We start from the raw sequence: 144,179 nt of genomic DNA, 5'->3' as shown, positions 1-144,179 counted from the left end.
CAACTCTAACTGCTTAAATGTAGGGAATGAAGGTGAGTTCGAATCCAGCCCAGCATTAGGCGGGGGAGTCGTGGGTTGGAGCTTGGAGTGGGCCGCAGTCTGTACCCAGGGAGATGAGACCTAGAGGCGAATGCTGAAGCAAATCCCAGGCTGGAAGCCAGCACATGGAGGCAGCGAGGCCTTGTGTCCTGAAGCTCAGCTGGCACCGACTCAGTGAAAAAGACTATGACTTGAGTACTTTTTGAAGATAGACTTTGAGAAATTAGAGTACTTTTTAAAACTTTGTATTCCTATGCTAGACTTGTTTCATTTTTTCAATTCTGTAACAAACCTGTACCTAAGGTAGCGCCAAAGCAGCGACATGACAGACTTCTTGCTACACTCATTCGAGGGCACGTGACAATAAAGACTTTCTATTCTACTCTAGATTTTCTGATTTTTCATGCAAATGACCTGAAGCCCCCCACTGTTCTGTCTAAAGCCTGGCTACAGCCTTAGTTGTGCAATTAGCCGGGATTCTGGGCCCAGTGCGATTCAGATGGAGTTCATCCCTTTGGAAGAGCTTTCTCCTTCCCTAGTACTGGGGCCAATATCCCATGAATTGGACCCCATGTCTCCTACGCCAATCTTTAATCTTGTTAATCCTGTGTCAAATAGTTAGTGGCTCAGTTAGTAATCCACAGATTATTAGCTTTTTGATTCTGCTTTTTAATTTAGCCCCACGTTGCAATGTCCCATTCAGTAGATCCATTTCGCTCATTCAGCTTACCTTGTCGTTACATACTTGGAGAAAATGAGGACTGCACATGCTGGAGATGAGAGTCAAGAGTGTGGTGCTGGAAAAGCGCAGCAGGTCAGGCAGCATCCGAGGAGCAGGAAATTCAACGTTCCCGGGCATAAGCGTTCATCAGGAAGCTCCGTGTTACCTACATGGGACATGGCAACTGGAGTCCTTCAGGACTGTTGATCCCTGACCACAGAGAACAGTATCTATTCCCCTGACTATATTATCGCAGTGTCCTGCAGTCACCATCGCTGTGACACAGCCTGGAAACAGCGTCCTGCACTCAATATCGCTATGAATCTGTCTGGGAAAAGTGCCCTGAATTCTGCATATTATGGCAGTGCTGCTGTTGGACTGGGTGTATGAAGACAGAAATCAAACAACACAGGTTATAGTCCAACATGTTTATTTGAAATTGCAAGATGTCGCAGCTCAGCTCCTTCATCAGGTGCTGTATGATGGAGAGGTATAAGATAGCACATCCTCAGGTGCTGTATGATGGAGAGGTATAAGATACCACATCCTAAGATGTTGTATTGATGGAGAGGGAAAAGATGCCACATCCCCAGGTGTTGTATGATGGATAGGTATAAGATACCACATTCTCAGGTGCTGTATGATGGAGAATTATAAGATACCACACCCTCAGGTGCTGTATGATGGAGAGGCATAAGATAGCACACACTCAGTTGCTGTATGATGGAGAGATATAACATACCACATCCTCAGGTATTGTATTGATGCAGCAGTATAAGATACCACATCCTCAGTTGCTGTAGGATGGAGAGGCATAAGATAGCACACCCTCGGGTGTTGTATGATTGAGAGGTATAACATACCACGGGCGGCACGGTAGCACAGTGGTTAGCACTGCTGCCTCACAGCGCCTGAGACCCGGGTTCAATTCCCGCCTCAGGCGACTCTCTGTGTGGAGTTTGCACATTCTCCCCGTGTCTGCGTGGGTTTCCTCCGGGTGCTCCGGTTTCCTCCCACAATCCAAAAATGTGCAGGTTAGGTGAATTGGCCATGCTAAATTACCCATAGTGTTAGGTGAAGGGGTAAATATAGGAGTATGTCTGGGTGGTATACGCTTCGGCGGGTCGGTGTGGACTTGTTGGGCCGAAGGGCCTGTTTCCACACTGTATGTAATCTAATCTAATCTAATACCACATACTTAGGTGCTGTATGATGGAGAGGTATAAGATATCACATCCTCAGGTGCTGTATGATGGAGTGGTGTAAGATACCACATCCTCAGTTGCTGTTTGATGGAGAGATATAAGATACCACACCTTCAGATGCTGGATGATGGAGAGATATAAGATACCACATCCTGAGGTGTTGTATGATTGTGAGGTATAAGATACCACATCCTTAGGTGCTATGTGATGGAGAGGCATAAGATAGCACACGCTCAGTTGCTGTATGATGGAAAGGTATAACGTACCACGTCCTCAGATATTGTATGATGGTGAGGTATAAGATACCACATCCTCAGTTGCTGTATGATGGAAAGGTATAAGATGCCACATCCTCAGATGTTGTAATAATGGAGAGGTATAAGTTGCCACATCCTCAGTTGCTGTATGATGGAGACGTATAAGATACCACATCCTCAGGTGTTGTATTGATGGAGAGGTAAAAGATGCCACATCCTCAGTTGCTGTATGATGGAGAGGTATGAGGTACCACATCCTCAGGTGTTGTATGATGGAGAATTATAAGATACCACACCCTCAGGTGCTATATGATCTAGAGGCAGAAGATAGCACAACCTCAGTTGCTGTATGATGGAGAGATATAACATACCACGTCCTCAAGTATTGTATGATGGAGTGGTATAAGATGCCACATCCTCAGGTGCTGTATGATGGAGAGGTATAAGATGCCACATCCTCAGTTGCTGTATGATGGAGAGGTATAAGAGACCACATCCTCAGATATGTGAGAAACCTGAGAATGACGAGAACGAGGGTAGGTCCGATCAAGGACAGTAGTGGGAGACTGTGTATTGAGTCGGAAGAGATAGGAGAGGTCTTGAACAAGTACTTCTCTTCAGTATTTACGAACGAGAGGGACCATATTGTAGAAGAGGAGAGTGTGAAATGGACTGGTAAGCTAGAAGAGATACCTGTTAGGAAGGAAGATGTGTTGGACATTTTGAACAACTTGAGGATAGACAAGTCCCTCGGGCCTGACGGGATATATCCTAGGATTGTGTGGGAAGCAAGAGAGGAAATTGCAGTACCGTTGGCAATGATCTTCTCGTCTTCACTGGCAACGGGGGTGGTACCAGGGGACTGGAGAGTAGCGAATGTTGTGCCCCTGTTCAAAAAAGGGAATAGGGATAACCCCGGGAATTACAGGCCTGTTAGTCTTACTTCTGTGGTAGGCAAAGTAATGGAAAGGGTACTAAGGGATAGGATTTATGAGTATCCGGAAAGACACTGCTTGATTAGGGACAGCCAGCACGGATTTGTGAAGGGTAGGTCTTGCCTTACAAGTCTTATTGAATTCTTCGAGGAGGTGACCAAGCATGTGGATGAGGGTAGAGCAGTGGATGTAGTGTACATGGATTTTAGTCAGGCATTTGATAAGGTTCCCCATGGTAGGCTTATGCGGAAAGTCAGGAGGCATGGGATAGAGGGAAATTTGGCCAATTGGATAGAAAACTGGCTAACCGATCGAAGGCAGAGAGTGGTGGTAGATGGTAAATATTCAGCCTGGAGCCCAGTTACAAGTGGAGTTCCGCAGGGATCAGTTCTGGGTCCTCTGCTGTTTGTAATTTTTATTAATGACTTAGATGAGGGAGTCGAAGGGTGGGTCAGTAAATTTGCAGATGATACGAAGATAGGTGGAGTTGTGGACAGTGAGGAGGGCTGTTGTCGGCTGCAGAGGGACTTAGATATGATGCAGAGCTGGGCTGAGGAGTGGCAGATGGAGTTCAACCCTGCCAAGTGTGAGGTTGTCCATTTTGGAAGAACAAATAAGAATGCGGAATACAGGGTTAATGGTAGGGTTCTTAGTCAGGTGGAGGAACAGAGGGATCTTGGGGTCTATGTACATAGATCTTTGAAGGTTGCCACTCAGCTGGATAGAGTTTGTAAGAAGGCCTATGGAGTATTATCGTTCATTAGCAGAGAGATTGAATTCAAGAGTCGTGAAGTGATGTTGCAGCTGTACAGGACTTTGGTTAGGCCACAGTTGGAGTACTGTGTGCAGTTCTGGTCGCCTCACTTTAGGAAAGATGTGGAAGCTTTGGAGAGGGTGCAGAGAAGATTTACCAGGATGTTGCCTGGAATGGAGAGGAAGTCGTACGAGGATAGGTTGAGAGTTCTCGGCCTTTTCTCGTTGGAACGGCGAAGGATGAGGGGTGACTTGATAGAGGTTTATAAGATGATCAGAGGAATAGATAGAGTAGACAGTCAGAAACTTTTTCCCCGGGTACAACAGAGTATTACAAGGGGGCATAAATTTAAGGTGAAGGGTGGAAGGTATAGGGGAGATGTCAGGGGTGGGTTCTTTACCCAGAGAGTGGTGGGGGCATGGAATGCGCTGCCCGTGGGAGTGGTAGAGTCGGAATCATTGGCGACCTTTAAGCGGCATTTGGATAGGTACATGGATGGGTACTTAACCTAGGTTAGAAGTTCGGCACAACATCGTGGGCCGAAGGGCCTGTTCTGTGCTGTATTGTTCTATGTTCTATGTTGTATTGATGGAGAGGTATAAGATGCCACATCCTCAGGTGCTGTATGATGGAGAGGTCTAAGACACCACATCCTCAGTTGCTGTATGATGGAGAGATATAAGATACCACATCCTCAGATGTTGTATTGATGGAGAGGTATAAGATACGACATCCTCAGGTGTTCTATGATGGTGAGGTATACGATACCACACCCTCAGGTGCTGTATGATGGAGAGGCATAAGATAGCACACACTCAGTTGCTGTATGATGGAGAGATATAACATACCACATCCTCAGGTATTGGATGATGCAGCAGTATAAGATACCACATCCTCAGTTGCTGTATGATGGAGGGGTATAACATACCACATCCTGAGGTGCTGTATGTTGGAGAGGTATAAGATGCCACATCCTCAGTTGCTGTATGATGGAGAGGTATAAGATGCCACATCCTCAGGTGCTGTATGATGGAGAGATGTAAGATACCACATCCTCAGGTGCTGTATGTTGGAGAGGTATAAGATACCACATCCTCAGATGTTGGATTGATGGAGAGGTCTCAGACACCACATCCTCAGCTGTTGTATGATGGAGAGGTATAAGATGCCAAATCCTCAGTTGCTGTATGATGGAGAGATATGATACCACATCCTCAGATGTTATATTGATGGACAGTATAAGAAGCCACATCCTCTGGTGCTGTATGATGGAGAGGTATAAGATAGCAGATACTCAGTTGCTGTGTGATGGAGAGGTATAAGATACTACATCCTCAGGTGTTCTGTGATGGAGAGCTATAAGATACCACACCCTCAGGTGCTGTATATTGGAGAGGTATAAGATATCACATCCTCAGGTGTTCTGTGATGGAGAGCTATAAGATACCACACCCTCAGGTGCTGTATATTGGAGAGGTATAAGATACCACATCCTCTGATGTTGTATTAATGGAGAGGTATAAGATGTCACATCCTCAGGTGCTGTATGATGGAGAGGTATAAGATACCACACCCTCAGGTGCTGTATGATGGAGAGACATATCATACAACATACTTAGGTGCTGTATGATGGAGAGGTATAAGATACCAAATCCTCAGGGGCTTTATGATGGAGAGATATAAGATATCATATCCTCAGGTGCTGTATGATGGAGGGGGAGAAGATACCACATCCTGAGGTGTTGCATGATTGTGAGGTATAAGATACCACATCCTCAGGTGCTATATGATGGAGAGGCATAAGATAGCACACCCTCAGTTGCTGTATGATGGAGAGGTATAACGTACCACGTCCTCAGGTATTGTATGATGGTGAGGTATAAGATACCACATCCTCAGTTGCTGTAGGAGGAGAGGTATAAGATACCACATCCTCAGATGTTGTAATAATGAAGAGGTATAAGTTGCCACATCCACAGGTGCTGTATGATGGAGAGGTATAAGATACCACATCCTCAGTTGCTGTAGGATGGTGAGGTATAAGATACCACATCCTCAGATGTTGTAATAATGAAGAGGTAAAAGTTGCCACATCCACAGGTGCTGTATGATGGAGAGGTATAAGATACCACATCCTCAGTTGCTGTAGGATGGAGAGGTATAAGATACCACATCCTCAGATGTTGTAATAATGAAGAGGTATAAGTTGCCACATCCACAGGTGCTGTATGATGGAGAGGTATAAGATACCACATCCTCAGGTGTTGTATGATGGAGAGGTAAAAGATACCACTTCCTCAGGTGCTGAATGATGGAGAGTTATAAGATACCACATCCTCAGGTGCTATATGATGGAAAGGTATAATGTACTACATCCTGAGGTGCTGTATGATGGAGAGATATAAGATACCACATCCTCAGGTGCTGTATGATGGAGAGATATAAGATACCACATCCTCAGATGTTGTACTGATGGAGAGGTATAGGATGCGACATCCTCAGGTGCTGTATGATGGACAGGTATAAGATACCACTCCTCAGGTGCAGTATAACGGAGAGGCATAAGATGCCACATCCTCAGGAGCTGTATAATGGAGAGGTATAAGATACCACATCCTCAGGTGCTGAATGATGGAGAGGTATAACATACCACATCCTCAGGTGCTATATGATGGTAAGGTATAATGTACTACATCCTGAGGTGCTGTATGATGGAGAGGTATAAGATACCACACCCTATGGTGTTGAATGATGTAGAGGTATAAGATACCACATCCTCAGGTGCTGTATGATGGAGAGGTATAAGATACCACATCCTCAGGTGTTGTATGATGGAGAGGTATAAGATACCACATCCTCAGGTGTTCTGTGATGGAGAGCTATATGTTACCACACCCTCAGGTGCTGTATGTTGGAGAGGTGTAAGGTACCACATCCTCAGGTGCAGTATAACGGAGAGGTATAAGATACCACATCCTCAGGTGTTGTATGATGGAGAGGTATAAGATACCACTCCTCAGGTGCAGTATAACGGAGAGGTATAAGATACCACATCCTCAGTTGCTGTATGATGGAGAGCTATATGTTACCACACCCTCAGGTGCTGTATGTTGGAGAGGGGTAAGATACCACATCCTCAGATGTTGTATTGATGGAGAGGTATAGGATGCAACATCCTCAGGTGCTGTATGATGGAGAGGTATAAGATATCACTCCTCAGGTGCAGTATAACGGAGAGGCATAAGATGCCACATCCTCAGGAGCTGTATAATGGAGTGGTATAAGATGCCACATCCTAAGGTGTTGTATGATGGAGAGGTATAAGATGCCACATTCTCAGGTGCTGTATGATAGAGAGGTATAAGATACCACATCCTCAGTTGCTGTATGATGAAGAGAAATATGATACCACATCCTCAGAGGCTGTATGATGGAGAGGTATAAGATACCACATCCTCAGGTGCTGAATGATGGAAAGGTATAAGATACCACAGCCTCAGTTGCTGTATGATGGAGAGGTATACGATTCCACATCCTCAGGTGCTATATGATGGAAAGGTATAATGTACTACATCCTGAGGTGCTGTATGATGGAGAGATATAAGATACCACATCCTCAGGTGCTGTATGATGCAGATGTATAAGATACCACATCCTCAGGTGCTGTATCATGGAGAGGTATAAGATACCTCATCCTCAGGTGTTCTGTGATGGAGAGCTATATGTTACCACACCCTCAGGTGCTGTATGTTGGAGAGGGGTAAGATACCACATCCTCAGATGTTGCACTGATGGAGAGGTGTAGGATGCGACATCCTCAGGTACTGTATGATGGAGAGGTATAAGATACCACTCCTCAGGTGCAGTATAACGGAGAGGCATAAGATGCCACATCCTCAGGTGTTGTATGATGGAGAGGTATAAGATACCACTCCTCAGGTGCAGTATAACGGAGAGGCATAAGATGCCACATCCTCAGGTGCTGTATGATGGAGAGGTATAAGATGCCACATCCTCAGTTGCTGTATGACGTAGAGAAATATGATACCACATCCTCAGAGGCTGTATGATGGAGAGGTGTAAGATACCACATCCTCTGTTGCTGTATAATGGAGAGGTATATGATACCACATCCTCAGGTGCTGTATGATGGAGAGGTATAACATGCCACATCCTCAGGTGTTGTATTGATGGACAGGTATAAGATATCACATCCTCAGTTACTGTATGATGGAGAGGTGTAAGATACCACATCCTCAGGTGTTCTGTGATGGAGAGCTATAAAATACCACACCCTCAGGTGCTGTTTTTTGGAGAGGTATAAGATACCACATCCTTTGATGTTGTATTAATGGAGAAGTAAAAGATGTCACATCCTTAGGTGCTGTATGATGGAGAGGTATAAGATACCACATCCTCAGGTGCTGTATGATGGAGAGGTATAAGATACCAAATCCTCAGGGGCTTTATGATGGAGAGGTATAAGATACCACACCCTCAGATGCTGGATGATGGAGATATAAGATACCACATCCTCGGGTGCTATATGATGGAGGTGTATAAGATACCACATCCTTAGGTGTTGTATGATTGTGAGGTATAAGATACCACATCCTCGGGTGCTATATGATGGAGAGGTATAAGATGCCACATCCTTAGGTGCTGTATGATGGAAAGGTAAAAGATACCACATTCTCAGGTGATGTATGTTGGAGAGGAATAAGATACCACACCCTCAGGTGTTGTATGATGGAGAGGTATGAGGTACCACATCCTCAGGTACTGTATGATGGAGAGGTATAAGATGCCACATCCTCAGGTGTTGTATGATGGAGAGCTATAAGATGCCACATCCTCAGGTGCTGTATGATGGAGAGGTATAAGATACCACATCCTCAGGTGCTGTATAATGGAGAGGTATAAGATGCCACATCCTCAGGTGTTGTATGATGGAGAGGTATAAGATGCCACATCCTCAGGTGTTGTATGATGGAGAGCTATAAGATGCCACATCATCAGGTGCTGTATGATGGAGAGGTATAAGATACCACATCCTCAGGTGCTGTATGATGGAGAGGTATATGATACCACATCCTCAGGTGTTGCATGATGGAGAGGTATAAGATGCCACATCCTCAGTTGCTGTATGATGGAGATGTATCAGATACCACAAACTCAGATGTTGTATTGATGGACAGATATAAGATGCCACATCCTCTGGTGCAGTATGATGGAGAGGTATAAGATACCACATCCTCAGTTACTGTATGATGGTGATTTGTAAGATAGCAGATACTCAGTTGCTGTATGATGGAGAGGTATACGATACCTCATCCTCAGGTGTTCTGTGATGGAGAGCTATAAGATACCATACCCTCTGGTGCTGTATGTTGGAGAGGTGGAAGATACCACATCCTCTGATGTTGTATTAATGGAAAGGTATAAGATGCCACATCCTCAGCTGCTGTATGATGGAGAGGTATAAGATACCACATCCTCAGGTGCAGTATGATGGTGAGGTATGAAATGCCACATCCTCAGTTGCTATATGATTGAGAGATATAAGATACCACATCCTCAGATGTTGTATTGATGGAGAGGTATAAGATACCACATCCTCAGGTGCAGTATGATGGTGAGGTATAAAATGCCACATCCTCAGTTGCTATATGATTGAGAGATATAAGATACCACATCCTCAGATGTTGTATTGATGGAGAGGTATAAGATACCACATCCTCAGTTGCTGTATGCTGTGAAGGTATAAGATACCACATCCTCAGGTGTTGTTTGATGGAGAGGTATAAGATACCACATCCTCAGGTGCTATATGATGGAGAGGTATATCATACAACATACTTTGGTGCTGTATGATGGAGAGGTATAAGATACCACATCCTCAGTTGCTGTATGCTGTGAAGGTATAAGATACCATATCCTCAGTTGCTGTGTGATGGAAAGGTATAACATACCACATCCTCAGGTGCTGTATGATGGAGAGGTAGAGGATGCCACATCCTCAGGTGTTGTATGATGGAGAGATATAAGATACCACATCCTCAGAGGCTGTCTGATGGAGAGGTATAAGATACCACATCCTCAGGTATTGTATGATGGAGAGGATTAAGATGCCACATTCTCAGGTGCTGTACGATGGAGAGGTATAACATGCCATATCCTCAGGTGCTATTTGATGGAGAGGTATAATGTACTACATCCTGAGGTGTTGTATGATGGAGAGGTATAAGATACCACATCCTCACGTGCAGTATGATGGAGAGGTATGAGGTACCACATCCTCAGGTGCTGTATGATGGAGAGGTGTAAGATAACACATCCTCAGGTGCCGTATGATGGAGAGGTATAAAATACAACATCCTCAGGTGTTCTGTGATGGAGAGCTATATGTTACCACACCCTCAGGTGCTGTCTGTTGGAGAGGGGTAAGATACCACATCCTCAGATGTTGTATTGATGGAGAGGTATAGGATGCGACATCCTCAGGTGCTGTTTGATGGAGAGGTATAAGATACCAGTCCTCAGGTGCAGTATAACGGAGAGGCATAAGATGCCACATCCTCAGGAGCTGTATGTTGGAGAGGTATAAGATGCCACATCCTCAGATGTTGTATGATGGAGAGGTATAACATACCACATCCTCAGGTGTTGTATAATGGAGAGGTATATGATACCACATCCTCAGGTGCTGTATGATGGAGAGGTATAAGATATCACATCCTCAGTTACTGTATGATGGAGAGGTGTAAGATAGCAGATACTCAGTTGCTGTATAATGGAAAGGTATAAGATACCTCATCCTCAGGTGTTCTGTAATGGAGAGCTATAAGATACCACACCCTCAGGTGCTGTTTGTTGGACAGGTATAAGATACCACATCCTTTGATGTTGTATTAATGGAGAAGTAAAAGATGTCACATCCTTAGGTGCTGTATGATGGAGAGGTATAAGATACCACATCCTCAGGTGCTATATGATGGAGAGGTATATCATACAACATACTTTGGTGCTGTATGATGGAGAGGTGTAACAAACCACATCCTCAGGTGCTGTATGATGGAGAGGTATAAGATGCCACATCCTCAGGTGGAGTATAACGGAGAGGCATAAGGTGCCACATCCTCAGGAGCTGTATAATGGAGAGGTATAAGGTGCCACGTCCTCAGGTGCTGTATGATGGAGAGCTATAAGATGCCACATCCTCAGGTGTTGTATGATGGATAGTTATAAGATACCACATCCTCAGATGTTGTATTGATGGAGAGGTATAAGATGTCACATCCTCAGGAGCTGTATGATGGAGAGGTATAAGATACCACGTCCTCAGGTGCTGTATGATGGAGAGGTATAAGATACCACATCCTCAGTTGCTGTATGAAGTAGAGGTATAAGATACCACATCCTCAGTTGCTGTATGATGGAGAGGTGTAACATACCACGTCTTCAGGTATTGTATGATGGTGAGGTATAAGATACCACATCCTCAGGTGCTATATGATGGAGAGGTACAAGATACCACATCCTCAGAGGCTGTCTGATGGAAAGGTAAAAGGTACCACATTCTCAGGTGATGTTTGTTGGAGAGGTATAAGATACCACGTCCTCAGGTGCTGTATGATGGAGAGATATAAGATACCACATCCTCAGGTGCTGTATGATGGAGAGGTATACGATTCCACATCCTCAGGTGCTGTATGATGGAGAGGTATAAGATACCACATCCTCAGTTGCTGTATGATGGAGAGGTATAAGATACCACATCCTCAGGTGCTGTATGATGGAGAGGTATGAGGTACCACATCCTCAGGTGCTGTGTGATGGAGAGGTATAAGACACCACATCCTCAGGTGCTGTATAATGGAGAGGTATAAGATACCACATCCTCAGTTGCTGTATGATGGAGAGGTATAAGATACCACATCCTCAGGTGCTGTATGATGGAGAGGTATGAGGTACCACATCCTCAGGTGCTGTGTGATGGAGAGGTGTAAGATACCACATCCTCAGGTGCTGTGTGATGGAGAGGTGTAAGATACCACATCCTCAGGTGCTGTATGATGGAGAGGTATAAGATACCACATCCTCAGTTGCTGTATGAAGGAGAGGTATAAGATGCCACATCCTCAATTGCTGTATGATGGAGAGATATAAGATACCATATCCTCAGGTGCTGTATGATGGAGAGGTATACGATTCCACATCCTCAGGTGCTGTATGATGGAGAGGTATACGATTCCACATCCTCAGTTGCTGTATGATGGAGAAGTATAATGTACTACATCCTGAGGTGTTGTATGATGGAGAAGTATAACATACCACGTCCTCTGTTGCTGTATGATGCAGAGGTATAAGATACCACATCCTCAGTTGTCCTGTGATGGAGAGCTATAAGTTACCACACCCTCAGGTGCTGTATGTTGGAGAGGTGTAAGATACCACATCCTCAGATGTTGTACTGATGGAGAGGTATAGGATGCGATATCCTCAGGTACTGCATGATGGAGAGGTATAAGATGCCACATCCTCAGGTATTGTATGATGGAGAGGTATAAGATGCCACATCCTCAGGTGCTGTATGATGGAGAGGTATAAGATGCCACATCCTCAGTTGCAGTATGATGGAGAGAAATATGATACCACATCCTCAGGTGTTGCATGATGGAGAGGTATAAGATACCACATCCTCAGGTGCTATATGATGGAGAGGTATATCATACAACATACTTTGGTGCTGTATAATGGAGAGGTATAAGATGCCACATCCTCAGGTGCTGTATGATGGAGAGCTATAAGATGCCATATCCTCAGGTGTTGTATGATGGATAGGTATAAGATACCACATCCTCAGGTGCTGTATGATGGAGAGCTATAAGATGCCACATCCTCAGGTGTTGTATGATGGATAGGTATAAGATACCACATCCTCAGGTGCTGTATGATGGATAGGTATAAGATACCACATCCTCAGGTGCTGTATGATGGAGAGGTATAAGATACTACATCCTCTGATGTTGTATTAATGGAGAGGTATAAGATGTCACATCCTCAGGAGCTGTATGATGGAGAGGTATAAGATACCACATCCTCAGATGTTGTATTGATGGAGAGGTATAGGATGCGACATCCTCAGGTGCTGTATGATGGAGAGGTATAAGATACCACTCCTCAGGTGCAGTATAACGGAGAGGCATAAGATGCCACATCCTCAGGAGCTGTATAATGGAGAGGTATAAGATGCCACATCCTCAGATGTTGTATGATGGAGAGGTATAAGATGCCACATCCTCAGTTGCTGTATGATGAAGAGAAATATGATACCACATCCTCAGAGGCTGTATGATGGAGAGGTGTAACATACCACATCCTCAGGTGCTGTATAATGGAGAGGTATATGATACCACATCCTCAGGTGCTGTATGATGGAGAGGTATAACATACCACATCCTCAGGTGTTGTATTGATGGACAGGTATAAGATATCACATCCTCAGTTACTGTATGATGGAGAGGTGTAAGATAGCAGATACTCAGTTGCTGTATAATGGAAAGGTATAAGATACCTCATCCTCAGGTGTTCTGTAATGGAGAGCTATAAGATACAACACCCTCAGGTGCTGTTTGTTGGACAGGTATAAGATACCACATCCTTTGATGTTGTATTAATGGAGAAGTAAAAGATGTCACATCCTTAGGTGCTGTATGATGGAGAGGTATAAGATACCACATCCTCAGGTGCTATATGATGGAGAGGTATATCATACAACATACTTTGGTGCTGTATGATGGAGAGGTGTAACAAACCACATCCTCAGGTGCTGTATGATGGAGAGTTATAAGATACCACATCCTCAGGTGATGTATGATGGTGAGGTATAAGATACCACATCCTCAGGTGCTGTATGATGGAGAGGTATAAGATGCCAAATCCTCAGTTGCTGTATGATGGAGAGGTATATGATACCACATCCTCAGGTGTTGCATGATGGAGAGGTATAAGATACCACACCTCAGGTGCAGTATAATGGAGAGGTATAAGATGCCACATCCTCAGGTGTTGTATGATGGAGAGCTATAAGATGCCACATCCTCAGGTGCTGTATGACGGAGAGGCATAAGATGCTACATCCTCAGTTTCTGTATAATGGAGAGGTATAAGATGCCACAACCTCAAGTGCTGTATGATGGAGAGGTATATCATACCACATCCTCAGATGCTGTATAATGGAGAGATATATCATACAACATACTTAGGTGCTCTATGATGGAGAGGTATAAGATACCAAATCCTCAGGGGCTTTATGATGGAGAGGTATAAGATACCTCACCCTCAGATGCTGGATGATGGAGAGATATAAGATCCCACATCCTCAGGTGCTATATGATGGAGGTGTATAAGATACCACATCCTCAGTTGCTGTATGATGGTAAGGTATAAGATTCCACATCCTCAGTTGCTGTATGATGGTGAGGTATAAGATTCCACATCCTCAGTTGCTGTATGAAGGAGAGGTATAAGATACCACATCCTCAGGTGCTTTATGATGGAGAGGTATAAGATACCACATCCTCAGGTGCTGCATGATGGAGAGGTATAAGATACCACATCCTCAGAGGCTGTCTGATGGAGAGTTATAAGATACCACATCCTCAGGTATTGTATAATAGAGAGGATTAAGATGCCACATCCTCAGGTGCTGTACGATGGAGAGGTATAAGATACCACATCCTCAGGTGTTGTATGATGGAGAGGCATAACATAGCACATCCTCAGTTGCTGTATAATGGAGAGGTATAAGATACCACAACCTCAGGTGCTGTATGATGGAGAGGTATAACATACCACATCCTCAGGTGTTCTGTGATGGAGAGCTATATGTTACCACATCCTCAGGTGCAGTATAACGGAGAGGTATAAGGTGCCACATCCTCAGGTGCTGTATGATGGAGAGCTATAAGATGCCACATCCTCAGGTGTTGTTTGTTGGAGAGGTACAAGATACCACATCCTCAGGTATTGTATAATAGAGAGGATTAAGATGCCACATCCTCAGGTGCTGTACGATGGAGAGGTATAAGATACCACATCCTCAGGTGTTGTATGATGGAGAGGCATAACATAGCACATCCTCAGTTGCTGTATAATGGAGAGGTATAAGATACCACAACCTCAGGTGCTGTATGATGGAGAGGTATAACATACCACATCCTCAGGTGTTCTGTGATGGAGAGCTATATGTTACCACATCCTCAGGTGCAGTATAACGGAGAGGTATAAGGTGCCACATCCTCAGGTGTTGTTTGTTGGAGAGGTACAAGATACCACATCCTCAGTTGCTGTATGATGGAGAGGTGTAACATACCACGTCTTCAGGTGCTGTATGAGGGAGAGGTATAAGATACCACATCCTCAGGTGCTATATGATGGAGAGGTACAAGATACCACATCCTCAGAGGCTGTCTGATGGAAAGGTAAAAGGTACCACATTCTCAGGTGATGTTTGTTGGAGAGGTATAAGATACCACATCCTCAGGTGCTGTATGATATGAAGGTATAAGATACCACATCCTCAGGTGCTATATGATGGAGAGGTACAAGATACCACATCCTCAGAGGCTGTCTGATGGAAAGGTAAAAGGTACCACATCCTCAGGTGCTATATGATGGAGAGGTACAAGATACCACATCCTCAGAGGCTGTCTGATGGAAAGGTAAAAGGTACCACATCCTCAGATGCTATATGATGGAGAAGTATAATGTACTACATCCTGAGGTGTTGTATGATGGAGAGGTATAACATACCACGTCCTCTGTTGCTGTATGATGCAGAGGTATAAGATACCACATCCTCAGGTGCTGTATGATGGAGAGGTGTAAGATACCACATCCTCAGGTACTGTATCATGGAGAGGTATAAGATACCTCATCCTCAGTTGTCCTGTGATGGAGAGCTATATGTTACCACACCCTCAGGTGCTGTCTGTTGGAGAGGTGTAAGATACCACATCCTCAGATGTTGTACTGATGGAGAGGTATAGGATGCGACATCCTCAGGTACTGCATGATGGAGAGAAATATGATACCACATCCTCAGGTGTTGCATGATGGAGAGGTATAAGATACCACATCCTCAGGTGCTGTATGATGGAGAGGTATATCATACAACATACTTTGGTGCTGTATGATGGAGAGGTGTAACAAACCACATCCTCAGGTGCTGTATGATGGAGAGTTATAAGATACCACATCCTCAGGTGATGTATGATGGAGAGGTATAAGATGCCACATCCTCAGTTGCTGTATGATGGAGAGGTATATGATACCACATCCTCAGGTGTTGCATGATGGAGAGGAATAAGATGCCACATCCTCAGTTGCTGTATGATGGAGAGGTATATGATACCACATCCTCAGGTGTTGCATGATGGAGAGGTATAAGATACCACTCCTCAGGTGCAGTATAATGGAGAGGTATAAGATGCCACATCCTCAGGTGTTGTATGATGGAGAGCTATAAGATGCCACATCCTCAGGTGCTGTATGTTGGAGAGCTATAAGATGCCACATCCTCAGTTGCTGTATGATGGAGAGGTATATGATACCACATCCTCAGGTGTTGCATGATGGAGAGGAATAAGATGCCACATCCTCAGTTGCTGTATGATGGAGAGGTATATGATACCACATCCTCAGGTGTTGCATGATGGAGAGGTATAAGATACCACTCCTCAGGTGCAGTATAATGGAGAGGTATAAGATGCCACATCCTCAGGTGTTGTATGATGGAGAGCTATAAGATGCCACATCCTCAGGTGCTGTATGTTGGAGAGCTATAAGATGCCACATCCTCAGTTGCTGTATGATGGAGAGGTATATGATACCACATCCTCAGATGTTGTATTGATGGACAGATATAAGATACCACATCCTCAGGTGCTGTATGATGGAGAGGTAGAAGATACCACATCCTCAGTTACTGTATGATGGTGAGGTGTAAGATAGCAGATACTCAGTTGCTGTATGATGGAGAGGTATACGATACCTCATCCTCAGGTGTTCTGTGATGGAGAGCTATAAGATACCATACCCTCAGGTGCTGTATGTTGGAGAGGTGTAAGATACCACATCCTCTGATGTTGTATTAATGGAAAGGTATAAGATGCCACATCCTCAGGTGCAGTATGATGGAGAGGAATAAGATACCACATCCTCAGGTGCAGTATGATGGTGAGGTATAAAATGCCACATCCTCAGTTGCTATATGATTGAGAGATATAAGATACCACATCCTCAGATGTTGTATTGATGGAGAGGTATAAGATACCACATCCTCAGTTGCTGTATGCTGTGAAGGTATAAGATACCACATCCTCAGGTGTTGTTTGATGGAGAGGTATAAGATACCACATCCTCAACAGGTGTATGATGCAGAGGCATAAGATACCACATCCTCAGTTGCTGTATAATGGAGAGGTATAAGATACCACATCCTCAGTTGCTGTATGATGGAAAGGTATAACATACCACATCCTCAGGTGCTGTATGATGGAGAGGTATAAGATAACACATCCTCAGAGGCTGTCTGATGGAGAGTTATAAGATACCACATCCTCAGGTATTGTATGATGGAGAGGATTAAGATGCCACATCCTCAGGTGCTGTACAATGGAGAGGTATAACATGCCATATCCTCAGGTGCTATTTGATGGAGAGGTTTAATGTACTACATCCTGAGGTGTTGTATGATGGAGAGGTATAAGATACCACATCCTCACGTGCTGTATGATGGAGAGGTATGAGGTACCACACCCTCAGGTGCTGTATGATGGAGAGGTATGAGGTACCACATCCTCAGGTGTTCTGTGATGGAGAGCTATATGTTACCACACCCCCAGGTGCTGTATGTTGGAGAGGGGTAAGATACCACATCCTCACATGTTGTATTGATGGAGAGGTATAGGATGCGACATCCTCAGGTGCTGTATGATGGAGAGGTATAAGATACCACTCCTCAGGTGCAGTATAACGGAGAGGCATAAGATGCCACATCCTCAGGAGCTGTATAATGGAGAGGTATAAGATGCCACATCCTCAGATGTTGTATGATGAAGAGAAATATGATACCACATCCTCAGAGGCTGTATGATGGAGAGGTGTAACATACCGCATCCTCAGGTGCTGTATGATGGAGAGGTATAAGATACCACATACTCAGGTAATGTATGATGGAGAGGTATAAGATACCACATCCTCAGGTGTTGTATTGATGGACATGTATAAGATATCACATCCTCAGTTACTGTATGATGGAGAGGTGTAAGATAGCAGATACTCAGTTGCTGTATGATGGAGAGCTATAAGATACCTCATCCTCAGGTGCTGTTTGTTGGAGAGGTATAAGATACCACATCCTCTGATGTTGTATTAATGGAGAGGTATAAGATGTCACATCCTTAGGTGCTGTATGTTGGAGAGGTATAAGATACCACATCCTCAGGTGCTGTATGATGGAGAAGTGTAAGATACCACATCCTCAGATGTTGTATTGATGGAGAGGTATAAGATACCACATCCTCAGGTGCTGTATGTTGGAGAGGTATAAGATACCACATCCTCTGATGTTGTATTAATGGAGAGGTATAAGATGTCACATCCTCAGGAGCTGTATGATGGAGAGGTATAAGATACCACATCCTCAGGTGCAGTATGATGGTGAGGTATAAAATGCCACATCCTCAGTTGCTGTATGATGTAGAGGTATAAGATACCACACCCTCAGGTGCAGTATGATGGAGAGGTATAAGATGCCACATCCTCAGGTGCTGTATGATGGAGATGTATCAGATACCACAGACTCAGATGTTGAATTGATGGACAGGTAGGCTACTGCAGAAAATACGGAGATATGGCATTGAGGGTGAGTTGGAGGTTTGGATTAGGAATTGGCTGAATGGAAGAAGACAGAGGGTAGTAGTTGATGGCAAAGTTTCTTCATGGAGTGCCGTCACTAGCGGTGTTCCACAAGGATCTGTTTTGGGACCATTGCTGTTTGTCATTTTTATAAATGACCTGGAAGAGGGGTTAGAAGATTGGGTGAGCAAGTTTGTGGATGATACGAAAGTCGGAGGAGTTGTTGACAGTGAGGAAGGATGTGGCAGGTTACAGCAGGATATAGAGAAGCTGCAGAGCTGGGCAGAAAGGTGGCAAATGGAATTCAATGTAGCTAAATGTGAGGTGATTCACTTTGGGAAGAATAACAAAAAGATGGGGTACTGGGCTAATGGTCGGATACTTGGTAGTGTGGATGAGCAGAGGGATCTTGGTGTCCATGTACACAGATCTCTGAAAGTTGCCACCCAGGTAAATAGTGCGGTGAGGAAGGCATATGGCGTACTGGCTTTTATTGGTAGAGGAATTGAGTTCCGGAGTCCTGAGGTCATGATGCAGTTGTATAAAACTCTGGTGCGGCCGCATCTGGAATATTGTGTGCAGTTTTGGTCGCCATACTATAGGAAGGATGTGGAGGCACTGGAACGGGTGCAGAGGAGGTTTACCAGGATGTTGCCTGGTATGGAAGGAAGATCGTATGAGGATAGACTGAGACACTTGGGGCTGTTTTCATCAGAGAAAAGAAGGTTTAGGGGTGACTTGATTGAGGTGTACAAGATGATTAGGGGGTTAGATAGGGTTGACAGTGTGAACCTTTTCCCGCGTATGGAGTCGGGTATTACAAGGGGGCATAGCTTTAAATTAAGGGGGGGTAGATATAGGACTGAAGTTAGGGGTAGGTTCTTCACTCAGCGAGTCGTAAGTTCATGGAATGCCCTGCCAGCAGCAGTGGTGGACTCTCCCTCTTTATGGGCATTTAAGCGGGCATTGGATAGGTATATGGAGGATAGTGGGTTAGTATAGGTTAGGTGGGCTTGGATCGGTGCAACATCGAGGGCCAAAGGGCCTGTACTGCGCTGTATTCTTCTATGTTCTATGTTCTAAGATGTTGAAACTTTATTGCTGGAACAGCACAGCAGGTCAGGCAGCATCCAGGGAACAGGAGATTCGACGTTTCGGGCACAGGCCCTTCTTCAGGAATGAGCAGAGAGTGTTCAGCAGGAGAAGATAAAAGGTAGGGAGGAGGGACTTGGAGGAGGGGAGTTGGAAATGTGATAGGTGGAAAGAGGTCAAGGTGAGGGTGATAGGTCGGAGTAGGATGGAGGCGGAGAGGTCAAGAAGAAGACTGCAGGTCAGGAAGGCGGTGCCGGGCTGGAGGGATCCGGCTGAGACAAGGTGGGGGGAGGGGGGATGAAGAAACTGGTGAAGTCCAAGTTCATCCCCTGCGGTTGGAGGGTTCCCAGTCGGAAGATAAGACGCTCCTCCTCCGACCGTCGGGTTGTTGTGGTTTGGCGGTGGATGAGTCCAATGACCTGCATATCCTCGGTGGAGTGGGAGGGGGAGTTGAAATGCTGTGCCACAGGTTGGTTGGGTTGGTTCGTCCGGGTGGCCCAGAGGTGCTCTCTGAATCGCTCCGCAAGTAGGCGGCCTGTCTCCCCAATATAGAGGAGGCCACACCGGCTGCAGCGGATGCAGTAGATGATGTGGGTGGAGGTGCAGGTGAATCTGTGGCGGATATGGAAGTTTCCCTTGGGGCCTTGGAGAGAAGTGAGGGGGGAGGTGTGGGCGCAAGTGTTGCACCTCCTGCGGTTGCAAGGGAAGGTGCCGGGAATGGAGGTTGGGTCGGTGGGGGGTGTGGATCTGACAAGGGAGTCGCGGAGGGAGTGGTCTCTACGGAAAGCTGATAGGGGAGGGGAGGGAAATATATCCTTGGTGCTGGGGTCTGTTTGGAGGTGGCGGAAGTGACGGCGGATGATGCGCTGTACATGGAGATTGGTGGGGTGGTAGGTGAGGACCAGTGGGGTTCTGTCCTGGTGGCGGTTGGAGGGGCGGGGCTCAAGGGCGGAGGAGCGGGAAGTGGAGGAGATGCGGTGGAGGGCACCGTCGACCACGTCGGGGGGGAAATTGCGGTCCTTGAAGAAGGAGGCCATCTGTGTTGTACGTATTTTGAACTGGTCCTCCTGGGAGCAGATGCGGCGGAGACGAAGGAATTGGGAGAATGGGATGGCGTTTTTTACAGGGGGCAGGATGGGAGGAGGTGTAGTCCAGGTAGCTGTGGGAGTCGGTTGGTTTGTAGTAGATGTCCGTGTTGATTCGGTCGCCTGAGATAGAAACAGAAAGGTCTAGGAAGGGGAGGGAGGAGTCCGAGACTGTCCAGGTGAATTTGAGGTCGGGGTGGAAGGTGTTAGTGTAGTGGATGAACTGTTCAACCTCCTCGTGGGAGCACGAGGTAGCGCCGATACAGTCATCAATGTAGCGAAGAAAAAGATGGGGGGTGGGGCCAGTGTAGTTGCGGAAGATGGATTGTTCCACATACCCGACGAAGAGGCAGGCATAGCTGGAGCCCATGCGGGTGCCCATGGCTACTCCTTTTGTTTGGAGAAAGTGGGAGGATTGGAAAGAAAAGTTGTTCAGGGTGAGGACGAGTTCGTTCAGTCGAAGGAGGGTGTCGGTGGAAGGGTACTGGGTGGTACGGCGGGAAAGGAAGAAGCGGAGTGCTTTGAGTCCTTCGTGATGGGGGATGGAGGTGTACAGGGACTGGATGTCCATGGTGAAGATGAGGCGTTGGGGACCGGGGAAGCGGAAATCCTGGAGGAGGTGGAGGGCGTGGGTGGTGTCACGAACGTAGGTGGGGAGTTCTTGGACTAATGGGGACAGGACCGTGTCGAGGTATGCAGAGATGAGTTCGGTTGGGCAGGAGCAGGCTGAGACGATGGGTCGTCCGGTATAAGATGCCACATCATCAGTTATTGTATGATGGAGAGGTGTAAGATACCTCATCCTCAGGTGTTCTGTGATGGAGAGCAATAAGATACCACACCCTCAGGTGCTGTATGTTGGAGAGGTATAAGATACCACATCCTCATTTGTTGTATGATGGTGAGGTATAAAATGTCACATCCTTAGTTGCTGTATGAAGTAGAGGTATAAGATACCACACCCTCAGGTGCTGTATGATGGAGAGGTATATCATACCACATCCTTAGGTGCTGTATGATGGAGAGATATAACGTATCACGTCTTCAGGTATTGTATGATGGTGAGGTATAAGATACCACATCCACAATTGCTGTATGATTGAGAGATATAAGATACCACATCCTCAGGTGCTGAATAATGGAGAGGTATACGATTCCACATCCTCAGGTGCTATATGATGGAGAGGTATAAGATGCCACATACTCAGGTGATGTATGATGGTGAGGTATATGATACCACATCCTCAGTTGCTGTATGTTGGAGAGGTATAAGATAACATATCCTCAGTTGCTGTATGATGGAGACGAAAAAGATACCACATCCTCAGACGTTGTATTGATGGACAGGTAAAAGATGCCACATCCTCAGGTGCTGTATGATGGAGAGGTATAACATTATACATCCTCAGTTGCTGTATGATGGTGAGGTATAAAATGCCACATCCTCAGTTGCTGTATGATGGAGAGGTATATCATACCACATCCTTAGGTGCTGTATGATGGAGAGGTATAAGATACCACACCCTCAGATGCTGGATGATGGAGAGATATAAGATACCACATCCTCAGGTGCTATATGATGGAGAGGCATAAGATAGCACACACTCAGTTGCTGTATGATGGAGAGGTATAACGTATCACGTCCTCAGGTATTGTATGATGGTGAGGTATAAGATACCACATCCTCAGTTGCTGTAGGATGGAGAGGTATAAGATACCACATCCTCAGTTGCTGTATGATGGAGAGGTATACGATTCCACATCCTCAGGTGCTATATGATGGAGCGGTGTAATGTACTACATCCTGAGGTGTTGTATGATGGAGAGGTGTAAGATACCACATCCTCAGGTGCTGTATGATGGAGAGGTATAAGATACCACATCCTCACGTGCTGTATGATGGAGAGCTATATGTTACCACACCCTCAGGTGCTGTATGTTGGAGAGGTGTAAGATACCATTCCTCAGGTGTAGTATAACAGAGAGGCATAAGATGCCACATCCTCAGGAGCTGTATGATGGAGAGAAATATGATACCACGTCCTCAGGTGCTGTATGATGGAGAGGTATAAGATACCACATCCTCAGGTGTTGTATTGATGGACAGGTATAAGATATCACATCCTCAGTTACTGTATGATGGAGAGGTGTAAGATAGCAGATACTCAGTTGCTGTGTAAGATACCATATCCTCAGGTGCTGTATGTTGGAGAGGTATAAGATACCACATCCTCAGTTGTTGTATGATGGAAAGGTCTAAGGCACCACGTCCTCTGATGTTGTATTAATGGAGAGGTATAAGATGTCACATCCTCAGGAGCTGTATAATGGAGAGGTATAAGATACCACATCCTCAGTTGCTGCATGATGGAGAGGTATAAGATGCCACATCCTCAGGTGCTGTATGATGGAGAGAAATATGATACCACATCCTCAGGTGCTGCATGATGGACAGGTATAAGATGCCACATCCTCAGGTGCTGTATGTTGGGGAGGTATAAGATACCACATCCTCAGGTGCTGTATGATGGAGAGGTATAAGATGCCACATCCTCAGTTGCTGTATGATGGAGAGGTATAAGATACCACAGCCTCAGGTGATGTATGATGGTGAGGTATAAGATACCACAGCCTCAGGTGCTTTATGATCGAGAGGTATAACATACCACATCCTCAGCTGCCGTATGATGGAGAGGCATAAGATGCCACATCCTCAGGTGCTGTATGACGTGGAGGTATAAGATACCATATCCTTTGATGTTGTATGATGGAGAGGTAGAGAATACCATATCCTCAGGTGCTGTATGATGGAGAGCTATAAGATGCCACATCCTCAAGTGCTGAATGATGGAGAGGAATATGATACCACATCCTCAGTTACTAAATGATGGAGAGGTGTAAGATGGCAGATAATCAGTTGCTGTATGATGGAGAGGTTTACGATACCTCATCCTCAGGTGTTCTGTGATGGAGAGCTTTAACATACCATACCCTCAGGTGCTGTATGTTGGAGAGGTATAAGATACCACATCCTCTGATGCTGTATTAATGGAGAGGTATAAGATGCCACATCCTCAGGTGCAGTATGATGGAGAGGTATAAGATACCACATCCTCAGGTGCAGGATGATGGTGAGGTATAAAATGCCACATCCTCAGTTGCTATATGGTTGAGAGATATAAGATACCACATCCTCAGATGTTGTATGTTAGAGAGGTATAAGATACCACATCCTCTGATGTTGTATTAATGGAGAGGTAGAAGATTCCACATCCTCAGGTGATGTATGTTGGAGAGGTATAAGATACCACATCCTCTGATGTTGTATTAATGGAGAGGTATAAGATATCACATCCTCACTTACTGTATGATGGAGAGGTATAAGATACCTCATCCTCAGGTGTTCTGTGATGGAGAGCTATAAGATATCACATCCTCAGGTGCTGTATGTTGGAGATGTGTAAGATACCACATCCTCAGGTGCTGTATGATGGAGAGATATAAGATACCACATCCTCAGGTACTGTATGATGAAGAGGTATAAGATACCACATTCTCTGTTGCTGTATGATGGAGAGGTATATGATACCACATCCTCAGGTGCTGTATGATGGAGAGGTATAAGATACCACATCCTCAGTTGCTGTATGATGGAGAGGTAAAACATACCACATCCTCAGGTGTTGTTTGTTGGAGAGGTATAAGATACCACGTACTCAGGTGCTGTATGATGGAGAAATGTAAGATACCACATCCTCAGGTGTTGCATTGATGGAGAGGTATAAGATGCCACATCCTGAGGTGTTGTATGATAGACAGGAATAAGATACCACATCCTCAGATGCTGTAAGATAGAGAGGTATAAGACACCAAATCCTCAGGTGTTGTATGATGGTAAGGTATGAGATACCACATCCTCAGGTGCTGTATGATGGTAAGGTATGAGATACCACATCCTCAGGTGCTGTATGATGGAGAGGTATAAGATGCCACATCCTCAGGTGCTGTATGATGGAGAGGTATAAAATGCCATATCCTCAGTTGCTATATGATTGAGAGATATAAGATACCACATCCTCAGATGTTGTATTGATGGAGAGGTATAAGATGCGACATCCTGAGGTGTTGTATGATGGAGAGGTATAACATACCTCATCCTCAGGTGCTGTATGAGGGAGAGGCATAAGATACCACATCCTCAGGTGCAGTATGATGGAGACGTAGAAGATACCACATCCTCTGATTTTGTATTAATGGGGAGATATAAGATACCACATCCTCAGTTACTATATGATGGTGAGGTGTAGGATAGCAGATAATCAGTTGCTGTATGATGGAGAGGTATATGATACCTCATCCTCAGGTGTTCTGTGATGGAGAGCAATAAGATACCATACCCTCAGGTGCTGTATGTTGGAGAGGTATAAGATACCACATCCTCCGATGTTGCATTAATGGAGAGGTATAAGATGCCACATCCTCAGATGCTGTAAGATAGAGAGGTATAAGACACCAAATCCTCAGGTGTTGTATGATGGAGAGGTATAAGATACCACATACTCAGGTGATGTATGATGGTAAGGTATGAGATACCACATCCTCAGGTGCTGTATGATGGAGAGGTATAAGATGCCACATCCTCAGGTGCAGTATGATGGTGAGGTATAAAATGCCACATCCTCAGTTGGTATATGACTGAGAGATATATGATACCACATCCTCAGGTGCAGTATAACGGAGAGGTATAAGATGCCACATCCTCAGGTGCAGTATGATGGAGAGGAATAAGATACCACATCCTCAGGTGCTGTATGATGGTGAGGTATAAGATACCACATCCTCAGGTGCAGTATGATGGAGAGGTATAAGGTACCACATCCTCAGGTGCTGCATGATGGACAGGTATAAGATACCACTCCTCAGGTGCAGTATAACGGAGAGGCATAAGATGCCACAACCTCAGGAGCTGTATAATGGAGAGGAATATGATACCACACCCTCAGATGCTGTATGATGGAGAGGGATAATGTACCACATCCTCACGTGTTGTATGATGGAGAGGTATAAGATACCACACCCTCAGATGTTGTATGATGGAGAGGTATAAGATACCACACCCTCAGGTGATGTATGATGGTGAGGTATAAGATACCACATCCTGAGGTGCTGTATGATGGAGAGGTATAAGATACCACATCCTCAGTTGCTGTATGATGGAGAGCAATAAGATGCCACATCCTCAGGTGCTGTATGATGGAGAGGAATATGATACCACATCCTCAGTTACTATATGATGGAGAGGTGTAAGATAGCAGATAATCAGTTGCTGTATGATGGAGAGGTATATGATACCTCATCCTCAGGTGTTCTGTGATGGAGAGCTTTAAGATACCACACCCTCATGTGCTGTATGTTGGAGTGGTGTAAGATACCACATCCTCTGATGTTGCATTAATGGAGAGGTATAAGATGCCACATCCTCAGGTGCAGTATGATGGAGAGGTATAAGATACCACATCCTCAGGTGCAGGATGATGGTGAGGTATAAAATGCCACATCCTCAGTTGCTATATGGTTGAGAGATATAAGATACCACATCCTCAGATGTTGTATTGATGGAGAGGAAAAAGATACCACATCCTCAGTTACTATATGATGGAGAGGTGTAAGATAGCAGATAATCAGTTACTGTATGCTGGAGAGCTATAAGATACCACACCCTCAGGTGCTGTATGATGGAGAGGTATAACATACCACATCCTCAGGTGTTGTTTGTTGGAGAGGTATAAGATACCATGTCCTCTGGTGCTGTATGATGGAGAGGTATAAGATACCACAACCTCAGATGTTGTATTGATGGAGAGGTATAAGATGCCACATCCTCAGGTGCAGTATGATGGAGAGGTATAAGATACCACATCCTCAGGTGCAGTATGATGGAGAGCTATAAGATGCCACATCCTCAGGTGCTGTATAATGGAGAGGTATAACATACCACATCCTCAGGTGCTGTATGATGCAGAGGTGTAAGATACCAGACCCGCAGATGTTGTATTGATGGAGAGGTATAAGATACCACATCCTCAGGTGTTCTGTGATGGAGAGCTATAAGATACCACACCCTCAGGTGCTGTATGATGGGGAGGTGTAAGATACCACGTCCTCAGTTACTGTATGATGGAGAGGTATAAGATACCTCATCCTCAGGTGTTCTGTGATGGAGAGCTATAAGATACCACACCCTCAGGTGCTGTATGTTGGAGAGGTGTAAGATACCACGTCCTCTGCTGCTGTATGATGGAGAGGTATAAGATACCACATCCTCAGGTGCTGTATGATGGAGAGGTATAAGATACCACATCCTCAGGTGCTGTCTGATGGAGAGGTATAAGATACCACATCCTCAGTTGCTGTGTGATGTGAAGGTATAAGATACCACATCCTCAGGTGCTGTATGATGGAGAGGTATAAGATGCCACATCCTCAGGTGTTGTACTGATGGAGAGGTATAAGATGCCACATCCTCAGATGTTGTATGTTGGAGAGGTGTAAGATATCACTACTCAGGTGCAGTATAACGGAGAGGCATAAGATGCCACATCCTCAGGTGCTGTATGTTGGAGAGGTGTAAGATACCACATCCTCTGATGTTGTATTAATGGAGAGGGAGAAGATGCCACATCCTCAGGTGCTGTATGATGGAAAGGAATAAGATACCACATCCTTAGGTGCAGTATAATGGTAAGGTATAAAATGCCACATCCTCAGTTGCTATATGATTGAGAGATATAAGATACCACATCCTCAGATGTTGTATTGATGGAGAGGTAGAAGATGCGATATCCTCAGGTGCTGTATGATGGAGAGGTATAAGATACCACATCCTCAGTTGCTGTATGATGGAGAGGTATAAGATACCACATTCTCAGGTGCTGATTGATGGAAAGGCATAAGATACCACATCCTCAGGTGCTGTATGATGGAAAGGTAGAAGATACCAGATCCTCAGTTGCTGTATGATGGAGAGGTGTACGATACCACATCCTCTGATGTTGAATTAATGGAGAGGTATAAGATTCCACATCCTCAGGTGCTGTATGATGGAGAGGTACAAGATGCGATATCTTCAGGTGCTGTATAATGGAGAGGTATAAAATTCCACATCCTCAGGTGCTGTATGATGGAGAGATATAAGATGCCACATCCTCTGGTGCTGTATGATGGAGAGGTATAAGATACCACATTCTCAGGTGCTGATTGATGGAAAGGCATAAGATACCACATCCTCAGGTGCTGTATGATGGAGAGGTGTAAGATACCACATCCTCTGATGTTGTATTAATGGAGAGGTAGAAGATACCACATCCTCAGTTACTGTATGATGGTGAGGTATAAGATACCACATCGTCAGGTGCTGTATGATGGAGAGGTATAACATACCACATCCTCTGATGTTGTACTAATGGAGAGGTATAAGATACCACGTCCTCAGGTGCTTTTTGATGGAGAGGTATAAGATACCGCATCCTCAGGTGCTGTATGATGGTGAGGTATAAGATACCACATCCTCAGGTGCTGTATGATGGAGAGATATAAGATACCACATCCTCAGGTGCTGTATGATGGAGAGGTATAAGATACCACATTCTCAGGTGCTGTATAAAGGAGAGGTACAAGATACCACATTCTCAGGTGCTGTATGACGGAGAGGTATAAGATACCACATCCTGAGTTGCTGTGTGATGGAGATGAATAAGATACCACATCCTCAGTTGCTGTATGATGGAGAGGTGTAAGATACCACATCCTGAGTTGCTGTATGATGGAGAGGTGTAAGATACCACATCCTCAGGTGCTGTATGATGGAGAGGTATAAGATACCACATCCTGAGTTGCTGTATGATGGAGAGGTGTAAGATACCACATCCTCAGGTATTGTATGATGGAGAGGTACAATATACCACATCCTCAGGTGCTGTATGATGGAGAGGTATATCATACAACATACTTAGGTGCTGTATGATGGAGACGTATAAGATGCCACATCCTCAGAGTTTGTACAGATGGAGACGTATAACATACCAAATCCTCAGATGCTGTATTGATGAAGAGGGATAAGATGCCACATCTTCAGGTGATCTATGATGGAGAGGTATATGAAACCACATCCTCAGGTGTTGTATGATGGAGTGGTATAAGATACCACATCCTCAGGTGCTGTATGATGGAGGGGTATAAGATACCACATCCTCAGGTGCTGTATAAAGGGAGTGGCATATGATAGCACGCCGTCAGGTGCTGTATGTTGGAGATGTATGACATACCACATCCTCAGGTATTGTATGATGGAGAGGTACAAGTTGCCAAATCCTCAGGTGCTGTATGATAGAGAGGTATATGATGCCACATCATCAGTTGCTGTATGATGGAGGGGTATGAGGTACCACATCCTCAGGTGCTGTATGATGGAGAGGTATAAGATACCACATTCTCAGTTGCTGTATGATGGAGAGGGAGAAGATACCAGACCCTCAGATGTTGTATTGATGGAGAGGTCTAAGACACCACATCCTCTGGTGTTGTATGATGGAGAGATCTAAGACACCACATTCTCAGTTGCTGTATGATGGAGAGGAAAATGAAACCACACCCTCAGATTTTGTATTGATGGACAGGTATAAGATGCCACATCCTCAGGTGCTCTATGATGGAGAGGTATAAGATACCACATTCTCAGGAGTTGTATGATGGAGAGGTCTAAGTCTCCACATCCTCAGTTGCTGTAAGATGGAGAGGAAAATGATACCACACCCTCAGATTTTGTATTGATGGAGAGGGTTAAGATGTCACATCCTCAGTTGCTGTATGATGGAGTGGTATAAGATACCAGACCCTCAGAAGTTGTATTGATGAAGAGGGTTAAGACACCACATCCTCAGTTGCTGTATGATATGAAGCTATAAGATACCACATCCTCAGGTGCTGTGTGATGGAGAGGCATTAGATGCCACATCCTCAGTTGCTGTATGATGGAGAGGTATAAGATACCAAATCCTCAGGTTTTGTATGATGGTGAGGTATAAGATACCACTCCTCAACTGCTCTATGATGGAGAGGCATAAGATAGCACACCCTCAGATGTTGTATTGATGGAGAGGTATAAGATGCCACATCCTCAGGTGCTGTATGATGGAGAGGAATAAGATACCACATGCTCAGGTGCTGTATGATGGAGACGTATAAGATACCACATCCTCAGGTGCTGTATGATAGGGAGGTATAAGATACCACATCCTCAGGTGCTGTATGGTGGGAAGGTATATCATACAACATACTTAGGTGCTGTATGATGGAGAGGTAGAAGATGCCACATCCTCAGTTGTTGTATGATGGAGAGGAAAAAGATACCACATCCTCAGATGTTGTATTGATGGACAGTTATAAGATGCCACATCCTCAGGTGCTCTATGATGGAGAGGTATAAGATACCACATTCTCAGGGGTTGTATGATGGAGAGGTCTAAGTCACCACATCCTCTGGTGTTGTATGACGGAGAGGTCTAAGACACCACATCCTCAGTTGCTGTATGATGGAGAGGAAAATGAAACCACACCCTCAGATTTTGTATTGATGGAGAGGGTTAAGATACCACATCCTCAAGTGCTGTATGAGGGAGAGGTATAACATACCACATCCTCTGATGTTGTACTAATGGAGAGGTATAAGATACCACGTCCTCAGGTGCTTTTTGATGGAGAGGTATAAGATACCGCATCCTCAGGTGCTGTATGATGGTGAGGTATAAGATAGGAGAAAGTGAGGTCTGCAGATGCTGGAGATCAAAGTTGAAACTTTATTGCTGGAACAGCACAGCAGGTCAGGCAGCATCCAGGGAACAGGAGATTCGACGTTTCGGGCACAGGCCCTTCTTCAGGAATGAGCAGAGAGTGTTCAGCAGGAGAAGATAAAAGGTAGGGAGGAGGGACTTGGAGGAGGGGAGTTGGAAATGTGATAGGTGGAAAGAGGTCAAGGTGAGGGTGATAGGTCGGAGTAGGGTGGAGGCGGAGAGGTCAAGAAGAAGACTGCAGGTCAGGAAGGCGGTGCCGGGCTGGAAGGATCCGGCTGAGACAAGGTGGGGGGAGGGGGGATGAAGAAACTGGTGAAGTCCAAGTTCATCCCCTGCGGTTGGAGGGTTCCCAGTCGGAAGATAAGACGCTCCTCCTCCGACCGTCGGGTTGTTGTGGTTTGGCGGTGGATGAGTCCAATGACCTGCATATCCTCGGTGGAGTGGGAGGGGGAGTTGAAATGCTGTGCCACAGGTTGGTTGGGTTGGTTCGTCCGGGTGGCCCAGAGGTGCTCCCTGAATCGCTCCGCAAGTAGGCGGCCAGTCTCCCCAATATAGAGGAGGCCACACCGGCTGCAGCGGATGCAGTAGATGATGTGGGTGGAGGTGCAGGTGAATCTGTGGCGGATATGGAAGTTTCCCTTGGGGCCTTGGAGAGAAGTGAGGGGGGAGGTGTGGGCGCAAGTGTTGCACCTCCTGCGGTTGCAAGGGAAGGTGCCGGGAGTGGTGGTTGGGTCGGTGGGGGGTGTGGATCTGACAAGGGAGTCGCGGAGGGAGTGGTCTCTACGGAAAGCTGATAGGGGAGGGGAGGGAAATATATCCTTGGTGCTGGGGTCTGTTTGGAGGTGGCGGAAGTGACGGCGGATGATGCGCTGTACATGGAGATTGGTGGGGTGGTAGGTGAGGACCAGTGGGGTTCTGTCCTGGTGGCGGTTGGAGGGGCGGGGCTCAAGGGCGGAGGAGCGGGAAGTGGAGGAGATGCGGTGGAGGGCACCGTCGACCACGTCGGGGGGGAAATTGCGGTCCTTGAAGAAGGAGGCCATCTGTGTTGTACGTATTTTGAACTGGTCCTCCTGGGAGCAGATGCGGCGGAGACGAAGGAATTGGGAGAATGGGATGGCGTTTTTACAGGGGGCAGGATGGGAGGAGGTGTAGTCCAGGTAGCTGTGGGAGTCGGTAGGTTTGTAGTAGATGTCCGTGTTGATTCGGTCGCCTGAGATAGAAACAGAAAGGTCTAGGAAGGGGAGGGAGGAGTCCGAGACTGTCCAGGTGAATTTGAGGTCGGGGTGGAAGGTGTTGGTGTAGTGGATAAACTGTTCAACCTCCTCGTGGGAGCACGAGGTAGCGCCGATACAGTCATCAATGTAGCGAAGAAAAAGATGGGGGGTGGGGCCAGTGTAGTTGCGGAAGATGGATTGTTCCACATACCCTACGAAGAGGCAGGCATAGCTGGGGCCCATGCGGGTGCCCATGGCTACTCCTTTTGTTTGGAGAAAGTGGGAGGATTGGAAAGAAAAGTTGTTCAGGGTGAGGACCAGTTCGGTCAGTCGAAGGAGGGTGTCGGTGGAAGGGTACTGGGTGGTACGGCGGGAAAGGAAGAAGCGGAGTGCTTTGAGTCCTTCGTGATGGGGGATGGAGGTGTACAGGGACTGGATGTCCATGGTGAAGATGAGGCGTTGGGGACCGGGGAAGCGGAAATCCTGGAGGAGGTGGAGGGCGTGGGTGGTGTCACGAACGTAGGTGGGGAGTTCTTGGACTAATGGGGACAGGACCGTGTCGAGGTATGCCGAGATGAGTTCGGTTGGGCAGGAGCAGGCTGAGACGATGGGTCGTCCGGGGCAGTCAGGTTTGTGGATTTTGGGCAGGAGGTAGAAACGGGCGGTTCGGGGTTGTGGGACTATGAGGTTGGAGGCGGTGGATGGGAGGTCCCCTGAGGTGATGAGGTTATGGACGGTCTGGGAGATGATGGTTTGGTGGTGGGGGGTGGGGTCATGGTCAAGGGGACGGTAGGAGGAGGTATCTGCGAGCTGGCGTTTGGCCTCAGCGGTGTAAAGGTCAGTGCGCCAAACTACTACTGCGCCTCCCTTGTCAGCTGGTTTGATGGTGAGGTTGGGGTTGCAACGGAGGGAGTGGAGGGCTGCGCGTTCCGAGGGTGAGAGGTTGGAGTGGGTGGGGGGAGTGTGGGAGTTCAGGTAGCGGTTAATATCGCGGCGGCAGTTTGCTATGAAGAGGTCGAGGGCAGGTAGGAGGCCAGCACGGGGTGTCCAGGTGGACGGGGTGTGTTGGAGGTGGGAGAAGGGGTCGTCAGAGGGTGGGCGAGGGTCTTGATTGAAGAAGAAGGCACGGAGGCGAAGGCGGCGGAAGAATTGTTCGGTGTCACTCCGTGTATTGAATTCATTGACCCGAGAACGTGTGGGAATGAAGGTGAGACCTCTGCTGAGGACTGATCTTTCATCCTCAGAGAGGGGCAGGTCCGGAGGGATGGTGAACACACGGCAGGGCGGGGAGCTAGGACCTGGTGTGGGACTGGAGCTGGATGTGGGGGCGGGGTTAGGCCTGGGGGCGGGGACAGAGGTCGGCGGGGGGGCGGGGTTAGGCGCGGTGACGGAACTGGGCCGGGGGGCGGGGTTAGGCGCGGTGACGGATCGCGGCGTGGGGGCGGGGTTAGGCGCGGTGACGGAACTCGGCCGGGGGGCGGAGTTAGGCGTGGTGGCGGAACGCGGCTTGGGGGCGGGGTTAGGCGCGGTGACGGAACTCGGCCGGGGGGCGGGGTTAGGCGTGGTGACGGAACGCGGCCGGGGGGCGGGGTTAGGCGTGGTGACGGAACGCGGCGGGGGGGCGGAGACACATGCGGCGATGTCCGAATGCAGGTTGCTGACGTCACTGGGGGCGGAAGTAGCTGCGGCGACCACGGAGACAGAGTTCTTCCCCGTAGCCGCGGAGGTCGCCAATCTGTTGGCGATTGTCTTCATGACGATCGCAGAGCAGGTTGTCTGTGCGGCGATTCCGGAGGCGGTTGTTTGGGCCGCGATCATGAAGGTTGCGAGGTCGGTGGGGGCGGAAGTGACGTCATCGTCGGCGGCGTCTGCGGCTATTGCCGCGGGCGCTGTAGCGGCCGCGTGTGTAATGGCGCCGGACTGGAGGCCGATGGAAGTTTCTGGAACGGTTGAGGAATCCGGAGTTTGGGGGTAAGTGCATGAAAGTTTTTGGTACTTACTGCCTTTAATTTCCGAAATGGCTAGAAAGAACTGTTTGTTCAGTCTATGGATTCTTCTGTAAATGAAGAACAGTAGAGGTCCTTTACAGGTCTGTGAGAGAGTTGTCCTGAGCTGGGGCAGGTCTGTGAGAGAGTTGTCCTGAGCTGGGGGAGGTCGAGTTGCAGGGAGTGTAGGTACCGGCGCATGGCTGCAAGCGTGGAGTGGATGATCCGGAGGGAGGTCCGTTGCTGGAGGCTGCGGATTTGTTGCAGGTACTGGTAGTCCTGGTTGGGTCCAAATTGTGTTGGTCGGAAGGTGATCTGGAGTCCATGGGGGATCAGTCGGTTCCGTAGGCAGGTGCTGAGGAAGGAGATATGGCTGTGGTAACGAGTCTGCTTCAGAATGTGGCTGAAGAGCTTCTGTGCAGAGGAGATGACCTGGGGTGTGCAGTGAGAGAGGGACTCACTGAGATCTTTGTAGAGAGAGGCAGAGAGCTTCTTCAAGGAAGGCATCCTTGTAAGAGGATTCGCAGTAGGTTGAAATCTTCGAGGAGAAAGTGAGGTCTGCAGATGCTGGAGATCAAAGTTGAAACTTTATTGCTGGAACAGCACAGCAGGTCAGGCAGCATCCAGGGAACAGGAGATTCGACGTTTCGGGCACAGGCCCTTCTTCAGGAATGAGCAGAGAGTGTTCAGCAGGAGAAGATAAAAGGTAGGGAGGAGGGACTTGGAGGAGGGGAGTTGGAAATGTGATAGGTGGAAAGAGGTCAAGGTGAGGGTGATAGGTCGGAGTAGGGTGGAGGCGGAGAGGTCAAGAAGAAGACTGCAGGTCAGGAAGGCGGTGCCGGGCTGGAGGGATCCGGCTGAGACAAGGTGGGGGGAGGGGGGATGAAGAAACTGGTGAAGTCCAAGTTCATCCCCTGCGGTTGGAGGGTTCCCAGTCGGAAGATAAGACGCTCCTCCTCCGACCGTCGGGTTGTTGTGGTTTGGCGGTGGATGAGTCCAATGACCTGCATATCCTCGGTGGAGTGGGAGGGGGAGTTGAAATGCTGTGCCACAGGTTGGTTGGGTTGGTTTGTCCGGGTGGCCCAGAGGTGCTCTCTGAATCGCTCCGCAAGTAGGCGGCCTGTCTCCCCAATATAGAGGAGGCCACACCGGCTGCAGCGGATGCAGTAGATGATGTGGGTGGAGGTGCAGGTGAATCTGTGGCGGATATGGAAGTTTCCCTTGGGGCCTTGGAGAGAAGTGAGGGGGGAGGTGTGGGCGCAAGTGTTGCACCTCCTGCGGTTGCAAGGGAAGGTGCCGGGAGTGGTGGTTGGGTCGGTGGGGGGTGTGGATCTGACAAGGGAGTCGCGGAGGGAGTGGTCTCTACGGAAAGCTGATAGGGGAGGGGAGGGAAATATATCCTTGGTGCTGGGGTCTGTTTGGAGGTGGCGGAAGTGACGGCGGATGATGCGCTGTACATGGAGATTGGTGGGGTGGTAGGTGAGGACCAGTGGGGTTCTGTCCTGGTGGCGGTTGGAGGGGCGGGGCTCAAGGGCGGAGGAGCGGGAAGTGGAGGAGATGCGGTGGAGGGCACCGTCGACCACGTCGGGGGGGAAATTGCGGTCCTTGAAGAAGGAGGCCATCTGTGTTGTACGTATTTTGAACTGGTCCTCCTGGGAGCAGATGCGGCGGAGACGAAGGAATTGGGAGAATGGGATGGCGTTTTTACAGGGGGCAGGATGGGAGGAGGTGTAGTCCAGGTAGCTGTGGGAGTCGGTAGGTTTGTAGTAGATGTCCGTGTTGATTCGGTCGCCTGAGATAGAAACAGAAAGGTCTAGGAAGGGGAGGGAGGAGTCCGAGACTGTCCAGGTGAATTTGAGGTCGGGGTGGAAGGTGTTGGTGTAGTGGATAAACTGTTCAACCTCCTCGTGGGAGCACGAGGTAGCGCCGATACAGTCATCAATGTTGCGAAGAAAAAGATGGGGGGTGGGGCCAGTGTAGTTGCGGAAGATGGATTGTTCCACATACCCTACGAAGAGGCAGGCATAGCTGGGGCCCATGCGGGTGCCCATGGCTACTCCTTTTGTTTGGAGAAAGTGGGAGGATTGGAAAGAAAAGTTGTTCAGGGTGAGGACGAGTTCGTTCAGTCGAAGGAGGGTGTCGGTGGAAGGGTACTGGGTGGTACGGCGGGAAAGGAAGAAGCGGAGTGCTTTGAGTCCTTCGTGATGGGGGATGGAGGTGTACAGGGACTGGATGTCCATGGTGAAGATGAGGCGTTGGGGACCGGGGAAGCGGAAATCCTGGAGGAGGTGGAGGGCGTGGGTGGTGTCACGAACGTAGGTGGGGAGTTCTTGGACTAATGGGGACAGGACCGTGTCGAGGTATGCCGAGATGAGTTCGGTTGGGCAGGAGCAGGCTGAGACGATGGGTCGTCCGAACAGTCAGGTTTGTGGATTTTGGGCAGGAGGTAGAAACGGGCGGTTCGGGGTTGTGGGACTATGAGGTTGGAGGCGGTGGGGTATAAGATACCACATCCTCAGGTGCTGTATGATGGAGAGATATAAGATACCACATCCTCAGGTGCTGTATGATGGAGAGGTATAAGATACCACATTCTCAGGTGCTGTATAAAGGAGAGGTACAAGATACCACATTCTCAGGTGCTGTATGACGGAGAGGTATAAGATACCACATCCTGAGTTGCTGTGTGATGGAGATGAATAAGATACCACATCCTCAGTTGCTGTATGATGGAGAGGTATAAGATACCACATCCTCAGGTGCAGTATGATGGAGAGGTATAAGATACCACATCATCAGTTGCTGTATGATGGAGAGGTATAATGTACCGCATCCTCAGGTGCTGTATGATGGAGAGGTATAAGATACCACATCCTCAGGTGCTGTACGATGGAGAGGTATAAGATACCACTCCTCAGGTGCTGTATGATGGAGAGGTATAAGATACCACATCCTCAGGTGCTGTATGATGGAGAGGTATAAGATACCACATCCTCAGGTGCTGTATGATGGAGAGGTATAAGATACCACATCCTCAGTTGCTGTATGATGGAGAGATATAAGATACCACATCCTCAGGTGCTGTATGATGGAGAGGTATAAGATACCACATCCTCAGTTGCTGTATGATGGAGAGATATAAGATACCACATCCTCAGGTGCTGTATGATGGAGAGGCATATCATACAACATACTTAGGTGCTGTATGATGGAGAGATATAAGATACCACATCCTCAGGTGCTGTATGATGGAGAGGTATAAGATACCACATCCTCAGTTGCTGTATGATGGAGAGATATAAGATACCACATCCTCAGGTGCTGTATGATGGAGAGGTATAAGATACCACATCCTCAGGTGCTGTATGATGGAGAGTTATAAGATACCACATCCTCAGGTGCTGTATGATGGAGAGGTATAAGATACCACATCCTCAAGTGCTGTATGATGGAGAGGTATAAGATACCACATCCTCAGTTGCTGTATGATGGAGAGATATAAGATACCACATCCTCAGGTGCTGTATGATGGAGAGGTATAAGATACCACATCCTCAGTTGCTGTATGATGGAGAGATATAAGATACCACATCCTCAGGTGCTGTGTGATGGAAAGGTATAAGATACCACATCCTCTGATGTTGTATTAATGGAGAGGTATAAGATACCACATCCTCTGGTGCTGTATGATGGAGCGGTATAAGATACCACATCCTCTGATGTTGTATAAATGGTGAGGTATAAGATACCACATTCTCAGGTGCTGTTTGTTGGAGAGGGATAAGATACCAAGTGCTCAGGTGCTTTATGATGGAGAGGTATAATGTACCACATCCTCAGGTGCTGTATGATGGAGAGATATAAGACACCACATCCTCAGGTGCTGTATGAGGGAGAGGTATAAGATACCAAATCCTCAGTTGCTGTATGATGGAGAGATATAAGATACCACATCCTCAGGTGCTGTATGATGGAGAGGTTTAAGATACCACATCCTCAGATGTTGTATTGATGGAGAGGCATAACATGCCACATCCTGAGATGCTGAATGATGGAGAGGTAGAAGATACCACATCCTCAGTTGCTGTATGATGGAGAGATATAAGATACCACATCCTCTGGTGCTGTATGATGGAGAGGTATAAGATACCACATCCTCTGGTGCTGTATGATGGAGACGTATAAGATACCACGTCCTCTGGTGCTGTATGATGGAGAGGTATAAGATACCACATCCTCAGGTGCTGTCTGATGGAGAGGTATAACATACCAAATCGTCAGGTATTGTATAATGGAGAGGATTAAGATGCCACATCCTCAGTTGCTGTTTGATGGAGAGGTATATGATACCACATCCTCAGGTGTTGTACTGATGGAGAGGTATAAGATGCCACATCCTCAGGTGTTGTATGATGGCGAGATATAAGATATCACTACTCAGGTGCAGTATAACGGAGAGGCATAAGATGCCACATCCTCAGGTGCTGTATGTTGGAGAGGTGTAAGATACCACATCCTCTGATGTTGTATTAATGGAGAGGGAGAAGATGCCACATCCTCAGGTGCTGTATGATTGAGAGATATAAGATACCACATCCTTAGGTGCAGTATAATGGTAAGGTATAAAATGCCACATCCTCAGTTGCTATATGATTGAGAGATATAAGATACCACATCCTCAGATGTTGTATTGATGGAGAGGTAGAAGATGCGATATCCTCAGGTGCTGTATGATGGAGAGGTATAAGATACCACATCCTCTGGTGCTGTATGATGGAGAGGTATAAGATACCACATTCTCAGGTGCTGATTGATGGAAAGGCATAAGATACCACATCCTCAGGTGCTGTATGATGGAAAGGTAGAAGATACCAGATCCTCAGTTGCTGTATGATGGAGAGGTGTACGATACCACATCCTCTGATGTTGAATTAATGGAGAGGTATAAGATTCCACATCCTCAGGTGCTGTATGATGGAGAGATATAAGATGCCACATCCTCTGGTGCTGTATGATGGAGAGGTATAAGATACCACATTCTCAGGTGCTGATTGATGGAAAGGCATAAGATACCACATCCTCAGGTGCTGTATGATGGAGAGGTGTAAGATACCACATCCTCTGATGTTGTATTAATGGAGAGGTAGAAGATACCACATCCTCAGTTACTGTATGATGGTGAGGTATAAGATACCACATCGTCAGGTGCTGTATGATGGAGAGGTATAACATACCACATCCTCTGATGTTGTATTAATGGAGAGGTATAAGATACCACGTCCTCAGGTGCTTTTTGATGGAGAGGTATAAGATACCGCATCCTCAGGTGCTGTATGATGGTGAGGTATAAGATGCCACATCCTCTGGTGCTGTATGATGGAGAGGTATAAGATACCACATTCTCAGGTGCTGATTGATGGAAAGGCATAAGATACCACATCCTCAGGTGCTGTATGATGGAGAGGTGTAAGATACCACATCCTCTGATGTTGTATTAATGGAGAGGTAGAAGATACCACATCCTCAGTTACTGTATGATGGTGAGGTATAAGATACCACATCGTCAGGTGCTGTATAATGGAGAGGTATAAAATTCCACATCCTCAGGTGCTGTATGATGGAGAGATATAAGATGCCACATCCTCTGGTGCTGTATGATGGAGAGGTATAAGATACCACATTCTCAGGTGCTGATTGATGGAAAGGCATAAGATACCACATCCTCAGGTGCTGTATGATGGAGAGGTGTAAGATACCACATCCTCTGATGTTGTATTAATGGAGAGGTAGAAGATACCACATCCTCAGTTACTGTATGATGGAGAGGTATAACATACCACATCCTCTGATGTTGTATTAATGGAGAGGTATAAGATACCACGTCCTCAGGTGCTTTTTGATGGAGAGGTATAAGATACCGCATCCTCAGGTGCTGTATGATGGTGAGGTATAAGATACCACATCCTCACGTGCTGTATGATGGAGAGGTATAAGATACCACATCCTCAGGTGCTGTATGATGGAGAGGTATAAGTTACCACATTCTCAGGTGCTGTATAAAGGAGAGGTACAAGATACCACATTCTCAGGTGCTGTATGACGGAGAGGTATAAGATACCACATCCTGAGTTGCTGTGTGATGGAGATGAATAAGATACCACATCCTCAGTTGCTGTATGATGGAGAGGTGTAAGATACCACATCCTGAGTTGCTGTATGATGGAGAGGTGTAAGATACCACATCCTCAGGTATTGTATGATGGAGAGGTACAAGATACCACATCCTCAGGTGCTGTATGATGGAGAGGTATATCATACAACATACTTAGGTGCTGTATGATGGAGACGTATAAGATGCCACATCCTCAGAGGTTGTACAGATGGAGACGTATAACATACCAAATCCTCAGATGCTGTATTGATGAAGAGGGATAAGATGCCACATCTTCAGGTGATCTATGATGGAGAGGTATATGAAACCACATCCTCAGGTGTTGTATGATGGAGTGGTATAAGATACCACATCCTCAGGTGCTGTATGATGGAGGGGTATAAGATACCACATCCTCAGGTGCTGTATAAAGGGAGTGGCATATGATAGCACGCCGTCAGGTGCTGTATGTTGGAGATGTATGACATACCACATCCTCAGGTATTGTATGATGGAGAGGTACAAGTTGCCAAATCCTCAGGTGCTGTATGATAGAGAGGTATATGATGCCACATCATCAGTTGCTGTATGATGGAGAGGAATATGATACCACACCCTCAGATTTTGTATTGATGGAGAGGTATAAGATGCCACATCCTCAGTTGCTGTATAATGGAGAGGTATAACATACCAGACCCTCAGATGTTGTATTGATGGAGAGGGTTAAAATGCCACATCCTCAGGTGCTGTATGTTGGAGAGGAATAAGATACCACATCCTCAATTCCTGTATGATGGAGGGGTATGAGGTACCACATCCTCAGTTGCTGTATGATGGAGAGGTATAAGATACCACATTCTCAGTTGCTGTATGATGGAGAGGGAGAAGATACCAGACCCTCAGATGTTGTATTGATGGAGAGGTCTAAGACACCACATCCTCTGGTGTTGTATGATGGAGAGATCTAAGACACCACATTCTCAGTTGCTGTATGATCGAGAGGAAAATGATACCACACCCTCAGATTTTGTATTGATGGACAGGTATAAGATGCCACATCCTCAGGTGCTCTATGATGGAGTGGTATAAGATACCAGACCCTCAGATGTTGTATTGATGAAGAGGGTTAAGACACCACATCCTCAGGTGCTGTGTGATGGAGAGGCATTAGATGCCACATCCTCAGTTGCTGTATGATGGAGAGGTATAAGATACCAAATCCTCAGGTTTTGTATGATGGTGAGGTATAAGATACCACTCCTCAACTGCTCTATGATGGAGAGGCATAAGATAGCACACCCTCAGATGTTGTATTGATGGAGAGGTATAAGATGCCACATCCTCAGGTGCTGTATGATGGAGAGGAATAAGATACCACATGCTCAGGTGCTGTATGATGGAGACGTATAAGATACGACATCCTCAGGTGCTGTATGATAGGGAGGTATAAGATACCACATCCTCAGGTGCTGTATGGTGGGAAGGTATATCATACAACATACTTAGGTGCTGTATGATGGAGAGGTAGAAGATGCCACATCCTCAGTTGTTGTATGATGGAGAGGAAAAAGATACCACATCCTCAGATGTTGTATTGATGGACAGTTATAAGATGCCACATCCTCAGGTGCTCTATGATGGAGAGGTATAAGATACCACATTCTCAGGGGTTGTATGATGGAGAGGTCTAAGTCACCACATCCTCTGGTGTTGTATGACGGAGAGGAAAATGAAACCACACCCTCAGATTTTGTATTGATGGAGAGGGTTAAGATACCACATCCTCAAGTGCTGTATGAGGGAGAGGTATGAGGTACCACATCCTCAGGTGCTGTGTGATGGACAGCTATAACATACCACATCCTCAGTTGCTGTATGATGGAGAGTTATAACATACCAAACCATCAGATGTTGTATTGAATGAGAGGGTTAAGATGCCACATCCTCAGGTGCTGGACGATGGAAACGTATAAGATACCACACCCTCAGGTGCTGTATGATGGAGAGGTATAAGATACCACATCCTCAAGTGTTGTATGATGGAGAGGTATAGGATACCACATCCTCAGTTGCTGTATGATGGAGAGGAATAAGATGCCACATCCTCAGGTGCTGTATGATGGAGGGGTGTAAGTTACCACATCCTCAGTTGCAGTATGATGGACAGGTATAACATACCACATCCACAGGTGCTGAATGATGGAGAGTTATAAGATACCACATCCTCAGTTGCAGTATGATGGACAGGTATAACATACCACATCCTCAGGTGTTGTATGAGGGAGAGGTATAAGATACCACAACCTCAGATGGCTGTATGATGGCGAGGTATAACATACCACACCCTCAGATGGCTGTATGATGGCGAGGTATAACATACCACATCCTCAGGTGCTGTATGATGGAGAGGTATAAGATACCACATCCTCAGGTGCTGTATGATGGAGGAGTATAAGATACCACACCCTCAGATGGCTGTATGATGGAGAGGTATAAGATACCACATCCTCAGATGTTGTACTGATGGATAGGTATAAGATGCCACATCCTCAGGTGCTGTATGATGGAGAGATATAAGATACCACATCCTCAGTTGCTGTATGATGGAGAGGTATAACATACCACACCCTCAGGTGTTGTATGATGGAGAGGTATAAGATGCCACATCCTCAGTTGCTGTATGATGGAAAGGTAGAAGATACCACACCCTCAGATGTTGTAAGGATGGAGAGGTATAAGATATCACAACCTCAGGTGCTGTATGATGGAAAGGGATAAGATACCACACCCTCAGATGTTGTATAGATGGAGACATATAACATATTTATGGGCGGCACGGTGGCACAGTGGTTAGCACTGCTGCCTCACAGCGCCTGAGACCTGGGTTCAATTCCTGCCTCAGGCGACTGACTGTGTGGAGTTTGCACGTTCTCCCCGTGTCTGCGTGGGTTTCCTCCGGGTGCTCCGGTTTCCACCCACAGTCCAAAGATGTGCAGGGTCAGGTGAATTGGCCATACTAAATTGCCCGTAGTGTTAGGTAAGGGGTAAATATAGGGGTATGGGTGGGTTTCGCATCGGCGGGTCGGTGTGGACTTGTTGGGCCGAAGGGCCTGTTTCCACACTGTAATCTAATCTAATCTAACCAAATCCTCAGATGCTGTATTGATGGAGAGGGATAAGATGCCACATTTTCAGGTGATCTATGATGGAGAGGTATATGAAACCACATCCTCAGGTGTTGTATGATGGAGTGGTATAAGATACCACATCCTCAGTTGCCGTATGATGGAGAATATAAGATACCACATCCCCAGGTGCAAAATGATGGAGAGGTATAATGTACCACATCCTCAGGTGTTGTATGATGGAGTGGTATAAGATACCACATCCTGAGGTGCTGTATGATGGAGAGGTCTAAGATGCCACGTCCTCAGATGCTGTATGATGGAGAGGTGTCAGATGCCACAACCTGAGGTGTTGTATAATGGAGAGGTATAAGATAGCACACCCTCAGATGTTCTCATAATGGAGACGTATAAGATGCCACATCCTCAGGTGTTGTATAGATGGAGAGGTTTAAGATACCACGTCCTCAGGTGCTGCATGATGGAGAGGTATATCATACAGGAGAAAGTGAGGTCTGCAGATGCTGTATATCATACAGCATACTTAGGTGCTATATAATAGAGAGGTATAAGATACCACATCCTCAGGTGCTGTATGATGGAGAGGTATAACATACCACATCCTCAGGTGCTGTATGATGGAGAGGGAGAAGATATCACAACCTCAGGTGTTGTATAGATGGAGAGGTACAAGATACCACATCTTCAGGTGCTGTATGTTGGAGAGGTATAAGATACTACATCCTTTGATGTTGTATAGATGGAGAGTTATAAGATACCACATCCTCAGGTGCTGTATAGATGGAGAGGTATAAGACACCACATCCTCAGATGTTGTAATGATGGAGACGTATAAGATGCCACATCCTCAGATGTTGTATGATGGAGATGTCTAAGACACTACATCCTCAGGTGTTGTATGATGGTGAGGTATAAGATGCCACATCCTCAGGTGATGTATGATGGAGATGTCTAAGACACTACATCCTCAGGTGCTGTATGATGGAGAGGTACAAGATACCACATCCTGAGTTGCTGTGTGATGGAGAGGTGTAAGATACCACATCCTGAGTTGCTGTATGATGGAGAGGTGTAAGATACCACATCCTGAGTTGCTGTATGATGGAGAGGTGTAAGATACCACATCCTCAGGTGCTGTATGATGGAGAGGTATAAGATACCACATCCTGAGTTGCTGTATGATGGAGAGGTGTAAGATACCACATCCTCAGTTGCTGTATGATGGACAGGTATAAGATGCCACATCCTCAGGTGCAGTGTGATGGAGAGGTATAACTTACCACATCCTCAGATGTTGTATGATGGTGAGGTATAAGATACCACATCCTCAGGTGCTGTATAAATGGAGTGGCATATGATAACACACCGTCAGGTGCTGTATGTTGGAGAGGTATAACATACCACATCCTCAGGTATTGTATGATGGAGAGGTACAAGTTGCCAAATCCTCAGGTGCTGTATGATGGAGAGGTATAAGATGCCACATCCTCAGTTGCTGTATGATGGAGAGGAATATGATACCAGACCCTCAGGTGTTGTATGATGGAGGGGTATAAGATACCACATCCTCAAGTGCTGTATGATGGAGAAGTATAAGATACCACATTCTCAGTTGCTGTATGATGGAGAGGGAGAAGATACCAGACCCTCAGATGTTGTATTGATGGAGAGGGTTAAGATGCCACATCCTCAGGTGCTGTATGATGGAGAGGTATAAGATACCACATCCTCAGTTGCTGTATGATGGAGAGTTACATCATACAACATACTTAGGTGCTGTATGATGGAGAGGAAAAAGATACCACTTCCTCAGATGTTGTATTGATGGACAGGTATAAGATGCCACATCCTCAGGTGCTCTATGATGGAGAGGTCTAAGACACCACATCCTCTGGTGTTGTATGATGGAGAGATCTAAGACACCACATTCTCAGTTGCTGTATGATCGAGAGGAAAATGATACCACACCCTCAGATTTTGTATTGATGGACAGGTATAAGATGCCACATCCTCAGGTGCTCTATGATATAGAGGTATAAGATACCACATTCTCAGGAGTTGTATGATGGAGAGGTCTAAGTCCCCACATCCTCTGGTGTTGTATGACGGAGAGGTCTAAGATACCATATCCTCAGTTGCTGTATGATGGAGAGGAAAATGATACCACACCCTCAGATTTTGTATTGATGAAGAGGGTTACGATGCCACATCCTCAGGTGCTCTATGAGGAGAGGGGTAAGATACCACATCCTCAGGTGCTGTATGATGGAGAGGTCTAAGATACCACATCCTCAGGTGCTGTATGATGGAGAGGTATAAGATACCACATCCTCAGGTGCTGTATGATGGAGAGGTATAAGATACCACATACTCAGCTGCTGTATGATGGAGAGGTCGAAGATATCACATCCTCAGGTGCTGCATGATGGAGAGGCATTTGATGCCACATCCTCAGTTGCTGTATGATGGAGAGGTATAAGATACCACATCCTCAGGTTTTGTATGATGGTGAGGTATAAGATACCACATCCTCAACTGCTCTATGATGGAGAGGCATAAGATAGCACACCCTCAGATGTTGTATTGATGGAGCAGTATAAGATGCGACATCCTCAGGTGCTGTATGATGGAGAGGAATAAGATACCACATCCTCAGGTGCTGTATGATGGAGAGGGATAAGATACCACATCCTCAGGTGCTGTATGATGGAGACGTATAAGATACCACATCTTCAGTTGCTGTATGATAGGGAGGTATAAGATACCACATCCTCAGGTGCTGAATGGTGGAAAGGTATATCATACAACATACCTAGGTGCTGTATGATGGAGAGGTAGAAGATGCCACATCCTCAGTTGTTGTATGATGGAGAGGTATAAGATACCACATTCTCAGGGGTTGTATGATGGAGAGGTCTAAGTCACCAAATCCTCTGGTGTTGTATGACGGAGAGGTCTAAGACACCACATCCTCAGTTGCTGTATGATGGAGAGGAAAATGAAACCACACCCTCAGATTTTGTATTGATGGAGAGGGTTAAGATGCCACACCCTCAGGTGCTCTCCGAGGAGGGTGGTAAGATACCACATCCTCAGTTGCTGTATGATGGAGAGGTACAAGTTGCCAAATCCTCAGGTGCTGTATGATGGAGAGTTAGAAGATGCCACATCCTCTGGTGCTGTATGATGGAGAGGCATTAGATGCCACATCCTCAGTTGCTGTATGATGGAGAGGTATAAGATACCACATCCTCAGGTTTTGTATGATGGTGAGGTATAAGATACCACATCCTCAACTGCTCTATGATGGAGAGGCATAAGATAGCACACCCTCAGATGTTGTATTGATGGAGCAGTATAAGATGCGACATCTTCAGGTGCTGTATGATGGAGAGGAATAAGATACCACATTCTCAGGTGCTGTATGATGGAGAGGGATAAGATACCACATCCTCAGGTGCTGTATGATGGAGACGTATAAGATACCACATCCTCAGTTGCTGTATGATAGGGAGGTATAAGATACCACATCCTCAGATGCTGTATGGTGGAAAGGTATATCATACAACATACTTAAGTGCTGTATGATGGAGAGGTAGAAAATACCACATCCTCAGATGTTGTATTGATGGACAGGTATAAGATACCACATCCTCAGGTGCTCTATGATGGAGAGGTATAAGATGCCACATTCTCAGGGGTTGTATGATGGAGAGGTCTAAGACACCACATCCTCAGTTGCTGTATGATGGAGAGGAATATGATACCACATCATCAGGTGCTGTATGATAGAGAGGTATAACATACCACATCCTCAGTTGCTGTATTATGGAGAGGAATATGATACCACACCCTCAGATTTTGTATTGATGGAGAGGGTTAAGATGCCACATCCTCAGTTGCTGTATGATGGAGTGGTATAACATACCAGACTCTCAGATGTTGTGTTGATGAAGAGGGTTAAGATACCACATCATCAGGTGCTGTATGATGGGAAGGTATACGATACCACATCCTCAGGAGCTCTATAATGGAGAGGTATACGATACCACTTCCTCAGGTGCTGTATGATGGTGAGGTATAAGATACCACATCCTCAGGTGCTGTATGATGGAAAGGTATAAGATACCACATCCTCAGTTGCTGTATGATGGAGAGGTATAACATACCAGACCCTCAGATGTTCCTGAAGAAGGGCTTATGCCCGAAACGTCGATTCTCCTGTTCCCTGGATGCTGCCTGACCTGCTGCGCTTTTCCAGCAACACATTTCCAGCTCTGATCTCCAGCATCTGCAGACCTCACTTTCTCCTCAGATGTTGTATTGATGGAGAGGGTTAAGATACCATATCCTGAGGTGCTGTATGATGGAGAGGTATAAGATACCACATCCTCAGTTGCTGTATAATGGAGAGGTGAAAGATACCACATCCTCTGATGATGTATTAATGGAGAGGTATAAGATGCCACATCATCAGTTGCTGTACGATGGAGAGGTATAACATACCACACCCTCAGATGTTGTATTGATGGAGAGGGTTAAGATACCACATCCTCAGTTGCTGTATGATGGAGAGGTATATCATACAACATACTTAGGTGCTGTATGATGGAGAGGTAGAAGATGCCACATCCTCAGTTGCTGTCTGATGGAGAGGAAAAAGATACCACATCCTCAGATGTTGTATTGATGGACAGGTATAAGATGCCACATCCTCAGGTGCTCTATGATGGAGAGGTATAAGATACCACATTCTCAGGGGTTGTATGATGGAGAGGTTGAAGACACCACATCCTCTGGTGTTGTATGATGGAGAGGTATGACGTACCACATCCTCAGTTGCTGTATGATGGAGAGGAATATGATACCACACCCTCAGATTTTGTGTTGATGGAGAGGTATAAGATGCCACATCCTCAGTTGCTGTATGATGGAGAGGTATAACATACCAGACCCTCAGATGTTGTATTAATGGAGAGGTATAAGATGCCACATCCTCAGTTGCTGTATGATATGAAGGTATAAGATACCACATCCTCAGGTGCTGTATGATGGCGAGGTGTAACATACCACATCCTCAGGTGCTGTATGATGGAGAGGAATACGATACCACATCGTCAGTTGCTGTATGATGGAGACGTATAAGATACCACATACTCAGCTGCTGTATGATGGAGAGGTATAAGATATCACAACGTCAGGTGCTATATGATGGAGAGTTATAAGATACAACATCCTCAGTTGCTGTATAATGGAGTGGTGTATTTAGCAGATCCTCTGTTGCTGAATGATGGAGATGTATAAGATACCACATCCTCAGTTGCTGTATGATATGAAGGTATAAGATACCACATCCTCAGGTGCTGTATGATGGACAGGTATAAGATACCACATCCTCAGTTGCTGTATGATATGAAGGTATAAGATACCACATCCTCAGGTGCTGTGTGATGGAGAGGTGTAAGATACCACATCCTCAGGTGTTGTATGATGGAGAGGTATAAGATACCACATCCTCAGGTGCTGTATAATGCAGAGGCATAAGATACCACATCCTCAGTTGCTGTATGATGGCGATGTATAAGAAACCACATCCTCAGGTGCTGTATGATAGAGAGGTATAAGATACCACATCCTCAGGTGCTGTATGAAGGAGAGGTATAAGATACCAGACCCTCAGATGCTGTATTGATGGAGAGTGTTAAGATGCCACACCCTCAGTTGCTGTATGACGGAGAGGAAGAAAATACCACATCCTCAGTTGCTGAATGATGGAGATGTATAAGATGCCACTTCCTCAGGTGCTGTATGATGGAGAGGTGTAAGATACCAGACCCTCAGATGTTGTATTGATGGAGAGGGTTAAGATGCCACATCCTCAGGTGCTGTATGATGGAGATGAATAAAATACCACATTCTCAGGGGTTGTATGATGGAGAGGTCAAAGTCACCACATCCTCTGGTGTTGTATGATGGAGAGGTCTAAGACACCACATCCTCAGTTGCTGTATGACGGAGAGGTGTAAGACACCACATTCTTAGGTGCTGTATGATGGAGAGGAATAAAATACCACATCCTCAGTTGCTGTATAATGGAGAGGTGCAAGATAGCAGATCCTCAGTTGCTGTATGATGGAGAGGTATAAGATATCACATCCTCAGGTGTTGTATGATGGAGAGCTATAAGGTACCACTCCCTCAGGTACTGTATGATGGAGTGGTCTAAGATAGCACATCCTCAGGTGCTGTATGATGGAGAGGTATAAGATGCCACATCCTCAGGTGTTGTATGATGGAGAGGCATAAGATACCACTCCTCTGGTGCAGGATAATGGAGAGGTAGAAGATGTCACATACTCAGGTGCTGTATGATGGAGAGGTATAAGATACTACATCCTCAGATGTTGCATTGATGGACAGGTCAAAGATGCCACACCCTCAGTTGCTGTATGATGGAGTGATATAAGATACCACATCCTCAGGTGCTGTATGATGGAGAGGTAGAAGACGCCACAACCTCAGTTGCTGTATGACGGAGAGGTATAAAGTACCACATCCTCAGATGTTGTATTGATGCAGAGCTATAAGATGCCACACCCTCAGTAGCTGTATGACAGAGAGGTGTAAGACACCACATCCTCAGGTGCTGTATGATGGAGAGGAATAAAATAGCACATCCTCAGTTGCTGTATAATGGAGAGGTGCAAGATAGCAGATCCTCAGTTGCTGTATGTTGGAGAGGTAGAAGATGCCACATCCTCAGTTGCTGTATGATGGAGTCATATAAGATACCACATCCTCAGATGTTGTATTGATGGAGAGGTATAAGGTGCCACATCCTCAGTTGCTGTATGATGGAGAGGTATAAGGTGCCACATCCTCAGTTGCTGTATGATGGAGAGGTATAAGGTGCCACATCCTCAGGTGACAATGATGTAGAGGAATAACATATCACATCCTCAGTTGTTGTAAAATAGAGAGGATTAAGACGCCACATCCTCAGTTGCTGTATGTTGTAGAGGTATAAAGTACCACATTCTCAGAGGTTGTATTGATGCAGAGCTACAAGATGCCTCATCCTAAGTGCTGTATGATGGAGAGGTATAAGATGCCATATCCTCAGTTGCTGTATGATGGAGAGGTATACGATACCACATCCTCAGATGTTGTATTGATGGAGAGGATTAAGATGCCACATCCTCAGATGCTGTATGATGGGGAGGTATAAAGTACCACATCCTCAGATGTTGTATTGATGCACAGCTATAAGATGCCACATCCTAAGTGATGTATGATGGAGAGGTATAAGATACCACATCCTCTGGTGCTGTATAATGGAGAGGTATAAGATACCACATCCTCAGGTGCAGTATAATGGAGAGGTATTAGATGCCACATCCTCAGTTGCTGTATGAAGGAGAGGAATAAAATAACACATCCTCAGTTGCTGAAAGATCGAGATGTATAAGATACTACATCCTCAGTTGCTGTTTGATATGAAGGCAGAAGATACTGCCACATTCTCAGTTGCTGTATGATGGAGAGGTATAAGATACCACATCCTCAGTTGCTGTGTGATATGAAGGTATAAGATACCACATCCTCAGGTGCTGTGTGATGGAGAGGTATAAGATACCACATCCTCAGTTGCTATATAATGGAGAGGCATAAGATACCATATCCTCAGTTGCTGTATGATGGAGAGGTATGAGATACCACATCCACAGATGTTGTATTGATGGAGAGGTATAAGATGCCACATCCTCAGGTGCTGTATGATGGAGAGTGTTAAAATGCCACTCCCTCAGTTGCTGTATGATGGAGTGATATAAGATACCACATCCTCAGGAGTAGTATGATGGAGAGGTATAAGATACCACATCCTCAGTTGCTGTATGATGGAGAGGTATAAGATACCAGACCCTCAGTTGCTGTATGATGGAGAGGTATCAGATACCAGACCCTCAGATGCTGTATTGATGGAGAGTTTTAAGATGCCACACCCTCTGTTGCTGTATGACGGAGAGGTGTAAGACACCACATTCTTAGGTGCTGTATGATGGAGAGGAATAAAATACCACATCCTCAGTTGCTGTATAATGGAGAGGTGCAAGATAGCAGATCCTCAGTTGCTGTATGATGGAGAGGTATAAGATATCACATCCTCTGGTGTTGTATGATGGAGAGCTATAAGGTACCACTCCCTCAGGTACTGTATGATGGAGTGGTCTAAGATAGCACATCCTCAGGTGCTGTGTGATGGAGAGGTATAAGATGCCACATCCTCAGGTGTTGTATGATGGAGAGGTATAAGATACCACATCCTCAGGTGTTGTATGATGGAGTGATATAAGATACCACATCCTCAGGAGTAGTATGATGGAGAGGTATAAGATACCACATCCTCAGTTGCTGGATGATATGAAGGTATAAGATACCACATCCTCAGGTGCTGTGTGATGGAGAGGTATAAGATACCACATCCTCAGTTGCTATATAATGGAGAGGCATAAGATACCATATCCTCAGTTGCTGTATGATGGAGAGGTATGAGATACCACATCCACAGATGTTGTATTGATGGAGAGGTATAAGATGCCACATCCTCAGGTGCTGTGTGATGGAGAGTGTTAAAATGCCACTCCCTCAGTTGCTGTATGATGGAGTGATATAAGATACCACATCCTCAGGAGTAGTATGATGGAGAGGTATAAGATACCACATCCTCAGTTGCTGTATGATGGAGAGGTATAAGATACCAGACCCTCAGATGCTGTATTGATGGAGAGTTTTAAGATGCCACACCCTCTGTTGCTGTATGACGGAGAGGTGTAAGACACCACATTCTTAGGTGCTGTATGATGGAGAGGAATAAAATACCACATCCTCAGTTGCTGTATAATGGAGAGGTGCAAGATAGCAGATCCTCAGTTGCTGTATGATGGAGAGGTATAAGATATCACATCCTCAGGTGTTGTATGATGGAGAGCTATAAGGTACCACTCCCTCAGGTACTGTATGATGGAGTGGTCTAAGATAGCACATCCTGAGGTGCTGTGTGATGGAGAGGTATAAGATACCACGTCCTCAGTTGCTGTATGATGGAGAGGTATAAGATACCAGACCCTCAGATGCTGTATTGATGGAGAGTTTTAAGATGCCACACCCTCTGTTGCTGTATGACGGAGAGGTGTAAGACACCACATTCTTAGGTGCTGTATGATGGAGAGGAATAAAATACCACATCCTCAGTTGCTGTATAATGGAGAGGTGCAAGATAGCAGATCCTCAGTTGCTGTATGATGGAGAGGTATAAGATATCACATCCTCAGGTGTTGTATGATGGAGAGCTATAAGGTACCACTCCCTCAGGTACTGTATGATGGAGTGGTCTAAGATAGCACATCCTCAGGTGCTGTGTGATGGAGAGGTATAAGATACCACATCCTCAGTTGCTGTATGATTGAGAGGTATAAGATACCACATCCTCAGTTGCTGTATGATGGAGAGGTATAAGATACCACATCCTCAGGTGTTGTATGATGGAGAGGTATAAGATACCACATCCTCAGGTGTTGTATGATGGATAGGTATAAGATACCACATCCTCAGTTGCTGTATGATGGAGAGGTATAAGATACCACATCCTCAGGTGCTGTGTGATGGAGAGGTATAAGATACCACATCCTCAGTTGCTGTATGATTGAGAGGTATAAGATACCACATCCTCAGTTGCTGTATGATTGAGAGGTATAAGATACCACATCCTCAGTTGCTGTATGATGGAGAGGTATAAGATACCACATCCTCAGTTGCTGTATGATGGAGAGGTATAAGATACCACATCCTCAGTTGCTGTATGATGGCGAGGTATAACATACCACATCCTCAGGTGTTGTATGATGGAGAGGTATAAGATACCACATCCTCAGTTGCTGTATGATTGAGAGGTATAAGATACCACATCCTCAGGTGCTGTGTGATGGAGAGGTGTAAGATACCACATCCTCAGGTGCTGTATAATGGAGAGGTATAAGATACCACATCCTCAGGTGCTGTGTGATGGAGAGGTGTAAGATACCACATCCTCAGGTGCTGTATAATGGAGAGGCATAAGATACCACATCCTCAGTTGCTGTATGAAGGAGAGGTATAAGATACCACATCCTCAGTTGAGGTATGATGGGGAAGTATAAGATACCATATCCTCAGTTGCTGTATGATGGAGAGGTATGAGATACCACATCCTCAGATGTTGTATTGATGGAGAGGTATAAGATGCCACATCCTCAGGTGTTGTATTGATGGAGAGGTATAAGATGCCACATCCTCAGGTGCTGTATGATGGAGAGTGTTAAAATGCCACACCCTCAGTTGCTGTATGATGGAGTGATATAAGATACCACATCCTCAGGAGTAGTATGATGGAGAGGTATAAGGTACCACATCCTCAGTTGCTGGATGATGGAGAGGTATAAGATATCACATCCTCAGGTGTTGTATGATGGAGAGGTATCAGATACCAGACCCTCAGATGCTGTGTTGATGGAGAGTTTTAAGATGCCACACCCTCTGTTGCTGTATGACGGAGAGGTGTAAGACACCACATTCTTAGGTGCTGTATGATGGAGAGGTATAAGATACCACATCCTCAGTTGCTATATAATGGAGAGGCATAAGATACCATATCCTCAGTTGCTGTATGATGGAGAGGTATGAGATACCACATCCACAGATGTTGTATTGATGGAGAGGTATAAGATGCCACATCCTCAGGTGCTGTATGATGGAGAGTGTTAAAATGCCACTCCCTCAGTTGCTGTATGATGGAGTGATATAAGATACCACATCCTCAGGAGTAGTATGATGGAGAGGTATAAGATACCACATCCTCAGTTGCTGTATGATGGAGAGGTATAAGATACCAGACCCTCAGATGCTGTATTGATGGAGAGTTTTAAGATGCCACACCCTCTGTTGCTGTATGACGGAGAGGTGTAAGACACCACATTCTTAGGTGCTGTATGATGGAGAGGAATAAAATACCACATCCTCAGTTGCTGTATAATGGAGAGGTGCAAGATAGCAGATCCTCAGTTGCTGTATGATGGAGAGGTATAAGATATCACATCCTCAGGTGTTGTATGATGGAGAGCTATAAGGTACCACTCCCTCAGGTACTGTATGATGGAGTGGTCTAAGATAGCACATCCTCAGGTGCTGTGTGATGGAGAGGTATAAGATACCACGTCCTCAGTTGCTGTATGATGGAGAGGTATAAGATACCAGACCCTCAGATGCTGTATTGATGGAGAGTTTTAAGATGCCACACCCTCTGTTGCTGTATGACGGAGAGGTGTAAGACACCACATTCTTAGGTGCTGTATGATGGAGAGGAATAAAATACCACATCCTCAGTTGCTGTATAATGGAGAGGTGCAAGATAGCAGATCCTCAGTTGCTGTATGATGGAGAGGTATAAGATATCACATCCTCAGGTGTTGTATGATGGAGAGCTATAAGGTACCACTCCCTCAGGTACTGTATGATGGAGTGGTCTAAGATAGCACATCCTCAGGTGCTGTGTGATGGAGAGGTATAAGATACCACATCCTCAGTTGCTGTATGATTGAGAGGTATAAGATACCACATCCTCAGTTGCTGTATGATGGAGAGGTATAAGATACCACATCCTCAGGTGTTGTATGATGGAGAGGTATAAGATACCACATCCTCAGGTGTTGTATGATGGATAGGTATAAGATACCACATCCTCAGTTGCTGTATGATGGAGAGGTATAAGATACCACATCCTCAGGTGCTGTGTGATGGAGAGGTATAAGATACCACATCCTCAGTTGCTGTATGATTGAGATGTATAAGATACCACATCCTCAGTTGCTGTATGATTGAGAGGTATAAGATACCACATCCTCAGTTGCTGTATGATGGAGAGGTATAAGATACCACATCCTCAGTTGCTGTATGATGGAGAGGTATAAGATACCACATCCTCAGTTGCTGTATGATGGCGAGGTATAACATACCACATCCTCAGGTGTTGTATGATGGAGAGGTATAAGATACCACATCCTCAGTTGCTGTATGATTGAGAGGTATAAGATACCACATCCTCAGTTGCTGTATGATGGAGAGGTATAAGATACCACATCCTCAGGTGCTGTATGATGGAGAGGTATGAGGTACCACATCCTCAGGTGCTGTGTGATGGAGAGGTGTAAGATACCACATCCTCAGGTGCTGTATAATGGAGAGGTATAAGATACCACATCCTCAGGTGCTGTGTGATGGAGAGGTGTAAGATACCACATCCTCAGGTGCTGTATAATGGAGAGGCATAAGATACCACATCCTCAGTTGCTGTATGAAGGAGAGGTATAAGATACCACATCCTCAGTTGAGGTATGATGGAGAGGTATGAGATACCACATCCTCAGATGTTGTATTGATGGAGAGGTATAAGATGCCACATCCTCAGGTGTTGTATTGATGGAGAGGTATAAGATGCCACATCCTCAGGTGCTGTATGATGGAGAGTGTTAAAATGCCACACCCTCAGTTGCTGTATGATGGAGTGATATAAGATACCACATCCTCAGGAGTAGTATGATGGAGAGGTATAAGATACCACATCCTCAGTTGCTGGATGATGGAGAGGTATAAGATATCACATCCTCAGGTGTTGTATGATGGAGAGGTATCAGATACCAGACCCTCAGATGCTGTGTTGATGGAGAGTTTTAAGATGCCACACCCTCTGTTGCTGTATGACGGAGAGGTGTAAGACACCACATTCTTAGGTGCTGTATGATGGAGAGGAATAAAATACCACATCCTCAGTTGCTGTATAATGGAGAGGTGCAAGATAGCAGATCCTCAGTTGCTGTATGATGGAGAGGTATAAGATATCACATCCTCAGGTGTTGTATGATGGAGAGCTATAAGGTACCACTCCCTCAGGTACTGTATGATGGAGTGGTCTAATATAGCACATCCTCAGGTGCTGTGTGATGGAAAGGTATCAGATACCACATCCTCAGGTGCTGTATGATGGAGAGGTATAAGATGCCACATCCTCAGGTGTTGTATGATGGAGAGGCATAAGATACCACTCCTCTGGTGCAGGATAATGGAGAGGTAGAAGATGTCACATACTCAGGTGCTGTATGATGGAGAGGTATAAGATACTACATCCTCAGATGTTGCATTGATGGACAGGTCAAAGATGCCACACCCTCAGTTGCTGTATGATGGAGTGATATAAGATACCACATCCTCAGGTGCTGTATGATGGAGAGGTAGAAGACGCCACAACCTCAGTTGCTGTATGATGGAGTCATATAAGATACCACATCCTCAGATGTTGTATTGATGGAGAGGTATAAGGTGCCACATCCTCAGTTGCTGTATGATGGAGAGGTATAAGGTGCCACATCCTCAGGTGACTATGATGTATAGGAATAACATATCACATCCTCAGTTGTTGTAAAATATAGAGAGGATTAAGACGCCACATCCTCAGTTGCTGTATGATTGAGAGGTATAAGATGCCACATCCTCAGGTGACTATGATGTAGAGCAATAACATACCACATCCTCAGTTGTTGTATAATGGAGAGGATTAAGATGCCACATCCTCAGTTGCTGTATGATGGAAAGGTATAAAGTACCACATTCTCAGAGGTTGTATTGATGCAGAGCTACAAGATGCCTCATCCTAAGTGCTGTATGATGGAGAGCTATAAGATGCCACACCCTCAGTTGCTGTATGACAGAGAGGTGAAAGACACCACATCCTCAGGTGCTGTATGATGGAGAGGAATAAAATAGCACATCCTCAGTTGCTGTATAATGGAGAGGTGCAAGATAGCAGATCCTCAGTTGCTGTATGTTGGAGAGGTAGAAGATGCCACATCCTCAGTTGCTGTATGATGGAGTCATATAAGATACCACATCCTCAGATGTTGTATTGATGGAGAGGTATAAGGTGCCACATCCTCAGTTGCTGTATGATGGAGAGGTATAAGGTGCCACATCCTCAGGTGACTATGATGTAGAGGAATAACATATCACATCCTCAGTTGTTGTAAAATATAGAGAGGATTAAGACGCCACATCCTCAGTTGCTGTATGATGGAGAGGTATAAAGTACCACATTCTCAGAGGTTGTATTGATGCAGAGCTACAAGATGCCTCATCCTAAGTGCTGTATGATGGAGAGGTATAAGATGCCATATCCTCAGTTGCTGTATGATGGAGAGGTATACGATACCACATCCTCAGATGTTGTATTGATGGAGAGGATTAAGATGCCACATCCTCAGATGCTGTATGATGGGGAGGTATAAAGTACCACATCCTCAGATGTTGTATTGATGCACAGCTATAAGATGCCACATCCTAAGTGATGTATGATGGAGAGGTATAAGATACCACATCCTCAGTTGCTGTATGATTGAGAGGTATAAGATACCACATCCTCAGTTGCTGTGTGATGGAGAGGTGTAAGATACCACATCCTCAGGTGCTGTATAATGGAGAGGTATAAGATACCACATCCTCAGGTGCTGTATGATGGAGAGGTGTAAGATACCACATCCTCAGGTGCTGTATAATGGAGAGGCATAAGATACCACATCCTCAGTTGCTGTATGAAGGAGAGGTATAAGATACCACATCCTCAGTTGAGGTATGATGGGGAAGTATAAGATACCACATCCTCTGATGTTGTATTGATGGAGAGGTATAAGATGCCACATCCTCAGGTGCTGTATGATGGAGTGATATAAGATACCACATCCTCAGGTGCTGTATGATGGAGAGGTAGAAGACGCCACAACCTCAGTTGCTGTATGAAGGAGAGGTATAAGATACCACATCCTCAGTTGAGGTATGATGGGGAAGTATAAGATACCACATCCTCTGATGTTGTATTGATGGAGAGGTATAAGATGCCACATCCTCAGGTGCTGTATGATGGAGAGTGTTAAAATGCCACACCCTCAGTTGCTGTATGATGGAGTGATATAAGATACCACATCCTCAGGAGTAGTATGATGGAGAGGTATAAGATACCACATCCTCAGTTGCTGTATGATGGAGAGGTATAAGATATCACATCCTCAGGTGTTGTATGATGGAGAGCTATAAGGTACCACTCCCTCAGGTACTGTATGATGGAGTGGTCTAAGATAGCACATCCTCAGGTGCTGTATGATGGCGAGGTATAACATACCACATCCTCAGGTGTTGTATGATGGAGAGGTATAAGATACCACATCCTCAGTTGCTGTATGATTGAGAGGTATAAGATACCACATCCTCAGTTGCTGTATGATGGAGAGGTATAAGATACCACATCCTCAGGTGCTGTGTGATGGAGAGGTGTAAGATACCACATCCTCAGGTGCTGTATAATGGAGAGGCATAAGATACCACATCCTCAGTTGCTGTATGAAGGAGAGGTATAAGATACCACATCCTCAGTTGAGGTATGATGGGGAAGTATAAGATACCACATCCTCTGATGTTGTATTGATGGAGAGGTATAAGATACCACATCCTAAGTGATGTATGATGGAGAGGTATAAGATACCACATCCTCTGGTGCTGTATAATGGAGAGGTATAAGATACCACATCCTCAGGTGCAGTATAATGGAGAGGTATTAGATGCCACATCCTCAGTTGCTGTATGAAGGAGAGGAATAAAATAACACATCCTCAGTTGCTGAAAGATCAAGATGTATAAGATACTACATCCTCAGTTGCTGTTTGATATGAAGGCAGAAGATACTGCCACATCCTCAGGTGCTGTATGATGGAGAGGTATAAGATACCACATCCTCAGTTGCTGTGTGATATGAAGGTATAAGATACCACATCCTCAGGTGCTGTGTGATGGAGAGGTATAAGATACCACATCCTCAGTTGCTATATAATGGAGAGGCATAAGATACCATATCCTCAGTTGCTGTATTGATGGAGAGGTATAAGATGCCACATCCTCAGGTGCTGTATGATGGAGAGTGTTAAAATGCCACTCCCTCAGTTGCTGTATGATGGAGTGATATAAGATACCACATTCTCAGGAGTAGTATGATGGAGAGGTATAAGATACCACATCCTCAGTTGCTGTATGATGGAGAGGTATAAGATACCAGACCCTCAGATGCTGTATTGATGGAGAGTTTTAAGATGCCACACCCTCTGTTGCTGTATGACGGAGAGGTGTAAGACACCACATTCTTAGGTGCTGTATGATGGAGAGGAATAAAATACCACATCCTCAGATGCTGTATAATGGAGAGGTGCAAGATAGCAGATCCTCAGTTGCTGTATGATGGAGTGGTCTAAGATAGCACATCCTCAGGTACTGTATGATGGCGAGGTATAACATACCACATCCTCAGGTGTTGTATGATGGAGAGGTATAAGATACCACATCCTCAGTTGCTGTATGATTGAGAGGTATAAGATACCACATCCTCAGTTGCTGTATGATGGAGAGGTATAAGATACCACATCCTCAGTTGCTGTATGATGGAGAGGTATGAGGTACCACATCCTCAGGTGCTGTGTGATGGAGAGGTGTAAGATACCACATCCTCAGGTGCTGTATAATGGAGAGGTATAAGATACCACATCCTCAGGTGCTGTGTGATGGAGAGGTGTAAGATACCACATCCTCAGGTGCTGTATAATGGAGAGGCATAAGATACCACATCCTCAGTTGCTGTATGAAGGAGAGGTATAAGATACCACATCCTCAGTTGAGGTATGATGGGGAAGTATAAGATACCATATCCTCAGTTGCTGTATGATGGAGAGGTATGAGATACCACATCCTCAGATGTTGTATTGATGGAGAGGTATAAGATGCCACATCCTCAGGTGTTGTATTGATGGAGAGGTATAAGATGCCACATCCTCAGGTGCTGTATGATGGAGAGTGTTAAAATGCCACACCCTCAGTTGCTGTATGATGGAGTGATATAAGATACCACATCCTCAGGAGTAGTATGATGGAGAAGTATAAGATACCACATCCTCAGTTGCTGTATGATGGAGAGGTATAAGATATCACATCCTCAGGTGTTGTATGATGGAGAGTTATAAGATACCAGACCCTCAGATGCTGTGTTGATGGAGAGTTTTAAGATGCCACACCCTCTGTTGCTGTATGACGGAGAGGTGTAAGACACCACATTCTTAGGTGCTGTATGATGGAGAGGAATAAAATACCACATCCTCAGTTGCTGTACAATGGAGAGGTGCAAGATAGCAGATCCTCAGTTGCTGTATGATGGAGAGGTATAAGATATCACATCCTCAGGTGTTGTATAATGGAGAGCTATAAGGTACCACTCCCTCAGGTACTGTATGATGGAGTGGTCTAAGATAGCACATCCTCAGGTGCTGTGTGATGGAAAGGTATCAGATACCACATCCTCAGGTGCTGTATGATGGAGAGGTATAAGATGCCACATCCTCAGGTGATGTATGATGGAGAGGTCTAAGACACCACATCCTCAGTTGCTGTATGATGGAGAGGAATATGATACCACATCATCAGGTGCTGTATGATAGAGAGGTATAACATACCACATCCTCAGTTGCTGTATTATGGAGAGGAATATGATACCACACCCTCAGATTTTGTATTGATGGAGAGGGTTAAGATGCCACATCCTCAGTTGCTGTATGATGGAGTGGTATAACATACCAGACTCTCAGATGTTGTGTTGATGAAGAGGGTTAAGATACCACATCATCAGGTGCTGTATGATGGTGAGGTATAAGATACCACATCCTCAGGTGCTGTATGATGGAAAGGTATAAGATACCACATCCTCAGTTGCTGTATGATGGAGAGGTATAACATACCAGACCCTCAGATGTTCCTGAAGAAGGGCTTATGCCCGAAACGTCGATTCTCCTGTTCCCTGGATGCTGCCTGACCTGCTGCGCTTTTCCAGCAACACATTTCCAGCTCTGATCTCCAGCATCTGCAGACCTCACTTTCTCCTCAGATGTTGTATTGATGGAGAGGGTTAAGATACCATATCCTGAGGTGCTGTATGATGGAGAGGTATAAGATACCACATCCTCAGTTGCTGTATAATGGAGAGGTGAAAGATACCACATCCTCTGATGATGTATTAATGGAGAGGTATAAGATGCCACATTCTCAGGTGCTGTATGATGGAGAGGCATGAGATGCCACATCATCAGTTGCTGTACGATGGAGAGGTATAACATACCACACCCTCAGATGTTGTATTGATGGAGAGGGTTAAGATACCACATCCTCAGTTGCTGTATGATGGAGAGGTATATCATACAACATACTTAGGTGCTGTATGATGGAGAGGTAGAAGATGCCACATCCTCAGTTGCTGTCTGATGGAGAGGAAAAAGATACCACATCCTCAGATGTTGTATTGATGGACAGGTATAAGATGCCACATCCTCAGGTGCTCTATGATGGAGAGGTATAAGATACCACATTCTCAGGGGTTGTATGATGGAGAGGTTGAAGACACCACATCCTCTGGTGTTGTATGATGGAGAGGTATGACGTACCACATCCTCAGTTGCTGTATGATGGAGAGGAATATGATACCACACCCTCAGATTTTGTGTTGATGGAGAGGTATAAGATGCCACATCCTCAGTTGCTGTATGATGGAGAGGTATAACATACCAGACCCTCAGATGTTGTATTAATGGAGAGGTATAAGATGCCACATCCTCAGTTGCTGTATGATATGAAGGTATAAGATACCACATCCTCAGGTGCTGTATGATGGCGAGGTGTAACATACCACATCCTCAGGTGCTGTATGATGGAGAGGAATAAGATACCACATCGTCAGTTGCTGTATGATGGAGACGTATAAGATACCACATACTCAGCTGCTGTATGATGGAGAGGTATAAGATATCACAACGTCAGGTGCTATATGATGGAGAGTTATAAGATACAACATCCTCAGTTGCTGTATAATGGAGTGGTGTATTTAGCAGATCCTCTGTTGCTGAATGATGGAGATGTATAAGATACCACATCCTCAGTTGCTGTATGATATGAAGGTATAAGATACCACATCCTCAGGTGCTGTATGATGGACAGGTATAAGATACCACATCCTCAGTTGCTGTATGATATGAAGGTATAAGATACCACATCCTCAGGTGCTGTGTGATGGAGAGGTGTAAGATACCACATCCTCAGGTGTTGTATGATGGAGAGGTATAAGATACCACATCCTCAGGTGCTGTATAATGCAGAGGCATAAGATACCACATCCTCAGTTGCTGTATGATGGCGATGTATAAGAAACCACATCCTCAGGTGCTGTATGATGGAGAGTTATAAGATACCACATGCTCAGGTGTTGTATGATATGAAGGTATAAGATACCACATCCACAGGTGGTGTATGATGGACAGGTATAAGATACCACATCCTCAGTTGCTGTATGATATGAAGGCATAAGATACCACATCCACAGATGGCTGTATGATGGCGAGGTGTAACATACCACATCCTCAGGTGCTGTATGATGGAGAGGTATAAGATACCACATCCTCAGGTGCTGTATGATATGAAGGTATAAGATACCACATCCACAGATGGCTGTATGATGGCGAGGTGTAACATACCACATCCTCAGTTGCTGTGTGATGGAGAGATTTAAGATACCACATCCTCAGGTGCTGTGTGATGGAGAGGTATAAGATACCACATCCTCAGGTGCTGTGTGATGGAGAGGTATAAGATACCACATCCTCAGTTGCTGTATAATGGAGAGGCATAAGATACCACATCCTCAGTTGCTGTATGAAGGAGAGGTATAAGATACCACATCCTCAGTTGCTGTATGATATGAAGGTATAAGATACCACATCCTCAGGTGCAGTATGATGGAGAGGTATTAGATGCCACATCCTCAGTTGCTGTATAATGGAGAGGTATAAGATACCACATCCTCAGTTGCTGTATGATATGAAGGTATAAGATACCACATCCACAGGTGCTGTGTGATGGAGAGGTATAAGATACCACATCCTCAGTTGCTATATAATGGAGAGGCATAAGATACCATATCCTCAGTTGCTGTATGATGGAGAGGTATGAGATACCACATCCACAGATGTTGTATTGATGGAGAGGTATAAGATGCCACATCCTCAGGTGCTGTATGATGGAGAGTGTTAAAATGCCACTCCCTCAGTTGCTGTATGATGGAGTGATATAAGATACCACATCCTCAGGAGTAGTATGATGGAGAGGTATAAGATACCACATCCTCAGTTGCTGTATGATGGAGAGTTATAAGATATCACATCCTCAGGTGCTGTATGAAGGAGAGGTATAAGATACCAGACCCTCAGATGCTGTATTGATGGAGAGTATTAAGATGCCACACCCTCTGTTGCTGTATGACGGAGAGGTGTAAGACACCACATTCTTAGGTGCTGTATGATGGAGAGGAATAAAATACCACATCCTCAGTTGCTGTATAATGGAGAGGTGCAAGATAGCAGATCCTCAGTTGCTGTATGATGGAGAGGTATAAGATATCACATCCTCAGGTGTTGTATGATGGAGAGCTATAAGGTACCACTCCCTCAGGTACTGTATGATGGAGTGGTCTAAGATAGCACATCCTCAGGTGCTGTATGATGGCGAGGTATAACATACCACATCCTCAGGTGTTGTATGATGGAGAGGTATAAGATACCACATCCTCAGTTGCTGTATGATTGAGAGGTATAAGATACCACATCCTCAGTTGCTGTATGATGGAGAGGTATGAGGTACCACATCCTCAGGTGCTGTGTGATGGAGAGGTGTAAGATACCACATCCTCAGGTGCTGTATAATGGAGAGGTATAAGATACCACATCCTCAGGTGCTGTATGATGGAGAGGTATAAGATACCACATCCTCAGTTGCTGTATGATGGAGAGGTATAAGATATCACATCCTCAGGTGTTGTATGATGGAGAGCTATAAGGTACCACTCCCTCAGGTACTGTATGATGGGGTGGTCTAAGATAGCACATCCTCAGGTGCTGTATGATGGCGAGGTATAACATACCACATCCTCAGGTGTTGTATGATGGAGAGGTATAAGATACCACATCCTCAGTTGCTGTATGATTGAGAGGTATAAGATACCACATCCTCAGTTGCTGTATGATGGAGAGGTATAAGATACCACATCCTCAGTTGCTGTATGAAGGAGAGGTATAAGATACCACATCCTCAGTTGAGGTATGATGGGGAAGTATAAGATACCACATCCTCTGATGTTGTATTGATGGAGAAGTATAAGATGCCACATCCTCAGGTGCTGTATGATGGAGAGTGTTAAAATGCCACACCCTCAGTTGCTGTATGATGGAGTGATATAAGATACCACATCCTCAGGAGTAGTATGATGGAGAGGTATAAGATACCACATCCTCAGTTGCTGTATGATGGAGAGGTATAAGATACCAGACCCTCAGATGCTGTGTTGATGGAGAGTTTTAAGATGCCACACCCTCTGTTGCTGTATGACGGAGAGGTGTAAGACACCACATTCTTAGGTGCTGTATGATGGAGAGGAATAAAATACCACATCCTCAGTTGCTGTATAATGGAGAGGTGCAAGATAGCAGATCCTCAGTTGCTGTATGATGGAGAGGTATAAGATATCACATCCTCAGGTGTTGTATGATGGAGAGCTATAAGGTACCACTCCCTCAGGTACTGTATGATGGAGTGGTCTAAGATAGCACATCCTCAGGTGCTGTATGATGGAGAGGTATAAGATGCCACATCCTCAGGTGTTGTATGATGGAGAGGCATAAGATACCACTCCTCTGGTGCAGGATAATGGAGAGGTAGAAGATGTCACATACTCAGGTGCTGTATGATGGAGAGGTATAAGATACTACATCCTCAGATGTTGCATTGATGGACAGGTCAAAGATGCCACACCCTCAGTTGCTGTATGATGGAGTGATATAAGATACCACATCCTCAGGTGCTGTATGATGGAGAGGTAGAAGACGCCACAACCTCAGTTGCTGTATGACGGAGAGGTATAAAGTACCACATCCTCAGATGTTGTATTGATGCAGAGCTATAAGATGCCACACCCTCAGTTGCTGTATGACAGAGAGGTGTAAGACACCACATCCTCAGGTGCTGTATGATGGAGAGGAATAAAATAGCACATCCTCAGTTGCTGTATAATGGAGAGGTGCAAGATAGCAGATCCTCAGTTGCTGTATGTTGGAGAGGTAGAAGATGCCACATCCTCAGTTGCTGTATGATGGAGTCATATAAGATACCACATCCTCAGATGTTGTATTGATGGAGAGGTATAAGGTGCCACATCCTCAGTTGCTGTATGATGGAGAGGTATAAGGTGCCACATCCTCAGTTGCTGTATGATGGAGAGGTATAAGGTGCCACATCCTCAGGTGACAATGATGTAGAGGAATAACATATCACATCCTCAGTTGTTGTAAAATAGAGAGGATTAAGACGCCACATCCTCAGTTGCTGTATGATGGAGAGGTATAAAGTACCACATTCTCAGAGGTTGTATTGATGCAGAGCTACAAGATGCCTCATCCTAAGTGCTGTATGATGGAGAGGTATAAGATGCCATATCCTCAGTTGCTGTATGATGGAGAGGTATACGATACCACATCCTCAGATGTTGTATTGATGGAGAGGATTAAGATGCCACATCCTCAGATGCTGTATGATGGAGAGGTATAAGATGCCACATCCTAAGTGATGTATGATGGAGAGGTATAAGATACCACATCCTCTGGTGCTGTATAATGGAGAGGTATAAGATACCACATCCTCAGGTGCAGTATAATGGAGAGGTATTAGATGCCACATCCTCAGTTGCTGTATGAAGGAGAGGAATAAAATAACACATCCTCAGTTGCTGAAAGATCGAGATGTATAAGATACTACATCCTCAGTTGCTGTTTGATATGAAGGCAGAAGATACTGCCACATCCTCAGTTGCTGTATGATGGAGAGGTATAAGATACCACATCCTCAGTTGCTGTGTGATATGAAGGTATAAGATACCACATCCTCAGGTGCTGTGTGATGGAGAGGTATAAGATACCACATCCTCAGTTGCTATATAATGGAGAGGCATAAGATACCATATCCTCAGTTGCTGTATGATGGAGAGGTATGAGATACCACATCCACAGATGTTGTATTGATGGAGAGCTATAAGATGCCACATCCTCAGGTGCTGTATGATGGAGAGTGTTAAAATGCCACTCCCTCAGTTGCTGTATGATGGAGTGATATAAGATACCACATCCTCAGGAGTAGTATGATGGAGAGGTATAAGATACCACATCCTCAGTTGCTGTATGATGGAGAGGTATAAGATACCAGACCCTCAGTTGCTGTATGATGGAGAGGTATAAGATACCACATCCTCAGTTGCTGTATGATGGAGAGGTATCAGATACCAGACCCTCAGATGCTGTATTGATGGAGAGTTTTAAGATGCCACACCCTCTGTTGCTGTATGACGGAGAGGTGTAAGACACCACATTCTTAGGTGCTGTATGATGGAGAGGAATAAAATACCACATCCTCAGTTGCTGTATAATGGAGAGGTGCAAGATAGCAGATCCTCAGTTGCTGTATGATGGAGAGGTATAAGATATCACATCCTCAGGTGTTGTATGATGGAGAGCTATAAGGTACCACTCCCTCAGGTACTGTATGATGGAGTGGTCTAAGATAGCACATCCTCAGGTGCTGTATGATGGCGAGGTATAACATACCACATCCTCAGGTGTTGTATGATGGAGAGGTATAAGATACCACATCCTCAGTTGCTGTATGATTGAGAGGTATAAGATACCACATCCTCAGTTGCTGTATGATGGAGAGGTATAAGATACCACATCCTCAGGTGCTGTATGATGGAGAGGTATGAGGTACCACATCCTCAGGTGCTGTGTGATGGAGAGGTGTAAGATACCACATCCTCAGGTGCTGTATAATGGAGAGGCATAAGATACCACATCCTCAGTTGCTGTATGAAGGAGAGGTATAAGATACCACATCCTCAGTTGAGGTATGATGGGGCAGTATAAGATACCATATCCTCAGTTGCTGTATGATGGAGAGGTATGAGATACCACATCCTCAGATGTTGTATTGATGGAGAGGTATAAGATGCCACATCCTCAGGTGTTGTACTGATGGAGAGGTATAAGATGCCACATCCTCAGGTGCTGTATGATGGAGAGTGTTAAAATGCCACACCCTCAGTTGCTGTATGATGGAGTGATATAAGATACCACATCCTCAGGAGTAGTATGATGGAGAGGTATAAGATACCACATCCTCAGTTGCTGGATGATGGAGAGGTATAAGATATCACATCCTCAGGTGTTGTATGATGGAGAGGTATAAGATACCACATCCTCAGTTGCTGTATGATATGAAGGTATAAGATACCACATCCTCAGGTGCCGTGTGATGGAGAGGTATAAGATACCACATCCTCAGTTGCTATATAATGGAGAGGCATAAGATACCATATCCTCAGTTGCTGTATGATGGAGAGGTATGAGATACCACATCCACAGATGTTGTATTGATGGAGAGGTATAAGATGCCACATCCTCAGGTGCTGTATGATGGAGAGTGTTAAAATGCCACTCCCTCAGTTGCTGTATGATGGAGTGATATAAGATACCACATCCTCAGGAGTAGTATGATGGAGAGGTATAAGATACCACATCCTCAGTTGCTGTATGATGGAGAGGTATAAGATATCACATCCTCAGGTGTTGTATGATGGAGAGCTATAAGGTACCACTCCCTCAGGTACTGTATGATGGAGTGGTCTAAGATAGCACATCCTCAGGTGCTGTGTGATGGAGAGGTATAAGATACCACATCCTCAGTTGCTGTATGATGGAGAGGTATAAGATACCAGACCCTCAGATGCTGTATTGATGGAGAGTTTTAAGATGCCACACCCTCTGTTGCTGTATGACGGAGAGGTGTAAGACACCACATTCTTAGGTGCTGTATGATGGAGAGGAATAAAATACCACATCCTCAGTTGCTGTATAATGGAGAGGTGCAAGATAGCAGATCCTCAGTTGCTGTATGATGGAGAGGTATAAGATATCACATCCTCAGGTGTTGTATGATGGAGAGCTATAAGGTACCACTCCCTCAGGTACTGTATGATGGAGTGGTCTAAGATAGCACATCCTCAGGTGCTGTGTGATGGAGAGGTATAAGATACCACATCCTCAGTTGCTGTATGATTGAGAGGTATAAGATACCACATCCTCAGTTGCTGTATGATGGAGAGGTATAAGATACCACATCCTCAGGTGTTGTATGATGGAGAGGTATAAGATACCACATCCTCAGGTGTTGTATGATGGATAGGTATAAGATACCACATCCTCAGTTGCTATATGATGGAGAGGTATAAGATACCACATCCTCAGGTGCTGTGTGATGGAGAGGTATAAGATACCACATCCTCAGTTGCTGTATGATTGAGAGGTATAAGATACCACATCCTCAGTTGCTGTATGATTGAGAGGTATAAGATACCACATCCTCAGTTGCTGTATGATGGAGAGGTATAAGATACCACATCCTCAGTTGCTGTATGATGGAGAGGTATAAGATACCACATCCTCAGTTGCTGTATGATGGCGAGGTATAACATACCACATCCTCAGGTGTTGTATGATGGAGATGTATAAGATACCACATCCTCAGTTGCTGTATGATTGAGAGGTATAAGATACCACATCCTCAGTTGCTGTATGATGGAGAGGTATAAGATACCACATCCTCAGGTGCTGTATGATGGAGAGGTGTAAGATACCACATCCTCAGGTGCTGTATAATGGAGAGGTATAAGATACCACATCCTCAGGTGCTGTGTGATGGAGAGGTGTAAGATACCACATCCTCAGGTGCTGTATAATGGAGAGGCATAAGATACCACATCCTCAGTTGCTGTATGAAGGAGAGGTATAAGATACCACATCCTCAGTTGAGGTATGATGGGGAAGTATAAGATACCATATCCTCAGTTGCTGTATGATGGAGAGGTATGAGATACCACATCCTCAGATGTTGTATTGATGGAGAGGTATAAGATGCCACATCCTCAGGTGTTGTATTGATGGAGAGGTATAAGATGCCACATCCTCAGGTGCTGTATGATGGAGAGTGTTAAAATGCCACACCCTCAGTTGCTGTATGATGGAGTGATATAAGATACCACATCCTCAGGAGTAGTATGATGGAGAGGTATAAGATACCACATCCTCAGTTGCTGGATGATGGAGAGGTATAAGATATCACATCCTCAGGTGTTGTATGATGGAGAGGTATAAGATACCAGACCCTCAGATGCTGTGTTGATGGAGAGTTTTAAGATGCCACACCCTCTGTTGCTGTATGACGGAGAGGTGTAAGACACCACATTCTTAGGTGCTGTATGATGGAGAGGAATAAAATACCACATCCTCAGTTGCTGTATAATGGAGAGGTGCAAGATAGCAGATCCTCAGTTGCTGTATGATGGAGAGGTATAAGATATCACATCCTCAGGTGTTGTATAATGGAGAGCTATAAGGTACCACTCCCTCAGGTACTGTATGATGGAGTGGTCTAAGATAGCACATCCTCAGGTGCTGTGTGATGGAGGGGTATAAGATACCACATCCTCAGTTGCTGTATGATGGAGAGGTATAAGATACCACATCCTCAGTTGCTATATGATGGAGAGGTATAAGATACCACATCCTCAGGTGCTGTGTGATGGAGAGGTATAAGATACCACATCCTCAGTTGCTGTATGATTGAGAGGTATAAGATACCACATCCTCAGTTGCTGTATGATGGAGAGGTATAAGATACCACATCCTCAGTTGCTGTATGATGGAGAGGTATAAGATACCACATCCTCAGTTGCTGTATGATGGCGAGGTATAACATACCACATCCTCAGGTGTTGTATGATGGAGATGTATAAGATACCACATCCTCAGTTGCTGTATGATTGAGAGGTATAAGATACCACATCCTCAGTTGCTGTATGATGGAGAGGTATAAGATACCACATCCTCAGTTGCTGTATGATGGAGAGGTATGAGGTACCACATCCTCAGGTGCTGTGTGATGGAGAGGTGTAAGATACCACATCCTCAGGTGCTGTATAATGGAGAGGTATAAGATACCACATCCTCAGGTGCTGTGTGATGGAGAGGTGTAAGATACCACATCCTCAGGTGCTGTATAATGGAGAGGCATAAGATACCACATCCTCAGTTGCTGTATGAAGGAGAGGTATAAGATACCACATCCTCAGTTGAGGTATGATGGGGAAGTATAAGATACCATATCCTCAGTTGCTGTATGATGGAGAGGTATGAGATACCACATCCTCAGATGTTGTATTGATGGAGAGGTATAAGATGCCACATCCTCAGGTGTTGTATTGATGGAGAGGTATAAGATGCCACATCCTCAGGTGCTGTATGATGGAGAGTGTTAAAATGCCACACCCTCAGTTGCTGTATGATGGAGTGATATAAGATACCACATCCTCAGGAGTAGTATGATGGAGAGGTATAAGATACCACATCCTCAGTTGCTGGATGATGGAGAGGTATAAGATATCACATCCTCAGGTGTTGTATGATGGAGAGGTATAAGATACCAGACCCTCAGATGCTGTGTTGATGGAGAGTTTTAAGATGCCACACCCTCTGTTGCTGTATGACGGAGAGGTGTAAGACACCACATTCTTAGGTGCTGTATGATGGAGAGGAATAAAATACCACATCCTCAGTTGCTGTATAATGGAGAGGTGCAAGATAGCAGATCCTCAGTTGCTGTATGATGGAGAGGTATAAGATATCACATCCTCAGGTGTTGTATAATGGAGAGCTATAAGGTACCACTCCCTCAGGTACTGTATGATGGAGTGGTCTAAGATAGCACATCCTCAGGTGCTGTGTGATGGAAAGGTATCAGATACCACATCCTCAGGTGCTGTATGATGGAGAGGTATAAGATGCCACATCCTCAGGTGTTGTATGATGGAGAGGCATAAGATACCACTCCTCTGGTGCAGGATAATGGAGAGGTAGAAGATGTCACATACTGAGGTGCTGTATGATGGAGAGGTATAAGATACTACATCCTCAGATGTTGCATTGATGGACAGGTCAAAGATGCCACACCCTCAGTTGCTGTATGATGGAGTGATATAAGATACCACATCCTCAGGTGCTGTATGATGGAGAGGTAGAAGACGCCACAACCTCAGTTGCTGTATGATGGAGTCATATAAGATACCACATCCTCAGATGTTGTATTGATGGAGAGGTATAAGGTGCCACATCCTCAGTTGCTGTATGATGGAGAGGTATAAGGTGCCACATCCTCAGGTGACTATGATGTAGAGGAATAACATATCACATCCTCAGTTGTTGTAAAATATAGAGAGGATTAAGACGCCACATCCTCAGTTGCTGTATGATGGAGAGGTATAAGGTGCCACATCCTCAGGTGACTATGATGTAGAGCAATAACATACCACATCCTCAGTTGTTGTATAATGGAGAGGATTAAGATGCCACATCCTCAGTTGCTGTATGATGGAAAGGTATAAAGTACCACATCCTCAGATGTTGTATTGATGCAGAGCTATAAGATGCCACACCCTCAGTTGCTGTATGACAGAGAGGTGTAAGACACCACATCCTCAGGTGCTGTATGATGGAGAGGAATAAAATACCACATCCTCAGTTGCTGTATAATGGAGAGGTGCAAGATAGCAGATCCTCAGTTGCTGTATGTTGGAGAGGTAGAAGATGCCACATCCTCAGTTGCTGTATGATGGAGTCATATAAGATACCACATCCTCAGATGTTGTATTGATGGAGAGGTATAAGGTGCCACATCCTCAGTTGCTGTATGATGGAGAGGTATAAGGTGCCACATCCTCAGGTGACTATGATGTAGAGGAATAACATATCACATCCTCAGTTGTTGTAAAATATAGAGAGGATTAAGACGCCACATCCTCAGTTGCTGTATGATGGAGAGGTATAAGGTGCCACATCCTCAGGTGACTATGATGTAGAGCAATAACATACCACATCCTCAGTTGTTGTATAATGGAGAGGATTAAGATGCCACATCCTCAGTTGCTGTATGATGGAAAGGTATAAAGTACCACATCCTCAGATGTTGTATTGATGCAGAGCTATAAGATGCCACACCCTCAGTTGCTGTATGACAGAGAGGTGTAAGACACCACATCCTCAGGTGCTGTATGATGGAGAGGAATAAAATACCACATCCTCAGTTGCTGTATAATGGAGAGGTGCAAGATAGCAGATCCTCAGTTGCTGTATGTTGGAGAGGTAGAAGATGCCACATCCTCAGTTGCTGTATGATGGAGTCATATAAGATACCACATCCTCAGATGTTGTATTGATGGAGAGGTATAAGGTGCCACATCCTCAGTTGCTGTATGATGGAGAGGTATAAGGTGCCACATCCTCAGGTGACTATGATGTAGAGGAATAACATATCACATCCTCAGTTGTTGTAAAATATAGAGAGGATTAAGACGCCACATCCTCAGTTGCTGTATGATGGAGAGGTATAAAGTACCACATTCTCAGAGGTTGTATTGATGCAGAGCTACAAGATGCCTCATCCTAAGTGCTGTATGATGGAGAGGTATAAGATGCCATATCCTCAGTTGCTGTATGATGGAGAGGTATACGATACCACATCCTCAGATGTTGTATTGATGGAGAGGATTAAGATGCCACATCCTCAGATGCTATATGATGGGGAGGTATAAAGTACCACATCCTCAGATGTTGTATTGATGCACAGCTATAAGATGCCACATCCTAAGTGATGTATGATGGAGAGGTATAAGATACCACATCCTCTGGTGCTGTATAATGGAGAGGTATAAGATACCACATCCTCAGGTGCAGTATAATGGAGAGGTATTAGATGCCACATCCTCAGTTGCTGTATGAAGGAGAGGAATAAAATAACACATCCTCAGTTGCTGAAAGATCGAGATGTATAAGATACTACATCCTCAGTTGCTGTTTGATATGAAGGCAGAAGATACTGCCACATCCTCAGGTGCTGTATGATGGAGAGGTATAAGATACCACATCCTCAGTTGCTGTGTGATATGAAGGTATAAGATACCACATCCTCAGGTGCTGTGTGATGGAAAAGTGTAAGATATCACATCCTCAGGTGTTGTATGATGGAGAGGTAGAAGATACCACATCCTCAGGTGCTGTATAATGGAGAGGTATAAGATACCACATCCTCAGTTGCTGTATGATGGAGAGGTATAAGATACCACATCCTCAGTTGCTGTATGATTGAGAGGTATAAGATACCACATCCTCAGTTGATGTTTGATGGAGAGGTATAAGATACTACATCCTCAGTTGCTGTATGATGGAGAGGTATAAGATATCACATCTTCAGTTGCTGTATGAAGGAGAGGTATAAGATACCAGACCCTCAGATGCTGTAGCATGGAGAGGTATAACATACCACACCCTCAGTTGCTGTATGACGGAGAGGTGTAAGACACCACATCCTCAGGTGCTGTATGATGGAGAGGAATAAAATACCACATCCTCAGTTGCTGTATAATGGAGAGGTATAAGATACCACATCCTCAGTTGCTGTATAATGGAGAGGTATAAGATACCACATCCTCAGTTGCTGTATGATGGAGAGGTATAAGATACCACACCCTCAGTTGCTGTATGACGGAGAGGTGTAAGACACCACATCCTCAGGTGCTGTATGATGGAGAGGAATAAAATACCACATCCTCAGTTGCTGTATAATGGAGAGGTGCAAGATAGCAGATCCTCAGTTGCTGTATGATGGAGAGGTATAAGATACCACATCCTCAGGTGCTGTATGATGGAGAGGTATAAGATATCACAACGTCAGGTGCTGTATGATGGAGAGTTATAACATACAACATCCTCAGTTGCTGTATAATGGAGAGGTGTATTTAGCAGATCCTCAGTTGCTGTATGATGGAGAGGTATAAGACACCACATCCTCAGGTGCTGTATGATGGAGAGGTGTAAGATACCACATCCTAAGGTGTTGTATGATATGAAGGTATAAGATACCACATCCTCAGGTGCTGTATGATGGACAGGTATAAGATTCCACATCCTCAGTTGCTGTATGATATGAAGATATAAAATACCACATCCTCAGGTGCTGTGTGATGGAGAGGTGTACGATAACACATCCTCAGGTGTTGTATGATGGAGAGGTATAAGATACCACATCCTCAGTTGCTGTATGATTGAGAGGTATAAGATACCACATCCTCAGTTGCTGTATCATGGAGAGATATAATATTCCACATCCTCAGTTGCTGTATGATGGAGATGTATAAGATACCACATCCTCAGGTGCTGTATGATGGAAAGGTATAAGATACCACATCCTCAGGTGCTGTATGATGGAGAGGTATAAGATACCACATCCTCAGTTGCTATATGAAGGAGAGGTATAAGATACCACATCCTCAGGTGCTGTACGATGGAGAGGTATAAGATACCACATCCTCAGTTGCTATATGAAGGAGAGGTATAAGATACCACATCCTCAGTTGCTGTATGATGGAGAGGAATAAAATAGCACATCCTCAGTTGCTGTATAATGGAGAGGTGCAAGATAGCAGATCCTCAGTTGCTGTATGATGGAGAGGTATAAGATACCACATCCTAGGTGCTGTATGATGGAGAGGTATAAGATATCACAACGTCAGGTGCTGTATGATGGAGAGTTATAAGATACAACATCCTCAGTTGCTGTATGATGGAGAGATATAATATTCCACTTCCTCAGTTGCTGTATGATGGAGATGTATAAGATACCACATCCTCAGGTGCTGTATGATGGAGAGGTATAAGATACCACATCCTCAGTTGCTGTATGATGGAGAGGTATAAGATACCACATCCTCAGTTGCTGTATGAAGGAGAGGTATAAGATACCACATCCTCAGTTGCTGTATGAAGGAGAGGTATAAGATACCAGACCCTCAGATGCTGTATTGATGGAGAGTTTTAAGATGCCACACCCTCTGTTGCTGTATGACGGAGATGTGTAAGACACCACATTCTTAGGTGCTGTATGATGGAGAGGAATAAAATACCACATCCTCAGTTGCTGTATAATGGAGAGGTGCAAGATAGCAGATCCTCAGTTGCTGTATGATGGAGAGGTATAAGATATCACATCCTCAGGTGTTGTATGATGGAGAGCTATAAGGTACCACTCCCTCAGGTACTGTATGATGGAGTGGTCTAAGATAGCACATCCACAGGTGCTGTGTGATGGAAAGGTATCAGATACCACATCCTCAGGTGTTGTATAATGGAGAGGCATAAGATACCACTTCTCTGGTGCAGGATAATGGAGAGTTAGAAGATGTCACATGCTCAGGTGCTGTATGATGGAGAGGTATAAGATACTAGATCCTCAGATGTTGTATTGATGGACAGGTCAAAGATGCCACACCCTCAGTTGCTGTATGATGGAGTGATATAAGATACCACATCCTCAGTTGCTATATGATGGAGAGTTATAACATACAAGACTCTCAGATGTTGTATGATGGAGTGATATAAGATACCACATCCTCAGATGTTGCATTGTTGGAGAGGTATAAGATGCCACATCCTCAGTTGCTGTATGATAGAGAGGTATAAGATACCACATTCCTCAGTTGCTGTATGAAGGAGAGGTATAAGATACCAGACCCTCAGATGCTGTTTGATGCAGAGGTATGAGATGCCACATTCTCAGGTGTTGTATGATGGAGAGGAATAAGATACCACACCCTCAGTTGCTGTATGACGGAGTGGTGTAAGACACCACATTCTCAGTTGCTGTATGATGGAGAGGTATAAGATACCACATCCTCAGATGTTGTATTGATGGAGAGGTATAAGATGCCACATCCTCAGGTGCTGTATGATGGAGAGGTATAAGATACCACATCCTCAGATGTTGTATTGATGGAGAGGTATAAGATGCCACATCCTCAGGTGCTGTGTGATGGAGAGGTGTAAGATACCACGTCCTCAGGTATTGTACGATGGAGAGGTATAAGATACCACATCCTCAGGTGCTGTATGATGGAGAGGTATGAGGTACCACATCCTCAGGTGCTGTATGATGGATAGGTATAAGATACCACATCCTCAGGTGCTGTATGATGGAGAGGTATAAGATACCACATCCTCAGTTGCTGTATGATGGAGAGGTATAAGATACCACATCCTCAGTTGCTGGATGATGGAGAGGTATAAGATACCACATCCTCAGTTGCTGTATGATGGAGAGGTATAAGATACCAGACCCTCAGATGCTGTATTGATGGAGAGTTTTAAGATGCCACATCCTCAGGTGCTGTATGACGGAGAGGTGTAAGACACCACATCCTCAGGTGCTGTATGATGGAGAGGAATAAAATACCACATCCTCAGTTGCTGTATAATGGAGAGGTGCAAGATAGCAGATCCTCAGTTGCTGTATGATGGAGAGGTATAAGATATCACATCCTCAGGTGTTGTATGATGGAGAGCTATAAGGTACCACTCCCTCAGGTACTGTATGATGGAGTGGTCTAAGATAGCACATCCTCAGGTGCTGTGTGATGGAAAGGTATCAGATACCACATCCTCAGGTGTTGTATGATGGAGAGGCATAAGATACCACTCCTCTGGTGCAGGATAATGGAGAGGTAGAAGATGTCACATGCTCAGGTGCTGTATGATGGAGAGGTATAAGATACTAGATCCTCAGATGTTGTATTGATGGAGAGGTATAAGGTGCCACATCCTCAGGTGACTATGATGTAGAGCAATAACATACCACATCCTCAGTTGTTGTATAATGGAGAGGATTAGGATGCCACATCCTCAGTTGCTGTATGATGGAAAGGTATAAAGTACCACATCCTCAGATGTTGTATTGACGCAGAGCTATAAGATGCCACACCCTCAGTTGCTGTATGACAGAGAGGTGTAAGACACCACATCCTCAGGTGCTGTATGATGGAGAGGAATAAAATAGCACATCCTCAGTTGCTGTATAATGGAGAGGTGCAAGATAGCAGATCCTCAGTTGCTGTATGATGGAGAGGTAGAAGATGCCACATCCTCAGTTGCTGTATGATGGAGAGGTATAAGATGCCACATCCTCAGGTGACTATGATGTAGAGGAATAACATATCACATCCTCAGTTGTTGTAAAATAGAGAGGATTAAGACACCACATCCTCAGTTGCTGTATGATGGAGAGGTATAAAGTACCACATTCTCAGAGGTTGTATTGATGCAGAGCTACAAGATGCCTCATCCTAAGTGCTGTATGATGGAGAGGTATAAGATACCACATCCTCAGGTGCTGTATGATGGAGAGGTATAAGATGCCATATCCTCAGTTGCTGTATGATGGAGAGGTATACGATACCACATCCTCAGATGTTGTATTGATGGAGAGGATTAAGATGCCACATCCTCAGATGCTGTATGATGGGGAGGTATAAAGTACCACATCCTCAGATGTTGTATTGATGCACAGCTATAAGATGCCACATCCTAAGTGATGTATGTTGGAGAGGTATAAGATACCACATCCTCAGGTGCTGTATAATGGAGAGGTATAAGATACCACATCCTCAGGTGCAGTATAATGGAGAGGTATTAGATACCACATCCTCAGTTGCTGTATGAAGGAGAGGAATAAAATACCACATCCTCAGTTGCTGAAAGATCGAGATGTATAAGATACCACATCCTCAGTTGCTGTTTGATATGAAGGCAGAAGATACCACATCCTCAGGTGCTGTATGATGGAGAGGTATAAGATACCACATCCTCAGGTGCGGTGTGATGGAGAAGTGTAAGATATCACATCCTCAGGTGTTGTATGATGGAGAGGTATAAGATACCACATCCTCAGTTGCTGTATGATTGAGAGGTATAAGATACCACATCCTCAGTTGATGTATGATGGAGAGGTATAAGATACCACATCCTCAGTTGCTGTATGATGGAGAGGTATAAGATATCACATCTTCAGTTGCTGTATGAAGGAGAGGTGTGAGGTACCACATCCTCAGGTGCTGTATGATGGAGAGGAATAAAATACCACATCCTCAGTTGCTGTGTAATGGAGAGGTATAAGATACCACATCCTCAGATGGCTGTATGATGGCGAGGTATAACGTACCACATCCTCAGGTGCTGTATGATGGAGAGGTATAAGATACCACATCCTCAGTTGCTGTATGATGGTGAGGTATAAGATACCACATCCTCAGTTGATGCATGATGGAGAGGTATAAGATACCACATCCTCAGTTGCTGTATGAAGGAGAGGTATAAGATACCAGACCCTCAGATGCTGTATGATGGAGAGGTATGAGATACCTAATCCTCAGGTGCTGTATGATGGAGAGGTATAACATACCAAACCCTCAGTTGCTGTATGACGGAGAGGTGTAAGACACCACATCCTCAGGTGCTGTATGATGGAGAGGAATAAAATACCACATCCTCAGTTGTTGTATAATGGTGCGGGAAAGATAGCAGATCCTCAGTTGCTGTATGATGGAGAGGAAGAAGTTACCACATCCTCAGGTGCTGTATGATGGAGAGGTATAAGACACCACATCCTCAGTTGCTGTATAATGGAGAGGTATAAGACACCACATCCTCAGGTGCTGTATGATGGAGAGGTATAAGATACAACATCCTCAGGTGCTGTATGATGGAGAGGTATAAGATACAACATCCTCAGGTGCTGTATGATGGAGAGGTACAAGATACCACACCTCAGTTGCTGTATGATGGAGAGGTATAAGATACCACATCCTCAGTTGCTGTTTGAAGGAGAGGTATAAGAGACCACATCCTCAGTTGCTGTTTGAAGGAGAGGTATCAGATACCAGACCCTCTGATGCTGTATTGATGGAGAGTGTTAAGATGCCACACCCTCAGTTGCTGTATGACAGAGAGGTGTAAGACACCACATCCTCAGGTGCTGTATGATGGAGAGGAATAAAATACCACATCCTCAGTTGCTGTATAATGGAGAGGTGCAAGATAGCAGATCCTCAGTTGCTGTATGTTGGAGAGGTAGAAGATGCCACATCCTCAGTTGCTGTATGATGGAGTCATATAAGATACCACATCCTCAGATGTTGTATTGATGGAGAGGTATAAGACGCCACATCCTCAGTTGCTGTATGATGGAGAGGTATAAGGTGCCACATCCTCAGGTGACTATGATGTAGAGGATTAACATATCACATCCTCAGTTGTTGTAAAATAGAGAGGATTAAGACGCCACATCCTCAGTTGCTGTATGATGGAGAGGTATAAAGTACCACATTCTCAGAGGCTGTATTGATGCAGAGCTACAAGATGCCACATCCTAAGTGCTGTATGATGGAGAGGTATAAGATGCCATATCCTCAGTTGCTGTATGATGGAGAGGTATACGATACCGCATCCTCAGATGTTGTATTGATGGAGAGGATTAAGATGCCACATCCTCAGATGCTGTATGATGGGGAGGTATAAAGTACCACATCCTCAGATGTTGTATTGATGCACAGCTATAAGATGCCACATCCTAAGTGATGTATGATGGAGAGGTATAAGATACCACATCCTCAGGTGCTGTATAATGGAGAGGTATAAGATACCACATCCTCAGGTGCAGTATAATGGAGAGGTATTAGATGCCACATCCTCAGTTGCTGTATGAAGGAGAGGAATAAAATACCACATCCTCAGTTGCTGAAAGTTCGTGATGTATAAGATACCACATCCTCAGTTGCTGTATGATATGAAGGTATGAGATACCACATCCACAGGTGCTGTGTGATGGAGAAGTGTAAGATATCACATCCTCAGGTGTTGTATGATGGAGAGGTATAAGATACCACATCCTCAGGTGCTGTATAATGGAGAGGCATAAGGTACCACACCCTCAGATGGCTGTATGATGGAGAGGTGCAAGATAGCAGATCCTCAGTTGATGTATGATGGAGAGGTATAAGATACCACATCCTCAGGTGCTGTATGATGGAGAGGTATAACATACCACACCCTCAGTTGCTGTATGATGGAGAGGAATAAAATACCACATCCTCAGTTGCTGTATAATGGAGAGGTGCAAGATAGCAGATCCTCAGTTGCTATATGATGGAGAGGTATAAGATACCACATCCTCAGGTGCTGTATGATGGAGAGGTATAAGACACCACATCCTCAGTTGCTGTATAATGGAGAGGTGTATTTAGCAGATCCTCAGTTGCTGTATGATGGAGAGGTATAAGATACCACATCCTCAGATGCTGTATAATGGAGAGGTATAAGATACACATCCTCAGGTGCAGTATGATGGAGAGGTATAAGATACCACACCTCAGTTGCTGTATGATGGAGAGGTATAAGATACCACATCCTCAGATGCTGTATAATGGAGAGGTATCAGATACCAGACCCTCAGATGCTGTATTGATGGAGAGTGTTAAGATGGACCTTTATTGCTGGAACAGCACAGCAGGTCAGGCAGCATCCAGGGAACAGGAGATTCGACGTTTCGGGCACAGGCCCTTCTTCAGGAATGAGCAGAGAGTGTTCAGCAGGAGAAGATAAAAGGTAGGGAGGAGGGACTTGGAGGAGGGGAGTTGGAAATGTGATAGGTGGAAAGAGGTCAAGGTGAGGGTGATAGGTCGGAGTAGGATGGAGGCGGAGAGGTCAAGAAGAAGACTGCAGGTCAGGAAGGCGGTGCCGGGCTGGAGGGATCCGGCTGAGACAAGGTGGGGGGAGGGGGGATGAAGAAACTGGTGAAGTCCAAGTTCATCCCCTGCGGTTGGAGGGTTCCCAGTCGGAAGATAAGACGCTCCTCCTCCGACCGTCGAGTTGTTGTGGTTTGGCGGTGGATGAGTCCAATGACCTGCATATCCTCGGTGGAGTGGGAGGGGGAGTTGAAATGCTGTGCCACAGGTTGGTTGGGTTGGTTCGTCCGGGTGGCCCAGAGGTGCTCTCTGAATCGCTCCGCAAGTAGGCGGCCTGTCTCCCCAATATAGAGGAGGCCACACCGGCTGCAGCGGATGCAGTAGATGATGTGGGTGGAGGTGCAGGTGAATCTGTGGCGGATATGGAAGTTTCCCTTGGGGCCTTGGAGAGAAGTGAGGGGGGAGGTGTGGGCGCAAGTGTTGCACCTCCTGCGGTTGCAAGGGAAGGTGCCGGGAGTGGAGGTTGGGTCGGTGGGGGGTGTGGATCTGACAAGGGAGTCGCGGAGGGAGTGGTCTCTACCGAAAGCTGATAGGGGAGGGGAGGGAAATATATCCTTGGTGCTGGGGTCTGTTTGGAGGTGGCGGAAGTGACGGCGGATGATGCGCTGTACATGGAGATTGGTGGGGTGGTAGGTGAGGACCAGTGGGGTTCTGTCCTGGTGGCGGTTGGAGGGGCGGGGCTCAAGGGCGGAGGAGCGGGAAGTGGAGGAGATGCGGTGGAGGGCACCGTCGACCACGTCGGGGGGGGAAATTGCGGTCCTTGAAGAAGGAGGCCATCTGTGTTGTACGTATTTTGAACTGGTCCTCCTGGGAGCAGATGCGGCGGAGACGAAGGAATTGGGAGAATGGGATGGCGTTTTTACAGGGGGCAGGATGGGAGGAGGTGTAGTCCAGGTAGCTGTGGGAGTCGGTTGGTTTGTAGTAGATGTCCGTGTTGATTCGGTCGCCTGAGATAGAAACAGAAAGGTCTAGGAAGGGGAGGGAGGAGTCCGAGACTGTCCAGGTGAATTTGAGGTCGGGGTGGAAGGTGTTAGTGTAGTGGATGAACTGTTCAACCTCCTCGTGGGAGCACGAGGTAGCGCCGATACAGTCATCAATGTAGCGAAGAAAAAGATGGGGGGTGGGGCCAGTGTAGTTGCGGAAGATGGATTGTTCCACATACCCTACGAAGAGGCAGGCATAGCTGGGGCCCATGCGGGTGCCCATGGCTACTCCTTTTGTTTGGAGAAAGTGGGAGGATTGGAAAGAAAAGTTGTTCAGGGTGAGGACCAGTTCGGTCAGTCGAAGGAGGGTGTCGGTGGAAGGGTACTGGGTGGTACGGCGGGAAAGGAAGAAGCGGAGTGCTTTGAGTCCTTCGTGATGGGGGATGGAGGTGTACAGGGACTGGATGTCCATGGTGAAGATGAGGCGTTGGGGACCGGGGAAGCGGAAATCCTGGAGGAGGTGGAGGGCGTGGGTGGTGTCACGAACGTAGGTGGGGAGTTCTTGGACTAATGGGGACAGGACCGTGTCGAGGTATGCCGAGATGAGTTCGGTTGGGCAGGAGCAGGCTGAGACGATGGGTCGTCCGGGGCAGTCAGGTTTGTGGATTTTGGGCAGGAGGTAGAAGCGGGCGGTGCGGGGTTGTGGGACTATGAGGTTGGAGGCGGTGGATGGGAGGTCCCCTGAGGTGATGAGGTTATGGATGGTCTGGGAGATGATTGTTTGGTGGTGGGGGGTGGGGTCATGGTCAAGGGGACGGTAGGAGGAGGTATCTGCGAGCTGGCGTTTGGCCTCAGCGGTGTAAAGGTCGGTGCGCCAAACTACTACTGCGCCTCCCTTGTCAGCTGGTTTGATAGTGAGGTTGGGGTTAGAACGGAGGGAGTGGAGGGCTGCGCGTTCCGAGGGTGAGAGGTTGGAGTGGGTGGGAGGGGTGTGGGAGTTCAGGTGGCAGTTAATATCGCGGCGGCAGTTTGCTATGAAGAGGTCGAGGGCAGGTAGGAGGCCAGCATGGGGTGTCCAGGTGGACGGGGTGTGTTGGAGGTTGGAGAAGGGGTCGTCAGAGGGTGGGCGAGAGTCTTGATTGAAGAAGAAGGCACGGAGGCGAAGGCGGCGGAAGAATTGTTCGGTGTCACTCCGTGTATTGAATTCATTGACCCGAGAACGTGTGGGAATGAAGGTGAGACCTCTGCTGAGGACTGATCTTTCATCCTCAGAGAGGGGCAAGTCTGGAGGGATGGTGAACACACGGCAGGGCGGGGAGCTAGGACCTGGTGTGGGACTGGAGCTGGATGCGGGGGCGGGGTTAGGCTTGGGGGCTGGGACAGAGGTCGGCGTGGGGGCGGAGTGTTAAGATGCCACACCCTCAGTTGCTGTATGACAGAGAGGTGTAAGACACCACATCCTCAGTTGCTGTATAATGGAGAGGTGCAAGATAGCAGATCCTCAGTTGCTGTATGTTGGAGAGGTAGAAGATGCCACATCCTCAGTTGCTGTATGATGGAGTCATATAAGATACCACATCCTCAGATGTTGTATTGATGGAGAGGTATAAGGTGCCACATCCTCAGTTGCTGTATGATGGAGAGGTATAAGATGCCACATCCTCAGGTGACTATGATGTAGAGGAATAACATATCACATCCTCAGTTGTTGTAAAATAGAGAGGATTAAGACGCCACATCCTCAGTTGCTGTATGATGGAGAGGTATAAAGTACCACATTCTCAGATGTTGTATTGATGCAGAGCTACAAGATGCCACATCCTAAGTGCTGTATGATGGAGAGGTATAAGATGCCATATCCTCAGTTGCTGTATGATGGAGAGGTATACGATACCACATCCTCAGATGTTGTATTGATGGAGAGGATTAAGATGCCACATCCTCAGTTGCTGTATGATGGGGAGGTATAAAGTACCACATCCTCAGATGTTGTATTGATGCACAGCTATAAGATGCCACATCCTAAGTGATGTATGATGGAGAGGTATAAGATGCCATATCCTCAGTTGCTGTATGATGGAGAGGATTAAGATGCCACATCCTCAGTTGCTGTATGATGGAGAGGTATAAGATACCACATCCTCAGGTGCTGTATGATGGAGAGGTATAAGATACCACATCCTCAGTTGATGTATGATGGAGAGGTATAAGACACCACATCCTCAGGTGCTGTACGATGGAGAGTTATAAGATACCACATCCTCAGTTGCTGTATGATGGAGAGGTATAAGATATCACATCTTCAGGTGCTGTATGATGGAGAGGTATGAGGTACCACATCCTCTGGTGCTGTATGATGGAGAGGTGCAAGATACCACATCCTCAGGTGCTGTATGATGGAGAGGTATAAGACACCACATCCTCAGTTGCTGTATAATGGAGAGGTGTATTTAGCAGATCCTCAGTTGCTGTATGATGGAGATGTATAAGACACCCCATCCTCAGGTGCTGTATGATGGAGAGGAATAAAATAGCACATCCTCAGTTGCTGTATAATGGAGAGGTGCAAGATAGCAGATCCTCAGTTGCTGTATGTTGGAGAGGTAGAAGATGCCACATCCTCAGGTGCTGTATGATGGAGTCATATAAAATACCACATCCTCAGATGTTGTATTGATGGAGAGGTATAAGATGCCACATCCTCAGGTGACTATGATGTAGAGGAATAACATATCACATCCTCAGTTGTTGTAAAATAGAGAGGATTAAGACGCCACATCCTCAGTTGCTGTATGATGGAGAGGTATAAAGTACCACATTCTCAGATGTTGTATTGATGCAGAGCTACAAGATGCCACATCCTAAGTGCTGTATGATGGAGAGGTATAAGATGCCATATCCTCAGTTGCTGTATGATGGAGAGGTATACGATACCACATCCTCAGATGTTGTATTGATGGAGAGGATTAAGGTGCCACATCCTCAGTTGCTGTATGATGGGGAGGTATAAAGTACCACATCCTCAGATGTTGTATTGATGCACAGCTATAAGATGCCACATCCTAAGTGATTATGGTGGAGAGGTATAAGATACCACATCCTCAGGTGCTGTATAATGGAGAGGTATTAGATGCCACATCCTCAGTTGCTGTATGAAGGAGAGGAAAAAAATACCACATCCTCAGTTGCTGAAAGATCGTGATGTATAAGATACCACATTCTCAGGTGCTGTATGATGGAGAGGTATAAGATACCACATCCTCAGTTGCTGTTTGATATGAAGGCAGAAGATACCACATCCTCAGGTGCTGTGTGATGGAGAGGTATAAGATATCACATCCTCAGGTGCTGTATGATGGAGAGGTATAAGATACCACATCCTCAGTTGCTGTATGATTGAGAGGTATAAGATACCACATCCTCAGTTGCTGTATGATGGAGAGGTATAAGATACCACATCTTCAGGTGCTGTATGATGGAGAGGTATAAGATACCACATCCTCAGTTGCTGTATGATGGAGAGGTATAAGATACCAAATCCTCAGATGTTGTATTGATGGAGAGGTATAAAATAACAAATCCTCAGTTGCTGTATAATGGAGAGGTGCAAGATAGCAGATCCTCAGTTGCTGTAATGATGGAGAGGTATAAGATACCACATCCTCAGGTGCTGTATGATGGAGAGGGATAAGATACACATCCTCAGGTGCTGTATGATGGAGAGGAATAAAATACCACATCCTCAGTTGCTGTATGATGGAGAGGGATAAGATACCACATCCTCAGGTGCTGTATGATGGAGAGGTATAAGGTGCCACATCCTCAGGTGACTATGATGTAGAGGAATAACATATCACATCCTCAGTTGTTGTAAAATAGAGAGGATTAAGACGCCACATCCTCAGTTGCTGTATGATGGAGAGGTATAAAGTACCACATTCTCAGATGTTGTATTGATGCAGAGCTACAAGATGCCACATCCTAAGTGCTGTATGATGGAGAGGTATAAGATGCCACATCCTAAGTGCTGTATGATGGAGAGGTATAAGATGCCACATCCTAAGTGCTGTATGATGGAGAGGATTAAGATGCCACATCCTCAGTTGCTGTATGATGGGGAGGTATAAAGTACCACATCCTCAGATGTTGTATTGATGCACAGCTATAAGATGCCACATCCTAAGTGATGTATGATGGAGAGGTATAAGATACCAGACCCTCAGTTGCTGTATGATGGAGAGGTATAATGTACCACATCCTCAGGTGCTGTATGATGGAGAGGTATAACATACCAGACCCTCAGATGTTGTATTGATGGAGAGGGTTAAGATGCCACATCCTCAGGTGCTGTATGATGGACAGGTATAAGATGCCACATCCTCAGGCGCAGTATGATGGAGAGGTATATGATACCACATTCCTCAGTTGCTGTATGAAGGAGAGGTGTAAGATACCAGACCCTCAGTTGCTGTATGACGGAGAGGTGTAAGACACCACATCCTCAGGTGCTGTATGATGGAGAGGTATGTGGTACCACATCCTCTGGTACTGTATGATGGAGAGGTATGTGGTACCACATCCTCTGGTGCTGTATGATGGAGAGGTATAAGATACCACACCCTCAGTTGCTGTATGACGGAGAGGTGTAAGACACCACATCCTCAGGTGCTGTATGATGGAGAGGTATGTGGTACCACATCCTCTGGTGCTGTATGATGGAGAGGTATAAGATACCACATCCTCAGTTGCTGTATGATGGAGAGGTATAAGATACCACATCCTCAGTTGCTGTATGATGGAGAGGTATAAGATGCCACATCCTCAGGTGCTGTATGATGGAAAGGTATAAAGTACCACATCCTAAGATGTTGTATTGAAGCAGAGCTATAAGATGCCACATCCTCAGGTGCTGTGTGATGGAGAGGTGTAAGATACCACATACTCAGTTGTTGTATGATGGAGAGGTATAAGATACCACATCCTCAGTTGCTGTGAGATGGACAGGTATAACATACCACATCCTCAGGTGCTGTATGATGGAGAGGTATAAGATACCAGACCCTCAGATGCTGTATTGATGGAGAGTGTTAAGATGCCACATCCTCAGTTGCTGTTTGACGGAGAGGTGGAAGACACCACATTCTCAGGTGCTGTATAATGGAGAGGAATAAAATACCACATCCTCAGTTGCTGTGTGATGGAGAGGAATATGATGCCACACACTCAGATTTTGTATTGATGGAGAGTTTAAGATGCCACATCCTCAGGTGCTGTATGATGGAGAGGTATAAGATACCAGACCCTCAGATGCTGTATGATGGAGAGGTGTAAGATACCACATCCTCAGGTGCTGTATGATGGAGAGGTATGAGGTACCACATCCTCAGTTGCTGTGTGATGGAGAGGTATAAGATAGGAGAAAGTGAGGTCTGCAGATGCTGGAGATCAAAGTTGAAACTTTATTGCTGGAACAGCACAGCAGGTCAGGCAGCATCCAGGGAACAGGAGATTTGACGTTTCGGGCACAGGCCCTTCTTCTGGAATGAGCAGAGAGTGTTCAGCAGGAGAAGATAAAAGGTAGGGAGGAGGGACTTGGAGGAGGGGTGTTGGAAATGTGATAGGTGGAAAGAGGTCAAGGTGAGGGTGATAGGTCGGAGTAGGATGGAGTCGGAGAGGTCAAGAAGAAGACTGCAGGTCAGGAAGGCGGTGCCGGGCTGGAGGGATTCGGCTGAGACAAGGTGGGGGGAGGGGGGATGAAGAAACTGGTGAAGTCCAAGTTCATCCCCTGTGGTTGGAGGGTTCCCAGTCGGAAGATAAGACGCTCCTCCTCCGACCGTCGCGTTGTTGTGGTTTGGCGGTGGATGAGTCCAATGACCTGCATATCCTCGGTGGAGTGGGAGGGGGAGTTGAAATGCTGTGCCACAGGTTGGTTGGGTTGGTTCGTCCGGGTGGCCCAGAGGTGCTCTCTGAATCGCTCCGCAAGTAGGCGGCCTGTCTCCCCAATATAGAGGAGGCCACACCGGCTGCAGCGGATGCAGTAGATAATGTGGGTGGAGGTGCAGGTGAATCTGTGGCGGATATGGAAGTTTCCTTTGGGGCCTTGGAGAGAAGTGAGGGGGGAGGTGTGGGCGCAAGTGTTGCACCTCCTGCGGTTGCAAGGGAAGGTGCCGGGAGTGGAGGTTGGGTCGATGGGGGGTGTGGATCTGACAAGGGAGTCACGGAGGGAGTGGTCTCTACCGAAAGCTGATAGGGGAGGGGAGGGAAATATATCCTTGGTGCTGGGGTCTGTTTGGAGGTGGCGGAAGTGACGGCGGATGATGCGCTGTACATGGAGATTGGTGGGGTGGTAGGTGAGGACCAGTGGGGTTCTGTCCTGGTGGCGGTTGGAGGGGCGGGGCTCAAGGGCGGAGGAGCGGGAAGTGGAGGAGATGCGGTGGAGGGCACCGTCGACCACGTCGGGGGGGAAATTGCGGTCCTTGAAGAAGGAGGCCATCTGTGTTGTACGTATTTTGAACTGGTCCTCCTGGGAGCAGATGCGGCGGAGACGAAGGAATTGGGAGAATGGGATGGCGTTTTTACAGGGGGCGGGGTGGGAGGAGGTGTAGTCCAGGTAGCTGTGGGAGTCGGTTGGTTTGTAGTAGATGTCCGTGTTGATTCGGTCGCCTGAGATCGAAACAGAAAGGTCTAGGAAGGGGAGGGAGGAGTCCGAGACTGTCCAGGTGAATTTGAGGTCGGGGTGGAAGGTGTTAGTGTAGTGGATGAACTGTTCAACCTCCTCGTGGGAGCACGAGGTAGCGCCGATACAGTCATCAATGTAGCGAAGGAAAAGATGGGGGCTGGGGCCAGTGTAGTTGCGGAAGATGGATTGTTCCACATACCCTACGAAGAGGCAGGCATAGCTGGGGCCCATGCGGGTGCCCATGGCTACTCCTTTTGTTTGGAGACAGTGGGAGGATTGGAAAGAAAAGTTGTTCAGGGTGAGGACCAGTTCGGTCAGTCGAAGGAGGGTGTCGGTGGAAGGGTACTGGGTGGTACGGCGGGAAAGGAAGAAGCGGAGTGCTTTGAGTCCTTCGTGATGGGGGATGGAGGTGTACAGGGACTGGATGTCCATGGTGAAGATGAGGCGTTGGGGACCGGGGAAGCGGAAATCCTGGAGGAGGTGGAGGGCGTGGGTGGTGTCACGAACGTAGGTGGGGAGTTCTTGGACTAAGGGGGACAGGACCGTGTCGAGGTATGCCGAGATGAGTTCAGTTGGGCAGGAGCAGGCTGAGACGATGGGTCGTCCGGGGCAGTCAGGTTTGTGGATTTTGGGCAGGAGGTAGAAACGGGCGGTGCGGGGTTGTGGGACTATGAGGTTGGAGGCGGTGGATGGGAGGTCCCCTGAGGTGATGAGGTTATGGACGGTCTGGGAGATGATGGTTTGGTGGTGGGGGGTGGGGTCATGGTCAAGGGGGCAGTAGGAGGAGGTATCTGCGAGCTGGCGTTTGGCCTCAGCGGTGTAAAGGTCAGTGCGCCAAACTACTACTGCGCCTCCCTTGTCAGCTGGTTTGATGGTGAGGTTGGGGTTGGAACGGAGGGAGTGGAGGGCTGCGCGTTCCGAGGGTGAGAGGTTGGAGTGGGTGGGAGGGGTGTGGGAGTTCAGGTAGCGGTTAATATATAAGAGGTATAAGATACCACATCTTCAACTGCTCTATGATGGAGAGGCATAAGGTAGCACATCCTCAGTTGCTGTATGATGAGAGGTATATCATACATCATTCATAGCTGCTGTATGATGGAGAGGTACAAGATGCCACATGCTCAGTTGCTGCATGATGGAGAGGAATATGATACCAGACCCTCAGATTTTGTATTGATGGAGAGGGTTAAGATACCACATCCTCAGTTGCTGTATGATGGAGTGGTATAACATACCAGACTCTCAGATGGCTGTAAGATGGCGAGGTATAACATACCACATCCTCAAGTGTTGTATGATGGTGAGGTATAAGATACCACATCTTCAACTGCTCTATGATGGAGAGGCATAAGATAGCACATCCTCAGGTGCTGTATGATGGAGAGGTATAAGATACGACATCCTCAGTTGCTGTATGATAGGGAGGTATAAGATACCACCTCCTCAGGTGCTGTATGATGAGAGGTATATCATACATCATTCTTAGCTGCTGTATGATGGAGAGGTACAAGATGCCACATGCTCAGTTGCTGTATGATGGAGAGGCATAAGATACCACATCCTCAGGTGACTATGATGTAGAGCAATAACATACCACATCCTCAGTTGTTGTATAATGGAGAGGATTAGGATGCCACATCCTCAGTTGCTGTATGATGGAAAGGTATAAAGTACCACATCCTCAGATGTTGTATTGACGCAGAGCTATAAGATGCCACACCCTCAGTTGCTGTATGACAGAGAGGTGTAAGACACCACATCCTCAGGTGCTGTATGATGGAGAGGAATAAAATAGCACATCCTCAGTTGCTGTATAATGGAGAGGTGCAAGATAGCAGATCCTCAGTTGCTGTATGATGGAGAGGTAGAAGATGCCACATCCTCAGTTGCTGTATGATGGAGAGGTATAAGATGCCACATCCTCAGGTGACTATGATGTAGAGGAATAACATATCACATCCTCAGTTGTTGTAAAATAGAGAGGATTAAGACACCACATCCTCAGTTGCTGTATGATGGAGAGGTATAAAGTACCACATTCTCAGAGGTTGTATTGATGCAGAGCTACAAGATGCCTCATCCTAAGTGCTGTATGATGGAGAGGTATAAGATACCACATCCTCAGGTGCTGTATGATGGAGAGGTATAAGATGCCATATCCTCAGTTGCTGTATGATGGAGAGGTATACGATACCACATCCTCAGATGTTGTATTGATGGAGAGGATTAAGATGCCACATCCTCAGATGCTGTATGATGGGGAGGTATAAAGTACCACATCCTCAGATGTTGTATTGATGCACAGCTATAAGATGCCACATCCTAAGTGATGTATGTTGGAGAGGTATAAGATACCACATCCTCAGGTGCTGTATAATGGAGAGGTATAAGATACCACATCCTCAGGTGCAGTATAATGGAGAGGTATTAGATACCACATCCTCAGTTGCTGTATGAAGGAGAGGAATAAAATACCACATCCTCAGTTGCTGAAAGATCGAGATGTATAAGATACCACATCCTCAGTTGCTGTTTGATATGAAGGCAGAAGATACCACATCCTCAGGTGCTGTATGATGGAGAGGTATAAGATACCACATCCTCAGGTGCGGTGTGATGGAGAAGTGTAAGATATCACATCCTCAGGTGTTGTATGATGGAGAGGTATAAGATACCACATCCTCAGTTGCTGTATGATTGAGAGGTATAAGATACCACATCCTCAGTTGATGTATGATGGAGAGGTATAAGATACCACATCCTCAGTTGCTGTATGATGGAGAGGTATAAGATATCACATCTTCAGTTGCTGTATGAAGGAGAGGTGTGAGGTACCACATCCTCAGGTGCTGTATGATGGAGAGGAATAAAATACCACATCCTCAGTTGCTGTGTAATGGAGAGGTATAAGATACCACATCCTCAGATGGCTGTATGATGGCGAGGTATAACGTACCACATCCTCAGGTGCTGTATGATGGAGAGGTATAAGATACCACATCCTCAGTTGCTGTATGATGGTGAGGTATAAGATACCACATCCTCAGTTGATGCATGATGGAGAGGTATAAGATACCACATCCTCAGTTGCTGTATGAAGGAGAGGTATAAGATACCAGACCCTCAGATGCTGTATGATGGAGAGGTATGAGATACCTAATCCTCAGGTGCTGTATGATGGAGAGGTATAACATACCAAACCCTCAGTTGCTGTATGACGGAGAGGTGTAAGACACCACATCCTCAGGTGCTGTATGATGGAGAGGAATAAAATACCACATCCTCAGTTGTTGTATAATGGTGCGGGAAAGATAGCAGATCCTCAGTTGCTGTATGATGGAGAGGAAGAAGTTACCACATCCTCAGGTGCTGTATGATGGAGAGGTATAAGACACCACATCCTCAGTTGCTGTATAATGGAGAGGTATAAGACACCACATCCTCAGGTGCTGTATGATGGAGAGGTATAAGATACAACATCCTCAGGTGCTGTATGATGGAGAGGTATAAGATACAACATCCTCAGGTGCTGTATGATGGAGAGGTACAAGATACCACACCTCAGTTGCTGTATGATGGAGAGGTATAAGATACCACATCCTCAGTTGCTGTTTGAAGGAGAGGTATAAGAGACCACATCCTCAGTTGCTGTTTGAAGGAGAGGTATCAGATACCAGACCCTCTGATGCTGTATTGATGGAGAGTGTTAAGATGCCACACCCTCAGTTGCTGTATGACAGAGAGGTGTAAGACACCACATCCTCAGGTGCTGTATGATGGAGAGGAATAAAATACCACATCCTCAGTTGCTGTATAATGGAGAGGTGCAAGATAGCAGATCCTCAGTTGCTGTATGTTGGAGAGGTAGAAGATGCCACATCCTCAGTTGCTGTATGATGGAGTCATATAAGATACCACATCCTCAGATGTTGTATTGATGGAGAGGTATAAGACGCCACATCCTCAGTTGCTGTATGATGGAGAGGTATAAGGTGCCACATCCTCAGGTGACTATGATGTAGAGGATTAACATATCACATCCTCAGTTGTTGTAAAATAGAGAGGATTAAGACGCCACATCCTCAGTTGCTGTATGATGGAGAGGTATAAAGTACCACATTCTCAGAGGCTGTATTGATGCAGAGCTACAAGATGCCACATCCTAAGTGCTGTATGATGGAGAGGTATAAGATGCCATATCCTCAGTTGCTGTATGATGGAGAGGTATACGATACCGCATCCTCAGATGTTGTATTGATGGAGAGGATTAAGATGCCACATCCTCAGATGCTGTATGATGGGGAGGTATAAAGTACCACATCCTCAGATGTTGTATTGATGCACAGCTATAAGATGCCACATCCTAAGTGATGTATGATGGAGAGGTATAAGATACCACATCCTCAGGTGCTGTATAATGGAGAGGTATAAGATACCACATCCTCAGGTGCAGTATAATGGAGAGGTATTAGATGCCACATCCTCAGTTGCTGTATGAAGGAGAGGAATAAAATACCACATCCTCAGTTGCTGAAAGTTCGTGATGTATAAGATACCACATCCTCAGTTGCTGTATGATATGAAGGTATGAGATACCACATCCACAGGTGCTGTGTGATGGAGAAGTGTAAGATATCACATCCTCAGGTGTTGTATGATGGAGAGGTATAAGATACCACATCCTCAGGTGCTGTATAATGGAGAGGCATAAGGTACCACACCCTCAGATGGCTGTATGATGGAGAGGTGCAAGATAGCAGATCCTCAGTTGATGTATGATGGAGAGGTATAAGATACCACATCCTCAGGTGCTGTATGATGGAGAGGTATAACATACCACACCCTCAGTTGCTGTATGATGGAGAGGAATAAAATACCACATCCTCAGTTGCTGTATAATGGAGAGGTGCAAGATAGCAGATCCTCAGTTGCTATATGATGGAGAGGTATAAGATACCACATCCTCAGGTGCTGTATGATGGAGAGGTATAAGACACCACATCCTCAGTTGCTGTATAATGGAGAGGTGTATTTAGCAGATCCTCAGTTGCTGTATGATGGAGAGGTATAAGATACCACATCCTCAGATGCTGTATAATGGAGAGGTATAAGATACACATCCTCAGGTGCAGTATGATGGAGAGGTATAAGATACCACACCTCAGTTGCTGTATGATGGAGAGGTATAAGATACCACATCCTCAGATGCTGTATAATGGAGAGGTATCAGATACCAGACCCTCAGATGCTGTATTGATGGAGAGTGTTAAGATGGACCTTTATTGCTGGAACAGCACAGCAGGTCAGGCAGCATCCAGGGAACAGGAGATTCGACGTTTCGGGCACAGGCCCTTCTTCAGGAATGAGCAGAGAGTGTTCAGCAGGAGAAGATAAAAGGTAGGGAGGAGGGACTTGGAGGAGGGGAGTTGGAAATGTGATAGGTGGAAAGAGGTCAAGGTGAGGGTGATAGGTCGGAGTAGGATGGAGGCGGAGAGGTCAAGAAGAAGACTGCAGGTCAGGAAGGCGGTGCCGGGCTGGAGGGATCCGGCTGAGACAAGGTGGGGGGAGGGGGGATGAAGAAACTGGTGAAGTCCAAGTTCATCCCCTGCGGTTGGAGGGTTCCCAGTCGGAAGATAAGACGCTCCTCCTCCGACCGTCGAGTTGTTGTGGTTTGGCGGTGGATGAGTCCAATGACCTGCATATCCTCGGTGGAGTGGGAGGGGGAGTTGAAATGCTGTGCCACAGGTTGGTTGGGTTGGTTCGTCCGGGTGGCCCAGAGGTGCTCTCTGAATCGCTCCGCAAGTAGGCGGCCTGTCTCCCCAATATAGAGGAGGCCACACCGGCTGCAGCGGATGCAGTAGATGATGTGGGTGGAGGTGCAGGTGAATCTGTGGCGGATATGGAAGTTTCCCTTGGGGCCTTGGAGAGAAGTGAGGGGGGAGGTGTGGGCGCAAGTGTTGCACCTCCTGCGGTTGCAAGGGAAGGTGCCGGGAGTGGAGGTTGGGTCGGTGGGGGGTGTGGATCTGACAAGGGAGTCGCGGAGGGAGTGGTCTCTACCGAAAGCTGATAGGGGAGGGGAGGGAAATATATCCTTGGTGCTGGGGTCTGTTTGGAGGTGGCGGAAGTGACGGCGGATGATGCGCTGTACATGGAGATTGGTGGGGTGGTAGGTGAGGACCAGTGGGGTTCTGTCCTGGTGGCGGTTGGAGGGGCGGGGCTCAAGGGCGGAGGAGCGGGAAGTGGAGGAGATGCGGTGGAGGGCACCGTCGACCACGTCGGGGGGGGAAATTGCGGTCCTTGAAGAAGGAGGCCATCTGTGTTGTACGTATTTTGAACTGGTCCTCCTGGGAGCAGATGCGGCGGAGACGAAGGAATTGGGAGAATGGGATGGCGTTTTTACAGGGGGCAGGATGGGAGGAGGTGTAGTCCAGGTAGCTGTGGGAGTCGGTTGGTTTGTAGTAGATGTCCGTGTTGATTCGGTCGCCTGAGATAGAAACAGAAAGGTCTAGGAAGGGGAGGGAGGAGTCCGAGACTGTCCAGGTGAATTTGAGGTCGGGGTGGAAGGTGTTAGTGTAGTGGATGAACTGTTCAACCTCCTCGTGGGAGCACGAGGTAGCGCCGATACAGTCATCAATGTAGCGAAGAAAAAGATGGGGGGTGGGGCCAGTGTAGTTGCGGAAGATGGATTGTTCCACATACCCTACGAAGAGGCAGGCATAGCTGGGGCCCATGCGGGTGCCCATGGCTACTCCTTTTGTTTGGAGAAAGTGGGAGGATTGGAAAGAAAAGTTGTTCAGGGTGAGGACCAGTTCGGTCAGTCGAAGGAGGGTGTCGGTGGAAGGGTACTGGGTGGTACGGCGGGAAAGGAAGAAGCGGAGTGCTTTGAGTCCTTCGTGATGGGGGATGGAGGTGTACAGGGACTGGATGTCCATGGTGAAGATGAGGCGTTGGGGACCGGGGAAGCGGAAATCCTGGAGGAGGTGGAGGGCGTGGGTGGTGTCACGAACGTAGGTGGGGAGTTCTTGGACTAATGGGGACAGGACCGTGTCGAGGTATGCCGAGATGAGTTCGGTTGGGCAGGAGCAGGCTGAGACGATGGGTCGTCCGGGGCAGTCAGGTTTGTGGATTTTGGGCAGGAGGTAGAAGCGGGCGGTGCGGGGTTGTGGGACTATGAGGTTGGAGGCGGTGGATGGGAGGTCCCCTGAGGTGATGAGGTTATGGATGGTCTGGGAGATGATTGTTTGGTGGTGGGGGGTGGGGTCATGGTCAAGGGGACGGTAGGAGGAGGTATCTGCGAGCTGGCGTTTGGCCTCAGCGGTGTAAAGGTCGGTGCGCCAAACTACTACTGCGCCTCCCTTGTCAGCTGGTTTGATAGTGAGGTTGGGGTTAGAACGGAGGGAGTGGAGGGCTGCGCGTTCCGAGGGTGAGAGGTTGGAGTGGGTGGGAGGGGTGTGGGAGTTCAGGTGGCAGTTAATATCGCGGCGGCAGTTTGCTATGAAGAGGTCGAGGGCAGGTAGGAGGCCAGCATGGGGTGTCCAGGTGGACGGGGTGTGTTGGAGGTTGGAGAAGGGGTCGTCAGAGGGTGGGCGAGAGTCTTGATTGAAGAAGAAGGCACGGAGGCGAAGGCGGCGGAAGAATTGTTCGGTGTCACTCCGTGTATTGAATTCATTGACCCGAGAACGTGTGGGAATGAAGGTGAGACCTCTGCTGAGGACTGATCTTTCATCCTCAGAGAGGGGCAAGTCTGGAGGGATGGTGAACACACGGCAGGGCGGGGAGCTAGGACCTGGTGTGGGACTGGAGCTGGATGCGGGGGCGGGGTTAGGCTTGGGGGCTGGGACAGAGGTCGGCGTGGGGGCGGAGTGTTAAGATGCCACACCCTCAGTTGCTGTATGACAGAGAGGTGTAAGACACCACATCCTCAGTTGCTGTATAATGGAGAGGTGCAAGATAGCAGATCCTCAGTTGCTGTATGTTGGAGAGGTAGAAGATGCCACATCCTCAGTTGCTGTATGATGGAGTCATATAAGATACCACATCCTCAGATGTTGTATTGATGGAGAGGTATAAGGTGCCACATCCTCAGTTGCTGTATGATGGAGAGGTATAAGATGCCACATCCTCAGGTGACTATGATGTAGAGGAATAACATATCACATCCTCAGTTGTTGTAAAATAGAGAGGATTAAGACGCCACATCCTCAGTTGCTGTATGATGGAGAGGTATAAAGTACCACATTCTCAGATGTTGTATTGATGCAGAGCTACAAGATGCCACATCCTAAGTGCTGTATGATGGAGAGGTATAAGATGCCATATCCTCAGTTGCTGTATGATGGAGAGGTATACGATACCACATCCTCAGATGTTGTATTGATGGAGAGGATTAAGATGCCACATCCTCAGTTGCTGTATGATGGGGAGGTATAAAGTACCACATCCTCAGATGTTGTATTGATGCACAGCTATAAGATGCCACATCCTAAGTGATGTATGATGGAGAGGTATAAGATGCCATATCCTCAGTTGCTGTATGATGGAGAGGATTAAGATGCCACATCCTCAGTTGCTGTATGATGGAGAGGTATAAGATACCACATCCTCAGGTGCTGTATGATGGAGAGGTATAAGATACCACATCCTCAGTTGATGTATGATGGAGAGGTATAAGACACCACATCCTCAGGTGCTGTACGATGGAGAGTTATAAGATACCACATCCTCAGTTGCTGTATGATGGAGAGGTATAAGATATCACATCTTCAGGTGCTGTATGATGGAGAGGTATGAGGTACCACATCCTCTGGTGCTGTATGATGGAGAGGTGCAAGATACCACATCCTCAGGTGCTGTATGATGGAGAGGTATAAGACACCACATCCTCAGTTGCTGTATAATGGAGAGGTGTATTTAGCAGATCCTCAGTTGCTGTATGATGGAGATGTATAAGACACCCCATCCTCAGGTGCTGTATGATGGAGAGGAATAAAATAGCACATCCTCAGTTGCTGTATAATGGAGAGGTGCAAGATAGCAGATCCTCAGTTGCTGTATGTTGGAGAGGTAGAAGATGCCACATCCTCAGGTGCTGTATGATGGAGTCATATAAAATACCACATCCTCAGATGTTGTATTGATGGAGAGGTATAAGATGCCACATCCTCAGGTGACTATGATGTAGAGGAATAACATATCACATCCTCAGTTGTTGTAAAATAGAGAGGATTAAGACGCCACATCCTCAGTTGCTGTATGATGGAGAGGTATAAAGTACCACATTCTCAGATGTTGTATTGATGCAGAGCTACAAGATGCCACATCCTAAGTGCTGTATGATGGAGAGGTATAAGATGCCATATCCTCAGTTGCTGTATGATGGAGAGGTATACGATACCACATCCTCAGATGTTGTATTGATGGAGAGGATTAAGGTGCCACATCCTCAGTTGCTGTATGATGGGGAGGTATAAAGTACCACATCCTCAGATGTTGTATTGATGCACAGCTATAAGATGCCACATCCTAAGTGATTATGGTGGAGAGGTATAAGATACCACATCCTCAGGTGCTGTATAATGGAGAGGTATTAGATGCCACATCCTCAGTTGCTGTATGAAGGAGAGGAAAAAAATACCACATCCTCAGTTGCTGAAAGATCGTGATGTATAAGATACCACATTCTCAGGTGCTGTATGATGGAGAGGTATAAGATACCACATCCTCAGTTGCTGTTTGATATGAAGGCAGAAGATACCACATCCTCAGGTGCTGTGTGATGGAGAGGTATAAGATATCACATCCTCAGGTGCTGTATGATGGAGAGGTATAAGATACCACATCCTCAGTTGCTGTATGATTGAGAGGTATAAGATACCACATCCTCAGTTGCTGTATGATGGAGAGGTATAAGATACCACATCTTCAGGTGCTGTATGATGGAGAGGTATAAGATACCACATCCTCAGTTGCTGTATGATGGAGAGGTATAAGATACCAAATCCTCAGATGTTGTATTGATGGAGAGGTATAAAATAACAAATCCTCAGTTGCTGTATAATGGAGAGGTGCAAGATAGCAGATCCTCAGTTGCTGTAATGATGGAGAGGTATAAGATACCACATCCTCAGGTGCTGTATGATGGAGAGGGATAAGATACACATCCTCAGGTGCTGTATGATGGAGAGGAATAAAATACCACATCCTCAGTTGCTGTATGATGGAGAGGGATAAGATACCACATCCTCAGGTGCTGTATGATGGAGAGGTATAAGGTGCCACATCCTCAGGTGACTATGATGTAGAGGAATAACATATCACATCCTCAGTTGTTGTAAAATAGAGAGGATTAAGACGCCACATCCTCAGTTGCTGTATGATGGAGAGGTATAAAGTACCACATTCTCAGATGTTGTATTGATGCAGAGCTACAAGATGCCACATCCTAAGTGCTGTATGATGGAGAGGTATAAGATGCCACATCCTAAGTGCTGTATGATGGAGAGGTATAAGATGCCACATCCTAAGTGCTGTATGATGGAGAGGATTAAGATGCCACATCCTCAGTTGCTGTATGATGGGGAGGTATAAAGTACCACATCCTCAGATGTTGTATTGATGCACAGCTATAAGATGCCACATCCTAAGTGATGTATGATGGAGAGGTATAAGATACCAGACCCTCAGTTGCTGTATGATGGAGAGGTATAATGTACCACATCCTCAGGTGCTGTATGATGGAGAGGTATAACATACCAGACCCTCAGATGTTGTATTGATGGAGAGGGTTAAGATGCCACATCCTCAGGTGCTGTATGATGGACAGGTATAAGATGCCACATCCTCAGGCGCAGTATGATGGAGAGGTATATGATACCACATTCCTCAGTTGCTGTATGAAGGAGAGGTGTAAGATACCAGACCCTCAGTTGCTGTATGACGGAGAGGTGTAAGACACCACATCCTCAGGTGCTGTATGATGGAGAGGTATGTGGTACCACATCCTCTGGTACTGTATGATGGAGAGGTATGTGGTACCACATCCTCTGGTGCTGTATGATGGAGAGGTATAAGATACCACACCCTCAGTTGCTGTATGACGGAGAGGTGTAAGACACCACATCCTCAGGTGCTGTATGATGGAGAGGTATGTGGTACCACATCCTCTGGTGCTGTATGATGGAGAGGTATAAGATACCACATCCTCAGTTGCTGTATGATGGAGAGGTATAAGATACCACATCCTCAGTTGCTGTATGATGGAGAGGTATAAGATGCCACATCCTCAGGTGCTGTATGATGGAAAGGTATAAAGTACCACATCCTAAGATGTTGTATTGAAGCAGAGCTATAAGATGCCACATCCTCAGGTGCTGTGTGATGGAGAGGTGTAAGATACCACATACTCAGTTGTTGTATGATGGAGAGGTATAAGATACCACATCCTCAGTTGCTGTGAGATGGACAGGTATAACATACCACATCCTCAGGTGCTGTATGATGGAGAGGTATAAGATACCAGACCCTCAGATGCTGTATTGATGGAGAGTGTTAAGATGCCACATCCTCAGTTGCTGTTTGACGGAGAGGTGGAAGACACCACATTCTCAGGTGCTGTATAATGGAGAGGAATAAAATACCACATCCTCAGTTGCTGTGTGATGGAGAGGAATATGATGCCACACACTCAGATTTTGTATTGATGGAGAGTTTAAGATGCCACATCCTCAGGTGCTGTATGATGGAGAGGTATAAGATACCAGACCCTCAGATGCTGTATGATGGAGAGGTGTAAGATACCACATCCTCAGGTGCTGTATGATGGAGAGGTATGAGGTACCACATCCTCAGTTGCTGTGTGATGGAGAGGTATAAGATAGGAGAAAGTGAGGTCTGCAGATGCTGGAGATCAAAGTTGAAACTTTATTGCTGGAACAGCACAGCAGGTCAGGCAGCATCCAGGGAACAGGAGATTTGACGTTTCGGGCACAGGCCCTTCTTCTGGAATGAGCAGAGAGTGTTCAGCAGGAGAAGATAAAAGGTAGGGAGGAGGGACTTGGAGGAGGGGTGTTGGAAATGTGATAGGTGGAAAGAGGTCAAGGTGAGGGTGATAGGTCGGAGTAGGATGGAGTCGGAGAGGTCAAGAAGAAGACTGCAGGTCAGGAAGGCGGTGCCGGGCTGGAGGGATTCGGCTGAGACAAGGTGGGGGGAGGGGGGATGAAGAAACTGGTGAAGTCCAAGTTCATCCCCTGTGGTTGGAGGGTTCCCAGTCGGAAGATAAGACGCTCCTCCTCCGACCGTCGCGTTGTTGTGGTTTGGCGGTGGATGAGTCCAATGACCTGCATATCCTCGGTGGAGTGGGAGGGGGAGTTGAAATGCTGTGCCACAGGTTGGTTGGGTTGGTTCGTCCGGGTGGCCCAGAGGTGCTCTCTGAATCGCTCCGCAAGTAGGCGGCCTGTCTCCCCAATATAGAGGAGGCCACACCGGCTGCAGCGGATGCAGTAGATAATGTGGGTGGAGGTGCAGGTGAATCTGTGGCGGATATGGAAGTTTCCTTTGGGGCCTTGGAGAGAAGTGAGGGGGGAGGTGTGGGCGCAAGTGTTGCACCTCCTGCGGTTGCAAGGGAAGGTGCCGGGAGTGGAGGTTGGGTCGATGGGGGGTGTGGATCTGACAAGGGAGTCACGGAGGGAGTGGTCTCTACCGAAAGCTGATAGGGGAGGGGAGGGAAATATATCCTTGGTGCTGGGGTCTGTTTGGAGGTGGCGGAAGTGACGGCGGATGATGCGCTGTACATGGAGATTGGTGGGGTGGTAGGTGAGGACCAGTGGGGTTCTGTCCTGGTGGCGGTTGGAGGGGCGGGGCTCAAGGGCGGAGGAGCGGGAAGTGGAGGAGATGCGGTGGAGGGCACCGTCGACCACGTCGGGGGGGAAATTGCGGTCCTTGAAGAAGGAGGCCATCTGTGTTGTACGTATTTTGAACTGGTCCTCCTGGGAGCAGATGCGGCGGAGACGAAGGAATTGGGAGAATGGGATGGCGTTTTTACAGGGGGCGGGGTGGGAGGAGGTGTAGTCCAGGTAGCTGTGGGAGTCGGTTGGTTTGTAGTAGATGTCCGTGTTGATTCGGTCGCCTGAGATCGAAACAGAAAGGTCTAGGAAGGGGAGGGAGGAGTCCGAGACTGTCCAGGTGAATTTGAGGTCGGGGTGGAAGGTGTTAGTGTAGTGGATGAACTGTTCAACCTCCTCGTGGGAGCACGAGGTAGCGCCGATACAGTCATCAATGTAGCGAAGGAAAAGATGGGGGCTGGGGCCAGTGTAGTTGCGGAAGATGGATTGTTCCACATACCCTACGAAGAGGCAGGCATAGCTGGGGCCCATGCGGGTGCCCATGGCTACTCCTTTTGTTTGGAGACAGTGGGAGGATTGGAAAGAAAAGTTGTTCAGGGTGAGGACCAGTTCGGTCAGTCGAAGGAGGGTGTCGGTGGAAGGGTACTGGGTGGTACGGCGGGAAAGGAAGAAGCGGAGTGCTTTGAGTCCTTCGTGATGGGGGATGGAGGTGTACAGGGACTGGATGTCCATGGTGAAGATGAGGCGTTGGGGACCGGGGAAGCGGAAATCCTGGAGGAGGTGGAGGGCGTGGGTGGTGTCACGAACGTAGGTGGGGAGTTCTTGGACTAAGGGGGACAGGACCGTGTCGAGGTATGCCGAGATGAGTTCAGTTGGGCAGGAGCAGGCTGAGACGATGGGTCGTCCGGGGCAGTCAGGTTTGTGGATTTTGGGCAGGAGGTAGAAACGGGCGGTGCGGGGTTGTGGGACTATGAGGTTGGAGGCGGTGGATGGGAGGTCCCCTGAGGTGATGAGGTTATGGACGGTCTGGGAGATGATGGTTTGGTGGTGGGGGGTGGGGTCATGGTCAAGGGGGCAGTAGGAGGAGGTATCTGCGAGCTGGCGTTTGGCCTCAGCGGTGTAAAGGTCAGTGCGCCAAACTACTACTGCGCCTCCCTTGTCAGCTGGTTTGATGGTGAGGTTGGGGTTGGAACGGAGGGAGTGGAGGGCTGCGCGTTCCGAGGGTGAGAGGTTGGAGTGGGTGGGAGGGGTGTGGGAGTTCAGGTAGCGGTTAATATATAAGAGGTATAAGATACCACATCTTCAACTGCTCTATGATGGAGAGGCATAAGGTAGCACATCCTCAGTTGCTGTATGATGAGAGGTATATCATACATCATTCATAGCTGCTGTATGATGGAGAGGTACAAGATGCCACATGCTCAGTTGCTGCATGATGGAGAGGAATATGATACCAGACCCTCAGATTTTGTATTGATGGAGAGGGTTAAGATACCACATCCTCAGTTGCTGTATGATGGAGTGGTATAACATACCAGACTCTCAGATGGCTGTAAGATGGCGAGGTATAACATACCACATCCTCAAGTGTTGTATGATGGTGAGGTATAAGATACCACATCTTCAACTGCTCTATGATGGAGAGGCATAAGATAGCACATCCTCAGGTGCTGTATGATGGAGAGGTATAAGATACGACATCCTCAGTTGCTGTATGATAGGGAGGTATAAGATACCACCTCCTCAGGTGCTGTATGATGAGAGGTATATCATACATCATTCTTAGCTGCTGTATGATGGAGAGGTACAAGATGCCACATGCTCAGTTGCTGTATGATGGAGAGGCATAAGATACCACATCCTCAGGTGCTGTATGATGGCGAAGTATAACATACCACATCCTCAGGTGCTTTATGATGGAGACGTATAAGATACCACATCCTCAGTTACTGTATGATGGAGAGGTATAAGATACCACATTCTCAGTTGCTGTATGATGGAGAGGTATAAGATGCCACATCCTCAGGTGCTGTGTGATGGAGAGGTATAATATACACATCCTCAGGTGCAGTATGATGGAGAGGTATTAGATACCACATCCTCAGTTGCTGTATGATGGAGAGGAATAAGATACCACATCCTCAGATGTTGTCTTAATGAACAGGTATAAGATGCCACATCTTCAGGTGCTCTATGATGGAGAGGTATAAGATACCACATCCTCTGGTGTTGTATAATGGGGAGATCTAAGACACCACATCCTCAGTTGCTGTATGATGCAGAGGAATATGATACCACATCCTCAGTTGCTGTATGATGGAGAGGAATATGATACCACATCCTCAGTTGCTGTATGATGGAGAGGAATATGATACCACACCCTCAGATTTTGTATTGATGGAGAGGGTTAAGATGCCACATCCTCAGGTGCTGTATGATGGAGAGAAATAAGATACCACGTCCTCAGGTGCTGTTTGATGGAGAGGTATAAGATACCACATCCTCAGTTGCTGTATGATGGAGAGGAATAAGATAGCACATCCTCAGGTGCTGTATGATGGAGAGGTATAAGATACCACATCCTCAGGTGCTGTATGATGGAGAGTTATAAGATACCACATCCTCAGTTGCTGTATGATGGACAGGTATAACATTCCACATCCTCAGGTGCTGTATAATGGAGAGGCATTAGATACCACACCCTCAGATGGCTGTATGATGGCGAGGTATAACATACCACATCCTCAGGTGCTTTATGATGGAGAGGTATAAGGTATCACATCCTCAGGTGCTGCATGATGGAGAGGAATAAGATACCACATCCTCAGATGTTGTATTGATGGAGAGGTATAAGATACAACATCCTCAGTTGCTGTATGATAGGGAGGTATAAGATGCCACATCTTCAGGTGCTCTATGATGGAGTGGTATAAGATACCACATTCTCAGGGGTTGTATGATGGAGAGATCTAAGACACCACATCCTCAGGTGCTGTATGATGCAGAGGAATATGATACCACATCCTCAAGTGCTGTATGATGGAGAGGTATAACATACCACATCCTCAGTTGCTGTATGATGGAGAGGTATAAGATACCACATCCTCAGTTGCTGTATGATGAAGAGGTATAAGATACCACATCCTCAGATGCTGTATGATGGAGAGGTATAAGATACCACATCCTCAGATGTTGTATTAATGGAGAGGCATAAGATGCCACATTCTGAGGTGCTGAATGATGGAGAGGTATATGATACCACATCCTCAGGTGCTGTATGATGGAGAGGTAGAAGATGCCACATCCTCAGTTGCTGTATGATAGAGAGGAAAAAGATACCACATCCTCAGATGTTGTATTGATGGACAGATATAACATGCCACATCCTCAGGTGCTCTATGATGGAGAGGTATAAGATACCACACCCTCTGGGGTTTTATGATGGAGAGGTCTAAGACACCACATCCTCTGGTGTTGTATGATGGAGAGGACTAAGACACCACATCCTCATTTGCTGTATGATGGAGAGGAATATGATTCCACATCCTCAGGTGCTGTATGATGGAGAGGTAAAACTTACCACATGCTCCGGCTTTATGTAAATTATATGGCTGGCTGGGTTCCTTTATCTGGAATCATAGGTGGCCCCTCATTAAGCTGAAGAAGCTACAGCTTCCACAGGCAAGGGGTGGATTGGACTTCCCAGACTTTAGGAAATATCAGTTAAGTTCCCTATTAAGTTACATAGCTGATTGGGTCTTGTCTGATCCACAATCAATCTGGTTGGACATCGAGCTTCTCAAGTAAAATACCTACTTATTAACCTTTTATTCTCAGACAAGAGGAAAATCATTACAGATCACTGTAAAAACCCTATAATACTAAATACAATCAAGGCTTGGAATATACTGCGGCAAAATGAGGGCAATTCACATAAAACATCCCCCTATGCACCGATAGTGGGAGCATGGGGATTCCAACCGGGGTTAACAGATGCCACTTTTAAACTCTGGAGATCCAGGGGTATCTCATGTCTAGGGGATCTATTTAAAGATGGGGTCCTGATGTCTTTCGAACAGCTGCGTCAGAATTTCGGATTACCCAATGGAGACCTCTTTCGATACTTCCAAATTCGAGATTATATACAGAAGAAGACTACGTTATTAGATAGTCTTTATAAATCCGATAGAGAATGTAGTGTCCTACGACCAGTGGGGGTATCTTCCGTCAGTACTATTTATCATTTACTACATGATGAAGTATCGGGAGATATGGATAATCTGCTTAAAACATGGGATCAGGATCTGGGACTAGAAATCTCCACAGAAACGTGGAATGATATTTGGGAAAATGCTAGAAGAATTACTATTTGTAACAGAACCCAGGCTATCCAGCTGAAGATACTTCATAGGGCCCATAAAGCACCGGTTCGATTGGCAAAATTTAAGGCAGGAACATCTCCAATGTGTCCCAAATGCAAAATAGAGGTGGGCACTCTTGTACATTGCTTATGGACCTGTCATAAGATCCGTAGATATTGGACTATAGTAGCAAGTACCCTGACAGAAATTTTAGGAACGGAAATTAAAGTGGACCCTGTATCTCTCCTCTTGGGCTTTTCGAACTTTTCCTCCCTGGACACGTACGGGAAGAGACTATTTTCTATTCTTTCTTTCTGTGCAAGGAAAAATATTTTGGTGAACTGGGCGGCTGAGGGCCCCCCTAGACTTTCAAATTGGCACAGACTAATTATGGAATGTATTCCCCTTGACTTCCTTACAAATATGGTGCACCGAAAGACCGAATTATTTTATAAAATATGGCAGCCTTTTTTGAATTACATAAATACAGATATTTCAGCTATCCTAACAAGGGCTTTTATTTAATTGAGATAACAAACCTGGCTGGTCCGGGGTCCCTCGGGGGAGGAATCCCGCACGAATACGGGTTTTATTATATCTGATGCTAACATATGCCGAGCATGTAAGAGACTTAAATATACACTCTGGTTAGTTGTAGGTTAGATTAGTAGACAGTTGAGTTTTGTTTGGTTTTTTTTCTTTTTTTCGTTTTTTTTGTTGTTTTGTTTTTTTTTTAATTTTGGCTATTGTATATTTGAGCTAATTGTATATCAATGTTTATATCTGAGAATTTTGTTTATTTTTGTAAACTTGTAAAAATGTTAAATTTCTAGTAAAAATATCGATATAAAATAAAGAAAAAACATACCACATGCTCAGTTGCTGTATGATGGAGAGGAATATGATACCACATCCTCAGATGTTGTATTGTTGGAGTGGTATAAGATGCCACATCTTCAGGTGCTGTATGATGGAGAGGTATAAGATACAACATCCTCAGTTGCTGTATGATAGGGAGGTATAAGATGCCACATCCTCAGGTGCTGTATAATGGAGAGGTATGATACCACATCCTCAGGTGCTGTATGAGGGAGAGGTATAACGTACCAGACCCTCAGATGTTGTATTGATGGAGAAGGTTAAGATGCCACATCCTCAGGTGCTGTATGAGGGAGAGGCATTAGATACCACACCCTCAGATGCTGTATGATGCAGAGATATAACATACCACATCCTCAGGTGCTTTATGATGGAGACGTATAAGATACCACATCCTCAGTTGCTGTATGATGGAGAGGTATAAGATACCACATCCTCAGTTGCTGTATGATGCAGAGATATAAGATGCCACATCCTCAGTTGCTGTATGATGGAGAGGTATAAGATACCACATCCTCAGGTGCTGTCTGATGGAGAGGTATTAGATACCACATCCTCAGTTGCTGTATGATGGAGAGGTATAAGCTGTCACATCTTCAGGTGCTGTATGATAGGGAGGTATAAGATACCACATCCTCAGGTGCTGTATGATAGGGAGGTATAAGATACCACATCCTCAGATGCTGTATGACAGAGAGGTATATCATACAACGTACTTAGGTGCTGTATGATGGAGAGGTAGAAGATGCCACATCCTCAGATGTTGTCTTGATGAACAGGTATAAGATGCCACATCTTCAGGTGCTCTATGATGGAGGGGTATAAGATACCACATTCTCAGGGGTTGTAAGATGGAGAGGTCTAAGACACCAAATCCTCTGGTGTTGTATGATGGAGAGATCTAAGACACCACATCCTCAGGGGTTGTATGAAGGAGAGATCTAAGACACCACATCCTCAAGTGCTGTATGATGGAGAGGTATAACATACCACATCCTCAGTTGCTGTATGATGGAGAGGAATATGATACCACACACTCAGATTTTGTATTGATGGAGAGGGTGAAGATGCCACATCCTCAGGTGCTGTATGAGGGAGAGGAATAAGATACTACATCCTCAGGTGCTGTATGATGGAGAGGTATAAGATACCATATCCTCAGTTGCTGTATGATGGAGAGGTATAAGATACCAGACCCTCAGGTGCTGTATGATGGAGAGGAATAAGATACCACATCCTCAGTTGCTGTATGATGGAGAGTTATAAGATACTACATCCTCAGGTGCTGTATGATGGAGAGGTATAAGATACCACATCCTCAGGTGCTATATGATGGAGAGGTATAACATACCACATCCACAGTGCTGTATGATGGAGAGGGGTAAGATACCACATCCTCAGTTGCTGTATAATAGGGAGGTACAAGATACCACATCCTCTGCTGCTGTATGATGGAGAGGTATAAGATACCACATCCTCAGATGCTGTATAATGGGGAGGTATAAGATACCACATCCTCAGTTGCTGTATGATGGAGAGGTATAAGATACCACATCCTCAGTTGCTGTATGATAGGGAGGTATAAGATACCACATCCTCAGATGCTGTATGACAGAGAGGTATATCATACAACGTACTTAGGTGCTGTATGATGGAGAGGAAAAAGATACCACACCCTCAGATGTTGTCTTGATGAACAGGTATAAGATGCCACATCTTCAGGTGCTCTATGATGGAGAGGTATAAGATACCACATCCTCAGGGGTTGTAAGATGGAGAGGTCTAAGACACCAAATCCTCTGGTGTTGTATGATGGAGAGATCTAAGACACCACATCCTCAGTTGCTGTATGATGCAGAGGAATATGATACCACATCCTCAAGTGCTGTATGATGGAGAGGTATAACATACCACATCCTCAGTTGCTGTATGATGGAGAGGAATATGATACCACACACTCAGATTTTGTATTGATGGAGAGGGTTAAGATACCACATCCTCAGTTGCTTTACGATGGAGACGTATAAGATACCACATCCTCAGGTGTTGTATGAGGGAGAGGTATAAGATACCACAACCTCAGATGGCTGTATGATGGCGAGGTATAACATACCACATCCTCAGGTGCTGTATGATGGAGAGGTATAAGATACCACGTCCTCAGTTGCTGTATGATGGAGAGGTATAAGATACCAGACCCTCAGATGTTGTATTGATGGAGAGGGTGAAGATGCCACATCCTCACGTGCTGTATGATGGAGAGGTATAGGATACCACATTCACAGGTCATGTATATGATGGTGCGGTATAAGATATCACATCCTCAGTTGTTGTATGATGGAGTGGTATAAGATGCCACATCCTCAGTTGCTGTATGATGGAGAGGTATGATGGGCGGCACGGTGGCACAGTGGTTAGCACTGCTGCCTCGCAGCGCCAGAGACCCGGGTTCAATTCCCGACTCAGGCGACTGACTGTATGGAGTTTGCATGTTCTCCCCGTGTCTGAGTGGGTTTCCTCCGGGTGCTCCGGTTTCCTCCCACAGTCCAAAGATGTGCAGGTTCGGTGAATTGGCCATACTAAATTGCCCGTAGTGTTAGGTAAGGGGTAAATGTAGGGGTATGGGTGGGTTTCGCCTCGGCGGGTCGGTGTGGACTTGTTGGGCCGAAGGGCCTGTTTCCACACTGTAATCTAATCTAATCTAATCTAATACCACATCCTCAGGTCTTGTATGGTTGGAGAGGTATAAGACACTATATTTCTAAGCAAAATATTAACAACTTTAAAACTAGCTGTCGTTGTTGAGTCCTTTAATCAGTTAGGAGTTAACTTGCTGAGTAAAATGCAAATCCAGCTCAATGTTCCAGGTTACAGAGGCTATAGGAAGGATAAAAGGGAAGGCAAGAGAGGAGAGGGAGTTCTGTTTTTGAATAGGGAGAACACGGCAGTACAAGTGAGGGGGCTTTCTTGAGTGTTCGTCCACTGAGTCCACGTGGGTAAGACTGAGAAATAAAAAGGGGGACATCACTTTGCTAGTATTGTAACACAGGAAACATAAATAAAATAGGTGCCGGAGTTGGCCATTCACCCCTTGAGCCTGTGTCACCATTCAATATGATCATGATCGTGCAGTCTCTGTTCCCATTCCCACCAGGTGGCTTTTTAGGGGACATGGACCTGACCAGGTAGTCTGCAAAGACCATTCTCTCCATGACTACCTGGTCAGGTCCACACCCCCTACCAAGTCACCTTCCCCTGCCACCGCAGGAATTGCAAAACCTGCACCCTCACCTCCATCCAAGGCCCCACAGGAGCCTTCCACATCCATCAAAGTTTCACCTGCACTTCCACACGTCATTTATTGTATCCGTTGCTCTCGATGTGGTCTCCTCTACATTGCGGAGGCTGGACACTTTCCACAGAGCACTTGAGGGAACATCTCCGGGACATCCGCACCAATCAACCCCACCGCCCCGTGGCTAAACATTTCAACTCCCCCTCCAACTCTGCCAAGGACATGCAGGTCCTGGGCCTCCTTCATCGCTGCTCCCTCACTACCCAATGCCTGCAGTAAGAAAGCCTCATCTTCCGCCTCGGAACACTTCAACACCAGGGCATCAATGTGGGACATCACCAGTTTCCTCATTTTCCCTCCCCCCACCTTACCCCAGTTCCAACCTTCCAGCTCAGCACTGTCCCCATGACCTGTCCTACCTGCCTATCTTCTTTCCCACCTATACACTCCACCTACCTCTCTGACCTATCACCTTTACCCTCACCTACAAGCACCTGTTGCTCTCTTAGCTATCTTCTCCCTAGATTATTATCTGAATGATGGCAGTTTAGGAAAAGGTGAGGTGCAATCAGACCTGGGTGTCATGGTGGAGCAGTCACTGAAGGTTGGCATGCAGGTGCAGCAGGCAGTGAGGAAAGTTGATGACATGCTGATTTTTATAGCGAGAGGATTGGAGTATTGGTGCAAAGATGTCTTGCTGCAGTTATACAGGGCCTTGGTGAGGTCACTACATTAATATTATATGCACCTTTGGTCTCCTAGTCTGAGGAAGGATATTCTTAACATTGAGGGAGTCCAGACTGACTCCTGGGATGGCAGGACTGGCATCTGAGGGAAGACTAGATCAACTGGGCTTATATTCACTGGAATTAAGAAGAATGAGTGGGGTTCTCATAAAAACATATAAAATCCTGATGGGACTGGATAGACTAGATGTGGGAAAAAGTTTGGGGAAGTCCAGAACTAGGGATTACAGTCTAAAAATAATGGGTAAGTTATTCAGGACTGAGATAAGGAAGAATTTCTTCACCCAGAAAGTTGCGAACTTGTGGAATTCTCTCCCGCAGGAAGCTGTCGGGTCCAGTTCATTAGATATATTCAAGATGGAACTGGATGTGACCCTTGCAGCTAAAGGGATCAGGGGTACAGAGAGAAATTGGGGATGGGATACTGAGATTGCATGTCCAGCCACGATCATATTGAATGGTGGTGCAGGTTCGAAGGGCCGAATGGCCTATTCCATCACTGATTTTCTATGTTTCTTTGTTTCTATATTAAAAGGGAAGAAGTTATCTTTGGCAGATAAGATAAAGGAGAATCCAATGGGAGTTAAAAAGTACATGAGTGTCTAAAGAATAACTGAGAATAGGGCCTCTTAAAGATCAACAAGGTCATATACGTGCAGAACCACAAGAGGTGAGTGAGATCCTAAATGAATATTTCTTTTCAGTATTTACCATCAAGAGAGGCCTGGATGCTTGGAAACTTGGGGAAATAAATCATGATGTCTTGAAGAGTGTCCCCATTACAGAATTAAAAATCTCACAACACTCGGTTATAGTCCAACAGGTTTATTTGGAAGCGCTGCTCCTTTATCACGTGGCACAACCAACAGCTCTCTGAAAGCTAGTGCCTCCAGATAAACCAGTTGGACTATAACCTGGTGTTGTGTGATTTTAACTTTGACCACCCCAGGTCAAAGACTGGGTACTGGGCTAATGGTCGGATACTTGGTAGTGTGGATGAGCAGAGGGATCTTGGTGTCCATGTACACAGATCTCTGAAAGTTGCCACCCAGGTAAATAGTGCGGTGAAGAAGGCATATGGTGTACTGGCTTTTATTGGTAGAGGAATTGAGTTCCGGAGTCCTGAGGCCATGTTGCAGTTGTATAAGACTCTGGTGCGGCCGCATCTGGAGTATTGTGTGCAGTTTTGGTCGCCATACTATAGGAAGGATGTGGAGGCACTGGAACGGGTGCAGAGGAGGTTTACCAGGATGTTGCCTGGTATGGAAGGAAGATCGTATGAGGAAAGGCTGAGGCACTTGGGGCTGTTTTCATTGGAGAAAAGAAGGTTTAGGGGTGACTTGATAGAGGTGTACAAGATGATTAGGGGTTTAGATAGGGTTGACCATGAGAACCTTTTTCCGCGTATGGAGTCAGCTATTACGAGGGGGCATAGCTTTAAATTAAGGGGTGGTAGGTATAAGACAGATGTTAGGGGTAGGTTCTTTACTCAGCGAGTCGTGGGTTCATGGAATGCCCTGCCAGTAGCAGTGGTGGACTCTCCCTCTTTATGGGCATTTAAGCGGGCATTGGATAGGCATATGGAGGATAGTGGGCTAGTGTAGGTTAGGTGGGCATGGATCGGCACAACATCGAGGGCCGAAGGGCCTGTACTGCGCTGTATTCTTCTATGTTCTATGTTCTATGTCAACATTGGCCCCTCCAACTCACATTACAGAAGAGGAGCTAATGGAAGACTTAAAATGCATCAAGGTAGATAAATCCCCAGGACCTGATGAAATGTATCCCCTGATTTAGTGAAAAGCTACGAAACTGTGGAGATATTTGTATCATCGACAGCACGGATAAAGTGTCTAAAGGTTAGAGGGTGGCTAATGTTGTGTCATTAATTCAGAAAGGCTGCAGGGAAATACCTGGGTACTACAGACCGGTAAGCCGAGAGTACTTGAGTATGTTGTTAGAGGGGATTCTGAGAGACTGGATCTACAGGCATTTGAAGAGACAAGGATTCATTTGAGATTAGTGCTGGAAGAGCACAGTAGTTCAGGCAGCATCCAAGGAACAACGAAATCGATGTTTCAGGCAAAAGCCCTTCATCAGGAATAAAGGCAGTGAGCCTGAAGCGTGGAGAGATAAGCTAGAGGAGGGTGGGGGTGGGGAGAAAGTAGCATAGAGTACAATGGGTGAGTGGGGGAGGGGATGAAGGTGATAGGTCAGCGAGGAGCGGGTGGAGTGGATAGGTGGAAAAGGAGATAGGCAAGTAGGACAAGTCCGGACAAGTCATGGGGACAGTGCTGAGCTGGAAGTTTGGAACTAGGGTGAGGTGGAGGAAGGGGAAATGAGGAAACTGTTGAAGTCCACATTGATGCCCTGGGGTTGAAGTGTTCCAAGGCGGAAGATCAGGCGTTCTTCCTCCAAGCGTCTGGTGGTGAGGGGGCGGCGGTGAAGGAGGCCCAGGACCTCCATGTTCTCGGCAGAGTGGGAGGGGGAGTTGAAATGTTGGGCCACGGGGCGGTGTGGTTGATTGGTGCGGGTGTCTCGGAGATGTTCCCTAAAGTGCTCTGCTAGGAGGCGTCCAGTCTCCCCAGGGATAATCAACATGACTTTGTGTGTGGGAAATCCATGTCTGGTGAGTTTTTTTGTAAGGTTGACCAGGAAGGTAATGAAGGCAGTGCAGTAGACATTGTCTGCATAGACTGTAGCCAGGCCTTTAACAAGGTGAGTTGTTGAGTAAGATTAAATCTTATGGGGAGAAAGAGATAACTGCAGATACTGGAGGTCAGAATTGAAAAGTGTGGCGCTGGAAAAGAATAGCAGGTTGGGCAGCATTTGAGGAGCAGGAGAATTGACGTTTCAGGCATAAGGCCTTCAGGAATGTGGGGGAGGGAAGGGAGCTAAGAGATATTTAGAAGGGTGGGGGTGGGGCTGGGGTTGGAGCTGTGGGGAAAATAGCTGGGAAGGCAATAGGTAGATGCTGGTGAGGGGTCATGGTGATAGGTCAGAGCGGAGGCTGGAGTGGATAGGTGGGAAGGAAGATAGACAGGTAGGACAGTTCAAGAGGGCGGTGCCAAGTTGGAGGGTTGGATTTGGGATGAGGTGGGGGAAGGGGAGGTGAGGAAGCTGGTGAAACAACGCTGATGCCGTGTGGTTGGAGGGTCCCAAGGTGGAAGATGAGGCATTCTTCCGCCAGGCATCGGGTGGCTTGAATTTGGTGATGGAGGTGACCCTGGACTTGCATCTCCTTGGGATCCAGGGAGAGTTAGCCAATTGGATACAAAATTGGCTTGAAGGTAGAAGACAGAGTGTTGTTTTTTGAACTGGAGGCTTGTGACTAGCAGGAATTGGCTGCGGCGATGGAGAGACTTACCTTGAAAGTTGGGGCTGCGATTGAGGAGATCTGTGGGGAGATTCGTGCCCAGGTCCAACCTATCGTGTCCATGCTGCAGAAGCACGAGCAGGAGATCCAGGGCCTCGGGGAGAGGTTGGAGGAGGTGGAGGGTCGAACTAAGGCCTGGGAGCTGCGATGGAGTCCTCATCCAGTCAGATCCAGGTGCTGGAGCGAGAGGTGCGGGCCTTGCGAAACCATATCGAAGTCCTCGAAAATTGAGGTCGGAGGATAAATCTCCGAATTGTCGGGCTCCCTGAAGGTGAGGAAAGTGAGCAGCCCGTCAGTTTCTATGAAAACTGGCTGCTGAAGTTTTTGGGCCTTCACATCGAGTCCAGCAGGCTGCAGATTGAAAGAGCGTATCGGGTTACAGTGCATAGGTCAGGCCCAGTGCAGCGCCCCCCCCCTCGGTCCTAGTGCACTTCCACTCATACAAGGACAAACAAAAAGTCATAGACGTTTCCAGATCCCTGGGAAAAGATCCGCAGGCGCTGCTGTACAAGGGGTCAAAAATCATGTTTTTCCAGGATTTCTCTGCAGCTGTAATTCGAAAGAGGAAGTCCTTCGATGAAGTTAAAAAGGGGCTGAGGAACCTGGGCATCCAGTACTCCATGAGGTACCCCGCAGTGCTTTGTTTCAGCCACAAGGACTCAGTTTATACATTTGAGTCGGCTAAAACCTTTGTGGGCACTTTAAAATAGACGGATTCGCCTGAAGAATATCGTTAATGTTTGTTCTCTTTTCTATCTTTCCCCATGTTTTCCCTTGCTTTTTTTTAATTCCTTTCTTTCTCCCTAATAATTTCCTTTTTGGAAAGGGGGGAAAAGACTTTGGAATAAGTTGTTCCTTTTTTTGAATAACTGGATTTTCTGATGGGAAATGTTATGGATGTTCTTTGTTGTCCCTCCCCTTTTTTTTCATTTGTTCTACTTCTCTTTTAGTCACAAGTCGGGGTGACATGAAGCCAGGGATGGATGGAGTGCTCATCCTGACTTGGTCTTTTCTTCTGTTGATTTAAGGATCATCTCCTTGTTTTTTTTTCTGGCCTAAGGCTGGGGCACAGTCCGGGTTTGAAGGAGCTGTGAAGAAGGGGATGGGTAGGGTGAGTGCCCCCTATGGACAGGGGGAAGAGTCTTCCATTCAAGGTTTTATAGTTGGTTTTCTTTGCAGTTTTTTGGTAGTAATAGTTGTTTATAGTTATGTTAGAGCAGTTTTTGTGTATATAGTTTTTCGATTCTATGAGTCTTTATTTACTTATGCTTGGCACTTTGTAAGCAGGGTTTTCCCTCAGAGGGGTTCAAGGGTCTCTGAAAGGGGATATGGCTAAGTGTCTTATTAAATGGTGCACCTGGATCATTAAGGGAAGTCATTCACCTATTTAAAGGAAAAAAGTGCTTTCTAGCCTTAAGAGGGAAAGGGTTGATATCGCTTTGTTGCAGGAAACCCATCTTGATGATGGGGAATACCTGAAATTACAACAGGGGGGTTATGACCAGGTATTCTTTTCATCCTTTACGACTAAAAGTAGGGGAGTGGCGGTACTTATCCAGAAAAATCTTCCGTTTACATTATTAGAGCAGGTGAAAGATTAGCAGGGACGGTTTGTGATACTTAAAGCCCTGACACATGGGGAGGAAAATGGCATTTTAAACGTCTACTGTCCTCCGGCACATCCCCTCAAATTTTTGATTAGTGCTTTCTCTAAGTTGAGTGCTTTTGGAACATGGCACATTATTATAGGGGGGATTTTAATGGTCTTTTGGATCCGACAGTGGACAGGACGCCTTGTGGGCCCCCCAACTATTTCATCGTCGGCCAAGCAGGTGGTTGACTTATGCGAAGAGTTGGGGTTGGTGGATATTTGGAGATGTCTTCACCCTACCGGCAGGGATTTCACCTTTTTTTCAAACCCATATAAACATCACATGAGGATTGACCTCTTTCTGGCTCCCTCGGCCCTTCTGGATTCAATTATGGGTTGTAAAATCGGGAATATAGCTATCTCTGACCACGCGGCAGTATATTTGGAGGTTAAGGCCAAGAGTGAGGGGCAAGGTTTGTGGCACAGGTGTTTGGACCCTTTTCTCCTTAAGGATTCCAAATTTGTGGAATACTTTTTGAAGGAGTTTCAGGAATTCTTGACTATAAAAACTCAGGCACGGCTAGTAGTCTGTCCTGCTATGGGAATCTGCTAAGGCCTTTGCTAGGGGGTTAGCTATTTCCTATTCGGCTAGCCAGAAACGACAGAAGGAGGAACAGCAGCGTCAACTTGAGATGCGGTTGAAAGCCGGGGAGGCAGCACATTTTGCGCGGCCTTCAGTGACTACAGCGGATCACAGCCCTTCAGGCTGCCTTGAATTCAATACTGACACAAAACGCAAAGAAAGAACTTGCTTTTGGTAGACAGAGGCTGTTCGAATATGGGGATAGACCAGGGAAGTATTTAGCGTACCTGACTAGGAAAAAGCGTGCTCCCCAATTCATTACTGCAATCAGAGACAACGTCGGGGTCCTTACCTACGCGGCTAAAAGATTAATGAGGCTTTTCGGAGCTTTTACTCTGAATTTTATTGGTCTGAAGGTTGTGAAGACAGGAGGGCTAAAATGGAGACCTTTTTTAAGAACCTGGACCTCCCAGGGGTAACCTTGGAACAGGCCTCTCTCCTTAATGCCCCCTTGACAGTTCAGGAAATATAGGAAGCAGCTAGGCAACTTCAGAGTGGGAAAGCGCCTGGCCCTGATGGTCTTCTGGGTGAGTTTTATAAGGAGTTTATAGGGATTCTGTCAGGGCCGATGTTGGAGATGTACAATCACTCCTATATGCATGAACGCCTACCACCATCTTTGAGAGAAGCTAACATTTCCTTAATTCATAAGAAGGGGAAGGTTCCTGAGGATTGTCCCTCATACAGGCCCATCTCTCTATTAAATTCAGATTTCAAGATTCTGTCCAAGATCCTGGTGCTGAGATTGGAAAGGGTGTTGCCCCATATTGTTAAAGAGGACTAGACATGCTTTATAAGGGGCCATAGGTCCTCTAATAATATGAGAAGGTTGCTGAATGTGGTCAAAGTTTGTCAGCAACGATCGATTCAGGGGTTGGTGATTTCCTTAGATGCAGAGAAAGCATTTGACCGGGTGGAATGGCCATATCTTTTTTTATGTCTTAGAACAGTTTGGGTTGGGTGGAGTCTTTGATAGGTGGATGGAGGTTTTATATTGCCACCCTCTGGTCGCGGTCATCATCAACGGGGTGAAGTCTGGGAATTTTAGGATTGGTAGGGGTAGTCGGCAAGGCTGCCCCCTCTCACCGTTGTTGTTTACGTTGGTGATAGAGCTGCTGGCAGAGGCCATTTGTCAGAACGTCCACATAACCACTCCGGAAGTGGGATCGAGGACACACAAGATTACACTGTACGCGGATGATGTCCTTCTGTTTTTATCAAACCCGATCACCTCCGTACCCCATTTGATACAATGTATCAATTCATTTGGGGCTATTTCAGGATGTAAGATTAACTTTACAAAATCGGAGGCTATGCCTTTGGGGGAACCTTAAGGATGTGCCAGAAGTTGAAAGTGGCCCGAAGTTCCCTTTTAAGTAGTCACAGGCAGGGTTCTGATACCTAGGCATTTTTATTACTCCCAAGTTTGATCGGTTATTTCGGACTAACTTTGCTCACTTGCTCGACAATATTAGGTGAGATATCCAGAGATGGGAGGCTCTTCCAATTTCATGGCTGGGCCGAATGTCTCTCATTAAAATGAATGTTCTTCCTCGTTTGCTTTATCCCATGCGTATGCTCCCTATAATGTTTCCCGGGTCAACGCTGCAGAAGCTTATGGGGTGGTTTGGTTCCTTTGTCTGGCATCGTGGGCGGCCCCTCATCAAACTTACTAAATTGCAGTTGCCTCAAGGAGGGGGAGGAGTTGATTTCCCAGACATCAGAAGGTATCAATTGAGTTCCCTGCTGTCCTTTGTCTGTGATTGGGTAGGTAACGATCCAAACTCAATATGGCTGGATATTGAGGCCTCCCAAGCAAAGTGCCCTCTTTTTAACCTGTTGTTCATGGATAAGATGAGGACAGTTATGGACCACTGCCGGAACCCCATTGTCATTAGTACAGTCAAGGCATGGAGGGCGATGCGTCAGAGTGAGGGTTGTTTATCCAAGACTTCGCCACTTACACCTATAGTTGGCATGTTAGGGTTCTGACCAGGGATGATGGACTCGGGGTTCAAACTATGGGCAGCGAGAGGAGTTTCTAGTTTGGGAGAATTGTTTGAGGGAGAGGTTATGATGTCTTTTCAGCAACTGAGCCGCAAATACGGGTTGCCCAGCAGAGACCTTTCCTTTTTTTCAGGTTAGGGATTTCATCCAGAAGAAGACTACACTTCTCACTAAGCCCTATAAGCCTGATACAGAGAGGTTGTTGCTACGTTCCACAAGCACCCTTTCGGTTATTGCCTTCTATCGCCTGCTGGGAGGCAGGGCCTGGCAGGATATTAACCGATTATGTGAGGTCAGGGAGTGGAGATCTCTTCTGAAAATGGGAGAACATATGGGAGAATGCTCGAAAGATCTCCATCTGTAACAGGACATGCTCTACGCAGTTACAAGTTCTGTACAGGGTTCATCTGGCACCAGACTGTCTGGTGAAGTTTAGAAAAGGGGCATCTTCAGTGTCCCCCAGATGTAAAATAAGTGTAGGTACTCTTACCCATTGCTTCTGGACATGCCACAGGCTCCGTGTTTACTGGAACGCTGTGGCGGGAGAGATAGGGAGGGTATTGAGGACTAAAGTCAAAGTAGACCCGATATTTCTCCTCTTAGGTCTACCAAATTTACCATCTTTAGACGGGCATGGGAAGAAACTATTTAATATTCTTGCATACTGTGCACGGAAGAATATTCTGATGAACTGGGTGTCTGAGAACCGCCGGGCTTGCTGGGATGGCAGAAATTAATTACGGAGCACATTCCCTTGGACTTGTTTACAAACATGGTGCGCCATACAACAGACCATTTTTATAAGACATGGCAGCCCTACTTGAGTTATTTGGAATTAGATTTATCAGTTATTTTAACTAGGGCGTTTGTTTAACCAGGATGGTTAGATTTGTTGTGGTTCTGTCGCCGAGCTGGGAATTTGTGTTGCGGATGTTTCGTCCCCTGTCTAGGTGACACCCTCAGTGCTCGGGAGCCTCCTGTAAAGCGCTTCTGTGATCTTTCCTCCGGTATTTGTAGTGGTTCACAGGAGGTTCCCAAGCACTGAGGATGTCACCTAGACAGGGGACGAAATGTCTGCAACACATATTCCCAGCTCGGCGAACAGAACCACAACAACGAGCACCCGAGCTACAAATCTTCGCACAAACTTTAAATGATTAGATTTGTCAAACCCTGGGCTCTGGAGGGGGTCTCCTGAGTTAATACGGGTATATATACAATGCTCCCGTTCCTTTGTTTGGGAGCCTTGCGCCGAGCATAGCTGTTCTGTATTCTGTGTTTTTTCTTTGCTTTTCTTTCTTATTTTGGTGTTGCTTTGTAGTGTTAGGGTTTGCTTTGTATTATAGAGTAGGTTAGTAGTTAGTAGTTGTATTGTAATTTGTGATTTTATACGTTTGTAAAGTTAAAAAAAGTTGCTAATAAAGGTCCCCAATAATACAAAAAAAATGTCCCCATGACACTGCTTCCACCACCAGGGCGGGCAATGCATTCATAATTCTGTGTAAAGAACCTCCCTCTGACGTCTCCTTTATACCTTCCTCCTAATATCTTCAAACTATGACTTCTTGTACCAGTCAATCCTGCCCTGGGGAGAAGTCTCTGGCTATTGACTCTATCTATTCCTCTCATTACCTTGTATATCTCAGTCAGGTCTCCTCTCTTCTTCCTCCTTCTCTCTAGAGAGAAAACTCCGAGCTTATTCAACCTTTCTTCACAAGGCAAACCCTCCAGTCCAGGCAGCATCCTGGTAAACCAACTTCTTTGCAGCCTCTCCAAAACCTCTGTATCCACCAGGGACTTGTAGAGCTGCAGCAAAACCTCGCGGCTCTTAAACTCGATCCCCCGTTAATGAAAGCCAAAACACCATATGCTTTCCTAACAACCCTATCCATTTGGGTGGGAACTTTGAGGGATCGATGTACTTGCACATCCAGATCCCTCTGTTCCTCCACTCTTCCAAGAATTCTGTTTTTAATCCTATATTCAGCATTCGAATTTGACCTTCCAAAATGCATCACTTCGCATTTATCCAGGTTGAACTCCATCTGCCATTTTTCAGCCCAGCTCTGCATCCTGTCTATGTCGCGCTGCAGCCTGCAGTAGCCCTCTATACTATTGATAACACCTACAACCTTTGTGTCATCTGAAAATTTACTAACCCACCCCTCAACCTCCTCATCCAGGTAATTTATAAAAACTACTAAGAGCAGAGGCCCAAGAACAGAGCCTTGCAGGACCCCACTCAACACTGACCTCCAGGCAGAATACTTTCCATCTACAACCACTCTCTGCCTTCTGTCAGCCAGCAATTCTGAATCCAGAACGCCAAATTTCCCTGTATGGAGTCCAGTTACTAGTGGTGTACCACAAAGGTAGTGTTGGGTCCACTGCTGTTCGCCATTTTTATAAATGACCTGGATGAAGGCGTAGAAGGGTGGGTTAGTAAATTTGCAGACGACACTAAGGTCGGTGGAGTTGTGGATAGGGACGAAGGATGTTGTAGGTTACAGAGAGACATAGATAAGCTGCAGAGCTGGGCTGAGAGGTGGCAAATGGAGTTTAATGCGGACAAGTGTGAGGTGATTCACTTTGGTCGGAGTAACCGGAATGCAAAGTACAGGGCTAATGGTAAGATTCTTGGTAGTGTAGATGAGCAGAGAGATCTCGATGTCCAGGTACACAGATCCATGAAAGTTACCACCCTGGTTGACAGGGTTGTTAAGAAGGCATGCAGTGTTTTAGCTTTTATTAACAGAGGGATCGAGTTCAGGAACCAGCTGTACAGCTGTACAAAACGCTAGTGCGCTCGCACTTGGAGCTGGGTGGCAGGGTGAAATGTGATGAGGATGTTAGGAGATTACAGGGTGACCTGGACAAGTTAAGTGAGTGGGCAGATGCATGGCAGATGCAGTTTAATGTGGATAAATGTATGGTTATCCACTTTGGTGGCAAGAACAGGAAGGCAGACTACTACCTCAATGGAATCAATTTATGTAAAGGGGCAGTACAGAGAGATCTGGGTGTTCTTGTACACCAGTCAATGAAGGCAAGCATGCAGGTAGTGAAGAAGGCTAATAGCATGCTGGCCTTCATAACAAGAGGGATTGAGTATAGAAGCAAAGAGATGCTTCTGCAGCTGTACAGGGCCCTGGTGAGACGACACCTGGAGTACCGTGTGCAGTTCTGGTCTCCAAATTTGAGAAAAGACATTCTGGCTATTGAGGGAGTGCAGCGTAGGTTCACGAGGTCAATTCCTGGAATGACAGGATTACCTTACACTGAAAGACTGAAGCGACTGGGCTTGTATACCCTTGAGTTTCGAAGACTGAGAGGGGATCTGATTGAGACGTATAAGATTATTAAAGGATTGGACACTCTGGCAGTAAGGAAACATGTTTCCGCTGATGGGTGAGTGCCGAACCAGAGGACACAGCTTAAAAATACAGGGTAGACCATTTAGGACAGAAATGAGGAGAAACTTCTTCACCCAGAGAGTGGTGGCTGTGTGGAATGCTCTGCCCCAGAGGACAGTGGAGGCCCACTCTCTGGATTCATTTAAGAAAGAGTTGGATAGAGCTCTCAAAGATAGTGGAATCAAGGGTTATGGAGATAAGGCAGGAACAGGATACTGATTAGGAATGATCAGCCATGATTATATTGAATGGCGGTGCAGGCTCGAAGGGCTGAATGGCCTACTCCTGCACTTATTGTCTATTGTCTATTGTGTACAGTTCTGGTCACCGCATTATAAGCAGGATGTGGAAGCTTTGGAAAGGGTGCAGAGGAGATTTACTAGGATGTTGCCTGGTATGGAGGGAAGGTCTTACGAGGAAAGGCTGAGGGACTTGAGGCTGTTTTCGTTGGAGAGAAGAAGGTTGAGAGGTGACTTAATAGAGACATATCAGATAATCAGAGGGTTAGATAGGGTGTACAGGGAGAGCCTTTTTCCAAGTATGGTGACGGCGAGCACGAGGGGGCATAGCTTTAAATTGACGGGTGATAGATATAGGACAGATGTCAGAGGTAGTTTCTTTACTCAGAGAGTAGTAAGGGTATGGAATGCTTTGCCTGCAACGGTAGTAGATTCGCCAACTTTAAGTACATTTAAGTCGTCATTGGACAAGCATATGGACGTACATGGAATAGTGTAGGTTAGATGGGCTTCAGATTGGTACGACAAGTGAGCGCAACAGAGGGCCAAAGGGCCTGTACTGCGTTGTAATGTTCTATGATGAATGAATTTGTTCCTCTGAGACAGGTAAGAAGGGGTAAGATTAAGGAACCTTGGATGACAAGAACAGAGGAGCTTCTCATCAAAAGGAAGAAGGCAGCTTACGTAAGGTGGAGGAAGCAAGGATCTAGAGGATTACAGGCTTACGAGAAAGGAGCTCAAATGGACTGAGGAGAGCCAGGAGGGGGCACAAAAAAGGCTTGGCAAGAAGGATTAGGGAGAACCCAAAGGCATTTTACTCATATGTGAGGAATAAGAGAATGATCAGGGAGAAGGTAGGGCTGATCAGGGGTATCGTACGGAACTTGTGCGTGGGGTCTGAGCAGATAGGGGAAGCCCTAAATTAGTTTTTTGCTTTGGTTTTCACTAAGGAAAGGGACCTTGTTGTGAATGAGAACTTTGAGGAGCTGGGAAACAGGCTTGACCAGATCAAGATTGACGAAGTTGATGTGCTGGCAATTTTGGAAAACATTAAGATTGATAAGTCCCCAGGGCCAGACCAGATTTATCCTAGGCTGCTCCGGGAAGTGAGAAAGGAGGTTGCTAAGCTGCTGGTGAGGATATTTGCCTCCTCACTCTCCACGGGAGCCGTTCCGGAGGATTGGAAGGAGGCAAACTTTATCAATTCTGGCAATTACAGACCAGTCAGTCTTACATCTGTGGTCAGCAAAGTTTTGGAAAGATTTCTGAGGGATAGGATTTATGACTATTTGGCAAAGCATAGTGTGATTAAAGGCAGTCAGCGTGGCTGTGTGAGGGGCAGGTCATGCCTCACTAATCTTATTGAGTTTTATGAGGTGCCAAAACAGGTTGACGAAGGTCGAGCAGTGGATGTGGTGTATATGGATCTCAGCAAGGCATTTGATAGGGCTCCCCACGGTAGGCTCATTCATAAAGTCAGGAAGTATGGGATACAAGGAGATTTGGCTATCTGGATTCAGAATTGGTTGGCTGACAGAAGGCAGAGAGTGGTTGTAGATGGAAAGTATTCTGTCTGGAGGTCCGTGTTGAGTGGGGTCCCTCAGAGCTCTGTACTTGGGCCTCTGCTCTTTGTAGTTTTTATAAATGACTTGGATGAGAAGGTTGAGGGGTGGGTTAGTAAAATTTGCAGATGAAACAAAGGTTGGAGGTGTCGTCGATAGTATAGAGGGCTACTGCAGGCTGCAGCGTGACATAGACAGGATGCAGAGCTGGGCTGAGAAATGGCAGATGGAGTTCAACCTGGATAAATGCGAAGTGATGCATTTTGGAAGATTGAACTCGAATGCTGAATATAGGATTAAAGACAGGATTCTTGGCAGTGTGAAGGAACAGAGGGATCTGGGTGTGCAAGTACATACATCCCTCAAAGTTGCCACCCAAGTGGATAGGGTTGTTAAGAAAGCATATGGTGTTTGGCTTTCATTAACAGAGGGATCGAGTTTAAGAGCCGCGAGGTTTTGCTGCAGCTCTACAAGTCCCTGGTGAGACCACACTTGGAATATGGTGTCCAGTTCTGGTCGCCCTACTATAGGAAAGATACAGAGGCTTTGGAGAAGGTGCAAAGAAGGTTTACCAGGATGCTGCTTGGACTGGAGGGCTTGCCTTATGAAGAAAGGTTGTCTAAGCTCAGACTTTTCTCTCTGGACAGAAGGAGGAAGAGAGGAGACCTGATCGAGATGTACAAGATAATGAGAGGAATAGATAAGAGTCAATAGCCAGAGAATTTTTCCTCAGGGCAGGATTGACTGGTACCAGGGATCATAGTTTGTAGATATTAGGAGGAAGGTACAAAGGAGACATCAGAGGTAGGTTCTTTACGCAGAGAGTTGAGAGTGCATGGAATGCGTTGCCAGCTGTGGTGATGGAAGCAGAGTCATTGGGGTCATTTAAGCGCCTGCTGGACAGGCACATGGATGGCAGTGAGTTGAGGGGTGTGTCGGTTAAATTATTATATTTTACATTAGGATTAAACCTCAACACAACATCGTGGGCCAAAGGGCCTGTTCTGTGCTGTACTTTTCTATGCTGTGTACAATTGTGTAATTTGTGTTGTCCATGTAGCACTCTTGGTCCTGGAGGAACGCTGACTTGTTTTTACTGTATCAGTTGTATATGGTAGAAATGATAAATAAAAACTACTCTAGCCTAAACCCAGGTATCCCAGAAATTCCAGAAAGATTGATCGATCTTCACTTATGTAACTGCACGTCATCAGTTCAGTCAGTTTCAAAAAGATTTTGGGATCAAGAGTGATCTGCCAAATAAACGTACAACACTGAGGGGAAATGCCCAAGTATGTTTTTTAAAAATTGCATTTCCCTCAACATAATTGGTTGAGTACAGATTCTGCAAGGTAGTTTCCTCGATAAAATCCAGAAATAGAATTGATAACGCAACAAGAGATGACCTTAGGATAAAAGCAAATTACTGCGGATGCTGGAATCTGAAACCAAAAGAGATTATTCGAAAGATTATTCAACGCCTTAACTCCAAATTTTTCCTGTTTCTTGCAGATGTTAAGGAATGCAAGCTTCAAGTTCTCATCCACACCACTGCCCACCCTGCACCATCCAACAGTCCCAATCCCTTGAACCCCCATCTCTTCCAACCCCAGCCCTTGCCATGTGTTCACCATACCCTCTGACTTTCCCCTCTCTGAGGCTGAGCATGCTGTTCTCAGCTTTGTACCCTTGCGTCCCCACCTCAATGAATTCCAGGCTCGACATGATGCTGAGCTCTTCCGTCACCTTCATCTTCGTGCTCACTTCTTTGGTCAAGAGTCCTCCCCCCGCTCGACAGATCCTTTCACCTCCCTCCAACATTCCACCTCTAATTGGACACCCCCGCCAGGAAATTACCTGCCCTCGATCTTTTCATTGACAATTGTCGACTGGACATTGGCCGCCTTAATTTCTCTGCCTCTCTTACCCATTCCAACCTCTCTCCATCCGAACATTCTGCCCTTCGCTCCCTTGGGTCCAACCCCAACCTTGTCATCAAACCTGCTGACAAAGGGGGTGCTGTTTTCATCTGGCGTACTGACCTCGACCTTACAGAGGCTGAGCACCAACTCTCAGATTCCTCCTCCTACCTCCCCCTGGAGCATGACCAAACCACTGAGCATCAAGCCATTGTCTCCAACACCGTGACTGACCTCATTTCCTCCAGATGCCTCCCCCCCACAGCTTCCAACCTCAGTCTCCCAACCCTGGACAGCCAGCTTCTACCTACTCCCCAAAATCCACAAGGAAGACTGTCCCAGCAGGCCCATTGTGTCAGCATGCTCCTGCCCCACTGAACTTATTTCCTCCTACCTTGACTCCATCCTTACTCCTCTGGTTCACTCCCTCCCCACCTACACTCGGGATTCCTCTGAGGCCCTTGTGACACATTGACAGCTTTCAATTCGCAGGCCCTAACCACCTTCTATTCACCATGGATGTGCAATCTCTTTACACCTCCATCCCACACCAAGCTTGAAAGCTTTTTGCTTCTTTCTCGAAAAGAGGCCCGAACAATCTCCATCCACCACCACTCTCGTCCGCCTGGCTGAACTTGTTCTCTCTCTCAACAACTTCTCCTTCAACTCATCCCATTTTCTCCAAATCAAAGGCGTAGCAATGGATACCCACATGGGTCCTCGCTATGCCTGCCTTTTCATGGGGTATGTGGAACATTTCTTGTTCCAGGCCTACCCCGGTACCCTCCCACAACTGCTTTATCGGTACATCGATGACTATTTCGGTGCAGCTTCATGCTCTCGTCCTGACCTGGAAAATTTCATGAACTTCGCTTCCAGTTTCCATCCCTCCATCACCTTCACCTGGTCCATCTCCGACACTTGCCTTCCTTTCCTTGACCTTTTGGTCTCCATTTCCAGCAATAGTCTATCCACTAACATCCATTACAAGCCCACTGACTCCCACAGCTATCTGGACTACAGCTCTCCTCACCCTACGTCCTGTAAGGACTCTATCCCTTTCTCTCAGCTCCTTCATCTCCGCTGTATTTGTTCCGATGAGGCCACTTTCCAAAGTGGTGCTCTTAATGTGTGCTCCTTCTTCTCCAACCGTGGCTTCCCACCGACAGTTATTGACAGGGCTCTCGACAGCGTGCGGACCATCTCCCGCGCCACGACTCTCACCCCCTCCCTCCCCTCCCAGAACAAGGATAGGGTCCCTCTTGTTCTCACCTTGCAGCCCACCAGCCTTCACATGCAAAGCATGATCTTCCGCCATTTTGGCGAACTCCAACATGATGCTACCACTAAACACATCTTCCCTTCCCTCCCCATGTCTGCATTCCGCACAGATCGTTCCCTCAAGGACAACCTAGCCCACTCCTCCATCACACCTAACACCTCCCCCATCACACCTATCACCTCCCTCATCACACCGAACACCTCCCCCATCAGACCTAATACCTCTCCCATCACACCTAATACCTCCCCCATCACACACGGCACCTCTCCCATCACACACAACACCATCCCACCACACCTAATACCACTCCCATCACACCTAACACCTCCCCCATCACACACGGCACCTCTCCCATCACACACGGCACGTTCTCATCACACCTAACACCTCTCCCATCACACCTAACACCTCCCCCATCACACACGGCACCTCTCCCATCACACACGGCACGTTCCCATCACACCTAACACCTCTCCCATCACACCGAACACCTCCCCCATCAGACCTAATACCACTCCCATCACACCTAACACCTCCCCCATCACACACGGCACCTCTCCCATCACACACGGCACGTTCCCATCACACCTAACACCTCTCCCATCACACCGAACACCTCCCCCATCAGACCTAATACATCTCCCAACACACCTAACACCTCCCCCATCACACACGGCACCTCTCCCATCACACACGGCACGTTCCCATCACACCTAACACCTCTCCCATCACACCTAAAACCAACCCCATCACACCTAACACCTCCCCCATCACACCGAACACCTCCCCCATCAGACCTAATACATCTCCCAACACACCTAACACCTCCCCCATCACACACGGCACCTCTCCCATCACACACGGCACGTTCCCATCACACCTAACACCTCTCCCATCACACCTAAAACCAACCCCATCACACCTAACACCTCTCCCATCACACCGAACACCTCCCCCATCAGACCTAATACCACTCCCATCACACCTAACACCTCCCCCATCACACACGGCACCTCTCCCATCACACACGGCACGTTCCCATCACACCTAACACCTCTCCCATCACACCTAACACCTCCCCCATCACACACGGCACCTCTCCCATCACACACGGCACGTTCCCATCACACCTAACACCTCTCCCATCACACCGAACACCTCCCCCATCAGACCTAATACATCTCCCAACACACCTAACACCTCCCCCATCACACCGAACACCTCCCCCATCACACCGAACACCTCCCCCATCAGACCTAATACCTCTCCCATCACACCTAACACCTCCCCCATCACACACGGCACCTTCCAATCACACCGAACACCTCTGCCATCACACCTGGCACATGTCCCATCACACCTAACACCTCTCCCATCACACCTAACACCTCCCCCAGCACACCTAACACCTCCCCCATCACACCGAACACCTCTCCCATCAGACCTAATACCTCTCCCATCACACCTAACACCTCCCCCATCACATACGGCACGTTCCCATCACGCCTAACACCTCTCACTTCACACCAAACACCTCTCCCATCACACCTAACACCTCTCCCTTCACACCTAACACCTCTCCCATCACACACGGCAACTCTCCCATAACACACGGCACCTTCCCATCACACCTAACACCTCTCCCATCACACATGGCAACACTCCAATAACACACGGCACCTTCCCATCACACCTAACACCTCTCCCATCACACCTAACACCTCTCCCTTCACACCTAACACCTCTCCCTTCACACCTAACACCTCTCCCTTCACACCTAACACCTCTCCCATCACACCTAACACCACTCCCATCACACACAGCACCTTCCCATCACATCTAACACCTCTCCCTTCACACCTAACACCTCTCCCATCACACCTAACACCTCTCCCATCAGACCTAATACCTCTCCCATCACACCTAACACCTCCCCCATCACACCTAACATCTCTCCCATCACACACAGCACCTTCCTATCACACCTAACACCTCCCCCATCACACCTAACACCTCTCCCATCACACACAGCACCTTCCCATCACATCTAACACCTCTCCCTTCACACCTAACACCTCTCCCATCACACCTAACACCTCTCCCATCACACCCAACACATCTCCCATCACACACGGCACCTTCCCATCACGCCAAACACCTCTCCCATCACACACGGCACCTTCCTATCACGCCTAACACCTCTCCCATCACACACAACACCTCTCCCATCACGCCTAACACCTCCCCCATCACACCTAACACCTCCCCCATCACGCCTAACACCTCCCCCATCACACCTAACACCTCTCCCATCACACATAACACCTCTCCCATCACACCTAACACCTCTCCCTTCACACCTAACACCTCTCCCATCACATCTAACACCTCTCCCATCACGCCTAACACCTCCCCCATCACACCTAACACCCCTCCCATCACACACAGCACCTTCCCATCACACCTAACACCTCTCCCATCACACCTAACACCTCCCCCATCACACCTAACATCTCTCCCATCACACACAGCACCTTCCCATCACACCTAACACCTCTCCCATCACACCTAACACCCCTCCCATCACACACAGCACCTTCCCATCACACCTAACACCTCTCCCATCACACCTAACACCTCCCCCATCACACCTTACATCTCTCCGATCACACACAGCACCTTCCCATCACACCTAACACCTCTCCCATCACACCTAACACCTCTCCCTTCACACCTAACACCTCCCCATCACGCCTAACACCTCTCCCATCACGCCTAACAACTCCCCCATCACGCCTAACACCTCCCCCATCACAACTAACACCTCTCCCATCACACCTAACACCTCCCCCATCACAACTAACACCTCTCCCATCACACCTAACACCTCTCCCATCACGCCTAACACCTCCCCCATCACACACAACACCTCTCCCATCACAGCTAACACCTCTCCCATCACACCTAACACCTCCCCCATCACACCTAACACCTCTCCCATCACACACGGCACCTTCCCATCACACATGGCACCTCTCCCATCACACTTAACACCTCTCCCATCACGCCTAAGACCTCTCCCATCACGCCTAACACCTCTCCCATCAGACACGGCACGTTCCCATCATGCCTAACACCTCTCCCATCACACCTGGCACCTGTCCCATCACACACGGCACGTTCCCATCACACCTGGCAAGTTCCCATCACACCTAACACCTCTCCCTTCACACATAACACCTCTCCCATCACACCTAACATCCCTCCCTTCACACACGGCACCTTCCCATCACACCTAACATCTCTCCCATCACGCCTAACACCTTTCCCATCACACCTAACATCTCTCCCATCACGCCTAACCCCTCTCCCATCACACCTAACACCTCTCCCTTCACACCTAACATCTCTCCCATCACGCCTAACCCCTCTCTCATCACACCTAACACCTCTCCCATCACACACGGCACCTTCCCATCACACCTAACACCTCTCCCATCACACCTAACACCTCTCCCATCACACCCAACACCTCTCCCATCACACGTAACATCTCTCCCATCACGCCTAACACCTCCCCCATCACACACGGCACCTTCCCATCACACACGGCACCTTCCCATCACACACGGCACCTTCCCATCACACCTAACACCTCTCCCATCACACCTAACACCTCTCCCATCACACCGAACACCTCCCCCATCAGACCTAATACCACTCCCATCACACCTAACACCTCCCCCATCACACACGGCACCTCTCCCATCACACACGGCACGTTCCCATCACACCTAACACCTCTCCCATCACACCTAACACCTCCCCCATCACACACGGCACCTCTCCCATCACACACGGCACGTTCCCATCACACCTAACACCTCCCCCATCACACCTAACATCTCTCCCATCACACACAGCACCTTCCCATCACACCTAACACCTCTCCCATCACACCTAACACCCCTCCCATCACACACAGCACCTCTCCCATCACACCTAACACCTCTCCCATCACACCTAACACCTCCCCCATCACACCTTACATCTCTCCGATCACACACAGCACCTTCCCATCACACCTAACACCTCTCCCATCACACCTAACACCTCTCCCTTCACACCTAACACCTCCCCTATCACGCCTAACACCTCTCCCATCACGCCTAACAACTCCCCCATCACGCCTAACACCTCCCCCATCACAACTAACACCTCTCCCATCACACCTAACACCTCCCCCATCACAACTAACACCTCTCCCATCACACCTAACACCTCCCCCATCACGCCTAACACCTCTCCCATCACACCTAACACCTCCCCCATCACACAAAACACCTCTCCCATCACGCCTAACACCTCTCCCATCACACACAACACCTCTCCCATCACACCTAACACCTCTCCCATCACACCTAACACCTCCCCCATCACACCTAACACCTCCCCCATCACACCTAACACCTCTCCCATCACACACGGCACCTTCCCATCACACATGGCACCTCTCCCATCACACTTAACACCTCTCCCATCACGCCTAACACCTCTCCCATCACGCCTAACACCTCTCCCATCAGACACGGCACGTTACCATCACACCTAACACCTCTCCCATCACACAAGGCATGTTCCCATCATGCCTAACACCTCTCCCATCACACCTGGCACCTGTCCCATCACACACGGCACCTCTCCCATCACACACGGCACGTTCCCATCACACCTAACACCTCCCCCATCACACCGAACACCTCCCCCATCAGACCTCATACATCTCCCAACACACCTAACACCTCCCCCATCACACCGAACACCTCCCCCATCACACCGAACACCTCCCCCATCAGACCTAATACCTCTCCCATCACACCTAACACCACTCCCATCACACACAGCACCTTCCCATCACATCTAACACCTCTCCCTTCACACCTAACACCTCTCCCATCACACCTAACACCTCTCCCATCAGACCTAATACCTCTCCCATCACACCTAACACCTCCCCCATCACACCTAACATCTCTCCCATCACACACAGCACCTTCCTATCACACCTAACACCTCCCCCATCACACCTAACACCTCTCCCATCACACACAGCACCTTCCCATTACATCTAACACCTCTCCCTTCACACCTAACACCTCTCCCATCACACCTAACACCTCTCCCATCACACCCAACACATCTCCCATCACACACGGCACCTTCCCATCACGCCAAACACCTCTCCCATCACACACGGCACCTTCCTATCACGCCTAACACCTCTCCCATCACACACAACACCTCTCCCATCACGCCTAACACCTCCCCCATCACACCTAACACCTCCCCCATCACGCCTAACACCTCCCCCATCACACCTAACACCTCTCCCATCACACATAACACCTCTCCCATCACACCTAACACCTCTCCCTTCACACCTAACACCTCTCCCATCACATCTAACACCTCTCCCATCACGCCTAACACCTCCCCCATCACACCTAACACCCCTCCCATCACACACAGCACCTTCCCATCACACCTAACACCTCTCCCATCACACCTAACACCTCCCCCATCACACCTAACATCTCTCCCATCACACACAGCACCTTCCCATCACACCTAACACCTCTCCCATCACACCTAACACCCCTCCCATCACACACAGCACCTTCCCATCACACCTAACACCTCTCCCATCACACATGGCAACACTCCAATAACACACGGCACCTTCCCATCACACCTAACACCTCTCCCATCACACACGGCAACACTCCAATAACACACGGCACCTTCCCATCACACCTAACACCTCTCCCATCACACCTAACACCTCTCCCTTCACACCTAACACCACTCCCTTCACACCTAACACCTCTCCCATCACACCTAACACCACTCCCATCACACACAGCACCTTCCCATCACATCTAACACCTCTCCCTTCACTCCTAACACCTCTCCCATCACACCTAACACCTCTCCCATCAGACCTAATACCTCTCCCATCACACCTAACACCTCCCCCATCACACCTAACATCTCTCCCATCACACACAGCACCTTCCTATCACACCTAACACCTCCCCCATCACACCTAACACCTCTCCCATCACACACAGCACCTTCCTATCACACCTAACACCTCTCCCATCACACACAGCACCTTCCCATCACATCTAACACCTCTCCCTTCACACCTAACACCTCTCCCATCACACCTAACACCTCCCCCATCACACCTAACATCTCTCCCATCACACACAGCACCTTCCTATCACACCTAACACCTCTCCCATCACACCTAACACCTCTCCCATCACACCCAACACCTCTCCCATCACACGTAACATCTCTCCCATCACACCTAACACCTCTCCCATCACACACGGCACCTTCCCATCACACACGGCACCTTCCCATCACACCTAACACCTCTCCCATCACACCTAACACCTCTCCCATCACACCTAACACCTCTCCCATCACACCCAACACCTCTCCCATCACACCCAACACCTCTCCCATCACACTCAACACCTCTCCCATCACACACAGCACCTTCCCATCACACCTAACACCTCTCCCATCACACCTAACACCTCTCCCATCACACACGGCACCTCTTGCATCATACCCAACACCTCTCCCATCACACCTAACACCCCTCCCATCACGCCTAGCACCTCCCCCATCACACACGGCACCTCTTCCATCACACACGGCACGTTCCCATCACACCTAACACCTCTCCCATCACATCTAACACCGCTCCCATCACACCTAACATCTCTCCCATCACACCCAACACCTCTCCCATCACACCCAACACCTCTCCCATCACACCCAACACCTCCCCCATCACACACGGCACCTCTTCCTTCACACACAGCACCTTCCCATCACACCTAACACCTCTCCCATCACACCTAACACCTCTCCCATCACACACGGCACCTCTTCCATCACACCCAACACCTCTCCCATCACACCCAACACCTCCCCCATCACACACGGCACCTCTTCCTTCACACACGGCACGTTCCCATCACACCAAACACCTCTCCCATCACACCCAACACCTCTCCCATCACACCCAACACCTCTCCCATTCACACGTAACATCTTTCCCATCACACCAAACACCTCTCCCATCACACCCAACACCTCTCCCATCACACACAGCACCTTCCCATCACACCTAACACCTCTCCCATCACACCTAACAGCTCTCCCATCACACCTAACAGCTCTCCCATCACACCTAACACCTCTCCCATCACACCTAACACCTCTCCCATCACACACGGCACCTCTTCCATCACACCCAACACCTCTCCCATTCACACGTAACATCTTTCCCATCACACCAAACACCTCTCCCATCACACCCAACACCTCTCCCATCACACACAGCACCTTCCCATCACACCTAACACCTCTCCCATCACACCTAACACCTCCCCCATCACACACGGCACCTCTTCCTTCACACACGGCACGTTCCCATCACACCAAACACCTCTCCCATCACACCTAACAGCTCTCCCATCACACCTAACACCTCTCCCATCACACAAGGCACCTCTCCCATCACACCTAACACCTCTCCCATCACACACAACACCTCTCCCATCACACCAAACACCTCTCCCATCACACCTAACACCTCTCCCATCATACACGGCACCTTCCCATCACGCCTAACACCTCTCCCATCACACCTAACACCTCTCCCATCACACCTAACACCTCTCCCATCACACCTAACACCTCTCCCATCACACCTAACACCTCTCCCATCACACACAACACCTCTCCCATCACACCTAACACCTCTCCCATCACACACGGCACCTTCCCATCACACCTAACACCTCTCCCATCACACCAAACACCTCTCCCATCACACCTAACACCTCTCCCATCACACAAGGCACCTCTCCCATCACACACGGCACCTTCCCATCACACCAAACACCTCTCCCATCACACCAAACATCTCTCCCATCACACACGGCACCTCTCCCATCACACCTAACACCTCTCCCATCACACACGGCACCTTCCCATCACACCTAACACCTCTCCCATCACACCAAACACCTCTCCCATCACACCTAACACCTCTCCCATCACACAAGGCACCTCTCCCATCACACACGGCACCTTCCCATCACACCAAACACCTCTCCCATCACACCAGACATCTCTCCCATCACACACGGCACCTCTCCCATCACACCAAACACCTCTCCCATCACACACGGCACCTCTTCCATCACACCTAACACCTCTCCCATCACACACGGCACCTTCCTATCACACCTAACACCACTCCCATCACACCAAACACCTCTCCCATCACACACGGCACCTCTCCCATCACGCCTAACACCTCTCCCATCAAACACGGCACCTTCCCATCACACCTAACACCTCCCCATCACACCTCTCCCATGCAATCGCAGAAGGTGCAACATTTGCCCCTTTACCTCTTCCATGCTCACCATCCAAGGTACCAAACACTCATTTCAGATTAAGCAGCGTTTCACTTGTCCCTCTTTCAATTTGGTCTATTGCATTTGTTACTCCCAATGTGGTCTCCTCTATATCCGATCGACAAAACGCCGACTGGGTGATCGCTTTGCTGAGCTCCTTCGGTCTGTACACCATCTGGTCCCGGACCTTCCCATGGCTTGCCACTTTAACACCCAATCCTGCTCCCATACCCACATGTCTGTCCTTGTCCTGCTGCAATGTTCCAGTGAGGCTCAACGCAAACTGGAGGAACAGCGTCTCATCTTCCGACTAGGCACGTTACAGCCCGCCGGCCTCAACACTGAATTCAACAACTTCAGATGATTATCCCATCTCGACCCCTCTGTTTTCATTCTGCTCCATAATTTTATTTCATTTTTTTTCTACTGTTCTGTACTTCTTATTTCTTGATTGTCTCTTTCTCTCGCTCCCCACACTCTCATCACATTTTTCCTCTCCTTTTCCCCCTTTGCTACTCTTCTCCCCTATTTTCCATTTTGTCTCTGCTTCACCCATCCCCCCCATATTTTGTCACATAGCCCTGGCTTCTGCCTTGGTCATTCCCAGCTCCTAAACTCCCTATAATCTCTATGCACTGTCATTATCATCTCTTTATTGATACCTTTGTTTCTGGAGCCATGACTCACCTTCTCTCAGCCTAATATAAATACATTTCCTGAAGAAGGGCTAATGCCCGAAACGTCGATTCTCCTGTTCCCTAGATGCTGCCTGACCTGCTGCGCTTTTCCAGCAACACATTTCCATCTCTGATCTCCAGCATCTGCAGACCTCACTTTCTCCTAATATAAATACCTCCCTATTTCTCCCTTTTTTTTAAAGCTTTGACAAAGGGTCAGTTAGACTCGAAATGTCAGCTCTTTTCTCTCCTTACAGATGCTGCCAGACTTGCCGAGATTTTCCAGCATTTTCTCTCTCAAGAGGTGACCTCCAACAGTCATTGTCTCAATTGGAGCCCGATATCATGAAACTTGCAGAAAATCACCAAGCTCAAGGATTGCATTAGGACAGATAGATGTTAATTTCGTTGGCTTTTTAAAAATTTTGTGCAGTACATCAGAATGTTCATTTTCTTGGTGTTTAATAATAAATCATTTGCTGTTTGTGTTGTACGTCTGTTTGAAAGGGGAGCCCTGGAACCTGAGAGAAGCTCCTATTGGGGCACGGCCAAAACACAGTTGAGAATCACTGATTAAAAAGCTCACATCTCACACTTCCTCCTGATGAAGGAGCAGCAATCCAAAAGCCAGTACTTCCAATAAACCTGTGAGCTCAAAACATCGATTCTCCTGCTCCTCAGATGCTGCCTGACCAGCTGAGAGTTTTGACTCTGATCTCCAACATCTGCGGTTCTCACTTTTTCCCCTATATAACCTGCTGTGTGATTTTTAACTTTGTCTACCCCAGTCCAACACTGGCACCACCACATCACAACTGTATTCCTGTGCATTCGAAGTTGGTTAAGTCCTTCAAATTTTCTGCGCATTGGATAGTCTCCAAATCAGATCCCTACCTCCCCTTTGCTTTCACCTTCATTTCTATTACCTACATTTAAAGTGGTCTCTGTCTGACATGTCAGCTCCATTTTCACTATTATTTAAAATGATTGATCTCTTGCAGTCCTCTGCATAATCACTTGTCTCTGAAACATTGGTCTTCATGACCACTGTATCTCAGGTTCATGTTCAGGACGTTTAAACACTCCTAACCCCTACCATGAGAAACAGAGATTGGAGCATAACAGACCTCTGAACCTGACCTAACTTGCCGCCTGGGATTCACATAATCATGTTTCATTAGTTGTAAAAAAAAGAGATTGGGGAGGGTTAGGGCATAGGCATCATGGGCACATATCATACTCACCAATTCAGGGAAAAGCTAACCTGGAGCAATGGCCCCTCAGCAGTCACCCACAGCCCATGCCAGGTGATTTGGAACACAGTCAGGGTAACTGAAGGTGGTGGAGTGTAAGTCAGTTGATCAGACTGTGTTAGTGAAGAAGATTCTGTTGGAGTGTGGCAGATTCCAAGCAGCAGACGTTTGGTCAGGGGCAACGATAACCGCTCCTTGGGCCTGGGTATTCTGTTACGGGGAGGCAACTTCACCATCTCCGAGGTTAAGGAGGTGGTGGGCGGGCACCTCCTCGTCACTGATGTCATGTACAGAAACGCTCTCTTGAGACTAATCAACGTGTACGCCCCAGCGGGTAAGAGTGAACGGTTGGCCGTCCTGCAACAGCTTCCATTGTTGCTGGCTATGTCCAGGCCAGTCATTCTGGCCGGAGACTTCAACTGTATCATTGATGCAGATGGACGATCCGGCGGGGGGGGGACAGTAAACTGGACGCCACGTCCAGAACCCTGATGGACACGGTAAAAGATGCCAAGCTGCACGACATCTTCATCACCCCTGCAGACGGAGCGCAGCGTAGATACACCTGGTCACGGGCAGACAGGTCTATCTGCTCAAGGATAGATTACCTGTTTGTGTCCCAAACGCTCTCAGTCAGATCCACCGACGTCAAGCCGGTGTTCTTCTCTGACCACTGCCTCCTGCTGGCCGACTGTCCCCTACAGGACAAGCAGTGGGCTGGTAAGGGAACGTGGAAACTGAACACCAAGCTTTTGACCCTGGGAAACATTGAGGAGCTCAAGAGGGACTACGCAGGTTGGAGAAACGTGAAGCCCCTCTTTGATTCCCCAGCAGACTGGTGGGAAACAGTAAAAGGGAACATCAAGAGGTTCTTCATCCTCAAGGTGTTCAGGAGGCGAGAGAGAGGCGGGGAAACTGTCCCAGCTCCAGGAAAGTATGCAGAACCTGCTCCTGCTGCAGACGATGGGGGTCGATGTCACGGAGGACCTCAAAGAGGTGAAGGGCCAGCAAGCCTCACTCTTGCTTCGGAGGCCTCCAAGATAATCTTCCGGTCCAGGGTCCGCTCGGTGGAGCAGGACGAGACGTGCTCACGTTTCTTCTTCCAGAAGGTGCACAAAGAGAGCTCCGTGCTCAGCAGCCTGAAGGAAGAAGATGGCTCGGTAAAGTCATCTCAGGCTGACATCATGAGGACCAGCAAATCCTTCTATGCCAGTCTGTATGACTCGAAGCCAACCGACAGCGCGGACTCCCAGTCATTCCTGTCCTCTATCACGGAGGTCCTAGACGACGGAACACGAGAGAGGCTGGACCAGCCGCTATCTCTGGATGAGCTGACCAAGGCCCTCGAGTCCTTCGAAAAGAATAAAATTCCCGGAAGCGACAACTTACTGGTCGAGCTCTATTCTGCTCTTTGGGACTTGATTGGCCAGGACATGCTGGAGTTGGATGTCAGTATGCTTCGGGCAGGTACCATGAGTGAATCCATGAGGAAAGGCATCATCACCCTCATCTACAAGCAGAAGGGGGAGAGGGAGGAACTCAAAAATTGGAGACCAATCTCACTGTTAAACACAGACTACAAAATCTTGTCAAAGGTCATCGCCAACCGGGTCAGGTCTGCTCTGGGGTCAGTGACTCACCCTGAACAAATCGGTGCTGTACCGGCAGGAAGATCGCTGAGAGTCTCGCACTCCTCAGGGATACGATCGCCTACGTGCAGGACAGGGGGGTGGACACCTGCCTCATCAGCCTGGACCAGGAGAAAGCCTTTGACAGGATATCACACACGTATATGAGAGATGTTGTCTCCAAAATGGGCTTTGGGGAGGGAATCTGCAATTGGATCAGACTGCTCTACACCAACATTGTCAGTGAAGAAGGGCTTATGCCCGAAACGTCGATTCTACTGTTCCCTGGATGCTGCCTGACCTGCGCTTCTCCAGCAACAATTTTCAGCTCAGTGCAGTCTCAATCAATGGGTGGGAATCAGATAGCTTCCCAGTCAGATCTGGAGTCAGGCAGGGCTGCCCTCTCTCTCCTGCCTTGTTGGTGTGCTGCATAGAGCCATTTGTCGAGCCCATCAGGAAGGATGCGTGTCTGAGAGGGGTGACTATTCCTGGCAGCAGGGGCCTGCAGGTTAAGGCCTCCCTGTACATGGATGACGTCGCCATTTTCTGCTCGGAGCCGCTGTCCGTGCACAGACACATGTGCATCTGTGACCAGTTCGAACGGGCCTCAGGGGCCAAGGTAAACCGAGGCAAGAGCGAAGCCATGCTCTTCGGGAACTGGGCCGACCAATCCTCGATCCCCTTCACCGTCAGGACCGACTACCTGAAGGTGCTGGGGATTTGGTTCGGGGGGGGGGGGGCGGGGTTGGGGCGTGTGCCAAGTCTTGGGAGGAGCATATCAGCAAAGTGAGGCAGGAACTGGGCAGATGGAAGTTATGGTCGCTCTCCATCGCGGGAAAAAACCTGGTCATCAGGTGTGAGGCACTGTCATTGCTGTTGTGTGTGCCACAGGTCTGGCCTATTCCCAGAACCTGTGCCGCTGCAGTCACCCGGGCCATCTTCCAGTTTATATGGAGGTCAAAGATGGACCGGGTCCGAAGGGACTCGCTGTACAAAGATCTGGGCAACGGGGGAAAAAATACACCCAATGCCACCCTGACCCTGATGGCCACCTTTGTGTGTGGCTGCATCAAGCTGTGAGTGGATCCCCGGTACGCAAACACCAAGTGTCACTACGTACTGAAGTTCTACCTGTCCCCGGTGTTGCGAAGGATGGGCCTGGCCTCGTTGCCGCGGAATGCTCCGAGTAGTTGGACTGTTCTGTGTCACCTGTCCTTCGTGGAGAAATTTATCAAGAAAAACACCTTTGACCACAAGTCCATCAGGAAGTGGTCAGCACGTAGTGTCCTTGAGACCCTTCGGGAAAAGGAGAGGGTGGATCCTGTCGAACGGTTCCCTGAGCAGACTGTCAAAGCCATTTGGCAGAATGCCTCATCGCCAGAACTTTCCAACAAGCACCAAGACATGGCTTGGCTGGTGGTGAGAAGGGCTCTGCCTGTGAGATCCTTTATGCAGGCCCGGACTCTCAGCCGCACCGCACGCTGCCCTCGAAGCGGCTGCGGGGGGGACGAGACTGTCACACACCTCCTTCTGGAATGTGCCTATGCAGAGGAAGTCTGGAGAGGAATGCAGTGGTGTCTGTCGAGGTTCGTCCCGAGCAGCGCCGTGACGCGGGACTCCGTGCTCTACGGTCTGTTCCCCGGGACGCACACCGAGACGAACATCAACTGTGCCTGGAGGATCATGAACTCGGTGAAGGACGCTCTCTGGGCAGTCCAAAACCTGTTGATCTTCCAGCTGAAGGAGTTGACCCCGACTGAGTGTTGCAGACTGGCACATTCCAAGGTCCAGGACTACGTGCTGAGGGACGCGCTGAAGCTTGGGGCAGCTGCCGCCAAGGCGCGGTGGGGAAAGACCACCGTGTAACATCTGCCTGCCTAACGAAGAACAGGGGGCCACGTAGTCATTTGGGCTCCGCTGATGCCTCAACAGAAAATCTGGATAGTAAATGTACAGACTTGTATATAGGAAAAATAAATATCGATATCTGTATGGAAAGAAATGTAATGTGTGTATAAGAATGGCATGACCAATTGTATAGAGATCCAAATAATTGTATGAATAAAGTTTATTGTTGAAATAAAAAAAGCAGACGTGTACTGGCTGCAGGATTTCCCCAGCGCTGGGTATTTCGATGTGACCTTCAGGAGCGTGAAGCAGTGTGAGCAGCTCCTGAAGGTATTCAAGGAGAAGGAGGGGGAGCCTCTGTTCTCCATCCTGTCTGTGGTGCCATTGATTGTGCTTCCTGCACAGAGGAGTCAGGTTGTTACAATCCACATGTACAACCCCCCCACGTCCCAGCAGCTGATGTCCTGACCTTCCTGAGAGGGTACGTCCAGTTGGAAGGAGACATCACTGATGTAGTGGAGCAATTCCGAATCTGGACCAGCAAGCGGCAGGTCAAGGTAACCCTGAGGGTGGACCCCCCAGTGGAAACATCCTCCACCCACCCTCCAGCTTCGCAATCGGAGGGAGCAGGGGCTACCTCACACATGCAGGGCAGCTTAAAGTGTGCCGCACCTGCGGGAGGTCAGGACACATGGCAGTGGGCTGTGAGGTGACCATCTGCAGGAACTGTAAGCAGGAGGGTCACCTGACCAAGGACTGTAAGGAGGTTAAGAACGGTGTGGAGAGGCAGGTCACATGTACAAGACCTGCCCAAGACGAAGGACTGCCACCAACACACAGATGGCTGGAGGAGGCATTGTGAGCCGTGGACCCCCAAAGACTAGCAGGTCCAACCAGACAGCAGGGAAACGGAGTCTGGGGGCACCCAGAAGGAAGCACAGGCTGAGGTGGAGCAGACAGCAGCCAGCGGAGAGGTACAGCAGCTGACCTAAGCTCCAGCTGGACAGACAGAGGCAATGGAGGAGGAGGGAACCAAGGAGGCAGAGGAGTAGATACCTGTGAAAAACAGGAAAAAGGAAAACCCAACAGGTCCCCAAAACCTCCCAAAGGGGGAAACAGCAGCTGCACGGGGAGGATACAGGCAGCTCTTCAGACGGTGAAGAGGGACGCAATGAGGGTCATCACCAGAAGAAGAGATAGAGTGCCGCGGGGAGAAAGGAGGGTAGCACCCTTCCAACCAGGAAACGATGAACTCTCTGACGTAACTGGCAAAGCCCAGCACACACCCGGGAGGTACCCACATCTCCAGGTAACTTCTTGGCCTTTTGGCTAAAAAAAAGTGTCTGTTCTTATCAGGATGAGTATCGAGTTGCGAGTCAGAGCTAGTAGAGATCATCGCTGCATTGTGTTTGGATGTTGGAGGATCATTTGGTTATGCTGACCTGCTTTTGGTGGATCTTCATGCTGGCTTCGGCCTAACGCCAATTCAGGGACCACCCAACCTCAGAGCTATGGCCTCAACAGCTGCCCGCAGCCCTGGGCAGGGCGTTCGCAACACAGTCCGGGTATCTGTCAAGAAGGTGGAAGAGCGTACACCAGTCGATCGGACGGTGTTCGTCAAGAAGATTCTGCTCGAGTGCTGTCGGTTCGCCGCAGCAGACGTGTACTGCCTGCAGGATTTCCCTGGGGCAGGCTACTTAGATGTCACCTTCAGGGGCGTGAAGCAATGTGAGCAGCTCCTGAAGGTCTTCAAGGAGAAGGAAGGGGAGCCGCTGTTCTCCATCTTGTCGGCGGTCCCCTTGTGTGTGCTTCCTGCACAGAGGAGCCGGGTTGTTACAATCCATATGTACAACCCCCACGTCCCAGCAGCCGATGTCCTGACCTTCCTGAGAAGATACGTCCGGGTCGAGGGACAAAGCACCGATGTGGTTGACCCTTTCGGGATCTGGACCAGCAAACGACATGTCAAGATAACCCTGAGGGTGTACGCCAGCGGGAATATCCTCCACCCACCCTCCAGCTTTGCTATCAGAGGGAGCAGAGGGTACCTGACTTATGCAGGGCAGCCGAAAGTGTGCCGAACCTGTGGGAGGTCAGGCCACATGGCGGCGGACTGCAAGGTCACGATCTGTCGCAATTGCAAGAAGGAGGGCCACCCGACCAAAGACTGCAAGGAGGAAAAGAACTGCAATCTGTGCGGGGAGGCGGGCCACGTGTACAGGGCCTGCCCAAGACGAGGGGCCGCCACCTACACGCAGATGGCCGGAGGCGGGCCACAAAAGGACGGCAAGGCACCGCAAACCGGCAAGGAAATGGTGTCAGGAGGCATGCAACAGGAAGGACAGGCCGGAGCAGAGCAGATGACAGCTACCGGAGAGGTACAGCTGCCGAGCGAAGCTCCAACAGGACAGGAGGAGGAGGCGGAGAAGGGAAAGAAGGAGGCAGAGGAATGGACCGTGGTGAAAAACAGGAAGAGGAAAACCCACCCGGTCACCAAGACCTCCCAGAAAAAGGGGAAAATGCAGCTGCAGGTGGAAGACACGGACAGCTCTTCGGAGGGTGAGGACGGAAGAAAGGAGGGTCGTCACCAAAAGAAGAGGCAGAACGCTGCGAGGAGAAAGGAGAGCAGCAACTGCCAACCAAGGGACGAGCCTCCTGAGGAAATGGGAAACCACCACCCCCCACCAGGTGAAAGCCAGGAGGGCCCCACCGCCACACAGCTCCAGGTCACTGGGAGCAGCGACCCTCTGACAGCCCCGCTGTCAGATATAGAAACAGACAGCGTGGACCCTGGTCTTGGCCCAATGACACCGAAGCGGGCAAATGGGCCGAGTGAGGAACTGGACAGCTACCTCAGCCCTGCGAGGGTCCAGCAGTTTGCGTACTGCACGGGGATGCAGACAGCTACCCCAGAGGGGCAGGACCAGCGACAATCGGACATGGGTAACCTTACAACCTGTTAACAAAATGGGGTTTAAAATTGCAACCATCAATGTGCGCAGCATAAAATCTGCTGCGCGATGTGTTTCAACACTGGCCTTCCTGGCCAACGTGAAAGCTGATGTCCTGTTTCTGCAGGAGTGTGGGATACCGCACCTCAGCAGTTACAGGAGATGGTCGGGCTTGTGGGCCCATGGGCCGTCAGTTTGGTCGGGGGGCAATGATAAC

At 47.0% G+C, this 144,179-nt stretch overlaps 1 protein-coding gene across 1 annotated transcript; it reads left to right on the top strand.

Moving 5' to 3' along the window:
- The first annotated feature begins 33,714 nt into the window (after nt 1-33,714).
- Nucleotides 33,715-136,750, top strand: LOC148149328 (uncharacterized). The gene is made up of 2 exons (XM_087989509.1): nt 33,715-34,046; nt 136,540-136,750. Exons 1-2 carry the CDS (start codon nt 33,715-33,717, stop codon nt 136,667-136,669), a joined length of 462 nt encoding a protein of 153 aa, XP_087845635.1. The 3' UTR covers nt 136,670-136,750.
- Nucleotides 136,751-144,179: the final 7,429 nt, after the last annotated feature.

The sequence above is a fragment of the Chiloscyllium plagiosum genome, unplaced genomic scaffold, assembly GCF_037043375.1.
Source record: "Chiloscyllium plagiosum isolate Xiang-an unplaced genomic scaffold, Cpla_swu_hap1 HiC_scaffold_8, whole genome shotgun sequence".
NCBI lineage: Eukaryota > Metazoa > Chordata > Chondrichthyes > Orectolobiformes > Hemiscylliidae > Chiloscyllium > Chiloscyllium plagiosum.
This window is presented reverse-complemented; position numbering and strand designations above follow the sequence as displayed.

Excerpts from the sequence above, each read along its gene's own strand:
- LOC148149328 (XM_087989509.1), top strand. The coding sequence starts at position 33,715 with ATGTCCGAATGCAGGTTGCTGACGTCACTGGGGGCGGAAGTAGCTGCG. Across the intron at positions 34,047-136,539 it reads GAGGAATCCGGAGTTTGGGG|ATGCTGCCAGACTTGCCGAG; the intron begins GTAAGTGCATGA and ends CTCTCCTTACAG.